Source organism: Epinephelus lanceolatus, chromosome 15, assembly GCF_041903045.1.
Source record: "Epinephelus lanceolatus isolate andai-2023 chromosome 15, ASM4190304v1, whole genome shotgun sequence".
Classification (NCBI taxonomy): Eukaryota; Metazoa; Chordata; class Actinopteri; order Perciformes; family Serranidae; genus Epinephelus; species Epinephelus lanceolatus.
This window is the reverse complement of record NC_135748.1, coordinates 18,075,422-18,191,273: the sequence shown is the minus strand read 5'-3', so window position 1 is coordinate 18,191,273 and position 115,852 is coordinate 18,075,422. Positions and strand designations below refer to the sequence as shown.

The 115,852-nt window shown below is 41.7% G+C and overlaps 8 protein-coding genes across 12 annotated transcripts; 3 read left to right on the top strand and 5 right to left on the bottom strand.

Moving 5' to 3' along the window:
• Nucleotides 1–5,870: 5,870 nt before the first annotated feature.
• Nucleotides 5,871–13,412, top strand: LOC117267464 (uncharacterized). The gene is made up of 5 exons (XM_033643389.2): nucleotides 5,871–10,985; nucleotides 11,307–11,650; nucleotides 11,737–11,910; nucleotides 12,132–12,973; nucleotides 13,079–13,412. Exons 2-4 carry the CDS (start codon nucleotides 11,469–11,471, stop codon nucleotides 12,202–12,204), a joined length of 429 nt encoding a protein of 142 aa, XP_033499280.2. The 5' UTR covers nucleotides 5,871–10,985; nucleotides 11,307–11,468; the 3' UTR covers nucleotides 12,205–12,973; nucleotides 13,079–13,412.
• A 1,087-nt stretch (nucleotides 13,413–14,499) lies between these two features.
• khdrbs1a (KH domain containing, RNA binding, signal transduction associated 1a) lies at nucleotides 14,500–20,198 on the bottom strand. Of its 3 annotated transcripts, XR_004502550.2 has the most exons (11): nucleotides 19,832–20,198; nucleotides 19,153–19,280; nucleotides 18,513–18,629; nucleotides 18,259–18,405; nucleotides 17,948–18,075; nucleotides 17,442–17,709; nucleotides 17,193–17,269; nucleotides 17,042–17,103; nucleotides 16,733–16,907; nucleotides 14,896–14,955; nucleotides 14,500–14,810 (listed from the first exon to the last, which is right to left on the bottom strand). XR_004502550.2 is itself a non-coding variant. In XM_033643060.2 (9 exons), exons 1-9 carry the CDS (start codon nucleotides 19,980–19,982, stop codon nucleotides 16,798–16,800), a joined length of 1,188 nt encoding a protein of 395 aa, XP_033498951.2. In that variant the 5' UTR covers nucleotides 19,983–20,197; the 3' UTR covers nucleotides 15,665–16,797. The 3 variants fall into 3 exon arrangements, 1 of the variants encoding a protein (XP_033498951.2); XR_004502551.2 differs by lacking the exon at nucleotides 14,896–14,955; XM_033643060.2 differs by lacking the exons at nucleotides 14,500–14,810; nucleotides 14,896–14,955 and having other exon boundaries at nucleotides 15,665–16,907; nucleotides 19,832–20,197.
• Nucleotides 20,199–21,469: 1,271 nt separating this feature from the next.
• Nucleotides 21,470–26,747, bottom strand: zbtb8os (zinc finger and BTB domain containing 8 opposite strand). Its single transcript, XM_033642947.2, has 7 exons — nucleotides 26,550–26,747; nucleotides 26,259–26,283; nucleotides 24,143–24,264; nucleotides 23,958–24,040; nucleotides 23,501–23,553; nucleotides 22,252–22,288; nucleotides 21,470–22,057 (listed from the first exon to the last, which is right to left on the bottom strand). Exons 1-7 carry the CDS (start codon nucleotides 26,629–26,631, stop codon nucleotides 21,971–21,973), a joined length of 489 nt encoding a protein of 162 aa, XP_033498838.1. The 5' UTR covers nucleotides 26,632–26,747; the 3' UTR covers nucleotides 21,470–21,970.
• A 30-nt stretch (nucleotides 26,748–26,777) lies between these two features.
• LOC117267203 (histone-binding protein RBBP4) lies at nucleotides 26,778–32,917 on the top strand. Its single transcript, XM_033642943.2, has 11 exons — nucleotides 26,778–26,922; nucleotides 27,707–27,854; nucleotides 27,965–28,110; nucleotides 28,592–28,765; nucleotides 28,856–28,971; nucleotides 30,027–30,187; nucleotides 30,310–30,436; nucleotides 30,557–30,634; nucleotides 31,834–31,968; nucleotides 32,058–32,168; nucleotides 32,334–32,917. Exons 1-11 carry the CDS (start codon nucleotides 26,907–26,909, stop codon nucleotides 32,394–32,396), a joined length of 1,275 nt encoding a protein of 424 aa, XP_033498834.1. The 5' UTR covers nucleotides 26,778–26,906; the 3' UTR covers nucleotides 32,397–32,917.
• Nucleotides 32,264–35,856, bottom strand: LOC117267204 (syncoilin-like). The gene is made up of 5 exons (XM_033642944.2): nucleotides 35,754–35,856; nucleotides 35,051–35,529; nucleotides 33,426–33,836; nucleotides 33,219–33,343; nucleotides 32,264–33,139 (listed from the first exon to the last, which is right to left on the bottom strand). Exons 2-5 carry the CDS (start codon nucleotides 35,513–35,515, stop codon nucleotides 33,094–33,096), a joined length of 1,047 nt encoding a protein of 348 aa, XP_033498835.1. The 5' UTR covers nucleotides 35,516–35,529; nucleotides 35,754–35,856; the 3' UTR covers nucleotides 32,264–33,093.
• A 2,800-nt stretch (nucleotides 35,857–38,656) lies between these two features.
• On the top strand, nucleotides 38,657–78,796 carry LOC117267307 (uncharacterized). 3 transcript variants are annotated; one of them, XM_033643135.2, is made up of 8 exons: nucleotides 38,657–38,796; nucleotides 52,798–53,095; nucleotides 72,053–72,199; nucleotides 72,379–72,422; nucleotides 72,531–72,666; nucleotides 73,280–73,390; nucleotides 73,562–77,623; nucleotides 78,597–78,796. In XM_033643135.2, the coding sequence occupies exons 2-8, from the start codon at nucleotides 52,822–52,824 to the stop codon at nucleotides 78,656–78,658; spliced, it is 4,836 nt and encodes a 1,611-aa protein (XP_033499026.1). In that variant the 5' UTR covers nucleotides 38,657–38,796; nucleotides 52,798–52,821; the 3' UTR covers nucleotides 78,659–78,796. The 3 variants fall into 3 exon arrangements, with proteins under 3 accessions (XP_033499026.1, XP_033499025.1, XP_078031131.1); XM_033643134.2 differs by having other exon boundaries at nucleotides 52,798–53,107; XM_078175005.1 differs by lacking the exon at nucleotides 38,657–38,796 and adding an exon at nucleotides 39,733–39,838 and having other exon boundaries at nucleotides 52,798–53,107.
• A 2,580-nt stretch (nucleotides 78,797–81,376) lies between these two features.
• On the bottom strand, nucleotides 81,377–84,580 carry LOC117267511 (uncharacterized). Its single transcript, XM_033643473.2, has 8 exons — nucleotides 84,041–84,580; nucleotides 83,853–83,965; nucleotides 83,668–83,774; nucleotides 83,367–83,541; nucleotides 83,149–83,263; nucleotides 82,488–82,567; nucleotides 82,310–82,398; nucleotides 81,377–82,122 (listed from the first exon to the last, which is right to left on the bottom strand). Exons 1-8 carry the CDS (start codon nucleotides 84,500–84,502, stop codon nucleotides 81,476–81,478), a joined length of 1,788 nt encoding a protein of 595 aa, XP_033499364.2. The 5' UTR covers nucleotides 84,503–84,580; the 3' UTR covers nucleotides 81,377–81,475.
• Nucleotides 84,581–87,783: 3,203 nt separating this feature from the next.
• Nucleotides 87,784–104,772, bottom strand: LOC117267483 (MFSD2 lysolipid transporter A, lysophospholipid a). Its single transcript, XM_033643423.2, has 14 exons — nucleotides 104,545–104,772; nucleotides 102,772–102,900; nucleotides 102,031–102,155; nucleotides 97,825–97,948; nucleotides 97,654–97,732; nucleotides 97,418–97,569; nucleotides 97,222–97,312; nucleotides 96,342–96,457; nucleotides 94,677–94,760; nucleotides 93,139–93,222; nucleotides 92,930–93,042; nucleotides 90,466–90,609; nucleotides 90,034–90,210; nucleotides 87,784–89,607 (listed from the first exon to the last, which is right to left on the bottom strand). Exons 1-14 carry the CDS (start codon nucleotides 104,626–104,628, stop codon nucleotides 89,553–89,555), a joined length of 1,557 nt encoding a protein of 518 aa, XP_033499314.1. The 5' UTR covers nucleotides 104,629–104,772; the 3' UTR covers nucleotides 87,784–89,552.
• Between the last annotated feature and the right edge of the window lie 11,080 nt (nucleotides 104,773–115,852).

Here is a 115,852-nt window from a genome sequence, read left to right as displayed (position 1 = left end):
GCACAATGATGTCACATTTTAGCAACACATTTGAAACTCCATATTATAATAACCTGGACAGGACAGAAAATACATTTATTGGATCAAGGGAAATGGAGTTTATATATATTTTAGTTAGCTATTATTAAAATATCCCGACTGCTGTGGTGGAGCTGGACTCATCCTGAGGACGACTGCTGTGTTCCAGATGTTTTTATGAAATCTCCCTGGAATCTGTGTGTAAAAGCAAAACTGTCTGATATGCAGAGAGCTCTTAAAGTAACCCAACCTTAAAAAAAGTCATCAAAAGTTATAACAAATTCATAAAAAAAGCATAGTTCAGTGTGTTGTGCCTAAAAATGACATAAAAAAGTCACAGTGTGCACTTTTCCTGTGTGTCCCTCAATCATATTCTGGCTCCTTAAAATGGCACTCAGACATCTAAACTCTGAAAACTCCTGATCCAAGATTTGTTTTTCAAATTGCTGTAAAATGGTCAATTTAGCTGTAAAGTTTCTAAAAAAAAATCACCCAGGGGGTTAGTGGTGATTTACAATGGTCCCCCCAGTGTTAAATCGGTGATTACGGCCCTGCATCACAGCGCAGCTGATCAGAGTTTCAACTAACGGCAATTATATGTTGACGCTGAAAGTTGCGTTTCACACATCCATGTCAGAAACACGGTAAAACTGTGCATCGTTCGTCTGATGGCCATCCTTCAAGATTCCTCTCTGGGTCAAACATATTGTTACGGACCGGATGGTTCCATGGTTGCTATGTGGTCTTTACGTGCATCTTTTCACACGTTTAGTCATTTAAATCAGAACAAACTTTCTGTCGGAGAGACAAGCAGCACAAAACTTTCACTCGACGTTTTTTCTGGAAAACACACCACAAACTGAGACCTTTTGCTCCTGGACCTCATCTTAAGACCTGCTGTCACTGACAAACGGACTGCTTTAAGGTAGACATGAGATTTTGACACTTCTTAAAATCCATGTTGTTTTCGGTGTGTTTAACGTTACCTTTGAGACTTTACAACAAATGTACCGACGTAGGCCAAATATCACTAATACTGGCGATATTTTGCCTACATCAGTACTATTTTAGAATAAATGAATCAAATTGGACTGACGTTTGACTGTTACCAAGTCTGAATAAGTTTATCTGAAGCTACTTTCTTTGGTTCACCAACTGTCTGTTTTATCTGTCCAACAAATAGCCTAGCATAAACATGCTAATAAAAATGTAGCTTAGCTTATACATTATTTAACTTCTTGGTGATATAGGCCATCAGTGATGCAAACAGTGTCACAAGCACTGAAGCCTTAATATTTGATAATGCTCATAATTCAACCATTTTCTCAATATTTAGGATATTGTTCAATTATGAGTATCGTTTAAATATCTTTATGTCATCATACTGTGAGAGCAACAGAGAGTTGTTAACTGCAGAGAGAGATTTTTCTCATATGGTGCTGGCTTTTTCTCATTCAGCAAAAGAGATTTAAATTGGCATATTGTTGAATATCTGGCAAAAATGTCACTCTGTAAAAGACAGATATGTCTACTGTATGCACGGGCAGATTATGAGAGAATGGGCCCCTGGGCACAGATATGCAAAAGGCCCCACCACCTCTCCTACACAGGAGCAAGACACACAGAGTTTGTGGTGTTTTTGCCTGTTTTCTGTTGTTTGCTTCTCTCTAAGATAATCTTGTGCCTCTCTGAGGTCATTTAGTGTCTCTTTGAGGTAATTTTGCATTTGTTGTGGCCATTTTGTGTCCCTTCGCGGTAATGTTGTGTCTCTCAGAGGTACGTTTCTCCTCAAAATCATTTTGTGACTTTTTAAGTCATTTTGTCTTATTTGAGGTGATTTTGTGTCTCTTAAAGACCATGTTGTGTCTCTCTGAGGTGATTTTGTGTCTCTGAGGTATGTTTTTGTCTCTCTGAGGTAGTTTTGTGTAGCTTTACGGTAATTTTGTGTCTGTTTGAGGTAATTTCAAGTCTGCAATAACGTTAGGCCTAATTATGTATCTCTTTAAAGTCATGTTGTGTTTCTCTGATGTAAATTTGTGCCGTTTCAATAATTGTGTGTCTCCTAGGTAACAGAGTAGCTTACTTAGTGTAAAATGCTGCTTTAGAGGCTTTTTCAAATGGTCTCTAAGTGCATCTTTTCACACGTTTAGTCATTTAAATCAGAACAAACTTTCTGTCGGAGAGACAAGCAGCACAAAACTTTCACTCGACGTTTTTTCTGGAAAACACACCACAAACTGAGACCTTTTGCTCCTGGACCTCATCTTAAGACCTGCTGTCACTGACAAACGGACTGCTTTAAGGTAGACGTGAGATCTTGACACTTTTTAAAATCCATGTTGTTTTCGATGTGTTTACCGTTGAGACTTTGCAACAAATGTACCGACGTAGGCCAAATATTACTAATACTGGCGATATTTTGCCTACATCAGTACTATTTTAGTGTAAATGAATCAAATTGGACTGACGTTTGACTGTTACCAAGTCTGAATAAGTTTATCTGAAGCTACTTTCTTTGGTTCACCAACTGTCTGTTTTATCTGTCCAACAAATAGCCTAGCATAAACATGCTAATAAAAATGTAGCCTAGCTTATACATTATTTAACTTCTTGGTGATATAGGCCATCAGTGATGCAAACAGTGACACAAGCATTGAAGCCTTATTATTTGATATTGCTCATAATTCAACCATTTTCTCAATATTTAGGATATTGTTCAATTATGAGTATCGTTTAAATATCTTTATGTCATCATACTGTGAGAGCAACAGAGAGGTGTTAACTGCAGAGAGAGATAGATTTTTCTCATATGGTGCTGGCTTTTTCTCATTCAGCAAAAGAGATTTAAATTGGCATATTGTTGAATATCTGGCAAAAATGTCACTCTGTAAAAGACAGATATGTCTACTGTATGCACGGGCAGATTATGAGAGAATGGGCCCCTGGGCACAGATATGCAAAAGGCCCCACCACCTCTCCTACATAAGAGCAAGACACACAGAGTTTGTGGTGTTTTTGTCTGTTTTCTGTTGTTTGCGTCTCTCTAAGATAATCTTGTGTCTCTCTGAAGTCCTTTAGTGTCTCTTTGAGGTAATTTTGCATCTGTTTTGGCCATTTTGTGTTCCTTCGCGGTAATTTTGTGTCTCTCTGAGGTCATGTTGTGTGTAGTTGAAGTCAATTTATGTCATTTTAGTTAGGGCTGGACAATTATGGCAAAAATAGTAATCACGATTATTTTGACTGATATTGAAATCACGATTAATAAACACGATTATAAGTTGGTCGTGTTGCCTTGGGGGGCAGACACCACAGCGTGACAAACTTTGCAAACAATTTCTTTTTGCTCGACTTGTCAACTTGAAGCCAAAATGTTTCCAGATGACTGAAGTTGTCCTACCTTTCTTCTCAACCAAAGGCTGCCTTTCTGCCATGTTCTCAATCGCTCGCTCCACATATTATTGATCCACACACGTCACAGGCTTGCTGCTGCTGCACGTAACACAGGTGCATTCACGGTGCTTTTCCAGCACAGGAACTTAGATACACGGCACGCCGTGTGGTGCATTAATCGTTTTTCTTCGATTATAATGTTTTTATGATTGTGAGAATCCAAAATTGAAATCATGATTAAAATTCGATTAATCGTCCAGCCCTAATTTTAGTCACATTGTGTCTCTCTGAGGTCATTAAGTGTCTCTGAAAGGTCATTTTGACTCTATGAGTTCAGTTTGTGTCATTGTATTATTTTTTTGTCTCTGAGGCTATTTTGTGTCTCCTAGGTAATGCTGTGTCTCTTGATGGTCATTGTGTATCTTGTTAAAGTCAATTTATGTCATTTTAGTCATGTTGTGTCTCTCTGAGGTAATTAAGTGTCTCTCTGAGGTCATTTTGAGTCTGTTTGGGGTCGATTTGTGTCTATTTTGGTTGTTTTGTGTCTTTTGTCTCTTTTGTAGTTTTTGTGTCTCTTTGCAGTTCCTTAGCATCTTTTTGTGTTGTGCAGCTGCCGCCTCCACCTGTCACTTGTTGAGTTAAAACAGGGATCCTATACAGCTCACAGCTCGGCCGCTCCAGCTGAAAGCCTCTGCCAGCGACCCGCAGCCCTTGCCTGCAGGTCTGGCAGATCCGCTCAGCTTCTCCATCTCCAGCCTCCGTCAGGAACCTGCAGCTCGGCCGCTCCAGCTGAAAGCCTCTGCCAGCGACCCGCAGCCCTTGCCTGCAGGTCTGGCAGATCCGCTCAGCTTCTCCATCATCAGCCTCCGTCAGGAACCTGCAGCTGCCACCTCCCCCTGCAGACACCTGCAGCCAAACATTCAACTGGAGCCTCTGACAGCAACCTGCAGCTACCGCCTCCACCTGTCACTTGTGGAGTGAAAACAGGGATCCTATTTTTCTGTTTTATAGTACATCTCAGAATAATGTCTAATGTGGAAACTCTCTTTGTTTTTTTCTCAGGCCCTGTTGGACTTGACAGACTTCCAGGTCAACCAGGAGCTGTTAACGACTGTGGCAGACGCAGCTCGGCCGCTCCAGCTGAAAGCCTCTGCCAGCAACCCGCAGCCCTTGCCTGCAGGTCTGGCAGATCCGCTCAGCTTCTCCATCTCCAGCCTCCGTCAGGAACCTGCAGCTCGGCCGCTCCAGCTGAAAGCCTCTGCCAGCGACCCGCAGCCCTTGCCTGCAGGTCTGGCAGATCTGCTCAGCTTCTCCATCATCAGCCTCCGTCAGGAACCTGCAGCTGCAGACTCTGGCAGACACCTGCAGCCAAACATTCAACTGGAGCCTCTGACAGCAGCCTGCAGCTACCGCCTCCACCTGTCACTTGTGGAGTGAAAACAGGGATCCTATTATTCTGTCTTATAGTACATCTCAGAATAATGTCTAATGTGGAAACTCTCTTTGTTTTTTTCTCAGGCCCTGTTGGACTTGACAGACTTCCAGGTCAACCAAGAGCTGTTAACGACTGTGGCAGACGCCGCTCGGCTGCTCCAGCTGAAAGCCTCTGCCAGCAACCCGCAGCCCTTGCCTGCAGGTCTGGCAGATCCGCTCAGCTTCTCCATCTCCAGCCTCCGTCAGGAACCTGCAGCTCGGCCGCTCCAGCTGAAAGCCTCTGCCAGCGACCCGCAGCCCTTGCCTGCAGGTCTGGCAGATCCGCTCAGCTTCTCCATCATCAGCCTCCGTCAGGAACCTGCAGCTGCCACCTCCCCCTGCAGACACTTGCAGCCAGACATTCAACTGGAGCCTCTGACAGCAGCCTGCAGCTACCGCCTCCACCTGTCACTTGTGGAGTGAAAACAGGGATCCTATTATTCTGTCTTATAGTACATCTCAGAATAATGTCTAATGTGGAAACTCTCTTTGTTTTTTTCTCAGGCCCTGTTGGACTTGACAGACTTCCAGGTCAACCAGGAGCTGTTAACGACTGTGGCAGACGCCGCTCGGCCGCTCCAGCTGAAAGCCTCTGCCAGCAACCCGCAGCCCTTGCCTGCAGGTCTGGCAGATCCGCTCAGCTTCTCCATCTCCAGCCTCCGTCAGGAACCTGCAGCTCGGCCGCTCCAGCTGAAAGCCTCTGCCAGCGACCCGCAGCCCTTGCATGCAGGTCTGGCAGATCCGCTCAGCTTCTCCATCATCAGCCTCCGTCAGGAACCTGCAGCTGCAGACTCTGGCAGACACCTGCAGCCAAACATTCAACTGGAGCCTCTGACAGCAGCCTGCAGCTACCGCCTCCACCTGTCACTTGTGGAGTGAAAACAGGGATCCTATTTTTCTGTCTTATAGTACATCTCAGAATAATGTCTAATGTGGAAACTCTCTTTGTTTTTTTTCTCCGGCCCTGTTGGACTTGACAGACTTCCAGGTCAACCAGGAGCTGTTAACGACTGTGGCAGACGCCGCTCGGCCGCTCCAGCTGAAAGCCTCTGCCAGCAACCCGCAGCCCTTGCCTGCAGGTCTGGCAGATCCGCTCAGCTTCTCCATCTCCAGCCTCCGTCAGGAACCTGCAGCTCGGCCGCTCCAGCTGAAAGCCTCTGCCAGCGACCCGCAGCCCTTGCCTGCAGGTCTGGCAGATCTGCTCAGCTTCTCCATCATCAGCCTCCGTCAGGAACCTGCAGCTGCCACCTCCCCCTGCAGACACCTGCAGCCAAACATTCAACTGGAGCCTCTGACAGCAGCCTGCAGCTACCGCCTCCACCTGTCACTTGTGGAGTGAAAACAGGGATCCTATTTTTCTGTCTTATAGTACATCTCAGAATAATGTCTAATGTGGACACTCTCTGTTTTTTTCTCAGGCCCTGTTGGACTTGACAGACTTCCAGGTCAGCCAGGAGCTGTTAACGACTGTGGCAGACGCAGCTCGGCCGCTCCAGCTGAAAGCCTCTGCCAGCGACCCGCAGCCCTTGCCTGCAGGTCTGGCAGATCCGCTCAGCTTCTCCATCATCAGCCTCCGTCAGGAACCTGCAGCTGCCACCTCCCCCTGCAGACACCTGCAGCCAAACATTCAACTGGAGCCTCTGACAGCAGCCTGCAGCTACCGCCTCCACCTGTCACTTGTGGAGTGAAAACAGGGATTCTATTTTTCTGTCTTATAGTAAATCTCAGAATAATGTCTAATGTGGAAACTCTCTTTGTTTTTTTCTCAGGCCCTGTTGGACTTGACAGACTTCCAGGTCAACCAGGAGCTGTTAACGACTGTGGCAGACGCCGCTCGGCCGCTCCAGCTGAAAGCCTCTGCCAGCAACCCGCAGCCCTTGCCTGCAGGTCTGGCAGATCCGCTCAGCTTCTCCATCTCCAGCCTCCGTCAGGAACCTGCAGCTCAGCCGCTCCAGCTGAAAGCCTCTGCCAGCGACCCGCAGCCCTTGCCTGCAGGTCTGGCAGATCCGCTCAGCTTCTCCATCATCAGCCTCCGTCAGGAACCTGCAGCTGCAGACTCTGGCAGACACCTGCAGCCAAACATTCAACTGGAGCCTCTGACAGCAGCCTGCAGCTACCGCCTCCACCTGTCACTTGTGGAGTGAAAACAGGGACCCTATTTTTCTGTCTTATAGTACATCTCAGAATAATGTCTAATGTGGAAACTCTCTTTGTTTTTTTCTCAGGCCCTGTTGGACTTGACAGACTTCCAGGTCAACCAGGAGCTGTTAACGACTCTGGCAGACGCAGCTCGGCCGCTCTAGCTGAAAGCCTCTGCCAGCGACCCGCAGCCCTTGCCTGCAGGTCTGGCAGATCCGCTCAGCTTCTCCATCTCTAGCGTCCGTCAGGAACCAGCTGAAAGCCTCTGCCAGCGACCCGCAGCCCTTGCCTGCAGGTCTGGCAGATCCGCTCAGCTTCTCCATCATCAGCCTCCGTCAGGAACCTGCAGCTGCAGACTCTGGCAGACACCTGCAGCCAAACATTCAACTGGAGCCTCTGACAGCAACCTGCAGCTACCGCCTCCACCTGTCACTTGTGGAGTGAAAACAGGGATCCTATTTTTCTGTTTTATAGTACATCTCAGAATAATGTCTAATGTGGAAACTCTCTTTGTTTTTTTCTCAGGCCCTGTTGGACTTGACAGACTTCCAGGTCAACCAGGAGCTGTTAACGACTCTGGCAGACGCCGCTCGGCCGCTCCAGCTGAAAGCCTCTGCCAGCGACCCGCAGCCCTTGCCTGCAGGTCTGGCAGATCCGCTCAGCTTCTCCATCTCCAGCCTCCGTCAGGAACCTGCAGCTCGGCCGCTCCAGCTGAAAGCCTCTGTCAGCGACCCGCAGCCCTTGCCTGCAGGTCTGGCAGATCCGCTCAGCTTCTCCATCATCAGACTCCGTCAGGAACCTGCAGCTGCCACCTCCCCCCTGCAGACACCTGCAGCCAAACATTCAACTGGAGCCTCTGACAGCAGCCTGCAGCTACTGCCTCCACCTGTCACTTGTGGAGTGAAAACAGGGATCCTATTTTTCTGTCTTATAGTACATCTCAGAATAATGTCTAATGTGGAAACTCTCTTTGTTTTTTTTCTCAGGCCCTGTTGGACTTGACAGACTTCCAGGTCAACCAGGAGCTGTTAACGACTGTGGCAGACGCCGCTCGGCCGCTCCAGCTGAAAGCCTCTGCCAGCAACCCGCAGCCCTTGCCTGCAGGTCTGGCAGATCCGCTCAGCTTCTCCATCTCCAGCCTCCGTCAGGAACCTGCAGCTCGGCCGCTCCAGCTGAAAGCCTCTGCCAGCAACCCGCAGCCCTTGCCTGCAGGTCTGGCAGATCCGCTCAGCTTCTCCATCTCCAGCCTCCGTCAGGAACCTACAGTATGGGTGTTGTACTTTTTCAATTGTGTACAGCAGTGGGGATGAAGTAGATGAGGACAGCGCAAGCTGCAGCCGCGAGGACAGTGAAAGCGCTGGCCGCCACAAGAAGGAGTGATTTATACATTGTAGTGCAGCCTCATTTTCTAACTGGTCAAAACTGTTCTACAAAGCCTGAATGTACCAGGCACTCTTTATTTTGTTAGCTTTTATTTTTTACTTAGTTTAACACTCGGACTGCCCTGGATTACAGTGCCCCTCCAAGCGCCGCAACCTTCCGCCAGACCGTAATATGTAACTTCATTGTTTATGCTGCCCATGTGCTCCGAAGCACACAAAAAATGCAGTTTTTGAGTAATTTCCGTGAATTTATGATAAAATAAAAAAAATATTACAGACTATAGAATATGACTGACAACCTGTCCAGTGTCTCATGTCAATGCGGTATAAATGGTATAAATGCTCAGAAGTCTAGTGTGTTTAATTTTTGTAACTTATAGGCTTCAGAAAACGTACAAGACACATTTTTAAGACAAGTCATAGGAAGAGAAGCTTGTAGGTTTTATCTAAACAGAGGTATTTGCATTATAAAAACCCAAACGGTCTGTCAGACCGTCGTGGCGGTTCTAGGACAAGTGCACTTATATTTATCAATTCCATAAAATAAAACGAGAAATTGGAGAAGATTCAAAAAATTGTTAAAATTAACTAAGGGAACTGATCACAGATGTACTGCCTCTGTGTGTTTTTACATCTATTGTTGCTTTTTTTTTTTTTCTTGATAGACTGATTTTTTATGTGGATACATTGCGTGGCAGAGCGCATAAACAAACACTCTGGAGGAGGTATGTGCTCTCAAATCAAACTTTTTTGAAGGATTACTAGTTTCCCTGAAGTGTCTTGAAACGAATTTCACCGCTGATTGTTTTCTTGATAGACTCTGATTTTTTATTTGGCTACTTTTTGTCCAACGTGGCCAAACAATTGAGAGCGGTGACACACGGTCCGTGCGAATGAAGTCAGAAAGAAGGAAAACTGTTTCTAAACCTTTTGATGATGTTTTTGGATGTTTATTTGTGAATGAAATGGCAAGTTCTGACGAGTCAAAAACAACTCCTGTTAAAGACATGGATGAGGCTGCAGCCCGTCTGCGCTCATCTAGAGTATCATACCTTGATGAAGTGAAAGGGATAAAGATAAAATGATAACCCTTTTACTTTTATTATTATTATCTTATGCCAACTGAAGAATTAAATCTGTTTATTTGGGAGTTTTAGCTCTTTTCTTTCTTTTTCTCTGGAGCGGAAACTGACGCAAATGAGCTCATTAATCATGAAATAGCATACAATTAAAAATCCTTACCTTTTTATTCATTTTAGCTCTCTCCAAACAGGTGCTGCAGCTGCAGAAAGAACAGCTCTGGTCGCTGGGTCCTCATTTGACGCTCCAGAAATCGAGACGAGGTCGGAGTTGAGGCGTCAAGGCAATTAGACGCGTCAAAACGCTTTTAGTGCATGTTTGGCCATTTTAAACAATGAGTGTACTTCAAAACGCGTGCGTCAGACGCTTATAGTGCGTTTGGGCCTAAAAGTGTGGTTTGCCTCCAGGTGCATCATTTAGACACAAGATCATCATTTTAACACAAACGAACCCGACAGTGGTCAGAAAAGTTTTCTCTCACCTCTCACTCAACGATTTCATCCAACTTGATGCTTCTGCTGAGGACTTGTTGCATCCTGACAAGGCCTTAACTCTCAGGACAGTGACTCAACCAACTTCCATCATGGAGACTGTAAGATTCGAACACTGACTGTTTTTCTGTGTTTTACCGTCGAGGCTTTGAAAGCCCTCAGAGTTCACACATACATTGTTAACAGGCTTTTGAATTGAAACTCTCAAAATTTGACATTTTAATATCAAAGAGGTGAACTCAGAACAAAAAAAAATAGATACATGGTTTTCAAAGTACTATATTAGTAAGACTTTATCTGGATAGTCCACCTACAGATAGTTTACAGAGGATCTGTAACATTTCAACAGCTTATTTTTTGAGATTCAAGTAGTGGCTGTTAAAATCAAAATACTTATTTCTCTTATTTGCTTTCATACACTCCTCCCCACCCTGTAGATCACATGGTACACAGCATATATTAGAGTGGGAATATTTATATTAAAATACTATTTATTAACCTCAGGGAAGACTGTACCAGATCAATTCATCTGTTCATTTAAAAATAAACAAAAACATTCAAAATGGCCGCCTCACTGAAAAATAATTGAATCAACTTTTGTGTCTCATAAAATAATTTATATCACAAATGTATATCAGCCAGCTTCCAGCTGGGGTACAAAGTAATATTGTGAGTTTAAGTGTAGCCATGAGTCCAACTCTGAAGTACATGAATTTACTGTGTGATTCCCAGCAGATATGTGAACGTAGTAATTTGTGGTAATTTAAGGAACAAAAACTCAGTTTGTTGGAAGGAGTAATTGGCCCATGAAGAGTAATGTCATTTTCTCCAGGAAAGCTGAATTTGAAAATGGGACATGAAAGTCTCATCATTAAGTGCTGTTTGTTGCATTTACTGTACTTGTGAAGTCTCATACTAACATGACTGTGTATTGCAGCCTTCTGCACACAGGTCACAGAGAGCCAGGAGGCCTGCAGCCCACAGACAGTGCCCACACTGCAGGGACGACCAGGTCAGACATTTCACTTTTATATTTTGGATAGAAAAAATGTTTATGTCACAAACTGTTTTAGATGTAATTAGACAGCTTATAGAGTATTTAAAACACGTCAGACTACATTGTGAATACTGAACATTGTCAGTACAGCTCTCTTGCTTATTGGGCTCATTTACATCACAGTAACTTTCCTGTTCAGTTCCCATCAAAGTTGACAAAATAGTCCTCTGCACTGCATCTGATGTCTTTGTCTCTTGTGAGATTATAACAGCATGTTGTTAAATAAGAACCTGACTGGAGCCTGACATCCTCTCATGTGTTGCTGACCTTCCCCAGGTGCCAACTTCAGGGCCACATCACCAGCACTCTGCTGGTCCTGCTGGAAAGCATCCCCAGAAGAGGAAGCGCACCTCCGTGGCTCGTCCTTCCGAACCTTTGGAAGCTCCAGAGGTGGTCACATCTGTTGCCACTCCTGAGCCCTCCACCTCAGCTGCTAACATGGCTTCTGTTTTGAATTTGGTCCCTAGGCCTTCTGCGACCATCTCATCATGCTCCAGTGTGGCCCCCAGCTCCCAGCCCTCCACTGCTCCGCTGCCTGACGATGGCCCCCTGCTGATCCACAACAGCACTGTGGAGGAATACCAGTGCATCTACCATGAAGTTGTGGATGACATGCTGAGGTATGTTTCAGCCAAAATCATCAATCTGCCAGTGAAGTTTTTTAATCACGTTTCTTTATGATTTCTGTTTCTTCTGCTCCTCACAGGGACCCGGATGGCCGCCTGCGTCCTTACAGTCTGGCACTGGGGAGGCGCATCAAGCAGAGGCTGTGGGAGCGCCTGGAGCGTCCAACACTCACCGAATCAGTCAGTGAGGACGGACTGGTTCGTGTTGGCGCGTCAGACGGGGTTGAAGACCATCCTCCCCTGTATGGCGTCAGGTGAACCAAAGCCCCGCAGACCGCCACAGAAACGAGCTAAGCACTGAATATTACTCGTGTCAGCTCAGTTATGTAAATAGTTTGTAGTTTAAGTTTTGTAGTTTAAGGTTAAGTTTTGTAGTTTAAGTTAGGTTAAGTGTTGCAGCTGTGTTCTGCAAGATGACAAACTCCTCTCCACTTCTGTCACATAGCCATTTACTGCCTCCATCCTCTGCCTACAGGTTTTACCAGCCAATTGCTACCACATGCTCCACCTACAGACGTTGGACAAACATCTCCACCAGCAGCCTCTGAAGTTTCCTGCTCCACCTTACATTCATAGCCTCTAACAGCCACAGTCAGATTCAAGTTCTGCCATCCACAGCCTCTGCCAACAACCTGCACCTCCACCTGCAGATTCTGGCAGACTGCCGTGGCCACACCGCCTCTAAACTGTCCTGCTCCACCCTATACCAAAAGACCGTTACAGCTACGCTCAAGTTTAAACTGGCCAAACCTCCACCTACAGCCTCTGCCAGCAACATGCAGTCACTGCCTCCACCTGCAGATTCTGGCAGACTGCTATGGCCAAACCTCCACCTATTACAGCCTCTGCCAGCAACCTGTTGTTGCTGCCTCCACCTGCAGATTCTGGCAGAGAGCTGCGGCCAAACCTCCATCAACCACCTCTAAAGTGTCCTGGCTGCTCCACCCTGTACCAAAAGAGAGTTACAGCCATTCTCAAGTTTAAACTGGCCAAAACACCATCTACAGCCTGTGCCAGCAACCTGCAGTCACCGCCTCCACCTGCAGATTCTGGTAGACTGCTGCGGCCAAACCTCCACCTATTACAGCTTCTGCCAGCAACCTGCGCCTCTGCCTCCACCTGCAGATTCTGGCAGATGGCTGTTGTCAAACTATCTCCAACAGACTAAACCAGAGTCCTTCACTGATGCCTCCACCTGCAGATTCTTGCAACAACTGTAGCTCCATCTCCACCCTCCTGCAGCAACCTGCACCACAGACTCCAATCCTTTTGCCATGTGAAGACCTCAGTGGAACAGCAGAGACCAGAGATCCACTTGTAAATACAACCATTCAGATAACATGTAACAATGCTGTGTAATAGTAGCCTGGGTTGATAAACTAAAGCCATCTGTCTGTTTACATCTTCCTCTTCTTCTTACAGGTATTTCCATACGCTGTGTAAGGTCTTGCTATGTGGTCTTCTTCAGGCCCCGTGGGACCTCATCGACTCCCAGATACATCAGGAGCTGATCGAGCCCCCCTCCCCCTCCCCCACTTCTTCTTCTCCCCTCTCTTTAAACCAACCCGTCGAGGCAGACGGCCACCCACCACAGAGCCTGGTTCTGCTCGAGGTTTCTGCCTGTTAAAAGGCAGTTTTTCCTTGCCACAGTGCTTGCTCGTGGTGGGAATTGTGGAAATTAGTTGGTTTTTTGATTAGTGTTCAGAGATAATTTTTGTGATCTGTTGCTATATTATTAAATTGGCTTGAGTTGAATTTGCTTAAAAATGCCTGTCTCTCAGTGTCTTATAATGTTAGAAAGTTACAACAGTTAGAAATGTTGCAGTGTGATTAAAAAAAAGTTGAGTTTGAGTTGAGTTGAGTCCTAATAATCCATCGGCAAAAGCTCATCAGTCCGGTGTAGTCATACAAATGTTTGAAAATGTATCAATATTACTATTTATTTAAAAAACCAACTGAACTTCTAAAAACCTCCTGCACAAAAGCAGACAACACTTTGTCATTTCTTACCAACAAATAGTGACAAAACAAGAAGTTCAGAGATGGTTCAAAGGAATGATTTAGTGAGGTGAAATAAATAATACACAGAATCTACAATATCATATACTACACTGGGCGCCCTGATTATTGAGCTCCTACACAACATAGCCTTTAACAGAAGTGAGGAATAGTGAACATTAAATGTATAAACTTGTAAGACATGTATATGGACTCTAATATTTTAATTAGTTTTGAGCCACGTTTAAACATGGAAATACATTTTTTTCTGACACAGATTAGGAATGTAAGGTTATTATTTGGAGTATCTACACTTTTTCCTCTGCCTGGTGCTTTTTACATCCCACTGAAGGCTCCAGGTTGCTTCTCTTGACCCTGCTTACATCACAGCACTATACCCACTCTTTAAATCCTAACTCCACCACAGGCTCAGGGAGTGTCCCCAAAATTCTGAACTGGGCATTAACACCTGTTACCAAATCTGGTAAGGAGGAAGTTTGTGTAATTAAACAACTCACTTTTTCATTGCAGTTAATCTGTGTGGATCTGATAATTGGATTTTGCAGTAACTGTCAGCCTGTTTGTTCTGGCTCTTTAAATAGCAGCCAAAAATAGGTCTACAGTACTTCTTTGGTCAAGCAAATCTCATATCAAACCATAGTAAACTGAGATTAAAATCTATGCATATGTATAATGTAAAACAAGGCTCAACAGCAAGACTGCATATTTAAATTTAACCTTTACTCACTGAAACCTTAATGCAGCCTTTAACACACTGACAGCCTTCTGGCTAATATGGACAGTGCTCTTTTGGTGATCAGACCACATGTTAAGACAGAACACAATTTAAATTTGTTAAAAAAGACTTTATTTTCTTTTTCTGTTTCATAAAAAGGCAGTAAAAATTGTGTAAAAAATACTGTAAACCCTAAAATTCAATAAAAAGGATAAAATTCCACAGAATCAATGATCACTCAGCACATCTCCTTAAAAATTGTTTTTTTTTTTTTTTTTAAAGGAGCGAGCATCTTCTCAGCAGCAATAGAGAACGCTCCCCCTACATTTAAAACCGGACAAATCCCTTGAGGGAACAAAGAAGCAATGAGTCTCAGAGACACTGCAAGGCCTCTGCTCTTTCCAGGGACTTTCAAAGGACCTGTTAAAGACAAAGAGAAGATTTTAATCATCTACACAGCTACAGTCAAGGCTAACACTTGTCTGCATCATCTTTTAAAACTGACCATAAAAGTCTGGTAAGCTGGAGTTCAATGTGCCAACAGCACCTACACAGTTCTGACAACCTAAGAAGAGAAACACAAGTGAGATCTCGGACACACCAGTGCTTACATGCACAGTGGATAACACACATGCAAGACTAACTTTATACTACAAAAATATCATGCAACTCAAGCTGAAGGGTTTTTGTCCACCAATGGGGTGTTTTACCTCTTTGAGTGCAACTACTAATTTTCATTAATCTACATTCTACAGAAAATTATCAAGATGGAAATTGGTAAGTATTGAGTGAAATGAATGGACCAGTATTGGTTTTATTTGAGCAAGAGTTGCATCACAACCATTTCTGATTGTTTTGTACGGCTTATTTTGCTCGGAAATAACTACAGATAGCATAATTTTGTACTTCAATGTTTTTGATATGTTTTGGATGACTTGCATTACTTGATGTTTTGCACAGAAAAGAAAACAAAAATCTAACAAATGAGTGTTGGGGTTAGTTTTACCTTCTTGTGGCGATCTTTAGGCTTTTAGAATCCTCTCCTCTGCGATTTTTTTCTTTTATAAAAACCAGCCAGCATGACTTTGCATCAAAGTCAAGTAAGATCCCTGCAAGCTTGATTTGAAACTGTTGAAATTCAGTTATTTCAAGTGGCTGAAGATACATTGCTCTCTTGAGAGCTTGAATAGATACACTAACTAAAGGTTAATGACAATACATGTTCAAGCACTATATCATTCTCAAATCAAACATGTATTTGGCAGCACATTACCTCAAGGAATGATGAGCTTTATTTTTTTTGAAGGTGACATAACAAGTGTCATTTAGGTAGGTTTTGAAAAACAGACGAAGAGGATCAGCTCATTGTCCAAACACTGCTTTTGTTTTTTGTCGTCAGGCTGACGTGTATACATACAGCTTATTCAGCGTTGTTGAGAACCACTGAGGACCACTTTCACAAACTGAAGGCATTCCTTTGGTACAACAAAGGCAAAATACCATGTTTAGATTGATTAAAAAGAAACTAGAAACTTTATTGAAACACGCACTGCAGAAAAACATTTTGGGATATATTTAGTATCCTATTTAGCCAAAGGTACACAAGCATTATGCATTTTGGAGACGGTACGGCTTAAAGCATACACAGTTGTCCTAAGGTTATGTACAAAATATTGAGTTGGCTGCAGCTTTCCTCACACACAGTAAGGACTGTTAATCCTTCAAGCTTTACAAGAATTAGTCGATCATCAGAGTCGATTTTCCAAGTAATAGTCCGACAGATTGTAAATACCAATTGTAAAGTGTGGCAGAATAGAAGCATTTGTCTTTGTCAAATTGACTTCAAAAGTTTTTAGGAGATTCTACAACTTCACACAACACTAGATTTGAATTGTGGTATAAAGAAGTAAATGATAAGACTTTTGTTTTTTTAATCAAAACGGCTGTATTTGAGTTGGTGACTAAATCTATTCTAGTTATAGTGAGGTCACATTGAGGCATTATGAATAATTTTTGTCCAGTCATGAAGGACTTTTAAAATGCAGCCTACATGGGAAATTTATCGCCACAGTCACATTTTGTTCATGGAAAATTAACTTAAATAGTAACCATCAAATATCACTAAAATGTTACTCTTGATCCTTTATGTTTTTGTCACTAGGACCTGCCAACTACGCAAATGAAACAAACATTAAATGGAAACAGGTAAACAATGAAAAACCTTCTCCATGTTTCTTCCCTGTCACTCTAAAGATACATCCAACAAAATGTCTCTACTGAGTTTAAAAAACAAAAATAAAACAAACAATAAAAAAAAGGGAACAAACGAGAGGGGAAATTACTTTTGAAAAGTTCAGCGAGTTACAATCGGAGACAGTTGCCAAAGCAACTCTCTACCAGTGGCCGTTCAGTATCTTCCATAAGGATGCTCTCTATAGGCTCCTTTTGATTGCCTGGCTGCTGGGGCTTTGCCTCCTGCCCCAGAGTTAGACCATGAGTTGTCCCAATCATCTTGAGCTACAAGGACAGAGAGGAAAGACACAGGAACAGGACACTGGTTAATATTCTGAGGGAGGTAGACAGGGGGTCCAATCATCAGTGAATGTGTGTGCTATGCAGTAAGACAAAAATGGACAACAAATTTTTCTTACCATAAGGCTCATATGCTGCTTCCTGGGCCTCTCCGTGTCCGTAGTCGTAATATTCAGTGTCCCTGTGGGCAGGAAAGAAGTGTTAATACAGCACTTCACATGTAGTAAAGATTAACTGGGCAGATAGTCATTCAATATAGTTTAAACTTACGCAGGTGCAGCTTGCTGATTATAGTAACTGTCATATCCTTCGTAGGCAGGCTCTGCGTATTGTTCTTCATATGGAGGCTAGAAAGAAAACAAATTTATAGTTATATAGACATAGTTATTATAGACAATGTCAGGTGAGTCACGACCACTGCTATCAAAGAACCCACACTACATCAAGCAAGACATCACTACCATTCACTAAAAGGCAATCCATGTGAAAAGTAGAATCCAGGGGGGAGTGGAAACTTACATAGTCTTCATAGGCATCGGCTTTGGGCTGTGATCCTGAAGAAGGACCCTGGTGTTGCTGGTGAGACATGGCTGCAGCTGGGAGCATCCTTGGAGCCCCTGCTGCAGGGGGTCTGGAGCGGGGAGCTGAGCCTCCCCTGTTGGGAGCAGAGGCTAGTCCACCCCTACCAGATGGTGCACCTCTAGGACCGTTGCCCCGTCCCAATCCTCCCCGTGGGCCTCCACCACGCATTGTTCCTCGAGGGGCCCCACGTGGCATCCCACGCCCCCTGTGGAGAATAAGCAGAGTTGTAAAATGTGATCAACCACAAAACTGATAAACAAGAGGCTACTTGGTGATAATACAATAGCAGTGCATAAAAACAGTGTCTGCATGGTGTGAGCATTTTGGGACATGGTTCCAATGAGTGTGTTTGCAGATATTAACAGGCCAATGCAGTGTGGTAACAGATGATTCTACAACATGCAAGGAGTCAGTATCATTGTCAGTATGAATCAGGGTCCTACCTTGGTCCTCCAGCACCAGGTGGTCCACCTCTGCCCCGTCCCATATGACCACCGCGCCCCCTGCCTGAACCATCCTGGGATCCATTCAGGAAGTGAGGATCCATGTATGGGTCATGCTCACCAGGTTCCTATGAACAAGACAAAAACAGTCAATTATGCATGACATTCCCCTGTGGCAGCAGAAGGAGAACATGCATATGCATGTTATATGCATGGCATATAACATGCATATGCATGGCATATAAGGAATGCAAATCTTAAGTACTACGTATACAAACTGTTTCAGTGATTGTGATGCAAGAGGCACATACCGGGATAAGGAACTTCTTGACCTCCTCCATGGCATGAGCCATGCGCATATAGGCTTCTGGTATGGGTGCCATCACCTCAATGAACACATGCAGCTCCATGGCCAGGTGAGCATACTTGGCCTCACCACCCTTCCTCAGTTCTTCCTCCTGGTGAGCAGATAAAATGTAAATTATAATTAAAAAACAAAACATCGCAGATTAATGGACATCATCCCTTCAACAGTGTATCAATGAAAGCCTGTCTGTACACATACCTTATTCTTGTCCCTCATGGAGCCTTTACCCAGGACGGAAATCTTAGCACCAGTCTCTTCCTGGAGTCTCTTGATTGTGCTGCCCTGAGGTCCCAAAAGCTTACCAACAAAGTTGACCTGTAGGAGAATTGTATTACTATTCATTACAGTTAGCAAAGAAAAGCAGATCACAGGTCAACATGATGGCAGGAAGTACAGTCTGTTCCCACATTAAATTACATTATGAGAGTCAAATTTGGCACAAAAACGCCCTTATCAGCTCCGCAGTAGTGACCACAGCCCTCTCCTCACAAGCTGCATTTTTTAGACTACTGCGAAATTGTTCACGCAGAAGCAAGCTTAGTAGGGCACTGAGCGTATGACTTGGCTAATTCTGGGACGGCAAAGCTGGAGGAGACAGGGGTGCTTTGATCAGATAGACAGGATTACTCTGACAGTGCCACATGCTTATGCAAATTGTGCCTCCATTAAACGTGTTTAACCCAAGAGTAAAAAAAAACAAAAAAAAACATCAACAGGGTGAATCAAATGTCCCACTGGGCAGTCATAAAATGAAGCATCCTTTGCAGACGGATAACCCCTAAGGGACACTAAACGGTGGTCAAGCCCTGAATTAGAATAGGAATAAGGAAACACTCACCCGGGGGTACTGCTTGGTAGGAATGAGCACCCGCTCTTTCAGTTTGAGATTCTTGGTGGCAAACAGGTCCAGATAGGTCTCCTTCTCTGTCTCTTTCTTGGCTTCACCCTTCTGAATCCTCTCAATCTCTGCAGGAGAAAAATGTTTGTAAGCATGTGCAGACTCAATGTCCAACTGACCTCGGGATGATCTTCTAGGGGCCTGCGAACCAGTCAAATATGATTTTTTTTTCCAGTTATTTTAAATTTAAAAGCAAGGACCCAGGTCACTACCCATCATAGTCTTTAGTGCCTTAGGCACCACAGTTTAAACGTTAATTGCATGTGTGCATTACGTAATACATAATAAATGAAGCGCCCTGCAAAAAACGAGCCGAATTGAAGCTATTCAGTGAACTACGATATTAAAGTAATTAACGTTAAACAAACTGTTCATTAAAAACACAAAAGTAAATCAACATCCTAAACAAAGTCGAGTGCTTGTAAATTAAACAAAACCTGGTGCATTTGAAACCAAGAGAAGTTGACCCACATCGCTACCACGTGTGTATTACACCATTGTTCAGGCCTGTACCGCCCGCTGTCGTCTCGCTCCAAGAAGAAAGAGACTAGGCCTCGCGCCATGCTAACGTTAGCTCTTCTGTTAGCTTCGATAAAACCCAAGAATAAAATCAAATTACCTGCAGAAATGAGTTTCATGGCATGCGTGAACGATGAGTCCAGGCTGTCCTTCTCAGCCAGGAGCTCCGGCAGGTACTTGGTGTCTTCCATTTTGCTATTCTTCTGCGGGGCTGACTCTATGGCGGACTCAGAAATGCTCGCTTTGCTCATAACGCGCTAGCACGACCAGATTAACGAACGAAGCCTCGCTAGGTCCGTTAGCTTCGCCTTTATCGATACTACAATTGAGTAGATAAAGTTGATTCCGACTGCAACGCGATAAATGGTCAAAGTTGCAGAGCTGCCCGGTGTCTCTCCGTCGTAGGTCGCTCCGCTCCTTTCAATGGACAAAGGCGGAATGGCGCAGCTGCATTTCAGCGCGGTGGGAGGAAGAAACACAGGCGAAGACAGTGACGTCACCACCGGAGCGCACCAAGGTTAAGATCATAGGTAAAGACAAAGTTGGGAGGAGCAATTTGCCCCCAGAGCTCTGCTCATTTTCTTTCCAGGGATCAGGTGAGGTGGGTGCCTCTGTCACAATTTATAGTTGCAATCATAACTGCAATATCTTCATATCATCAGCAATTAACACACCTCTAACAAAGGGAGTCATCTTGGGAGATAGGCTTATTCCTAGGTTAATGAAAATGACCAACTAATACTGTTTTCCCAAATGTTGACTCTTATCCTATTTGTGTATATATATGGAAATATTAACCAGGCCTACATATGTGCCCAACTTTGTTTTTTCCCTTTCTTTATCTACACACATCTTTGCCTCATGCATCAGCTGGGACAGGCAGCAGGGGTGTGCCGTCTTATTATGCCAGTGGCATGCCATTGAAACAGGTTGTAATGGATCCAGCATCCTCTCCACAATGGAAATTTCCACCCTGTCCTACACTTGCCAGATTCATAATGTCCTGATTGCAACGTTTGTTCAAAATCTTTAGCGAGTTGATAAATGTCACATTTTTAAGTTACGTTAGTGACAAACCCCTCAGTCAAGTTTTCTATTTTTTGGAAAGTGTCTGTGGTGGTCATCTTGAACCTTTAAAATGGCTACCACCCACACCACCCCCTGTTTATAGCTGGATCCCTCATGATAAATCAATTTGGCTTCTGAGATTAGTGGCCAGTTGCCTATTTTTGAAGCCCAGGAAACAAATGAGAACATTTGCAACACACTAAACATAGAAACCGATGAATGTTAGCCTCCATAGTAGCTATGGAAGCACAGTGTGCTGCACAAAGTGTGAAGAAGTTGCAGACACAAAATAAAGCCAACAAATGACCATTAAAGTGAATCAAATCCATTAAAACTAGGAATAAAACCTCATGAAATAATAAATAAAATAAATAAAATAACTAAAAACAGTATAAAATAACAGCTTAACAACTGTCAATGGATGGCCAGTATGTTATTAAACTTTATTGAAGTTACTGAGTCCTGCAGATTCTTTGGCCCAGGCAGTTTTTTAATTTCAGTTTAAACATATTTGTAGTGCAACTGCTTTTGTCTGTTGGCATGCATATTTACTATTTTTATGCTATTACTTGCTATAGACTCAAATGTAAAACTCTATAGTATAGCGTTGTACATTTGAGGCTCCTGTTTACTGCATTGTCCTCAAAAATGACCAAACATCCACAAAATATTCAAAAGCAAGATTTTATTTTGAGGTACCAGTTACCATTTAATCATCCAGAGGAAGAAAAATAAACATCAGTAGATTTATTTACAATGATAAATAAGGCACCAGCACAACTGAAATGTGATAAGAATTTTCAAAAGCATTTCCAGTAAAAGCGGGTTGACAAATGTGTTTTAAAAATGAAATATATTGTTTTACGTTTACTGTGCTTTAAAGTAGAGTTCAATTAATTCCATGGCTTTGTGATTTCTGTAATAATGTAGTTTATAAGATATCAGTGTCATATTGCGCATCTGTATGTATCAGAGAGCTCTTCCATCATGCACCCATAATCACAAGAAATGTTGGGAAATGCTCCTGTTTGTAAACAGTTCAACTTAAAAAGTAGAAAAGCAGATTTTACAAGTCAATAATCAGTGCCTCAGTTAAAAGGCCAGTTAAATTGGCCGAGTAGATATTCCAGTTCCATTGAACCAGGAGTGCAGTCTGCCTCTGGAGGTGTTGTCAGATATCAATGATGGCAAATATCTCTGGCTTTTCTTTATCGTGGATCTGCATTGCGGAGTATGTGATGGCTTTCACCTCAGTCCCCTGGATTTACAAGACAGGACATAACACTTTGAATAGATGCAGTTATGTGTCTTTTATTTTACATAGTTCTTCTATGAGTGTCAATGACATAAAACATAAGGTAAAACCCTCCATAGTTTTATTACATAAAGGATTATAATCTGAATAAAGGGATATTCTACAGTGACATCTTTAAACAAGCTTTAGTGTCTTACCTGTGGATGCTTTTCCAGAGAGAATTCCTCACCCCAACTTTAATAAAGAAAAGAAAAATGACCACATCAGAGAGCAGATTAAAGGAGATATATAAAACAAAAAAAAAATAGAAATTATAAATTATTAAAAATTAGACAGTCGAAGAAGATAACAAAAATAAGATAAAGGGGGAGGAGAGGGCAGCCAAGGTGTTATGGAAAAACTGTAGTTGCTTTTGCAGAGGAGCACATGGAAGTTTTTAAAATCTGTAGTAAAAGTTTTTTTGGGAGAGACAGGTCAGATGCAGTACTCTGATGTTTATTATCTATGCATGTTAAGTGTCCCTCCCAATCCTTAAAACCCTTTAACTTTACTAAAGGAGCAGATTTCTGGTAGGAATGCAGGTGTCTTCACAGACACTGATGTGACTGTATCAGTGTAGTCATCCAGGTTGTCTTCATTAAGATCTATGGAGTCCATGCAGCCTCTCGGACTCCTTATAGGCCCATATTATATATGTTCTTGTTTCCTTTTTAGATGCTTTGAGCTTTTGTTACATGAGGGAACGAGAAGGATGAGGAAGTGATCAGTGGAGCGCAGGTGGACAACTTAAATGCTTATATACTGGTCTGCTAGCAGTTGTTGTCCAGAACTGGTAGTTCTCCTGAAGAAGGATATACACCCCAACCGGTATTAAAGAGGCAATTTCATGAGGGGAGAAAAATGGTTTGGAGTAAATACAAAGACTTTCTGGGTCAGGGGAGCATTTAGACACAACAGTCAAATCAGTGCACAAACTTAGTTTAATGTAGATTATTTCTCCACCTTTGCTTTAATGACTCAGAGGAGTTGTGGACTACTCTGTGCAGAGAAGCCTGGTAGATTGACTGCAGCGTTGGGAGTAATGTACATTTATTTTAAAAAATTTACCGGTGAGTACCTGTCTCTGAGTTGTGAGCGTGTTGCCTCCTATTTACTTTGTTGTGGGTATTTGATCCATCATTATGAGCGGGGTCTGTTCATACAAATTTCTTTGGAGTGTGTAACAGATTCAGCAGAAAATTTTGTGAGAGGGAGCTTCTATTAAATATAAGTTTGTTTTCAAAAGTAATCATGGCGGAGTTAATGGGGATGAGTTTAGTAAAGAAAAAAATAACAGGACACCACAACACTGTAGCTGCCTCTTGCGGTGTCGTTATTAAATCTTGCGAAGAGGTGCTAAAAAACGGAGGCATTGTAATGTCAATGTGAAGAGTTAACCAAACTTACCCAATGGAGCGGATTTTGAAGTTCATTCTGTCTATGTGTAATACTTTGACCTCCTAGTAGATAGATGTAAGATATAATGGTTTAAGAGGAATAACATACAATTGACAAAAAACAAGATCTTAACATAGTCTGTCCATCAAACAACAAACAACATGCATGTTGTGTAAAATATGCACAGTAGTGTATTAACAAGCAGCTGTGGCACATGTTGTGATATAAATCTCCTTCAGGGTCACAGGGCTCTAAAGGTTATTCCAAAATACAGTCAATTTTAAGGCAAGCACAGACACACAGTCACAGAGTGTTGTACCAATAGTGAGTTAACAGTCTGCAATCTCCACCCATGGGACAAGTTGGTAACAGGCAAACACCACAAAGAAAAGACCAGGGCCTGAATAAAACTGCAACTGTTCTTTCTTTCTTCAAAGCCACCTCATAACTGACCAACAATACTCACCCTGGGAACAAAGAAGAGATCTGCACAAAACTTGTATAACCAGTCATCTAGGAAGTGGAAAAGAAGAGACTCCATGTCGTCACCTTTTGAGAAGAGAGGAAAAGTATGCATAAAGGTTAGCTTCAGTGATCTGGAGAAAGCATGACTGAAATGATTGGTCAGTGATAAACTGGCTTCACTCTCACCCTCTGATTCAACCTCAACAGTATCAAGTGGTTCTACTGTTTCCGTGTCCGTCATGTAGCCGAACATGCCCATGGCACACTGCTCGAACGCCTCCTCTAGAGAGTTTCCCCAGGAGTGGATTCTTGGAGGAAGAGAGCAGAAAATATGATCATAATGATTTATGAACAACAGAGTAGGACTGCAACGGTATGAGATTTTCACAGTGCAATAACTATCGCAGGAAAAAGTGTGGTTTCACAGTATCCCAATATTACAGAATTTATATTATTTTCAGTCAGAATTAAGTTGTTGAAGTTATTTGAACAAGCATTTATTGCTATAATTGAAATTAAATTGTTGCTATAATTACTGCTCAAATAAAGGGGGGATTCTCTGTCCAGTTGCTTTTGTATATCATATACAGTGGTGTGAAAAACTATTTGCCCCCTTCCTGATTTCTTACTTTTTTGCATGTTTTCCGCACTTAAATGTTTCAGATCAAACAAATTTAAACATTAGTCAAAGATAACACAAGTAAACACAAAATGCAGTTTTTAAATGAAGGGTTTTATTAATGAGGAAGAAAAAAATCCAAAGCTACATGGCCCTGTGTGAAAAAGTGTTTGCCCCCCAGCTCCTGTTAAAACATAACTGTGGTTGATCACACCTGAGTTCAATTTCTGTAGCAACACCCAGGCCTGATTACTGCACACCTGTTCCCAATCTAGAAATCACTTAAATAGGACCTACCTGACAAAGTGAAGTAGACCAAAAGATCCTCAAAAGCTACAGACATCATGCCGAGATCCAAAGAAATTCAGGAACAAATGAGAAAAAAAAAGTAATTGAAATCTATCAGTCTGGAAAAGGTTATAAAGCCATTTCTAAAGCTTTGAGCGAACCACAGTGAAAGCCATTATTCACAAATGGCGAAAACACGGAACAGTGGTGAACTTTCCCAGGAGTGGCTGGCCGACCAAAATTACCCCAAGAGCGCAGCGACGACTCATCCAAGAGGTGACAAAAGACCCCACAACAACATCTAAAGAACTGCAGGCATCACTTGCCTCAGTTAAGGTCAGTGTTCATGACTCCACCATAAGAAAGAGACTGGGCAAAAATGGCCTGCATGGCAGAGTTCCAAGACGAAAACCACTGCTAAGCAAAAAGAACATTAAGGCTCGTCTCATTTTTGCCAGAAAACATCTTGATGATCCCCAAGACTTTGGGGAAAATATTCTGTGGACTGACGAGACAAAAGTTGAACTTTTTGGAAGGTCTGTGTCCCAATACATCTGGCGTAAAATTAACACCACATTTCAGAAAAAGAACATCATACCAACAGTAATATATGGTGGTGGCAGTGTGATGGTCTGGGGCTGTTTTACTGCTTCAGGACCTGGAAGACTTGCTGTGATAAATGGAAGCATGAATTCTGCTGTCTACCAAAAAATCCTGAAGGAGAATGTCCGGCCATCTGTTCGGGACCTCAAGCTGAAGCAAACTTGGGTTCTACAGCAGGACAATGATCCAAAACACACCAGCAAGTCCACCTCTGAATGGCTGAAGAAAAACAAAATGAAGACTTTGGAGTGGCCTACTCAAAGTCCTGACCTGAATCCTATTGAGATGCTGTGGCATGACCTTAAAAAGGAGGTTCATGCTCGAAAACCCTCCAATGTGGCTGAATTACAACAATTCTGCAAAGATGAGTGGGCCAAAATTCCTCCACAGCATTGTAAAAGACTCATTGCAAGTTATCGCAAATGCTTGATTGCAGTAGTTGCTGCTCAGGGTGGCCCAATCAGTTATTAGGTTTAGGGGGCGAACACTTTTTCACACAGGGCCATGTAGCTTTGGATTTTTTTCTTCCTCATTAATAAAACCCTTCATTTAAAAACTGCATTTTGTGTTTACTTGTGTTATCTTTGACTAATGTTTAAATTTGTTTGATCTGAAACATTTAAGTGCGGAAAACATGCAAAAAAGTAAGAAATCAGGAAGGGGGCAAACACTTTTTCACACCACTGTACATGATATATCATGTATAACTTGTATATCACTGTATACCTTAAAACCGGTATATTGCTGCAACCCTATCACAAACATTTCACTAAGATATGAAAACACACTCACTGTACATCTGCTGTATGATCCAGATCTGTAATAGTGAAACACAAGGTGACAGGATGAGTCAGAGCATGCTATTAAGACAAACTTAGACTATATATGTAAAGTTAAACTCTGTATGGCAAATGTCACTTAATTTAGACAAACAGTTTAATTGAATTAATCAAATTAGAGCATCAATATAACATTAGCTACAGTTAGTTAACTTTAGCTGAGTGTGTAAAGAGTTTCTTATAGCTTTCTATCATAGTAAACAAGCTATGCTAGCTACATTATTCATCATAACTTCGGACTTACACTCATATTTCTTGTTAATAGGCGGGTATTTTGACTTCGTAGCTTTCTGTGCCTCTGTCAGGTCGAGCTGACGATCGTCCATTGTTGCTGTAAGTTCGTTTAACGGTTTATAAAGTGATAGCGTCTATTCGTTACCATTCTAGTTTCTTACAACCGGTTGCAACATGTATCTAAAGGAGGGCGTTCCGGATGTAGTCATGCGTTGCAATGACGACTTCCTGTCAGTTTTTTGTTGAACGCTGATTGGCCCATCCTGTTCTACGGAGTTGGCGCCATTGCGAGCCTCCGTGCTGTCTACAGAGCTGTCTCTGAAGATTTTACACTCTTTGCCGGTTTAAGTGGTTTAACCACGACGCAATGGCGGACAAGGACGGTAATAGCGTTCACTTTTATGAAGTAGCTGGTTAAATATGTGTTTATGTTGTTCACAGTGATAGAAAGTAGCACTCACGATGTACCGGTGGTTGTTGGCGCGCCAGCCAGCATCACCTTTCATTGTTAAACACCAGCCAGCTAGCTGTTAGCTGTCGTTAGCTACTAGCAGGATGGCTATGCGGGGGTTTTAATTTACGAGTTAACTTACTTAAACACATGGAGGGACGTATTAGGCTCTCCCTCACGAGCTCAGTATAATTTTGTGGTTATTTAGTTGACTATAGCAACGTGTGCTAATGTTATCTCATCAGCAAAATAAACACTGGTGCTGGCAATTAACAAGGAAAGACTTTGCTGAGTAAGATAAAACTTTATGTCCATATCTATTTAATCCAGGCAAATTACTATGAGATGCTGTTATGGATCATATTGTTACTGTACATATCATCTGTTACTGTCAATATAACTCCTGCATGCTGTGTATATAGTATGGAAATATGTGCACAATACTGTATATAATCATCCAATCTAATTTTGTTCCATTTTTATTTTCACTGTTGATGATTTTTATACATATTATCTATATAAACACCCATTTTTTCACATACTTGTGTACATAATAGTCCTGTCTATGTTTTACTTCTGTTTGTCCAGCTTTGTGTGTCTGTTTAAGTACTTTGAGAGTAAAAGTCTTTGTATGTGTGTGGATACTTGGCCAATAACTGTGATTCTGAGAACTTTATAACGTAACTTTGTGTCGCTGGTAAATTTGACTTCTGCAGCTGCATTTGATGATGCTGTGGAGGAGAGGGTGATCAACGAGGAGTACAAGATCTGGAAGAAGAACACCCCTTTTCTCTACGACCTGGTCATGACTCATGCCCTGGAGTGGCCCAGCCTCACTGCCCAGTGGCTGCCTGATGTCACCAGGTAAGAGGAGATTTGATTCACGTTGACATCCACCAAGACATGAGAGAGAGATTGGATTTTCTTAAACGAATGACTATATGATACATATTTTAATTCATCCCACTTGACAGGCCAGAGGGGAAGGACTACAGTGTGCACAGACTGGTTTTGGGAACACACACTTCTGATGAGCAGAATCACCTTGTTATTGCAAGTGTTCAGCTCCCTAATGATGATGCCCAGTTTGATGCATCACACTACGACAGCGAGAAAGGAGGTGAGAGGTGATGTGTGCATGGGAAGCTGTGTTGTTATAAAAATTAGAGTACACTGTATGTTGTGCCTAGCTGCTTATTGCACAAAATGAATTGATTGATGGATTAACTATGTTCTCAAATGTTAATGCCATATAATCGTGGCTTCAATTCCTTCACGGTGCCAAGTCACATAAACTAATTCACATTGCAAGCACTAGGCCCATGTAATATATCAGTATTAATATAATTCTCATCCATTGTCTCAAACAAGTTCCTGTGTTTGAATATTGTGGCAGTTCTTCTCAATGAATGAATACATTTATATCTTGCTGAAATCTTTAATGCTTCAGAAAATATAGGTACGTATCTTTGTTTTAGATTACATTTTATTTAATAAACTGCTATAAACCATACTTGTATGTAGTATACCATTAAAAGAACAAAATTTTTCTTCGACAAATACTCTTGTGCAGCAACCATCTTATGTAACTGTTATTTCAGAGTTTGGAGGCTTTGGATCTGTAAGTGGGAAGATCGAGATTGAGATCAAGATCAACCATGAGGGAGAGGTGAACAGAGCCCGCTACATGCCACAGAATCCTTGCATCATTGCCACCAAGACCCCCACTAGTGATGTACTGGTCTTTGATTACACAAAGCACCCTTCCAAACCTGGTAGGATTACAGCCACAACACATTTTCTGATGAGTTTTCAAGTGTTGTTTCAGTGCAATTTTTGAAACATTGTTTTTATTTCTATTAAAGATCCTTCGGGAGAATGCACCCCAGATCTGCGGTTGAGAGGCCACCAGAAGGAGGGTTATGGCCTCTCGTGGAACCCGAACCTCAGCGGCTGCCTCCTCAGTGCGTCTGATGACCATGTAAGCAACCTTTCACAATATACCTGAACTCTTCTGTCTATAGCCTCTCTTCCTATTTTACCGCATGTTAACTAGAACCTTGTGTTTCCTGTGGCTCATGTTGGATATTAAAGTAAGAATGAATTTGTTGCTTTTCTACTTAAAAGGACAGAAAGGATCTTTCAAATTGGGTTGTATGTGGCACCTACCCATGGTCAATGTATTACATACAGTTTCGATAAGCAGGCAGGAGTACAGATACAGAAGTTAATCAAAAAATTAAGTACCAGTTTAAGTGTTTATTATTGTTTATTTAGAATATCTTCACCACTTTACCTTGCTGCCAGACCTGGCAGAGACCTGGAGCTGAAGACGTTATGTTGCGTTCTTCAAAGCCAGACTCCATTTAGAAAAACAGTGATTTAACGTCACTGAACACCTGAGCTGCTGAGCTACCACTGCCTCAGTCAGTTAGTATGTTTGTGTTATTGTGTGACTTTGGTGAATCTGAACTAACCCTTTTAAACCACCTAAGTCACACAATAAAGCTAGATAACTAACTAATCGAGGCAGCAGTAGACCAGCAGCTCCCTGTGTTCAGCATGCTTAAATTACTGTTTTTCTCAATGGAGTCTGGTGGCATTGAAGAGCGCATAGATTGGAGACTGAGGCTGTGAACAGCTTCCCTGTCAGAACGGGATATCTTTGTCAAGGTAACATGGTGAAAATATTCTAAATATAGCATACACTTAATCATTTTCTTTTTAAAGTGGACCTTTTATAGGTGGCTAAAATACATTTTGCAGCTGCCCCTGTCCACACGAGTAAGCTACTTAGCTCCCATGGCAATGCTCCTGTCTGCTTCTCTAATCTTTAGGGGTGCCAGCCTACATCTTTTGCAGGTAATACACTGACTATGGATAAGTACTTCATGCAACCCTACTTAAAAAGATCCAAGCTATCTCTGTAACTAGTCTTTAATTTGTGTTGACCTATCTGTTGTTGTTATGGCAAAGCATTGTGTAACTTTTAATTGTTGTTAATACGTTTTCTACCACTACTCTGCTCTATGACAGACAATCTGCCTATGGGACATCAGCACAGTGCCCAAGGAGGGAAAGATAGTGGACGCCAAGACCATCTTCACAGGCCACACAGCAGTGGTGGAGGACGTTTCCTGGCACCTGCTCCACGAGTCGCTCTTTGGGTCCGTGGCGGACGACCAGAAACTCATGATGTGAGCACCTCTTACGTTGGCAACAAAATATGTTAACAATGTGATGACTCAGAACAATGAAAGATAAAGTTCTGTTTCATTTTTCTTTCTTAACAATGGTGCTTTTGTCTGTTTTGGCACAGCTGGGACACGCGCTCCAACAACACCTCCAAACCCAGCCATGCAGTAGATGCCCACACTGCTGAGGTCAACTGCTTGTCCTTCAATCCCTACAGCGAGTTCATCCTGGCCACTGGCTCTGCCGATAAGGTGGGTCCACTCTTTCTCTGTAGAGCTGTTACGAAGCATGTTGCCATCTGATGATGTAGAATCTGTTCTCATCTTTTACGAGGGGAATCATTTAAAGCTGAAGCTACTTTTTATTTTTAGACTGTGGCTCTTTGGGACCTGAGGAACTTGAAGCTGAAGCTGCACTCGTTTGAGTCTCACAAGGACGAGATCTTCCAGGTAAGAAGTTACACTCTGATCAGTTACATTCATCTGAAATACGTTGTTGCAGAGTTATTGTTTGGCTGATCTGGAGTTATGTTTTGTTTTAAATGTCGGCAAACAAAATCTGGCTACAGCTCCAGATGGAGTAGATTCATAAGAAGGAAAAGACGACTTGTTAAAATTTTTGTCTGAAGGAACACAGTAGCTCATTAATCATGTCGTGCAGTCAAGCACACATGCCACTGCTGCATGAACCTTACTCCAGCCTCTGTGACATCGAGCATGTTGGAGTTGTTATCCACCCGATCTGATTCCATGGAGTTGTTGTAAACACCCACAAACAAACCGGCCACAGTCAGCCAACTGTTAGACCCGTTTTATTCTTGTTGATTGTGCCTATTGTTTTTTCCTTTTTATTAGTGTAGTGGGACAAAGTACAAAATGATGACACATTAGACAGACATAGATGTAACAAAGTATACAAACAGTAATACCAGACATAAATGGAGATTATTATTTGAATATGGTACAGATTTGTAGTTGTTTTTGTCGGTGGGAGAATGGTTTGTGCATGTATGAAAGTGTCTTATATTCATATATGCCTAACTGAAACCAGAGGTATGTGCAAGGACAAGATCTTCCAGGTAAGAAGTTACACTCTGATCAGAATGTTCATAAAACATTCAGGACGCCACAATTTATTCCACACTACTGAAGCTACTCCTCTTTTTGGAACCGCTGCGGAGTCTGTAATAATTTTGCTTTCAGCCATGCTTGTTGTTTCCACGGGTAACAGTATGATTTCAACATGTCAACAAGTTCAAATATCACAAGTATCGCAATATGATTTTTTTATATGATATTAAAAATGATACTGGTATTATCATGAAAGAGGTGGTATGGCACTCCCCTACTTCCAACCACGTCAAAGCGATGAGTACTAGCCATTCACAGATCTCAGTGGGATCCATAATAATGCGTCATAGACATGGTTGTAAGTAGCTGCAGTGTGACTGTTGTCACCTGGGTGCAAATAGACACTCTGGAAAGAAAATACATTACATGTGTGTTCATATGTACAGTATACATATATCACTAATAAAATAGTAAAGGCAACTCTGGTTCAGTTCAACCAGGGAGAGGCAGCCAGGCTGGGTTTTGGTTTTAGTTTTTCATTGCAGAAATGTAGCATCTGGCCCATCTCTACCCGGCAGGTTCAGTGGTCTCCTCACAACGAAACCATCCTGGCCTCCAGCGGCACCGACAGGCGGCTCAACGTCTGGGACCTCAGTAAGATTGGAGAGGAACAGTCGCCAGAGGATGCTGAGGACGGCCCTCCTGAGCTGCTGGTCAGTTGTGACAAAAAAAACATCACTGTGTGTGTTTTAAATTGTATTTAAACTGCTGTACTGATCCCTCCTGCTCTGTCTCTCTTTAGTTCATCCATGGCGGACACACAGCAAAGATCTCCGACTTCTCGTGGAACCCTAACGAGCCATGGGTCATCTGCTCTGTATCAGAGGACAACATCATGCAAGTGTGGCAGATGGTAAGAGCTTTGTGTGTCACATGGGGGCGTCTGAGGTTCATGAAATTATGTGGGATTATAAGGAGCAACAAGTATCAGACGCAGTAAGGATATAACATTGAAGTGCATTTATTAACATTGAGCAGCAGTTACAGTGAATATGCTTCTGAATTGTTTCTTGTACAGGCTGAAAATATCTACAACGACGAGGACCCAGAAGGTGCAGCAGATTCAGAGGTCCAGGCATGAGTCCTGTCTCCACATCTCTTCATTCAACCTGCTCATTAAAAATGGATCCATTTTCCAGCGCTGGGTGCATACGCAGTAATCTCTTTTTAAAACACATTTTGGGCAGCAAAGTTTTTTGTAGAACATTTAAACAATAAAATGCTGTCATCACGTCCTAAGGTATTTAAAGTCTCTATTGGTGAGATCTCTTTAGATCTTTGTAGTTTCTCAAACTCCCAGTACTCAACTCTGGCTCGTGATGAAACCAACACAGATGTGTCCAGTTTTCAGGTTTGCTTTCTGATGGTTTTATTTCTTTCTTCCTGATTAGTTGTGCTGACAACATTTCTACAAAGATCCATTTTTAATAAGAATTGTACATATTGTAGGTTTTTCTGGTAAATTGCTTGATATTCATAGTATGAATTTTCCAGATTGTCTTTGTCTCTTTATGTGTTGTTTTTTTTTCTCTGCATTTTTTCTGTGTTCCATCTAATCTCTTGTGTACTTAAGTATATTCATAATAAAATATTTACAGTAAATCTGTTTGCTTTGTTTCTTGGCACAGCATGCCAGATGTTAAGTTGTAGTAAGAGTCAATTCTGCGGAAGCAAAAACAAATTATGCATTATTTGTTATCTTTTCTATATCCAATTTAAATGCTCTACTGTGGTTTGGTCTGTGTGTAGGTACTCAAAAATATCCACTGGAAACAAAATCAGGGATCCTCCTCTGCAGTGGCTTCACTAGGTTCATCTCGGCCTCTATGAAACAACACACTTGTTAGTCCTGATGTCACAGTTCAAATTAAAGTAAAGAGTAAAAAGCTTGGCGTAAACCCACCTCAGAAATGTCAGCTCTTTTAAAAGGCCATTATTATAATCCTCCAGAGCTGTCTTAGATTTTCTTTGAACTTCAAACTCCACTTCTAGTTCTCTCAGGGTTTCTCTTAATCTCTCCACAGTCTCCTGCAAACAGAGAAACATCTCGGTTGGTCTCGTTTTACCAAACATCCTTTCTTGACCTCCTACTTGACTTCGGTCACTGTACCTTGTGTTGTGTGACGCTCTCCTCCCTCCCCCTCTCCATCAGAGAGATCCTCTGCTCCAGACACGCTCTCTGCACCTCAAGTCTCTGTATATCCTCCTTCAGGGGCCCCAGCTTGGTCCTCAGATCTGTAGCCTGCTCCCTGCTCTTCCTCAAGGCGTCCTCCCCGACTTGCCTCCTCCTCAGCAGGGCCATGAGCCGAGGCTCGTACCAGCCCTCCAGTGCCCTCACGCTGCCGCTGAGCCGCCGCTGCAGCCTGACCGAAGCCTGCCGGCACTGGCTGACGTCGCTCATGGCCCTGGGCCTGCGCGCCTTAGAGGCCTGGTCCCTCAGGGTGTTGAGCTGGTTCTGCTGGGCCTCCTGGAGCTGGGACAACTCCTGGGTGAGGCTTTCAATGTGGGCCTTGAGCTCCTCCTATGGATGGATGAGAATACACAACACTGGCATAACTGAGCAAAGCAGTAAACCAAGGTGTGCAGAAAAATACAAATTGTAGAGGACATTTGTTAAAGATTTCACATAAATCAGCAGGTGATTAAACAATTAGGCAAGAAAAACATACATATAAATCTACATCCTACGTATTAATTGTATACAAGTTATTTCAAGTAACCAACATGTCTTGCTGGTCATACATTTTTATACATGTTAAATTGTTTTAAAACATTTTTAAACTTACAAAGTTCATGATTTTAGTTCCTCACTACAGCTGTTGTATAAATTAGTCAAAAAAATGCATTTATTTTTTGTGCATCAAGTTTAGAATAATTTATTCTCGTATGCACAACAATTACAGAGAAGCAGTTATTAATTTAGTTTAATTTAATTTAATTTAATTTAATTTAACTCTTAGATCTCAGGGTCCCTCCAAAAATGCTCTTACAGTATGTAGGAAAAGAAAATCAAGCAGTCATTCCTGATTCTTTCTTTCTTAAACATGCACATACTGCTCTAAAGCCATATCGACTTTATCTCATTTTAAAAAAACATTTGGATACCAACACATGGTCATTTATTTTTAACTCCATATATGAATTTTACTGTTTTAAGAGCTGCCAACTTTTGAAATTTTAGAGCCTTTAATTTAATCAAAAGAGGTTTTTTTTTGGTTCCTGATAGTATAAGATACTCGTGGGTCTCTATTGAAGTATGAAAATATATTTCTGATTCCTCCGCACCTCTACACAATCTGTAAGGTATGAGACTATTATAAGTGAACAATATAAGATGCATAATTATAACATTTTAAACAGTATTTCTATAGAGATAATGTTGGTTTAACATGATTTATATTTGGTTTCCAGCATAATGTGTTGTATGTTATCACTCCCAAAAAGTTTACTTTGTAGATTTCATTAAATAATAATTAGTTTTCTGCTACATACCTTAAATTCAGTACTGACCCCTTAAGTTTGTTGCAAATATTAACTCATTTTTTAAAATGTTGGTTATAGTATCTGCTGCAAAACTTATTTTTCACTTGAGACAAGTTAAGAAAAAGGTTAAATTTACAGTAGATTATCAAGGTGGAATATTTCTTAAACTCCATATAAACAAGCCACTACTATCTGCTATGACTAGCCACAGTCAATCAGTCCTCCGGGAGTGATCAACCCTGTGGTTCCTACCTGTGTGACAGCAGACTGAGCCACCTCGTGCTCCTGTTCAGCCAGCGTCACCTGGCTCTGGATGCAGTCTCTGGCTGTGGCAAACAGTTTCCTCTTCACCTCCTTCACTTCCTCATAAACAGCAACATAATCCAGCTGAGCCAGCGTGAGAAGCCTCCGTGTCTCCTGCAGCTTCCCTCTCAGGTGCCCGATAACCCTCAGAATGGGTTCCTGGAGACCGAGGAGCTCTTCTATGAGCTCGTCCCTCTGTGTCTCCAGGTGGGACACTTGCTGGATGCAGTGGTCAAAAAGTCGCCCCAAGTTGTTCATGACTGCCTGGTCCATTTGTGGTGTACGCTCATCCAGGGGAATGATGATCTCTGTGTCAGAGTCAGTATGGTTGTTGTGTGTTACATCTTCAGCAAGTTCAATGTGTGAGTCCTCAGATGCCATGTTTGTACCATCCTCTGCTGTTTGCTTGTCCATGGCCTTCTAAGAGGCTAGGAGAAAGGAGAAGGAGAAGGAGAGAATGACCATTAATCAAGTGACCTCCCTTTAATCTGCTCATTCTTTTAAGGCTGTTTTGCATCACAAAGCAAGTTAAAGTCAATTTAATCATGTTGAAACTCCAAAGATCACACACACTAGAAGACCTTAAAAACCTCCACTGTCAGAATCTGTATCTGATGAGCAACACTTCATATTAACTTACATTTCTACTTACTTTGTTCGGAGATGACAGTCCTGACAGCTACGAGCACAGCTTGCTTTAAACTTTAAGGACAGCTCTTCAGTGTGTCTGTCTCTAGCAAAACAGAGGCACACTTTGTGTTTATTAATAACACCGGAGGCACGGGGGAAACTCTATCTAAGACTCTCTCATACCCCCCCAGGGGATCACAAACTGTGTCAGTGCTGAGGGCAGACTGGCCTACATGCTCTGGATGCACCAGCTAACACATGTCTGGTCCAGCCTGGGTGGCACAGAGAGCTATTTATATACAGATGTTTCTATGTGTGTGTATAAGAAAGGGGTGACATCATGACTGAAAAGTGTTTTGAGCAGTAACCTTCCTCAACTTTCTGCCTTTTGGGCCTCAGATGACTGCTCAGGGCGAGGAGGTGGTAACACTAGCCGCTCTATTCTTTTAATAGCTTCCTCCAGTACTGAGCTCAGCTGCGGATAAAGTTTGCATGGCTCATATACAGTATTTGTTTGTAGTGTTTTGCATGCTGCCCATCAAATACATCACGTACAAAAGGAAACAAACACACATCGCCACACACAAGGATACGAAAGGAGGAATCTCATGAAGCAGGCAATTTGTGTCATATTTTGTATCATATAATGTGCCATATTCCACATGGAAAAGAAACCCCATTAAAATAAAGATAAAGAACCCCCTGTCGGTTTATCCAAAGTGCCTTTATGATAACATGACTGCATCATCTGTGTCCATGGCAACATCGCGTCAATGTAAAGGTGGACACCACTACTGGAGGTCATGGAGGACCACTGGGACTGATAATTGAAGGATTACATACTTGGAGAGAAACTGAAGTGTAGGTGACACCCTGAAATAGTTTAATATGACTTCTCTTGAGGTGACGCAAAAAAAAAGTATTTTATTTTTCAATTTCTGATAAGTTTCTATTTTCCTGTGTATATTGAACTGAATATGTATGTCTACGTACGGTGAACTTTCATATAACCCATGTCTTTTTTTTCTTTTTTTTTCATAAATAACAAATAAATAGATATTGACTTACAAAGGTGTTGAATCAAGACATACATGTAGAGACAGTGGGCGGCCACTAATCACACCACAATATGTTTCTAGTACTTGTTCAGACAAAGTCAGGCCTAATGTTTGAGACATATATGAGCTACTTCATGCAGTTCTCAATAAAAAAATCCTTCTGGGTTCTCAAATTAAAAGTCTCCATTACATAACTATTATATACACTAGGTATTTCTTTTTCCTCCATTCTAGTTCCTCCAATCTGATCAGCTACATTGTTCAATTTTATTTTGATACGTTTATGTTATTTCCTGGTCATGTTCAGTGTTTTAATTGTTATTATTTTAATTTGTTTTGATTTATTAAGCCTCTGCCCTGGTGATAGCCATGACTAAAGGTATTATGTTTTCATGTTGTCTGTCTGTGCATCCCATTCTTTTGAATGCAATATCTCAAGAGTGCCTTGGGGGAATTTCTTCAAATTTGGCACAAACGTCCAATTGGACCTGAGGATAAACTGATTACATTTTGATGGTCAGAGCTCAAAGGTCAAGATCACTGTGACCTTGTTTGCCCCATGCCCATGAACATGACATCTTAAGAACTCCTTGAGGGAATTTCTTCAAATTTGGCACAAACGTCCACTTAAACTCAGGGATGAACTATTAGATTTTGGTGGTCAGAGGTCAAAGGTCAATGTGACCTCACAAAATATGTTTGTCAAGATTTTTTTTTTTTTTTTTTTGACAAAATTTCACACAAATATCTAACAGGGTAAAAATGAAGTGATGACATTTTATACCCAAAAGGTCAGAGGTTAACTTCACTGTGACACCATAATGTTCTGCAAAACCACTTTTCTGTCCATTATTGAACATTATCACACAGGAACAGAAGGGAGAAATACTGAACCATACTGGTGACTCTAAACTTGGTTTGGGTATCCACCTTAAAACTGTAAAAATCTTCTGTGCTGCAGGGTTGAAGATGTGTGTGACGCATCAACATTTTAGAATGTGCAGCTTCTTTGCAGCATCATCCATATTTGAAGCATTGTCAGATGTCATGGCTACGAGTCTGGACAGACACATAAAATATAAACTGTAACTGCAATGTGACAGGTTTGCATATGCATATAACTGCAAGGCACTAATTCCAGCTTTTATACATATTTCCATGTTGTGTTGCTTGTATATATAAAACCTGAACCCTTTGTAAAGGAAACTGTCAACTTATGTTGAAATGTGGGAAATAACCAAATAAAGAAAGTTAAAAAAAAAAAAAAAAAGAGCTAAATGCAATGTATGTCCTGTCTATGAATTAATTTGTACTTACATTGTGTGCAATATTTATTTATTTATTTCCTTTATGTGGAATAATTTTAACTTATTTTATGTTCACGGCAAAAGTTGTCACTGCTCACTGCATTGTATTTATTTACAATGTAAAAGGAATTTAATTGAATTGTGAGACATTATTTGTCACTCATATTTTATGTATGTAAACAGCTAATATCCATATGTACATACACATTCATAGCATTTCCTCAGGGGACATTTTCTTTACATAAAAAAAGCTGTAAACACAAGCCGAGTGTGGGGACGGTGAAGTCCTCCTTGCACTGTGTCACTTGCTGTTCCGCCATCTCACCGCTAGATGTCCTCACAACACCGACCGCAGCCTCGCGCCCTCACCTGAGCGCGCCCAGCCTCCTCCAGGTGGGAGCTGCAGGTCGACACCAACTTCACTTCACTTCCTCCCTGCGGTCCACTGGAGCGTCCACAGACAAACAGCACGGGGCAGTGGGAGAAGTAACTTCAGCCTCCATCCACACGAAACAGACCCGTACCCGCGGGTACACACACATCCAGAGTCCCGTCGCTTCCTCAAGTGCTTCTCACGGAAATGGTTCACCTGAAGTTTCGGTGAAAGTTTGGGAGTTGGGGAGGAAGGAGACGCAGCGGGGAGACGCTGCAAATGGAGAGAGGGTGAATTAACCCATCTGGATCAGCAAAGTTCAGCAAGGTATGAGAAAGTTTTCTGTCGTTGTGTAGTTATGTTTGAACAGAGAACTGCAGTCATTAGTAGCCTTTGATTCCTTCTCATAAAGCCTGCTAAACTTTTCTTTGGCGTGGTTAATGGTGAAAAATACACTTAAATGTTGTTTTAAATAGTTTAAATCACGGTTAAATAACATTAGGATTGACTGAATCAACTTTCAAATATGTCTAAGTACATTTTTAAGTGTTGTCTGTTTAGTTTACTACAGTTGCTGCTTTATAAAAATATATAGGATAAGATCAGACTTAAAAATAAATAAATTACTCCCCACTTATTAAACCAGTGTTCCCCAGTGTAATCAGATAAAGCGAGTTCTTGATGGATGACAGGAGATCCAGGTTGAGTATAGGCATGCATGGAAAACTAGGTGTGGGAGATTTGCTTAACTTGGCCTTGAGGGATCCCAAGCAAGAGGTAATTTAAGACCTGCAGTGCTCCTCTCTGCTGATGACAATGAAGACTATTGTGTTCTTCCCCGTCACTGACCCAGCAGCATGGGGCTCTGACACTTGGTTTAATCTGTGCCAGTCAATGACAGGAGTCTGCTCTTATATAGATCCATTGCTTGTTGATTAACCTGACAGAGATAACATGCTTCTGAGGGGTCTCCCCCTGTCCCCTCTCTCTGTTTGCCCGCCACCTCCTCTGCACTTTGGACTGGAAGCTTCAAAGTCAAACTTTTCTGAAAACTCTGCAGCATTTCCATCGATCAAGGGTGGTTGTTGTTGTTTTCAGCTCCATGGATTCACCTTTACCTCTTGTACCCTGTGGTAGGTGAGGCTGAGACACAGCCATTTGTTTAGAAAGGGTGTGTCTCGTACCGGTGCTCCTTCTTCGCCAGCCATGCCATGCCAGGGCTTGTACCCATGGAGATTACAGGTGTGTTATGTAAGCATTAGAGGCAGAGCAGAGCCTGGTGGATTCCTGAGATCCAGAGGAAGATGAAGGAAGAGACGAGGTGAGAGATGAGGGATGGGACAGGATAAGGCGGTTGTGGTGCAGCCTGGTAGGTTTAACTTTTATGTTGTTTACTGTTTATCTGTCAGGGATGAAGTGAAGTGAAATGCAGTGGAGGAAAGGGGAAAGCTAGTAGTCAAGAGGAGGAACAGTCCGTGTTGTAATGGACAAAGACACATGATTATGTGTGTGTTAGGCAAGTGGAGTGTGTGTGTGTCATGCAGGCCTGCGATAAGAGGAGACTCCTTCCTGATGAGTGTGCTGTTAATCAGAAGGATTAGCTGATGAGTAACTAATCAATGACTCCTCATCAACACCTCTGATAAATGTAATCAATAGCTGTTAGGGGCATGATGGAGTTTGAGTGTGTGCAAACATGCCTGCTCATTTCTGATTTACTCCCTCCTTCTTTCTTTTCTTGTCTCTCTGAGAGTTCACATGAGTTCTGGTCCAAACTGCGGCCATTCTTTTATATTCCCACGATAAATTTTTCCTCGACTGCCGTCCACTCAGGCGACTGTCAGACGGAGTCAGCTGCAGATTGAAAGGATTTGAAAGCAGCTACAGAGTTTTTGTTTTGACTGGGGTAGAGCAGAGACACAGAGATGCCAGGATGTATTTTTAAACCCCCAGTGTCCAGCTGTGTTTGTTCTTCGCTGCAAACTGGTCACCGCTACTGCATAACACTCTTTCTTTTTTCACCCGTGACTGACCTGTCAGTTCAGGGGTCTTAAGCTCCACAGAGGCTGCAGTCCTGACTTAAGACCCCTGGCAACCCCTGGAAGCAAAGCAAACAACACACTTTGAAGAGCTCTGTTGCTGTCTGTGCTCGCTGTGGTCTCTTATGGTGCCAGAGAGGAGTTAAATGTGTGTTGTTTTTCTGTCCTGTTTTTGGAAAGAAGCTAAGATTAGTGGGATTCAAACAGTCACACTGGAGGAATTTTACTTAATGTATTTCAAAATCTACTTAATGATACTTGACAGAGGTTGACCAACATTTGTTTGTGCATCTATATCACACACCTAGGGATGGCACGATAAGATTTCACCACATTAAAAAACACTCACAATGAGGTGATCGTGGTGAACTTCCATTATTGGGATATTTGTCAATATCATGTCAAGCAGCACCCAAAGAGACTGTTGGGCAACCAACAATAAAAGCGATCCAGCAAAAACAGGCTGCCTACTCACCAAGCTTTAAAACGCAAAAGATCCTAATCAGTCATTGGCATATTTCATATAGAATGATATGACGACTAATGTTCACCAAAAAGATGTGTCCCTTATGTGATGCAATATAAATAATTTAAAGTGATTCCAGTATGTTTTAGTGCTGCTTAAGGGTTTTAAGCATAATTTGAGGATTATTTGGAATAATGGTGTGAATTGTAATTATTTTGGCCAGGATTATTGTAACATATCACACACCAGTAGATTGTTCTTCTTATGCACTGTTGACATCCACAGTATATGTCAGAAGCTTGAAATATTAGAGCGAAAATGGATTAATGGATTAGATGACGAGAAAACTGGCAATTATTTTGATCATCGATTACTCTTTTAAGTAGTTTTCAAGTAAGAATTATTTGTCTTATTTGATAGTAAACAGAATATCTTTGGGTTTTGACTGATGATGAAATGAAACATGAAATTTGAAGATGCCTCCTTGGACTATGGGGAATTATAAAGGGCGTTTTGTTTTTGTTTTTTTTTTTACTTTTTTTGACATTAACAAAGTAATATATCAGGAGAAATACTAGCAGACTAACTGGTGATGAAAATGATCATTAGTTGCAGCCCTAAATAAAATAATTTTAGGTACTGAGGCTTGTAATATTCACAACACATTTAATGCAACTAGTTTGAGATTAGCTGGCCAGTATATCAGTATTATATTGATATTGTGATTAGATTTTGGACATCCTACTATTGTTAGTGGTGTCTTTTCCTGGTTTTAAAGGTTGCATTACAGTAAAGTGATGTCATTTTATGAACTTACCAGACTGTTCTAGCTGTTCAATTATTTGCCTTTACCCACTTCTCCATTACATCCACATTACTACACTATGTATCAAAAATCTCATTGTGTAAATATTTTGTGAAAGCACCAATACTCAACCAAACAATATCGTCGCAATATCAGCATTCAGGTATTTGGTCAAAATATCGTGATATTTGAGATTCTCCGTATCGCTCTGCCTTGGTTTTATTATTATTAGTATTATTATTTTTTAATATCATGGGGGAAACTGACATTGAATTAAAGTTAAACTTTTGATTAAAAGACAAATAATAATACTTTAACACGATGAAAATGAGCAGAGAACAGCAGAATAATTGTAGTAAACATAAACAATAAGAGAGAGCGAGAAAGTGCTGCTGGCACCAGTGTATTGATACTGCAGGAAATGAATATTGAAACTGTTTCAGGTATTCAGAATCGATATTTCTGACAACACTATATGGTTAAAAAAATGAACCAAATTGTGTTTCGATGCTCAGATCATTTACCAGGAAAATAAAATCCTCAGTAAAAACTGTAATCTGTGTAAACGTGTTTTTTATGCTTTGATAGATATTTTCCCACATGCTTTATTAAAAAGAAATCTGCCCTGTTTCCATAGAAATAAAACATTTGTGACTCCCCTCTTAAAAAGAAAACCTAGTGAACAATAATCTCAGTCAGAGCACACAACCCCCATGTTATAATCTTATCAGAAAATGACTCTCATGCGCCAGCCATTATCCTTTTTCTTTCATGGCTCCGTCTCCTAGGCCACTGTACTCTATGAGGGATGTGTGGCAGGGCGGGAGTGAGGGAGGGTTGAAAGGGAGAACATGAGGGGCAGAGGAGGAGGAGGTGTAGAGGGGGGTGAAAGCACATTTGGAGTGAAGAGTTCCTCAGTCGGTAATTATCAATCTCTCAGGAATGCGGCCGCTGCTCTTACCAGACAAGCTGCTGCATGGCTACAGCGGCCTCGCAGCACGCCAACTTGCATTACCCCGTCCACAGATCTCTGCGCACACACACACGCAGCGTCTATAACCTCAGTGAGTTCAGTTACATAGCGTTTTGGTTTATTTGTGTCATTATTGTCTTACGGTGTTTATTTTTATCACTGTCATTACCTACATGGTCTTTTTCTGAAACTGTATCCTCTCTGCAGCAAACAAAGGGACCACATAATGTCAGCAAGGGCTTGTCTTTCAGTCCAAGTCCCTCACCACTGTGTGTTTATGCTGATATGTTGGTATGGAACCAAAGTGTAGGAAACTTGTGGCCACCCTGAAAACCGGGGATTTCTAATGAAATTTTCATGAGCTCTTTGGTCTCATTAGCTTTATTTCTAGTGATCCTCTCCGTCAATGCTAAACTACTTCCCTTAAGAAGGGAAATCTCTCATTGATGCCTGAAGACTCCCACAGAGCTCTCGTAAAAAGTTCCTCCTCAGTCATGTCAAAACTCCTCAAGCCGTGGAATTGAGTATTTCCAGTTTGTGCCTCGGTGGCCTTCTCATCCATCACAGTACATTTCTGGTTGAGTGTTTGAGCTCCAGTGTGCAGAGCTGCAGCCCAGACGAGGGTTGCTTAATTCTGCTCCCGAGTAGCAGTGCTCCTCTTTGTTTGATAATGTCTACAGAAGACGGCCAACGCCCTGACTGATGCCTGCAGGTGCCACACAGTAAGACCAGTTTTTACGCCGCTGAACACTCGCCATGTAGTCACGGAGTCACTTTGAGTGCAGTTTAAAAACTGTTATTGTCCAAACTGGCTGTTACTGTAAAGCCTATTCTGGTGACCTCAGCAGGAAGACCGGAACAGATCCGAAACTTCCTCCAAAAAAACCCCAGAATATTAACCTTGTTATCTGTTTTTTTTATGCAGACACTAACCACATTCAGCCTGACCTTAACCTTGCTCGCTGACAGCTAAATCATGCCATGTGAAACCCCATAGCTCAGGCGTAGATGTGAATGGCCTCCTGGTTAAACTGAGCCAGTCCTAATTCAAACAAAGGTGGCTGCCTGTATCACTGCCACTCCCTCTTGGCTTATTCCCGTGAGGCATTGGAGTCTGCAACGTCAGCTTCCCTGTGTGACTCACTGCAAAGTTACAGTTCCTGGAGACCCTCCCTCATCCCCCCCGCTGCTGCCTGCGAAATTCATATTGTTCATATTTGCCAGAGTCGATAAGGGTGTGATTACACTTGAGCATGAAATCAGTATTGTGAGTTGACCAAGGTTTGGGCCTCTGTGCCTCCATGGAAGCTTTCCAACTCTACATTTGAAAGAAAAATTGAATTTTAAACACTTTTTATGACACGTTTCAACCTAATTCTTTTCCACATGGGTGTAGTTTGCCACATAAAGCAACACAATGGGTGTCAAAAGCATGTACAATCATAACAAAATTAGTTCAAGGGCAGTATAGTTGTCCCAACTGTCTTGTGGACTACATCCCTAAAACAAATACTGACAATTATTTGCTGTTCCTCTTTGACCTGGATCTGGCGAGGGTGTGTACATGCTTAAGTCACCGAAAGTGGTTTTCAAATATAACGAGAACTGGCTTTCCCTCATTCTTTTTACACAGCAGTTTGTCACAGAAAAGTACAGTAGAGTCCAGTGTGAGATGGAAATCTTTGGCATGGATTTGGGTTTGGATTTGCACAGTAAGCTTCGCTGCTGTGTTGTGCTGTGCTCCAGGCAAGGCAGGTGTCAGTGCACTGCTCTGCTTTAAGTCTATTGACCCACCTGCATAAAAAGTGGAGGACACCCACATATCCTCTGGAATTTATGTCCTTGAGCTCCACTCCAGGACATAGAGCTGTTAAAAGCGCACAGACGATAGATGTCATTTTTAGATATGCTTGCAGTCTATTTAATGACAGTGTGTAAACTATTATCAGCCCCAGTTTACTTCGTGCTGATGTGTACACACTGCTGTCTATGTCAGATAATCAGTCAGTGCTGCAGGTATTGACACATTGCGTTGAGGTTTGCTGTGTTTGAGCGGTGCCTCCTGTCCAATGCGAAAGCCTGCCGTCTTTTTGTAAAGGATAAGTAAACAGCATGTTGGAACACATGCCTGCTCCGGCAGGACTGGGGCTGGGCTGGGAAACCACAGCGGCTTTAGTGTGTGTGTGTGTGTGTGTGTGTGTGTGTGTGTGTGTGTGAGAGAGAGAGAGAGAGAGAGAGAGAGAGAGAGAGAGAGAGAGAGAGAGAGAGAGAGAGAGAGAGAGAGAGAGAGAGAGAGAGAGAGAGAGAGAGAGAGAGAGAGAGAGAGAGAGAGAGACGGAAAGAGAACATACAACTTTTTTGTTTGTAAATCAGCTCAGGGCATATGACTTGATCATGATGTTTCTGATGATATGATACACCCTGATGTGGTGTACTTAAAGGATGTGGTGGATGTTTTTTAGTTAGGTTTGTGCTACAAATCCTCAAAAACAAGTCCGATTTTAAATCCTCCTTTTGTGCCTATAGTTTGTGTATCAACTTTTATGAATTGAGAGGCGTGGTCCGGGGATAAGTAATTGCTGGGACAATGAACGAACTCTGTAATTAAGTTGTCGGCCAGAGTGGTTTAACTTTGAAGAGAGATTGTGACTCCAGGGCCAACCTTATCCCTAAAGCGATATAAGCAGTTGCCTAAGGCCCGCTGGTCTCTGGTGGCCCCCTAGAAAAGATATTTTTGAAGAGACAGTAATAAAATAGAAATTGAACTAAACAAAACTAAAACTGACAACATTTTGTGTCGTTTTTGCCAAAAATAGTGACAAAATGGTCAGCTCAGAGACAGGGGAAGTTAACTGTCCCCTACAAAACAAGTGCTCCCAGGATTCTGTGGTTAAAAATAACGTTTAGCAGCTGTATAGACCGAATCACAAAGTTTATTCCGAGTAACTTCCGTGCTGAAAACCCCCGCATCATGTACATGAACTCAAATGACACCAAGCAAGCATTGCCAGTTAGTTAGTTTTTAGCCACGTAAAAAAGGCCTACCAAAAAAGGCCTATCAATTTAAGTGTGCACTATATGTAGAGTTTTTCACTGCCTTTGTATCAAAGCCACCAGACTCCATTGACAAAAACAGAAATTTTACAAAGCAGAACACTAATGCTGTGTCTCAAATCGCGTACTTCTGTACTTACAGTTACTATTTTGAGTGCATAAGTGCGTTCACCCTGAGAAGTATGGAAAAATGCAGTGCACTATGAGTACCCAGATGGTGCACTCAAAACAGTCAAGTTGTTGGGTGTGGAACTATGGACACTGCGACTGTGAACGTTGCTGCATTGTACAAATACATGTGTTTTTTGCACTAAGCACCACTATACTGTTGTCGGATATAAGCCAGCAGTATGTTTGTTGGGTTAATTTAGCAGTCTGTAATGATTTGGTACCATGAACGATAACGCAAATGCTAATCTTCATTAATGTGCATTGTCCCTATCCAAATGCTAGTTTGCTAACGAGCTAATTTACGGTCGGCATTTCCGGTGAGTGCACAGCGGCCATGTTTGGTTTGAGACAACACTACCCTGTCGAAATTTGCGCACTACGCCAATGAGTACATAGTGCACATAGTATACTACATACAAGTATACTAACGGAAGTATGTGATTTGAGAGACACCATTAGTGTCTGATCTACCATGGCCTCCATTGGTTAGTATGTAAGGCAGTGCTACTCAACCTGCAGCCTGTGGTCCGTATCTGGCCCCCAACAGGGTGCTGGATGCCACCCCAACCATTTTCTAATTCACAATAAAAATAAATTGACTCACACTGGGGATTATATTTGTACTTTAAACACACAGAAGGTGCCAGAGTGCATAAAAAAAAAAGTACCAAAATAAAACTTTTTTATCAAAAAAAGGTGCCAGGGAAGGATCCCCCACACCCTTTAAATCCCGGAAACACCTGTGCATACATGACTGGCCCCTGGTCTCCTGTCATTTTGCAAAATTGTTCCCCAGACAAAGCAAGTTGAGTATCCCTGATGCAAGGTAAAGCGAAGCAAATATTCAAATATAGCATACACTAACACTGATATTTATTTTATTTATTTATTTATTCATCCACAGCGGTATGTTGCTTAGCTTCTGTGCTGGTAGATTTGGTTTATCAAAGATGGCAGCATTTAACTATGTATCTTTAAATGTTACAGTTACGGCTGAAAATGAAACAGAAATCAACAAGTCTGTGAATTTTTTTTATCTCTGCAGTTGAAATCAATAGCTGCCTGTTAGTGATTGATGTTGTTAGTGTGATGTCACAGGGATTTGGCTAAATAAATAAATATGACAATAACGAAAGTCAACACAAACTGGAATAACAGCCATCGCAAGCTATTCTTTGACAGTTTGCCAGCACTGCAGTCCATAATTTCAGTTAAATAAATTACATTTGGTGGTCTGTTTAAGAGGATCATTGGAAGGGTCAGGGGGTCGCAGACACAAACTGTATTTATGTTGTCTATTTAAAGACAATGTTGCTGCTAATAGGTCCCATTTTAGTCTTTATGTGCTTATTTGTACATTATATGTGTTTAAACTAGTATTTACAATACATAAGTTGGTTCGTTGTCGTGTGAAGAAGTGGCATGTTAGAACGAGGAGGGCCCCAAAACCTGTTTAAGGCCCCCAAAAATCTAGGGCTAGCCCTGTGTGAATCTAAAGCTGATTTGCTGAAGAGAGGATTGTGACAGTTACCTTTAGATAAACCCAAGAGATGTGCCTTTTTTAGTGAGACAAATGTAAAAAACATAAACAGACGTCATCAAACAAACAGTGAGAATTTCCAACGACACTCCACTGTCTACGTCACCTCATTACATTTGTTTGCTGAACTGAAAATTGCAGGTTGTTATGGGTAACCACAGCAATGGTGGCATGACTCAACTCCTTGTGACTAGACTGCACAGACAGCGGTCTGCTGGGTGGTCCTCCGCCGTGTCCCAGAGCTCTCAGCATTACTCTGGTCCCTCTGTGATGGAAATAATACGAGGAGCTGTTGCACTCAGTGCAGCCCCGTGGGCTATAAATGAATGAACCGGCCCCCTCTCCTCCCGAGAGAGGCGTCTGATTATTGGCGACTGTAGCCAATACAGATGCACGGATCTTAGTTATGCCCAAATGACTGTAATTTGGAGCAGGAGAAACACAGGGCTTAGTGCGGGGAGAGGCCTGGTGCTTTTCTTCAGAGAAGATGGATGCTCTTTCTTGTTACTGGCCTTTCACTACAACTCACTCCTTATGTCTAACTCCATACTCACTGTGCCACATTAGATGTGCAGCAGTGGATAACAAGTTCAGCTGGGCTGCATTAAGATAACATATTACTCCTAAAATGCCCACATATGTATAAAGTTTAGAAAAGCATTTAAGTACCTCAAGTAGTCATCTTAAGCCTCTCATATGGGGCTGCATACCTCTCTCTCTGGACAGGGCAGAACCAGATTTAACTCTACTTTTCAGCCTTACTAGAGGCATTGTTGAGTCTGAAATATCTCAACTAGGGATAAGAGTTGATAAGATTTTATTGATACCAGTGCTACTATGGATTCTACTTATTGGTCTGATTATTTATCTATCCTCTTATTGATTCCTGATCAGATATCTGTGTGAAAAAATGTGGTCTGTTTTATTATCTCTGAGTCTGAACACTGTGTATCTGTGTAGCTCTAATGTTATTATAACATAGGATATTGACCCTCAGTAATGGATGTGCTGCTCGGTTGGGAATAGGGTTGCAGCAGTATACCATAGACCATACACCATGGTATTAAAATTAGCGGTTATCATACCATGTACATTTGCTTATCTACAGTACTGAAAAGTATTGCAGTCGGACAGGTAATCTCACTTGTGTGTGTATCTCCTGTCTTCCACCGCTGCCTCTCAGATGTTTTACATATACTTCTCCTAAAAGAAATGGTTTCAAGTTTCAATTATAACAAAGCATTTAACCAAAAACACTTCAGTTTCATTCCTTAAAGGGTCATTGTAAGTGATAATCATAGTAGGCAAATGGTCGAATATCCTACACCATGAAACTTTATTTTCTGAGACGGTTATTGTACCATGAAACTAGGGCTGCCACTAATGATTATTTTCATTGTCGACTAATCTGTCGATTATTTCTTCGATTAGTCGACTAATCTGTCGATTATTTCTTCGATTAGTCGACTAATCTGTCGATTATTTATTCGATTAGTCGACTAATCATTTCATCGAAAAATGTGTTAAAATGTTGAAAAATGTCGGTCTGTCTCTCCCAAACCCCAAAATTATGTCATCTAATGTCTTGTTTCATACTCACGCCAAAGGGTTTTAGTTCACTGTCATGGGAGAGTGTGTAAAGCTGCCAATATCTGAACGTAAGAAGCTGCAGTAAGAGTATTTTGGGGTACTTTTATAGTACTTTTCTATGAAAAATGACTCAAACCGATTAGTCGACTACTAAAATAGTCACCGATTATTTTAATAGTCGATTGGTCATCGATTAGTCAACTAATCATGGCAGCCCTACATGAAACTCTTAGACCGTTTCAACCCCGGTTAGGAAGCAGTGCCACTCATGTAGAGTATCAAATACATGGCGTTCTTTGAACTGAAGTCCATGTTGTGTAAAATGATGTTTCAGCATATCCTCCTGAGACCCTGTTTCCTCATATGGGGACATCACATTTGGGGTTTACTGGACCTTAAACTTCATTCTGCTTACTTCAGACCTGCTGTCCTCGTTTGTGGACACTGTTTTGTGCCATCTAGTGGTAGCAAAACCACAATACACTAATTCATGTAAAAACAGGATGGCAGCCATCTCTGCCAAGTCAATCTGCTGCCAACCCCAATACAAAAGGGGACAAGGTCCAAAACCTGATTAAATTTAATGATTGAAATGATTGTTTGCGATTAAAAACATTTGTAGTTTGATATGCCATACAAACTTTTTTGTACTACGAGCTAAGACGTTGATTAGAAAGTACTTGTTAGGCAACAGTCGGACTTTATTATCATCTCACTTGAAGATATTGGGACTTAATTATTGTTGACAATGTTTAGTTTTTTATACTTATCAGGTCCTACTGATCCCAAATAGCTAGTTAAATAACTAATAACAGTTCAGGTTTCAGGAGGATATTGCAAGTGTTTCCATGCTTACTTGAAATGATCATTTTACAGACATTACAAACCGCACTGTTGTCATCTTTCCTCTTGAAATGAAGCCTTTGGAGTGTCTCTTTCTGTCCGCCATGATTCCTTCTCATTGCAAGTTTCCAGCAGCATAAATGCATGGTTTTGATGTCATTTGCTTGTAACTTGCAACTGTTAGAAAAACATGCCAGCATCGATAAAATTAATTGATAAGCTCAAAGGAATGGACCGGTCAATTTGGAACCGGTTCAACTGCAACCTGTTCTCGATTCCGTCCCCTGATGACAACTATTTCATGGATTACCATGAAATTTTTCACCAACATTCATGGTGTCCAGAGGATGAATCCTAATCTCTTTCTGGCTTTTCACAAATTTAGTTTGTCATCCATTACTGAAGACATTCCAATCAGTTTTTTTGTGTAGTGCTTATAACTAAATGCTGGCATGCTAACATGCTAAAAGATGTGAACATGGTAAACATTATACCAGCTAAACATCAGCATGTTAGCGTTGTCATTGTGAACATGTTAGCATACATTAGCATTTAGCAATGTTGGGCCTAAGTGCAGCCTCACAGAGCAGCCGACATGGCTATAGAATTGTCTCTACTTTAACTACACAGTAAAGACCAATGTCTGCCTTAGAAACGACATCAGTTGCCAGTTTATTAGGTACATCTAGCTAAAACCAATGCAGTCCAATGCAGCAGTCCTGCAATAAATCTTTCCCTTTATGAATGCACAGTTTTGTTTAAACTGTCAAGATTTGACTGATAAAAGGTAAAGTTATGACCAATGTTAAGAATGTAAGGCATCTGGCTTTAAATAGTGCACATCTGCTTGAAAACTTTCCATACCATGCATCCAAACCAGAGTCCTCTAACTCCTCATCAGAACTCCCCCTCTGCATTACACACAGCTTTGATGATGAGAGGCAGTTTGGAAAGTCACATTTGTAGTCCTCGGAGAACATGACATAGGTTTCTGTGGTTTAGCTCCATGTCTCGTCTGGGGCAGGAAAGTATTCCTAGAGACTGTGAAGGAAGTTTGCTTGTATTGAGCACATGTTGCTTGTGCTAGAAATCTGCCTGCAGTGTTTTTCATGCATGACTGTGAAGCAGCAAAGCAGCCAAAAACTTTTCATGAACTTTGTCGACAGCAAATCATCCAGGGCTTTATTATAATTCTCTCACTCCGACTCGGCTCCCACCTTCCTGCAGTCTTTGTGTGTGCTTATTTACAAGCCGCGACTCCTGTCATCTTAGGAGCTTGCTCCTACTTTTAGCCTGTGATTTGGAGATAAGTATCTAATAAAGTGCACAGCTGGAAGAAGCCCAGTGTAAGCTACAGATCCCCAGGAGCAAGGCTGGGAAACCTGCCTTAAAGTCGTGGAGTTCAACAAGGTGAAGGGGTGGAGGAAGTCGATGAGCTCATTCTACTGAGAAAAAAATGAAGGAAGACAATGGAACATAAAAGTGATCGTGAATCAAAAAAACACTGCTGTATGAATGGACACTGTTTGTTAGAAACACCTCGGTGCACACTGGCAACTGTTTATTTTGCTGTTCTCTAGCTCTTCCCAGTGTGCTGTTGTGCCTGTGTGTAAGAGTGCAGGAGCCTCACGGGTGCGGCTTTGTGAATTATGACTCCATGTTATGGAATGAAGGGAGCGGTGCCAGTTCTTTCTTTGCAGAACTGTGAAGTTTGGTTTAGAGGCAGGAGGGGGTCTGTGTAGGCTGAGCGTGTGGGTTGAGTGAGCAGTGCCCACACAGACAAACACAAACAGACATATACACACACAAATACCAACTGGGGTTGTTGAAAGAATAAGACTTTGCAAATGTCGGGCGCTGTATTTATTTGCACTACAACACCTCGCTTTGCTGACAAGCCTTCTCCAAAGCATACTTTAAGTCTTAACTTGTTTTAAAACCTCACAACCACTTCTCTTCAAGATGAAAAGACTCGCCTGGAAACCTGTTTGGCATAATCCATCATCTTGAACCTTGGTGCTTTTGTGGTGCATTCAATAAAGCATCAATATCCCCTACATCAATTGCGGAAAAAGCATGCAAATAATGAGCTGTGTTGTTGGGAAGTCAAACCTGGAAGGCAGACAGTAATCAGATACAGTAATTGTTGTAAGAACACTGAATTTGGCAGCTTCCTGAGCTAGAGAGGGTTTTTTTATACACTGGCCAACTCTCAAATATCGGATGTTGTGATTTTCTTGAGCAGAACAGTAAGGTTGGTTTTCATAACAGCCCCTGCTTGCAACTGCACACAATGACAGGGTATCTCTGACAAGAAATAAAGTTGACATTTTGTGTCCTAAATTGTGATATGAGCCTCCATTTAAGTGGGAATGGTAGTTTTTGCGTTTCATTGTTACTGAAAGAAATATAAAAATGATCATGATGTGACTTTTGCTGGGGTCTCTACCAAACAAGTATGTTCCCTTATGTCTAGAATATGATTTTTAGGCCGGGGCAGCTTTGTAGCACCATGATGCGTCATTTTAATGGTACCATTGTGACACATTTTACCTTTATCAAAGAATTCTAGCTCTGGTGATTTGAATATTGCACTGCAATATAGCGATTTCAGTAATATTCTAAATAGTTGTGGAGCCCTACTGTTATGGGTTACCTAATGCAAGGTTCAGGTCTGTAAGTTGATTTTAATTGCCACCAGTGGAAGCCAGAAATGTTAAAAATCAATCAAACAATATGGTGTTTAGTATGTCTCCCTGAGTGTTGGCACATATCATGGTTTGATAATGCTGATGTTGATGGCTAAAATTTAATTTCAGCCTCCCCTCTCTTCTCTCCTCTTTCCAGGACATAGCTCCAGTGTGAGGTGGTATGTCAAACCGTGACTCGCTAGGGTTCGGGGAACTGCTTCCCCAGGATGTGGTTGATATTTTTGCCCAGGAGAAGCATGGCAAAAGGGGCCAGAAGAAGCGCAGCCACTCCCTGGGCCGGGCTCTGGGCTGGCTGAAGGGCAAGAAGAGGAAGGAGCTCAGTGCTAAGGGGCAGGGCCTGGGTCTCGGTCCTGCACTCGACTTGGCTTTGGATGGGCACCCTGCTGGGCATCAGGGTGGACACAAGGGAGGACATAAGTCGGGAAGGCCACAAGGTAACGGTCATGGTAAGAGCCTACAGGATGCTCAACAACCATTTTATCCCCTTAAGTATTTTATAATGGTGTTTGGGGCTACTATCTGACAATATTTTCCATTAAAAAAAAAACTGTTTCTGTGAGCACACCATAGAAAAATTAGGTGGACCAACTCACCAGAAACAGACCACACCCACTATCATTGTAAAGGTTAACACACTTTTATGAAATAAAGCATTAATCTATTGGGAAAAAGAGCAGAGACACTCTTTGACACAGCAAAGCCATATATTTAAAGGAGCTGTATACAACATTCAGTTTATTAATATAACAGCAAACAGCTGTTTTCTATATAAAGACATAGTGAAGTAATGGAGTCCTGAGCAGAAAATGAAGTCACGCTCCATCTGTGTGTGTTGTAGCCCAAGCTTCTCTGTTCTTTTGTAGTAGATGGTCCAGCTGTGTGTGCACATTAATGCATGTGAACCCCTGTGTGTCCCACTGGCTAGCTAATCGTCACTGCTCTGCTCTGCGCTCATATGGCAGTTACAGCTGATAATGCTTTCCTGGCCCATCGAGGCAGAGCAGCGTTGTCGCAGAATCATTGCACCCACCCTTCTGCTGCCCCTCCTTGTTAACACTCTTGGTTCTGTTAGCACTGTTGCCATTGTTAGCGCTGTTCATGTTGTTAGCACCGTTAGCTGCTAGCCGCCAACTCAGACAACTTCCTGTTTTTTGCTCGCTAGAATATAGCTCACTCCTTTAATGGATGTGGCTATTGATTGGGCTGTCCTTTACTCATTTGATCCCGAGATGAGATGTGTCAAGATCTGTCGGGTGTACCACCTCAGCCAATCAATTTTCCTGGGAAAACACTGACATTTACTTTGTACTGTCCAGAAGGCCAGTGGTGTCATTTCACCAGAAAATGAGACTCAGCTTGCAGAGACTCGAAACCTGCTTCAGGTAGCTAATTTAATTGCAGTGAACAGTTTATTTGCCAAACCTATGTCGCCCTCGGCGTCTATCTTGCTCATTACACAATGTAATAATAGAGCTGACTGAAAAATAAATTGCACACCATTTTGAAAGTCGATTAATTGCTAGTGCCAGCAATGAAGCCAAACACTGGGTTGTTTCAGATTCTCAAATGTGTAGATGTGTTGCTTTTTGTGTATTTTTTGGTCATGGGCTGTTGTTTGGATTAAACAAGGAGCTCTGGGAACTTGCAATAGGCTATTCTGTCACTATTTTCAAACGTTTCTTGTAGTCTTAACAATTAATTGAGAAATTAAATAATTTACATTAATTAAAAATAAGTCATTCATTGCAGCCCGACAAAAGAAATACAATTTCACCAGCTGGGAATTAGGTTTGGATGTAAGAGCATCTTTGAATGCATCACCAGTCTCCTGGCACATACTCACACTCGCACAAACCAAACCATTCAAGTAACAAATTATTAAACTGTGATGAATGAATCTCTATCAAGGCCATTCCAGTTCATTAACATGCTGTGCTGATGTGAAAGAGACTAATGGGTGCCTACAAGGAAGGAAAAAACCTGCAGTTCAGAATAAATATTAGTAAAATAAAGATTGTCATTATCATGTGAAGTAATTTGTTGCTAATGGGCTAAAACCCACAAGTGGCCCCTCTGACTTCTTGTTGTCCCAAATACAACAGAAACCCAGTTCTTTTTCACTCAATGGAGAGAGGGTTGCCTGAGGTGTTTCACAGATTTATATTTTGAGGGCTTATATGCTTATAAGTATAAATTGTTCTGGTACTTTCTAACTTGTAATTACATTTGCATATTTTTTTTATTTCCTTGTCTCAGATTCCAGTGGGTCCTCTTGTCGTTAAGATGCTTTCTGTCCCTCAGGCATGTGGTGTGATCTCAGTTTCATATGAATATATCATCCTCGGGTGTGGCCTGTCTTGCAGGGGTTTAGGGGTAACTGGGAAAAGAAGCTTGAGCTTGATGTGACACATGAATCGTGGGAAAGAGGCGTTAGTCAGGGTAAAAGCTACATCTTCACGTGCCTGTCTAAGTTAAACTCAGTTTAAGGTCCTGCATAGGGTTCATTTTATTAAAGCCAGGGTTAATAAGTTGTTTCCAGGTACAAGTGATACCCGTGGTTGATGTGGCTTGTCACAGATGGATCATACTGAGTTCTGGTTAACTTTTTTAATACGTTAGACAAAGCCCTCAATATTGCACAAGACCTTTGGAGATCCTCTTGAACCATCCAGTCTCACTAAGAAAGATTCAAAGGTTGTTGCTTTGGCCTCACTCATATCCCGGAGATGGTTACAGTGGAAAAGCTGGAATCCACCCACGTCTTTGTTCATTTGCCAGTTCCTATAAAAGATGGCTTCCTATTATCTCATATGTAAATACTCGTACCTCAACTGATACATCAATGCATCCATTCTTTGATGAAAGCACCTTGAGCTTCCCTCTAATAGTACTCCCCTCCCTTTTTTACTTCATTTTATTCACTTTTTGTGTGCATGATATTTATTTTAATTAGTCGTTTGTATGCATGTGTTTCTTCTCTGCCACTTTTTGAGAGTTTGGGATGGGTGGAGGGGTCAGTCTTGGAACCCATCAGCTATCAATCTGACGACGATAAGCTTCTGGGGGCAATGGCCGATAGTTTGGGAGATCTGGTGTAGCCAGTGGATATCTAGGCCATGACTTCCTCTTCTGTGGGCTGGTCATTTCGGCTAATCTCTATAAAGAGATATCAGCACATGAATGCAGATACATTGTAAAAAAAAGGTAATATAAAACTAAGTCATTGTCAGATGATAGCTGATGGGTTCGGAGATTGCGTTTCGGTCAATGCATTCCATCTCTTTACATGGACCACTGAAACTTGATACTGCTCAGACTACCTTGGGTCTACAAACATAAAAAACAGAACACTTAGGGTACCAAAATCTTGTTGTGTTACCCACAGATTTTGCATTTATATGATGATATGTTTTTCAGAGATTAGTGGGCGGTTATAAGAAGATGATGTTTTATTTCTCTGTTTCAACACACCAAAAAGTACTTTGCATTTGACATTAGTGTAATACCGGATTCTAGAAACAAAAATTACATGGGCAAAAAAAAACCCCAGTATGTTATTTCCATGGCCTAGGAAAGTTCAATCAATATTTGTGAACATGAGCTACTGTCTGTCAAAGCCAGAAACCAGAGAAGTCTCAAATGTGTGATGTCATAGGGTGTAAAGTCTGGAGCTGCTCCACAATAAATGGGAGCCTGATTTTGTGGATCCACAGAATGTTTTTTCTTTTTTATACCTGAATTAGCTTTATTATAATGTAGTGTTCCTCAGATCATTACTCTGGGTGCTTTAAGTGTCATCTAGAACATTCCCAATTTATTGTCTGTGGAGCAGCTCCAGGCTTTACACCCTATGACATCACAAATTTGAGATTTAGCACTCTAGTTTTTGGTTTGTGAGAGAGTTGTTCATGTTTACCTTCATTTTTGGACATAGGAACAACATGTATGAATTTTGAAAATGGGTGTAGCTCCTCTTAAAAGACATTTCTGTAGAGAGTAGTCTATCTCAGATGAGTAGGAAGACCTTCCTGGGAACCAGTCGAATATGCTGCTCCTTGGCTCCCAGGCATGTGTGTTTGTTCACTGGGGGGATGTTTGAACAGAGTGTCTTCCTACTCCCCTTCTGAACTTAAGCTCATTTTGTTTGCCGTGAAAAGAAATCTCTGTCTGTCCTGTTCTGTGACACCATCACTTAACTTACCTGGTCTTCAGGTTACGTGGAGGGAGAAGTGCTGCACTATGGCGTCCATCCACGCAGGACACGTGTGAAGTGGATGGTGTATTTTATTTCAACCTGTGTGCAGCCACACGGGTACACATACACCCAGACAAGCAAAATTCACACACAAAGTGAATACAAAAAAAAAAATTCACACGCTCCCAAGGAAATGGCAGCAATGTACTTTTCCCAGAGCTGTGGGATCTTGTTGAAGCTTGCACATGTGCACTCGCATGTCAGCATGCTGAACTACACCAGTCCTGTTTTCTCTTTGTGAAAACAGTTTTTTTCCCAGTGTGAACTCTAAGTTCTAACTTTAGTTTAACACCCTCATTAATCACACCCTGATGCAGTCAGACCTGAAACACAAAAACATCAGCCAGCAGAACCTTGTTCTACTGACAAGCCTCACACAAAAACAGAAAGGCGAACACAGTTTTGGGCCTGGGCTGTTTTATGTGTGTTTGGCTGCCAGTGTTTGTGCAGTCTTGGCTAATTGCCGCACAGACACAGAGGTCCCGCCCGGTTCTTTTGCTGCGTCTTCTCCATGTAGAACTTGTAGTTCAGCGGGAAGGGTGTCGGTGGGGATTTCCATGGGATTCAAACTCATTCACACAGTCAAACTATACCCACAACAGAATATGTATAAACACGTTTTCAGTCATATCTGTGGCTTTTGGTAGACGGTGAATGCATAGACAAGTGCGTCAGCAGTACAGTAGACTGCATTACACAATCTTTGCACTACGCTATGCTACTTATGGTTAGTTACAACAGCAGTGTGAGCCTAAGAGTTTTGTAAGAGAAAGTAAACTGTGATGACAGATAAGGTATTTCTCCTCTGCCAAGGTCAGCTCAGAGGATACCTCCCACATCGGACTGAAGCCATGAATTCTTCTTTCACTTCTCCAAACATGCACTCAAGAAGAATTACTGAAAAAAGTAGATTTCTGATTTTTTTTTAAAGTTGGAACCAACCTTTAAACATTGTTTTTATAGCAGCCACAATGATTTTATTCTATATTTATTCCCTCAAGGTAATAGGCCTCAGGGTAGCAGAATTATGTCACCACGACGCTGGAAGTGTTGCCTATTAAGTGTGAGTTATGTGCCAGGTATTAACATATGCTCCCATTGAGCCCTCAGCGAACAGCGTGTTGTGTGTGGCATGCAGATTGTTGGTGCTGGCAACAGACCGCAGTAAACTCCTCGCCAGACGCTTCCTCTGATTAGAGAAGGAGCTCAGCGAATTCCCAAAATGCATCCAGAGGAAGTTTATTGCAGGAGGAGCAGGACACGGTGCAATGTAACACACTTGGCCAGAGAATTGAATACCTCCAGCTGAGCCCCTGATGATGATCTGTATTGATGCCAGAGGGGCCTCCTGCCCACTAAATGCCTGGTATGGCAGGCACAGTGCCAGTTAATTAAAAGCCATGCCAGGACTGTTACAGTGAGGGAGGAACAAGGGGTTCTGTTTTTCCTGACCCCTTCACTCCCAACGTTCCTCCTCAACCGGGACACTGGTACCACAGAGGATCGTGTGTGTGTGTGTGTGTAAGTATGAACGCCTTGGTATCAAACCTCAATGTCATCGCAGATACAGAGTATACAAAACAACATCAGAAACGTCTTTTCAAAATAGTTTTTACATGATGTTGTTTTATTCTGGATGCTGAAGTTCATAAGAGAACTATAAATCACCATAACAGACCATTTTAAAGCTGAAATGATTAGTTCATCTTTCATACACGATTAATTAAGTAAGTTCTTCAGTAGTAGAAATGCCAACTGTTCCCTATTTCTAGCTTCTGAACTGTGAGGGTTTTCTCCTTTTCTCTTTATACTTGACAGTAAACTGAATATGATGAACAAATTTGGGCAGTTTGATTTAAACAGATACCGATAACCGATATTTACCTGCATCTCATGGCCGATAACTGATACGATAACCGATAATTTCACATTCTTGTATTTTAAAAATAAGTGTATAACCTGTAGACAAACAAGTAGCTGTGTCTCACACACACGCAGCCAGAGAGAGATGTGCTCCACACTGGGTTGCCAGGTAACAATACAAATAACTGTAGCATCACATGGCTAGCAGTTATAAATAACTTTAACAACAAAGTCGAGCTTTAAAAGCTTGGTGTTGGATGTTAGCTGCTGCTGCTAATTAGCTTGTGCTAACACTTAGGAGACGGTCCTTCAGCGCTGTGTCTAACCTGTGTCGGGCTGTTGGAGATCAGATCCTCAGGGCAATCCAGTTGTCTTCCTCTGGAACTGTGAAAGACATCCACACCGTGACATGTTTGGACCTCTAGACAGCGTGCTGTAGATGTTGTGACTCTTCTCCTTTGTTTATTGGCGGCTCGCAAACCAAGTTAAAAGGTACATGTACCGCCACCCACTGTGATGGGTGTGTACATGCTGTCCTTGTTAAGTCAGTGAAAGCAGCCTGGCTTCATATTATTGGCGCTGTTTTTCAGCTAGAATTTTAATTATCGGAATAATGCATAATTATAAAAATGTCCCATTATAATTTATTGGCCCGATATATGTCGCCCATCCCTAGTTTGATCACATCACCGTGAGCTCTAGGAAATTTTATTCATTTAATTTTGTCTTATTTTTATAATTATGTGACAGTCAATATACATTTTATTTACTCAATTAACAGTGGTAAATCTGCAGATTAAGGGACAGTAAAATAATCGTTAGTTGCAGCCCTAGACATGGATATATTACAGAATAGGTCTACCAGGCCCAGAGGCCCTAGAGCCCCAGGGATCAGGGACCCCCTAAGCCAGAGCCTCTGCGTGAATTTGCTGTTATTAAATCAGCATTTTCCTGTCAGAGGGCTCAGTCACTCATGTCAGTAACAGAGCCCCTCCTAAAATAAAATAAAGGAGTAGCTTTAACAATTCACTTTGAAGTTCTTACAGGAAAAAAACATAATGAAGCATTTTAAGTGAGTGTTTCGTTTCCAGTCAGTTTACCTGTAGGACTGTAGACGGGCTGAGAACTCTATACAACATGGGCCCTTCATCTCAGTGGGGAGAAGAAACAACATGTTGTACCTGTCCTGCAGTGGGTGGGGTGGGGCCGAAGGCACTAAACAATATCACCGCCAACTTTTCCAAAAACTTATTTGACGCATCAATACAAAGCAGCAAAATCTGTTGTCTCTTTTTTCCCACAATATTTTTTTAAGAACACAGTGTACTCAAATCTTTTCCATTTCCCAATACTTAGGCTATGTATAACCTAATTAATAGTCAAAGTGAATCTACAGTTGCTCTTAACACATCCCTACTCAAACTGGAATTCAGATTATTTAAATTTTTGGGGGGTAAATGTATTTTCTTAAAAGATTAATTCACCAAATCCCACTCTGAAAATGGGGATTTTTCAGAGATTTTATTTTTAGGGAAAAATTGACCAACTGCAATGTGTCCGCAGCACAGAGTATTGAAAACTGTCACATACTTAAAGCTGCCATTGAATGTCTGGTCAGATTTGTAATCTTGATTATTTAATCTTTAATCTGATATTTCCTAATTTTGGACTGATACTATTAACACATCAGACAATTGAATCTGGCCGTGTGTTTGCTTTTCCGTTTGATTTAAGGATGACAAACAGGTTGCTATAGATTTTCTGTATGGGGCTACTGTACCCTTTGCTCTTGTGGTAATGCATTTTTGTAAACAAAGCCTTTGGAGTTTGACCAGAGAGGAAACTGCACAGTAGCAGTTTTTGGAGGTGATAAACTCTGGACCTCCTGGACCTTTCAATGTGGAGATCCATTAACTCTGCGTTGTCTTCTCTGATTACCTGTGCAATGATTCATCCTGAGCTAAAAGGCCAAAAGATTATCTGTCGTCACGTGTTTAATTTGCTTCCATTTGTCTAATTCCTTTGTTACCTGTCTGCAGATGTGGAGGAAGTTTTCAAACTACTAAATTAAATGCCTAGTAAAAGTCCTGCATTAAAAATGTTACTTGAGTAAGACAGTATAATCGAATGTACGTAATGTAGAAAAAGTCAAAGTACTCAGTGCAGAAAAATGTCCCCTATGACGGTTGGATTATTATGACTCATGCATTAATGGAAAAGCAGGATTTTACTGTTGTAGTTGGTTGAGGCGGAGCCCACTTTGAACTATTTACTGCTGATTATTTTCATGATGGATTAATCTGCTCCATCTGCTGCTTAATCTACTGATTGTTTGGTGTGTAAACATTCTGCAAATAGTGATAAATGTCGACACAATGACCCCGAGCCCAAAGCAACAGCCCAAATCTCAACATTATTAACAATATATTTAAAGTATTAAAATGATTAAAAGGAAACGCGGCAAATCCTCACATTTGTGAAGCTGGAACTGTGACGTATTTTATATGAAAAATGTTTAAACAATTATAAAAATAGCTGCTAATTTATTTTCTGTCACTCAATTGCTTGACTGATAATTTCAGCTGCCCTTGTATAAACTGTTGTCGAGTTTTATTCATCACAAAGCATCATATTTTCCAACTGAAATATGTTTTTTGTGTAAAAATCTTAATTTGTAAAGTACTAAAGCTTCCAGATAATTGTAGTGAAATAAGAGGTACAATATTTCCCTCAGGGATGTCATGGGAGAGACGCAGATGATGCCATTAAAGGAAAGACTCAAGTAAAGTACAAGTACCTCAAATTTTACGTAGGGCACTTGAGTAAATGCACTTAGTCACATTCCTCCACAGCCCTTCTGACAGTGATTTATGTCCCTGCCGTGCTGTCACTTTACTCGATCCTGTGTAAAACTAGAAGATGGGCCTCTCTTACGCAACTCTGGCAGCTCAGATCTTGCCTCGGCTTCATAATGGGCTCTGAGAGGAACGGCCTTGGTTTGGTTAAATGGAAATATGGTGAAGTGAAGACTGATTAGGTCATACAGTCCCAGGAAGGTCACCTGTTGGCTCGAAATACTCCCTCAGAGATTCCTCACATTCCTGAGCATAATAAAGATAGTTCTTTGAGGAAGTTAGAAATAGGGAGCCCTTTGTGTGTGAGTGAGTGTTTGGCATATACTGTATGTCAGGTGACGGATCACGGGAGGCATTTTATTTGACTTCCTCTGTTGAATATTTTGTTATAGACAGTGTATTTATTTAAGGTGCAGACGCATCAAACAGACATCAAATATCTTGTGGCGACGAAGGCCGACACCTCACATCATCTGTCTCTTGGCCACAACGTTGCACTTGAACACACCACAAAGACTATAGCCAATGGTCAACTACGAGTACGTTCTGGGAAAAAATAACTCTGCATACAGACGGCAGTAGTCTGTATTCAAAAAGGGAAAACCTAGCACTGTGGATATGCAAACCATTGTTAGGATATACACGTGAAACAAAGCAGCGTTGCCGACCATTTTTACACCACTCTTCTTCTGTGTTTGCCCTCTTGACTTTAGTCATTTGCTTGCTTTCCTCGCTTCTGTTTCTTTCTCCCTCCAACATTCTCCACCACCGACTCAACAGGGTCAATTAGCTGAAAAGCCGCAGACTAGTGCTAATGGTGCAGGACACGCTGCAAAAAACTAGGGTCACAGACACTTACTGAGGGCATCACCTTGACTGATGGCCAAACAGCAGCCAGGGGCCAGATGCATAAAACTCAGTGTAGATTCATGCACACTTGCATGAGCCTCATTTCCACACACACCCACATTTTGCCATGAATTGATGTAGAAACGCCCTTAAACATCCGTCTGCATATCGATACTTGCGCCCGCTCCACCATTCATTAGACCTGTCAATTAAAAATACAGTTATGAGAGAGCAATTTCACTGACTGTGTTGCATTGGCAAGGTTCTCCTACAGAGCTGGAGCAGCTGTCATCGTGCACGGCTGTGGATATTTGTAGCATCTGTGTCACTAACTCATCACATGTTTCTGCAAATCATCATTGCATCATTATTATTATTGAACATAAGAAGGATGATCAGTGATTCATTCATGATACTCATGTTGAAACTGACTTTACAAAATGCTTCACAGGATAAATGATCACTCACAGGGAGATGAATCACTCAAAAATGATTTGATATTAACTTCATAAATGTGCCTTTGATTGACATTTTACAGAACACTGTGCAGCCTGCAAAACACTGACAGAATCAGTGAAATTAAAAAACAACTTAAAAACAATATCGTCTCATAATTTATATTTAATCTTGTCCATATCATATAACCCGCAGCTATCTCAGCTAAAACCATGTGTACACCTGGTCCGAAGAATCTGTAAGGTGTGCACATTCTCATGTGTGGGAAAACACACGCATTGTTTTTGTGCGTACATATCGTTCATGCATCTGGCCTCTCTTGTGTCAGGGCCTTGATTGCATTATAGCATAAATCAGGGAAAATGTGTTTTCATGGAAAATAGAACTTCATCTTTGGGACGGCAGATAGTAGAACAAGTTAAGACTGATGGAAAACTTGCAACACATTGTTCATTTAGGGAAGTGGAAGAAAATAAGGAGGCAGCAGGTGCACAAGTGACAGCATCCTTATTTAGATTCAGCTGGAACATACACACTGTCATGTTCAGTGAAATACACACAGGAGCTTTGGGGATTTTTAGAACAGAACAGTAAGGCTAAAAGACAACATCAACTGTCGTTTCATTAATTGAATTAATATTGCTTTAAAAAAAGTTGTGCCTTTAATGTTGTTTCCAACACTGTGGTTTAGTGTGTGTGTTTGTAGTTGTGTCGTGATGATGAAACAACAACCGTAAATGGCAGGAGAACAGGTTTGAGAAAACTGGCATGTGATAACGTTTCACTTTCTTGCTCTCATGGCGGGAAGTAAACAACCAGTCCGCCTTTTTATACACTGTCACATGAGGGAGGTGAATCAGTCTGATTATTTATAAACCACTTGTTAATTCTGTCATGTGTATTTGTAAATTAAAACATCATAGTGGAATGAGGATGGGGTTAACTTCTGTCGTACTTTCAAGTACATTTTGTCACTTTGTCTATAAGATATCTGAAAATTTAGCTGACGCATCACAGACGCCCATCTGCTGAGCTGTTATGTGAGAATCAGGCTGATGCTGACGTTGTGGGAATTTCTGTACTTTCTTGACTACCTGTGTAGTAAACAGTTGCACAAATGCTTGCTTATAATCACAGGGTTTTGTGGGCATTTACTAGGATTTTGTTTCAATAGGTGAAAAGTCACCACGCCCGAATGGCAGAGGAGATCACGTTAAGGTCACTCGAATGGTGAGAGGTTTGCCCTCCAGTCCCAACTGAATAATCTGCTTCAGTTTCATTTAATCACGTTCCTTTTATTCTTTGCAGTGATCTAATGTTTGGTGTCAGTGTTACCAAACTAAGCAGGATGGCCAAAAGCCAAACAGTTATTATTTATGAAATCATACATTGTTTCATTGTCAAGATGTGCAGATGCATTGTTACTGTGGCTGTGCACCGACTGCACACGCTGTTGTCACGAAAGGAAAATATTTGCCAACACACTGTGGCAAGTCTACAGAGAGACAGACAAATATGTGCTTGGAAATTTTTGTGAGTCACCAGTCGTGACTTTTGTAGTCGAATCAGGCTCTTTTTGAGCAATGGGGCTTACTGTAAAGACTTGACATTCACAGTTCCATTGGTGAAGATAACTTTGTTGGTTTTACTTCACTACTGAAACAGAGTTTAATAAAGGTGCAACACAGAGTTGGGTGTTCATAGTTTTCCTCTCTGAGTACACACTGTTCTGACACGATGCGTTCAAGGACTGGAGCTGTGATAAGCCTGCTGGTGTATAATGGAGGGACTTGCCCAGTTTACATTAGCACAACCTGGTGATTTAGTGCCCAGGGGTGTTAGGGAGGTGATCCACTTTTCATTTTTTGTGAAGATGTAGAATTAATGGTAAACCAGAGACTACAGTCGTGCTAGCACCTCTGTGAGGCTGCATGAAGGTTCAGCACATGAACCTGGATACTGGACCCCAAGATGGTGCCTATTCATTCCAATAAGATTTGCTCACCTGGTGCATATGCCAAAAAAAGTTTCCAGCTGCAAGTAGGGGTGGGGGAAAAATGGATATAGCATAGTATCACGATATTTTTGTGTGGCAGTATTGTATCGGTACACGGACGCCAATTATCGATTTCTTTTATTGTATGAATTTTTAATATTATGAGTACAAATTAAACTTTTGGTGGCCTAATACAATAATAAATTACTTTTTCAGTTCACCAGATACATTTTGCTGCAATAAAAATCATCAAAGTGAGATGGACAGACTGAAAACTTTTTATCGTATTAGATTTTGGGACACAATTTACAGTTGAAAAAAAGGTAATATATCACAATGTATTTATCGCAATACTCAGCATATTGCAGCATTTTCAATATCGTAATAATATTGTATCATGATTTAAATATCGTGATAATATAGTATCTTAGGGCCTCTGGTGATTCCCACCCCTAGCTTCCAGTTTTACTTCCAGGGTATGCTGCCCGCTGGCCCTGCCAGCGAGTAGGCCTATCCGCTCAGCCCTTGGCCTTGACATTGTGATGGCATCATGGATTTTAACATCACTTTTCTCTGCTCTAGGGAAGTTTTAGAAATATAAATCCTCCATAGATCAAAAACTCAGAACAGAAAACGAACAAGCTCGCATTACGTCACCACCCAGTGGCAGCATTTATTGGTCTGGTGCGGCACAGTGCATCCCAGTAGTTGCAGGTTTTTATCTCTTGAGCAAAGGCGAATGCCACAGTCCTTTTTTCTGTTTTCTCTGGTCTGTAGCACCATTTTCAAAAGTATTTGCATCTTTCTACTACATAGACAGCCCACTTGTATGAAAAGACCATCTTTTACAGCAGTGAAATACTTTTTTAATGAGCCTACAGCCATGCTAGCATGTCTGTGAGGCTGAATGTAGGCACTAGGATGGGTTGAGCTAAATGCTAAAGCTTAAATACAACGAGTGTATAATTCGTGTATACTCACTCTTGTTTAACTGAACGGACTGTGAAGCTTTTGTATTGTCTGTAATTGTATGTAGCAGGGGCCTGTAGCAGCGCTGTGCTTACATTAAACAGGCACTAGCAGGCCTGAATATGTTACATTCTCCTGTACAGTTTTTAATGGGATCTGATTAGTTGCTTACTGCTAAACCTATCGATAGAGACCTCATTGCTCTGAAACTGGCACTGAGTTTACTTACTCTTGGCCTTTAAACTGTGCAGTGACAGGTGAAGGCTGCAGGTCAGCTCAGGAAGTGAACTGACATAATGACATTGACTGTGGTGCAAACAAAGTGACCACCTGCAAAATAGTAGTGACGGTGTGTTGTGTGCACCTTGAGATTATTTCTGGAGGTATCTGATACACGCAGGCTCGCTGGCGTACAGACTGTGTTGTCTGGCAGTGAATTGGAGTGTAACTCTGCGTGCCAGATGATGCAGGTGTATCTGTTACCTGGATTGTTGTCCTTGTCACACCACGCTACGTCCTTCCTTTCTTCCAGCCGGGATGTTTATATTTTATTCATTGAAAACCAAGAGCGTGAAAACAGTCAATGGAGCACACAGGCTCTGACCAGGATGTGTCCAGATGAGACTGTGCATACTGGCTTTTAAAGAAACAGAGAGCCCCTCCAGCTCTTTCCCACTGTCATCACAGTGCGTCGAGTTGGGTTTGTGCTGATTAGAGAGGCTTAAGCACCTGGCAGACAGCACCCTCAGAGCCCGAGAGAATGTCTCTGCATGGCTGTCTGCCTGGCAGTGCAAAACAAGAGAGAGGGGCAAGTTAGGGCAGGGACGTTAGGTGTGTGTGGGGCATTTGCATCTGTTTGATTCCCATGAAGCGGAGCTAAGTAAGAGTCACATCACGTCAGTGGTAGTTTGTCTGTGCTAGTGTGTGTGTGTGTGTGAGTGTGGGTGCGTGTGTTGCTCCATCTAAAGCAGGGATCTTAAACTGTTGTCTTTTACAGTAAAGTTTAACTTTATACATTCTGGAGCAAACAATTTGTCTTTTCCTCTCCTCTTTTTTTCTGGCATTCTGCCTGCTTTGTAAATGATGCTGTTAGAGATGATATAGATAAAATATAGACAGCAACTTCACAAAAAAAAAATCAGTTGTCCATCCCCTTTTGAAACTAGAGCACCTAGTATCTGTCAGGCAGAGCTGTAGCCGCACTGAGGACAGTGAGGTCATGTCTTCGGCATTTTTTTTTTCTTAGAATTTGGGGGTTTTAGTAACTTGAAGGGAGGTTTACACTCTACAATTAAAATACAATAACGTGGGCACTTCACAGTATCTCTACATCATGTAAAGTAAAATTTGGCATCTTTTAGGCGATAAATAAATAAAAATAAAGGATTCTGTATTTCCTTACTAGAATTTTGCTGTTGGCAGTGTGGAGCGGGCTGAAGGGGACAGTTCACCCTAAAATCAAAAACACACATTTTTCCTTTTAGCTGTAGTGCTATTTATCTGTCAAGATTGTTTTGGTGTGAGTTGCAGAGTGTTGGAGATATCAGCTGTAGAGATGTCTGCCTTCTCTCAGTTATAATGGAAGTAGACGGCACTTGGTTTGTGGTGCTCAAAGTGCCAAAAACTACATTTGAAAAACTCAACAGCAAAGTCTCTTTCCAGAAATCAGAACCCAGTTACACAAGATAATCCACAGACCTTGTTGTGAGCAGTTTTATGTAGTTTTGTTTTTGCCGGACTACACTCGCCAACATATCACTGCGCAGCATGAAGCTTCCATCTACTGCTTGCACACCTTTTCATCTTGTGCTGTCACAAGCACAAGCCATTGTCTTGTCCATGAGTAGATGCATGCTTTCTTTCTGCACTGTGATGCAATTGGTGGGTGTAGTTTGGTTGACAGAAAATAGTTCCTACATGAAACTGCTCACAATGAGGTCTCTGGATTATCTTGAGTAACCAGGTCATGATTTCTGGAAAGAGACAGTGCTGTTAAGTTTTTCAGATTTTTTTTTTGGCACTTTGAACGCCACAAATCAAGTGCCATCTTGTTTCATTATATTGGAGAGAAGGCAGACATCTCTACGGACGATATCTCCAACACTTGGCAGCTCACACCACAACAATGAAGACTGATAAAAATCAGTACAGGTAAGAGGAAAAATATGTAACTTTAATTTTAGGATGACTTGTTCCTTTAAAAACGGCATATAGACGTCATGGAAATGTCGCAGAAAATATAACATTTTACAGAAATGTAATGAAACAGTTTCCTGAATTAATTAAATATGGTTAAAAGAAAATAGAGACTTGGACTTGTCCTTGTCCTGGTAAATCAGGCTACTGCTGTTCATAGATAAACTGTCTGTGCTGCCCTGTTGTCACAGTTAACTAAATGTTAAAAGATGAATTTGTATGCTCTGATTTAAAAGCCTTGATAACAAAATGAAATGAAAAAAGAAGGTTAAAATACTTCTTGAGTAATTTCTCAGTCCTTCTATTCTAAGCCCAAATTGATTCAGAACTCAGTGCTCCTAATCTAAAACAGGTAGTCAGAGCTAAAATGTACAAAGCATTGCCATGGTTGCAGATCATAAACACTCTTCATCGCCGTCTGTGTCACTGGGAGTAATTTGTTTACAGGAGTTGATGACGTAACACATCTCCTGAACCCTTCTGTCTGTGTTTACTGCCAGGGAATCCATATTTCACCAAAGCACACTTACTAACAGATGTTTGCTGAAATGTTCTATTTTAAATCCATCGTTATTTACATGTCATAAAATGTAATACATAATTCCCCTCTGGATCTGATTGCACATTGTTTTTCCTCATTAGAGACTGAAGTCTGCAACATAAATCCAGCACTCACGTAGTATCACACCCATTAGATTCAGTCTGTTTATCCAAATCCGAGATGTAAATAATCGCTACCAGCCTGTTAATATGGTCAGCTTCAGTGACAGATGGTGTGTTTAATATGTCAGTGATAAATATGGACACAATTACAATGTGATCACAGAACCAGTGATAATAGGAGCCCCTCATTAACGTGCGGCTGTGCCCCACCCACCACTTCAGGCCTCTACAGTCAGTGTGTGCTGTCATGGTAACCAGATAAGTGTTGTCTTAGACTGACTTGACCCCACACATGCATATCAACTTTCTGTTTACGTCTTTAGGTTGAAACCTGCACTTAAGGGAGTGGAGTCTGTGTGTTCAAACACTGTTTTTTTCCTATTTGTCACTGGTAACACATGCGATTCATTTCTTTCCTTTTCTCTGTAAACTGCTTTTGTCTTGAGTCACTCGCTAGGATCACGACCATGAGAATGTTTTCCATTTGTTCAGATGGCATACATTCCATGTCATGTCTGCTCAGCGCACCAGGAAGTGAACAAACCCCCTTTAGCCGCACGTGAGTTTGAGGTGTCTGAAATAGAAACTAAAAGGAAAGAAAGGAGAAGAAACAACAGAAATCAACTCAAGAGCAGCATAAAAGTTTTTTTAATGTGTCTCCAGATCATAAGTTTAACCTCTAGATAGCAGCTCCTGATTAACTGAGTAATTTAAGATCTGTCATCCTCTGTTTTCATGCTGCATAGTAACTAATCTAACGTAATGTTGCTGGGAACAATAGAGAACATTTTTCACATGTGTGACCATGTGCTGTGGAGCTGAGGGCCTCCTGTTAAACATGGTTTTAATCTTGTTTTAGAAATAGATTCTTTTAAATCACTTACTCCCCCTTGTGGCAAAACAAAAAAGTTATTTATCATAATAAAGTCTGGGGAGGTGAAACTTCCTGCTTTTAATAGGGTTCAACAGGGAAAATGGTGTCTGATCTAACAAAGCAGTGTAGTGTTATTTATTAACAGTGAGGCTCAAGTGAGAGGGAGCCACCCGTGACGCAATCATACCTCAAAATCCCTAACAACAGCTTTCCCCTCAATGTTTACATGCGTGATGTCAGTTTCATCTGTGCCCTGACTGACCAATCCGGGGCGGGCGTGCCTGCAGATGGGGGGCAACAGTGGGATGCTGGGTAGCTTGTTGAGCAGCGAGTGGGGGAGATACAGCAGAGAGGGGTGGCAGGAATTAGGCTGCTGAGGATTAGTGTCTGAGCTCTGATTGTCCATTGGCTGTAGAGACCTTTAACACTGCATGGACATGAACTGACAACAACAGCTTCATCAATAACAAGCAAGGCTGTCATTGTGCTGTGATCTTTCCGGGATGTTTTTTGAACTGACGGACTTTAGATCCTCTTTTCTTTAACACAAGTTGGGCGTAGATTTGGATTACTCTACCAGAAACCATGGTGGTGCTTCTGACCAATAACTCTAGTACTAATTTCTACTGCTTTCCAACTCTCTTCAGGAGGAAAGGTGAGTGAAAGCAGCACAATTATTTAAAATTACAAGACAACAGCCCTGATTGGTTCATGACTGAAACCAATTGCTCCTGCCCTGATTGTTTAAACTGCTGTTCAAGTATGACCAGGACAGGCTGGATGAACTGGCTCGCCCAGGTCAGGCAGTAAAGTAATTTAAGTGTGGACAATCACTGCTGCTGTGGACCATAAAAGCTACTGTTTGTTATGTTTACTCCCTCATGTATAATATGCTGTGATTTTTAGTCTCACTTTAGCAAATAATACTTGCTCTAAATTGCAGGAACAATAGATTAAGGTTTTGGAAACATGCATATTTATAGATAACTGCGTATCAGGAGCACCTGTAATGCTGTTACAAAAGAGACAGTGGTGAAAATTAGTGGTGATCACTGAGCACATGGCTGCTGAGGCTAATTACAGCACGGTCTTACAGTGACAGCGCCGACAGTAGAGTACAGTAGGTGGCTAAATGTGGAGCAGCTGTTACATAAAAGTGTCTTAGCCGAGTGTTAGCCCGGTGATGCCAGACTTGGTCATGGTAGTGTGAGGACACCACATGGAGTTCAATCGCATGCTAGTTGGTCAGCTAATGTAAAGCTACTGTAGTTTTTTGAGTATCTATCTTTATTTTGTTTTGCATTTGAAATGTAGTAGAAATATAGTAGACAGAGCTACTGTCTCAGGAGATAGAAAAAAAACATTTAAAAACTATTTATAGTTCCTCAAAAAAAAAACCTAAAAATTATAAATGGCAACCAAAAAAAATTAATTAATTAATTACAAATTCATTAAAAGGCACAGATACAGTATCTCTTTTAGCTACATTCACAATAAAATTAGCACAGCACAGTATCACTTTGGTAATTAAAATGAGTAATTACAGGAGCACATAGATTTAAAAAACGCTTTCTTTCTGTGCATGGAGTTTTCCCATTATTTTTCCATTGACTACACTCTCAATAACCTGTCCTGCTATTGATGTAGGGTGGTGGTTTAAGCCAGGATAAAATTGTATTTTTTTTTTTTTTTTGCCACTGATAAAAAAAATATTCAGTTTGCTTTAATTCATAGCTCCATTAGAGATTGTTCCTATTATATAACACAGTGGGTCTATTGGCAAATCAGTGTTTGAAGTGGTCAGTATTTCTGTATGAATCCCCTCCTAGTATGACTTCAGTTTAAGACAATCCCCAAAAGTGTGTGTGTGATCTCCAACCTGTTGCAAATGCAAAAATGACATCAATCCATTCAGAGTTTGGACTTTCTAAGAAAGGCTACAACTTTAAAACCAGTAACTCAGAGTCATTAGAAGATAATATTCAGGTTTTTGGAGTGCAAAGTAATATTTTTTAATGATGCACATGACTCAAGTGTTACATAATTAGACTGTAGCATTTTAATTGGTGTCCTCACTGTCTAATGAAGTGATACTTGGAAAAAATGCATAACACTGAGCATACTTTCTGACAGTAGATTTTTTGATGTGATAATCCCATCTTAAAAGTCACTGTCAGAGTCACTGGAGTTAAAGCCTGCGTGACTGGAAGGAACGAGTTCAGCCTTCCCAATTCGCATACTCTCATGTAATTAACCTGCGACCATATTTACTGTTCCTGTGCTTAAATGTCCCTGACAGACACTTGAATGCTCTCATCCTGTCCATATGGCCCGTTTATCTTCTGTTACAGTAACACAGAGCTTTTAGTTGATCCAGACTGATCCCCTCTCCTCTCCCTGTCTCTCTACTTTAAGCTGTCTCCAAGCGAGATGATGATGATGACAAGACTCTGGCACCCCCGGAGTTCCAGGAGAATGTGTTCATCGAGGCCAGCAGGCCCAAGTACCTGGAGAACCTCCACACAGAGGCCCTGGAGGGATTGAAAATGATGCAGCAGGAAGGTACAAAGCACTCTAGTGATGCAGTATTACATCTGTGCACTAAATTAGAGGTGTGCCATGCCAACATGTTGACAACTGTCTGAATATTGCTCAAGAGGGTGTGCACCAGAGGATATAAACACTGCTAAGGATTTTATTTGTCATTATAAATCTGCAGTCAAATGTTTCTCTCCTTGCAGAAACCAATAATGGAGTGGAGTTCCAGGACAATGAAAGCGCGATTGTAAGTAACGCATCACAGCCAGATTTTATTTTCTTACACTTACAGCAAACACACATTTCTGTACAAGTGATTTTCATTTTTTACAAAAATATTGTCTCTTTTTGCCAGTCGACAATAGGGACCAACACGGACAGGGAAGATGCTGGATTTATGACAGACAGTACGATTGCTGACACAACTTCTGTTGTCTCTGTACAATCATCTGTGTCCACAAGATCCTCCCGCTCTGGGCTCACCAGGCAAGGTAACCACAAACAAAATACTATTTACATCTCGTCTTGGTCATAATACAACAAACAGTGATGATGCACACACATTAAATGACAGATTAAGAAAGGAGTGTGTAAAATTTTGGGGGATTTAGTAACATCTAGTAGTGAGGATTACAAATTGAACAATTGATTAAAACCAATAAAAAACTGAATGGAGACAGGCTGCTAGCCTAGCACCTGCAAATGTGTGCTCACCTTTTTTACTCTGATAACTTAAGATCCAGAACAGGAGCTGAATTACACGCAGAGATGTCTTCCTCTCAAAAACAAAGGGACACTGTGATTGAAACCAGCAAAAACACAGAATAAAGCAGTTTCATGTAAAAAAATCAGTGCCTTTCAAATGCAGCTTGTCACAGAGGGGCTGCTAACTACGGTCGTTGACGCAAAAACACGAACACTCCTACAACGAAGCCACAGTTCTTATTTCCTTTGATTATACACTAAAGAAAACATTCTCATTTTGTATTCCATTTCTGCTAATATATCCCCCGAAATCCTACACACTGGACCTGCATTAAATAGGTTAGATATACAAAGTGTATTCACTTTACATTGACTGTTTTCATGCCTCTGTGTGCCCAGGATCAACATTCAGACCCTTGAACTCTGGGGAAAAGCCTGACAAGAGCAAGAAAAGGAGACGACACAGGAAGACTGTTGGGGGTATCCCACAGCATGTCCAGAGAGAACTGGGTATGCACCTCATCACTCAAACGTGTTACTTACAAAAGACACATGTCTGTGAATTACTAGTTTAATTGTATGTGCTACATTCAGAAACATCATGGAAAATAAATGGTTAGATGATTTGCTTGCATGTCCATTTACTTAATAATAATATGAACCTCTCCTGTCTTGTCTCAGGCCTGGACAGAGCAGGTTGGTCACTGACTCAGAGGTTAGATGAGGAGCAGCTTTACAATGGTGAATCTGACATCAGCCCAACCACTGATGGGCCACAGCAGGCAGCACAAAGGGGAGCTGGTGCCAACTCTCCCAACATCAATGTCATGCATCCCCTCAGCAAAGAGAAACTTGAGCAGCTGGGTGATGCTCGTCATAGGGATGACCTGGACCTGCTGCATCACCTGAACCCTGACTTGTCAGATGGGGACAGGCCTCATTCCCTGGCTGTTCCTTGGATGACCACTGCCAACAGCCTCCAGCCGGAGCTGCCTAGCCCTGTCATAACCACATCACCCCAGGCTGCCTACATGTCCAAAATCATTCCCAATGCTGTGTTGCCACCGTCTATCGACGTGGTGGAAATCAGCCGTGGACGGAGTCGTAACAGTGTCCGCACGGTCAGCAAGAGCAGCCTGCTGCTGTCCAGTCCAGCCTCCTCCCGTGCTTCCTCCAGAGCCTCCAATGTCACCTCCGCTTCCCACCAAAAACCTCCCAATATGTCCGACAGCTCTTGTTGGAGCAACTCTGAGTCCTCAGATACCTTGGTATCTGACTCCTCAACCATCTCCAGGAGCAGCACCCCCAGGCAGAAGAGGTCACAGAATGGAGATGCCTCTGCTAAAGAGGACAAAAGCAGTGTTCACTCCTCCACCAGCAAGGGTTCAAAATGCACCTCCAATGGGAAGGTCATTATTAAGGAAGGCGAGGGTAAGAAAGATGGGTCGTTTGCACGTAGCCTCTCTGTCATGAAAGCCAAGAGGGCTCCTCCCCCTCCGAGCCGCTCCTATTCCCTTCACAATAAGATGAAACGACGGTCACGTGATCTGGCGGAGGTCAGGATCAACTCAAGGGAATCTTCATTACAAAACATTGCAACGTCTGGTGAAAAAGAGAAAAACAAATCAGGATCTTCTCCTTTGCCCGCCAAACCTGTAGACAGCCCTGGATACAATGCGGACACCAGTTCTCTGGAAGACTCTACAGGTTCTGCATCATTCAGTCCCCTCAGATCCTATCTGCCTGCACGAAAGACAGAGGAAGCTGCAAAGGTTGATGAATCGGATTCCAAAGATGCTTCACAAGAGAAAAAGGAACCCCTTAAGGAGAATAAGCTAAGCAAAACAATCTCTCCGTCCAGTGGCTACTCCAGCCAAGATGTTTCTAAGCAGTCCCACAGCTCATCTCCAAGGCACAAAAGAGGCATCTTTGCAAAGCTTCAGAGGTTATTTCCTGGGTCCTCTCCTGCTGCTTCAAATGCATCCTCTCTCACCAAGCCAGAGGATCCCAAACCTGACACCACAGTCGATACTGTCAGTGACAGCCCTTCTGTGAGGGCCTTGAGAGAACTCTTCAACATCCCTCCACCACCTAAAATCCATGCACCTCCACCCCCTCCTCCAGAGGTGTGGGTTCACAGCAGGCGCTCCATTGAACTGCTCCTGGGACCACCGGTCCCTGACAACCTTCAGGCCATCATAAAGAAGAATCCAAAGGACAGGAGACAACAGAGGCAGTCTCCTCCTGCATCTACAGAGGGCTCTGTGAAGTGCTTGGTAGTGGAAAAAAAACACAAGAATCCGGCTGTGACAGTGGAGTCCGTTGATGGATCATTACACATGCAGGAGATAAAGAAAGTTCAAGAAAGTGGTATTTTGAGTGCAGAGATTCACAAAGAGAATGACGAGCGACTGGCTGAGCAAAATGTTGATTTGGAAGGAAACAGCAAAGTGACAGAAAAGGATGAGAAAGTAAGAGTAAGTGACATTATAAACGGGATGTTAGTGAAGGCTGTAGAGAAACGCAAAGGAAGGCTGGCAGCACTGAAAGAAGACGAAGCCAAAAAGAAATCCACACAAGCCACAGAGCTAAAGACTAACACAGATACGATACCTGCTATTTCATTAGCACGCATTCCTCCCCAACCCCCAACCACTGTATCCCCTGAGTCGTCCTGGCCCCCACCACCTCCACCAATAGCACCAGCGGGCCTCAATGGGCCTGATGACGTTGATTTCCCTCTTCCGCCCCCACCAATGTTCAGTGAGGTGGGGTTAGTTGTACCTGTGCAGGTCCCACCTGAGAGGACCATTCCTGGTGGTAACTCCTCTTCTACAACTACGTCTGTAATATCAGTGGTGAAAACAGAAAGTGTTAGGGTGACCACAGAGGCTGAAACACAGAAGCCCAGTACATCCGTTGCACCTACACCCCTGATTATCCCCCCTCCCCCGCCATATTCAGCTCCCCCTCCACCAGTTAAAAAAGTCTCCCCTCCTACAACTAGAATGGTCACTCCTCTGCCACCAATTCAAGAGGTCTCTCCTCCGCCACCACCAAAGGAGGTTTCTCTTCCACCACCTGAAGAGATTCATCCTCCACCACCACCAGTAGAGGTTGTACCTCCACCACCAACAATAGAGGTTGTACCTCCACCACCAATAATAGAGGTTTCTCTTCCACCACCTAAAGAAATTCCTCCTCCGCCACCAATAAAGTTTGCAACCCCACCACCACCAAAAGAGGTTTCTCTTCCACCACCCAAAGAGATTCCTCCTCCGCCACCAATAGAGGTTTCACTTCCAGCACCACCTAAAGAGGTCTCTCCCCCTCCACCACCTGAAGTTTCACCTTTGAAGCCCACAGAGCCCTCTCCTCCACTTGTTCAAGACGTCTCTGTCACACTGGTTACCGTGGTATCTCCTTCACCAGTTAAAGAGGTCTCCACTGTGTCCACTGAGGAGGTTTCTCCTCCATCTTCTCAAGAGAATGCCTCTGAGGAGGTGACACCTGCTAGCAAGCACACTCCACCAGAAAGTATTCCACCTCCACCACCCCTACAGTCACAACCGAAGTCATCAGAGCAGGAGACTGATCTTCCACAAGAGAGCATCCCATCCGAGTCTGAAACTAACCCAGGTTCATCTAACAGTATTCTCACTCCCCCTCAGAGTATTCCCCCTCCGCCTCCCACAGAGATTCACCACCAACCTCAGGTTGTGCCTACGAACATTGATGTTCCAGCAACCCAGGAGGCTTCCCCTTCACCGCCATCTGAAGCCCCCATCCCACCAGCTCTAGAAAACTCTCCTTCACCAGAAAAGGCCCAAGAACCTGATCCTTCTCCACCTGTAAACATTCCTTTGCCTCCACCCTTGCCTGTGCAGGGTCTTGCCAGCATCAAGCCACAGCCTTGTCCTGCAAGCACAGAAAAACAAACCCCTGAGGTGACCTCTGCCCCTGTTGTACAGGAGGGATCCACTCCCATTGTTACCCCCTCCCTTCTGCAGATGGTCAAGCTGCGGTCAGTCAATAGCAGCCCTGAGCCTCCTAAAGCTCAGGAGCCACCAGAGGCTGAGGTCACGATGAGGGAGCAGCAGCCCAGCAATCCAGTCCCAACTTCATCTGCCAGTGGTGAGGCTCCTCAGAAGCCCATCAGAAGGTCTCTGATCCTCCTCTCTCCCGGACCCTTCTCTCCACCATCCACCTCTCCGCCATCCACCTCTCCACCTGCTATAGTTACCGCACTGCCAGCTCTGCCCAAGTCCCAGTCCATTTTGGTTCCAACTACTTCTTCTTCCGCAGTCATCTCCCCTACAAAAAAGTCTCCTCCTGCCATGACGGCTTCTCCCTCCATGAACCTACAGGAGGCCATCCGTCTGAGGACAGCAGCCAGATCCAAAGAAGGCCCTGCATCTCGCCTCAGCTTGCACTCACCAACATCACCAGTAGACCTCCGTAAGTCCCCATCCCCCTCCAGCACAGCAAGCTTTATCTTTGCCAAGAGCACCAAGAGGGTGGTGATTGATACCAAGCAGGCACCAGAGACCATGGCGACCATACAGAAGAAGGTGGAGGTTTCCTCCCCAACAAAGGTGGCGAGTGAGGCAGAGTGGGCGAAGAAGGGCATCAAGGTGCCACCACCTGTTGCAAAGAAACCCAAAACGAAGGGCAAAGAGATTGAGACCAGTGAAGGGACGGCGCAGACTGCAGGACAGGAAGCACTGGAAGAGAGTATCAAGGGTAAGAGAGATTTTTTTTTATAAACCAGAAATAAAACTCATCAGAATTAGACTGGACAAGAATCCATACAACCACGCTGTGAGGCTGTACTTTGGCACAGCATTTCTTTGAGCTAAATACTAATGTTGAATGCATGTTGACATGCTCAAAATAGCCATGCCATCATGCTGGTATTTATGTCACATTCACGTCATATAATTTTGACCATAATTATGAGCAACCAAGTCAGAAAAACAGTTCACGTCAGCTCCCAAATTGTAATTTCGGCTTGGGGGTCCTCCACCAGGAAGTTTTGAGCCGCAAATGCTGAATGTACTGCATAAGGGTGAATCACCAAGTTGTGCTTTTTCTGCATCAATTTATCTTAATGCCCTTAATTTTGTCAAAATAAAAGCCCTCTGCTACTTTAATGTTTTTATTCAGGAGGGCAAATGCAGGTAACGGGAGGTTTTCCGGTTCTTTCTGCATGACAGCAGCTTTAGCAGGATTAATGTTTATCATGCTCACCATCTTAGCTTAGTTTGTTCGCATGCTAACATTGGCTAATCAGCACTAAAAGTACTCACTATGTAGAATGGCCCATTTCTGATTATTGATACAGAATATAAATAAACTAAGTTACTAGTTGTTCAAGCTTTGAAATAAATGCAGTAAAGTAGAAAAGTATGTAGAGGAGTAGAGAAGTTGTGCTTAAGTACAATACTTAAGTAAATGTACTTAGTTACATTCCACCACTGAGTATTGGACAAATTGAAAAGAGATTAAAGTGATAACATTTCATTCTGATGGGGATGTGAATGTGCACATTTCCATTGCAATCCATCAAAAAGTGTGTTATTTCATTCTGAACCAACCAAACCACGCGGCCATCTCTACAGCCATGCCACTAGCATGTCTAAAAATTGAATCAGCTTTATTGTACGGCTCCTTTGTGCTATAATAAACTAACTCTGCTTGAATTCTCCAACTTTAGATGCTGCGGAAAAAACAAATGGGACAGCAGGTACTGTTGAAGGAGGGACGCCATCAGCATGATTGTAAAGACTGAAGGAGACCTGAGAAGGACTTACCTATAACACTGAAATTGCTGACAGTTGGTCTTTGTGTGTGAGAGACAAGAAACTGGATTTTGGAAAGACGAGATGCTTATTTCAAAGATTGCATTTGGAAAAGTTGTGGATTTTAAGAAAATCCTATGACTTTGATGTTAATGGTGTGGGTCTTAAATTTCTCAAGTACTCATTTTGGAGTTTTGTAAGCTGAATTCAGTGTATTTTCTTTTGCCTGTGGGTCTTCTGAGCTTTACCGTTGCTAGAGATGGGAGTATATTGCCCTCTAGTGTCAAACATTGATTGTACCACTTTTGTCCTGCTGAATCAGAGCTTTAGTCAGTACTTGTATCAATGGGACTTTTGGGCACTCATCTGTAAATATAGCAAGATTTTGTACATTTAACACATCCAGGAGTGATGGATCTGTGCTACAGAGTTCTGTATTTTCTCCAAAAACGTTTCCACACCAATTATATTTGTTAAAAAATGTTAATTATCTTAAGTTATTTTTCCTGTTTCCATGTTCAGAGGAGGGTCTCTACAGGCACAATGTCTTCTTTGCAGTGTTTTGTTACACCCTAATATCATTTAAATCAAATGTGTATGTATAGCTCTTAATCATTCCAAATTGATGTCCTTCTCAGAAATCCCACGTCCTTTTTATTTTGTATGATTTAAAGCTCTTTATGTGTGCGACCATTAATGTCACAGAGGCAGTGAGCAGAAATGTAAAGCAATAGAGAGAGTTGTTATTTTGGTGCACATTTTCTGCTGCTTTTAGTTAATGAGAATGGATTAATGGCTCAGAACAGTGGGATATATCTGTGTTGAACTATAATATATTTCAAGCTGGTTTCAGACACTGTAATGTAATAAATCATTTATAATGGAAAAATAAAGATTTATGGACAGATCAAAGCCACACCGACTGAGGACATCTTTATAATTTTGCTGTTAAGTCTTATACTTGCTGTTTCATTTTCTTATTTCAGGCTCCTTTTGTTGAGTCTCAAGTTTGTATGATACAAATACAATATATTTTAAGATATGACACTCCCCATGTTTTTGACATTTGTAATTACCAGTAGTAATAATATTGACATGGCTTAATTCTACAGCAATCAGCCACAACGTTAAAACTACTGACAGGTGAAGTGGATAACACTGATCTTCTTGTTACAATGCAATGATCTGCTGGGAATCCTTGGGTCCTGACATTCATGTGGATGCCACTTGACCTGCACCACCCACCCAAACACTGTTGCAGACCAGTTGTCTCCACCATCTATCTATCCACCAGCTCTGCCCAAATCCGAGTCTGTTTTGTTTCCACCTGCATCTTCTTCCACAGTCGTCTCCCCTACAAAAAAGTCTCCTTCCATGAACCTACAGGAGGCCATCCGCCTGAGGACAGCACCCACCCAAACAAAATTGCAGACCAGGTACACCTTCTCGTGGCAATAGCACTCTCCGATGGCAGTGACATGCCACACTGCAAAAACTGTTCAGGACTAGCCTGAGGAAAGTGACAAAGACCTCAAAGTGTCGACCTGGCCTCCAAATCCCCCAGATCCCAATCCAACCAAGCAACCACGGGACGTGCCTGGTATCTCAGAGCAAAGTCTGATCCACGGTGGGGCCTCCTTGGATCGTACTTGGCTTTGACCTGTTGAGGCATAGACATAGGACCTCTGTGGTTTTCCTGTTATGTCTGGCACCAGCGCCCAGTTATACAAAAAATGTAATTGGAAGTCCCATGTTTTGCTGTCCAGGATCAGCTAAACCATTTTACTTTTGTGCCAGTTTTTAAAAGCAACATTAGATTGGATCACCTTGATCCACATACAAAGTTATCCAGATTTGGTAATCTGGAAAAGTTTAGAGCTAAAGGTAGGATGTCTGCCAACAAACACACTGCAATTTGCAGTTATGGCAATAGGTGCCGCCAAAGACAACATAACAGAGATCTTTGAGATTATAACTTTAAATCATTTTGTTTGATTTTGACAGCTATTTGTGGGATATTTTCTGGGGACAGCATCTTTTTGTTTACTGTACTGAAAGGCACAATAGGTAGCCTAATGTCTACTTTATTTACTCTATCACAGCAACTGTTAAACAAATCTAGTGCAAAGTATTTTGCCAATTTAAAAGTTTTATAACATTCTGTTCCTGAAATCCATTCTGAATCCAACCATTGGCTAGGATTAAGATAATCCTTTTTTTGGATAAAAGGTATCCAAATCCTACTAAAGAGTTTTGAACACATACTTAAGGTTTGATCCAGATCAAACCCACACTCGATTAAGTGATCCAATCCAATTTCAGAATCCCTTTTTTTCTTTTGAACAACCCATTGTCAGGATTTCTATCCGACAGCCAAACTCCAGTCAGATTACTTCTGAACAACTGGGCTCTGGGCGTTGGTGGTGGATTCTTTGAGTCCTGTGGGTTGCAAGATGCTCTATTGGATTGGGATGCTATTTGGGAGTGTCATTGTACTTGGTCTGTAAACTGTTTGGGTGAGTGGAACATCCATGGCACCAAAGGAAGTAAATGTTATTCACTTCACCTGTTAGTGGTTTTAGTGTTGTGGCTGATTGTTATATGTCAGCTGTTGGAATTCATAATGTTTAAGATGCCTAAAATTTTTAATTGACTTATTTTGGTTTCAAGTCATGACGAAAGAGAGTCCATCAACTGCATTTTCATGTTTTTATTGAAACAAGTCAGAATATTCTTCTGTAATGGAGAGTTACAACAGTCTGAGCAGAGCACTGATCGACTCATTGAGCTAATGCTACCTCCATGTGAAATACCATGTCACCTCACCATCCTCTACTAAATCTGCTAAACCCTCATCATCCTTCCACTCCACCTCAGCAGCCTTCATCCTGTCATCCTCTTCACCTCTGCCTCTACGCTTCCCATTTTCCTCCTCCCCTCCAGGTACCAGCAGCTGTAACTCTCTTTGTGGGCCGACTTGTGTTGGTAACATTTGCTCCACCTGCACCCAGTGACGCAACACTTCAGCTTCCTTCTGATTCAGATGGATCTCATCCTCTCTTCCTTCAGATCCCTCCTCCTCTTCACCTACATACCCTGACCCATCTTCTTCGAACTCATTTGAAACCTTCACTACAGACTCTTTCTCATCCTGCTCCACTAACTCATCAAAATCAGGCTCTGGTATCACTCCAAAGATTGCTCCACTTTCCTCTTCATCTTCATCTTCTTCAAACGCCTCTTCCTCCTCATCTGCATAGTCCTCTTCATCATTATACTGTACTACATCCTCACTCTCCCGCAGGTTCTCATCACTGTGCAGCTCATCGATGTAATGATAAATGGTGGCCTCGCCTTGGCTGCTCATGCTGACTGGTAGAAAGCTGTCTTCTGCTGCATACGGCTGATCAGAGACCAACAGCGACCCACTGCTGACAGAGCCTTGAAGTAAAGTCAGAGATGGAGCCATTTTTAATCATCAGAAGAAAATGTATGATCACTATGGTAGTTATAAGAGAACAGTCAGCTGGAGACACTTGTGCAACTGAAACAACCACAACAACCCAGTCTCTCTGAGTAGGAATGGATTATTTGAGACTAAACATTTTTTAAAAACACTGCCACATACCTTCCATCATGGCCCTCTGGTTTTTAGAGGTCACACACTGTGAGTCACAGCATTCACATATGGAGTCGTCCCCAGTAAGGGCTGTCCACCTGTAATGACAAATGGACAAATATGCTAAATCCAGAAAAGTCAACTATATACCTAGAATGGAAATTTAATTTGTAGCGTCAACTCTCACCTGTTCCCTCTGTAGGTGCATGATTTGTGAGCAGGACCTGGGTCCTCAGATGTGACGAATAATCTGCAGTGAATACTGACCTAAAAAATGGAAACAGCAGCTAAACACATAGTGGTTGAAAGTGTTTACACTGATGGAGGAGATTAAAAAAAAAACCCTCTGTATTTAAAAGCGGAGCATTTAATTTTGGGAAAATCTCCAGCTACTCTTTGTCAAGATTAAAAATATCTATTCAGAATCTTGAGAACCTCAGCACTGACACAGATAACCAAAGGATGGAAACAAAACTAACCCCCAGATCTAATAAAATGTAAAATTCATGGAGAAAGTGACTGATCCGGTGACTGGACTGGAGATTGTAACTATACTGTCATTTTATTTGATGTATAAACATGTGTACAGTGTATGAGCTGTTAGAACTTATTATCTTCTATTATTATATATTATTTTATTAAATGCCCAGTGTACCATCACACAATTTCTCTGCTTTCTTCTGCAAATGAATGTATACCTAATTAGACAATGCCTCATTTGCATGTTTAAGCTTTTATTTATTGTGTTTGTTAAAAAAAAAAAAAATAAATAAATTATCAACTGGGGAACTTTCATAGTGGTATACTAGTTAACTTAACCCGCAGCTCAAGTTATACCCCTTGCTCACCTCTGTGTCAGGGTCAGAGGTGAACTGGAAAGCCTTTAGGGAGAATCTCAGGGTCTTGTCTGTTTGAGAGATGAACTGGGAGGCCCCTGGGTCCCTCTTGCTGTCCAGCATGCAGCTATGGGTGACAACAATATCACGCCAGTCTCAATTTAATCACAAATCAGGACACCAGGGGTAAACCAAAAGACTGTAAGGGCATTACTGTGCAAAACACTCACCCAAAATTGTCAATGATGCTGTATTTGAGAGATGATTTAAAGCCACTGGATGGCGTAGCATAGCAGGTATTGATGTATAGTTTTCCACCAGTTGGGAGATGAGGAGCAAAGACCTGGAAATTAATAGTCTTTCCAAGCTGGTACACCTGGGACTGGGCTGGTGTGCTCCATGAATCTACGAGGTTATTAACATAAATCACAACAATTGAAACCACTAAACAGACATAATCTTTTAAAATATATTTGCACTGAAAACCGAAGCAGCTCTTAATCTCTTTCATCCAAAGTCCTGTAGACATACCGTCCATCAGCTCCATCTGAAAGTCATTTGGACTTCCTTTCAGCCTTTTACGCACAACAGCAGTTTCCCAGGTGGGCTGCACAGTCAGTTGGTACACGTGATTATTCCTGGACAGGTATTGGAGGTTGTAAATAAATAGTCTTTCACACACATGATGCTGAAAATGACCGAGAGACAAGTCTAACCTTGGATAACGACATTCAATGTCGACATTGATCCTGTGCGCTCTGCTTGGGAAACGCTTTGGCGACGGCTCATAATGGAGCACGAATTTGTAGAGCAGATAGCCGCGGGGCGCCTGTCAGGAGGGGTCAGAGGTTGTGATTTTAAGATTATGCAGGTAGAGTCTGGAAACAAATGACACTAGTCTTACCCCACGCACGACATCGCACGCTGTCAGAGGATACATGAAAAGCAGGTCCCCGTATGGCCTGAGGACCCCGTTGCTTTTGCAGGAGCTGCCTAATTTCAGCTCCTCTGCATCTGCGCCCAGACCGTAGAAAGCTGGTTTGACCCGCACCACAAAGTCAGACGTGGAGCAGGTGACAGAAACGTCTTGGAGGTAAGCAAAGTCCGACTGGATCTTTGTCTCATGGTCCCCTGGGCGCAGGGATCGTGCTCCGAGGTGAGACAATGGAGAAATGCTGGCAAGTAACCTCTGAGAGGATTTTCTGTCACCTGTCGGAGACTGTTTGATTGGTTTGGATTTTGGCGTTCCCAGTTTGAAAACCTTTTTCCGTCTGCTAAATGGAGAGTCATAAGTGTCCACTGCACAGCTGAGGAGGCCAAGTGATAAAACACTCCACAAAATATAGAGATGCCACTTTGTTTTCATCGCAACAGACTGCTGTCCGTCTTCCTTTCCTTTTCTATCTGCGCGTAAAACCAGCGCTCAGCCACGGCTGGAGGTAATTAGTGGCAATGATGACTAGGCATGGATGGATTGCTGGAGAAAATGCGAAGTCATGCTTCCTTTGGTTGGTTTTTATTTTATAAAGGAAGCAGTGGCATTATCTTTGGCTGAGCATTTCTTCGTTTCATCATTTTCTTGATTCCAGTCACAATATCTTTATACAATCACTGTAGCTGGAAAGTTTTTGGAAACAGGCTGACTTGTGGAGAAATGACTGAAATGATTAAGCAGTAAAAATCTGTTTCACTGTTGTTTTTGAAGTTTTATTTCTTCTAACTGATTTAATACAAAATAATCTTTCTGTGTGCACAGGAAAAGTGCACACACACTAAGACTTTACTTTTACTCTACTATGGCTTTTTTTTTTAAATATCATTATTATTATTATTATTATTTAACTTTTTATGAGACAGGCTTCTCTACTATCACTTTTGTATGACAAAATATGCCATTCCTTTGTAAAGATATACTACACTATGACTAAAAACCCCCAAAACGTATTGACTTAAAAGCTTATTAAAGATATACTACGACTTTTTCCACATTTTCGACTTTTTCTTGTTATACTATGACTTTTAAAAACACATGTAAAACTATGACTTTTATGACATTTTTTACTTTTTATGACAAACTACACTATACTTATTTATAACATTCTATACCATGACTTTTTTATGGCATACTATACTATGACTTTTTTATGGCATACTATACTATGATTTTTTTATAACATACTATACTATCACTTTTTCATGGCAAACCATACTATGATTTTTTTTATCACACATTATACTATCACTTTTTTATGACGTACTATACTATGACTTTTTATGACATACTATACTATGACTTTAATAGGATACTATACTATGCTTTTTTTGTGACATACTATACTATGACTTTTTTAACACAGCCTGTACTATGACTTTTTTTATGGCATACTATACTATGACTTTTTTATGGCATACTATACTATGACTTTTTTTTTTAACACAACCTGTAATATGACTTTTTTATCACATACTGTACTATGACTTTTTTTAACACAACCTGTAATATGACTTTTTTATCACATACTGTACTATGACTTTTTTTTAACACAACCTGTAATATGACTTTTTTTATCACATACTGTACTATGACTTTTTTTTAACACAGCCTGTACTATGACTTTTTTTATGGCATACTATACTATGACTTTTTTATGGCATATTATACTATGACTTTTTTTTAACACAACCTGTACTATGACTTTTTTTTATGACATACTATACTATGACTTTTTCATGGCATACTATACTATGCCTTTTTTTTAATCACATACTATACTATGCCTTTTTTATGACCTACTATGCTATGACTTTTTTATGGCATACTTTTCTCTGACTTTTTTAATCACATACTATATTATGCCTTTTTTATGACCTACTATACTATAACGTTTTTATGGCATACTTTTCTCTGACTTTTTTAATCACATACTATACTATGACTTTTTTATGACCTACTATACTATGACTTTTTTATGGCATACTTTTCTCTGACTTTTTTAATCTCATACTATACTATGACTTTTTTATCATATACTGTACTATACTATGATTTTTTTCATCACATACTATACTATGACTTTTTTTATCACATACTATGACATGACTTTTTTTTATCACATACTATACATGACATTTTTAATCACATACTATATTATAACTTTTTTAATCACATACTATACCATGATTTTTTTATGGCATACGGTACTATGATTTTTTTTAAGACATACTATACTATGACTTTTTTATGACATACTATGCTATGACTTTTTTATGGCATACGGTACTATGATTTTTTATGACATACTATGCTATGACTTTTTTATGGCATACCATACTATGACTTTTTTATCACATACTATACTATGCTTTTTGTGACATACTATACTATGACTTTTTTTTTTATCACATACTATACATGACTTTTTTATCACATACTATACTATGACTTTTTTATCACATACTATACTATGACTTTTTTTATCAGATACTATACATGGCTTTTTAATCACATACTATACTATGACTTTTTATATCACATACTATGCTATGACTTTTTTATGGCATACTTTTCTCTGACTTTTTTAATCACATACTATACTATGACTTTTTTTTTATCACATACTATACTATGACTTTTTATGACCTACTATACTATGACTTTTTTGTGGCATACTATTCTCTGACTTTTTTAATCACATACTATACTATGACTTTTTTTTATTATCACATACTATACCATGACTTTTTTTTTATCACATACTATGCTATGACTTTTTTTTTTATCACATACTATGCTATGACTTTTTTTTTTATCACATAGTATACATGACTTTTTTATGACATAGTATGCTATGACTTTTTTTATGGCATACTTTCCTCTGATGTTTTTTAATCACATACTATACTATGACTTTTTTATGACCTACTATGCTGTGACTTTTTTATGGCATCCTTTTCTCTGACTTTTTTTTAATCACATACTATACTATGACTTTTTTAAATGACATACTATACTATGACTTTTCTTCACATACTATACTGACTTTTTTATCACATACTTTACTAAGACTTTTTTTTCACATACTGTACTATGACTTTTTTAATTACATTTTCAATGATATTTACACTTTGCAAAAGCTTTGATTTAGCCTACTTAATATTCATATTAATTTTAGCTTCCACTTTGTAAATCTTTTGAAAGTAATTCAGTTGATAGGCAGTGTTGACATTGTTTGTACCTACCAACAGCAGTTGAGCAGCTGCTTTTGTTGGGGCTATGGCACCTCCACTTTCACAAGTGACCTGCAAAACTGCAGTACCCTGTAATACTAAGCACTGGTAATGATAACAGCAATTTGTTACATTTTTTATGATTATGATCACAGTTGCTGATGACTATTTTGGACGACAGTGCGTGGTTACCTTTTGAGGCATTGCAAACTTTTTTCTTTATTTTGTGCATATTTGAATATTGGGGAGATGAGTGTCCCCTAGAGTATGTGATCATCTTTGCCGAGCTGAGGACCGATCGCTTTTTAAGCAGCATGTGTTTATATTCAATTGTCAAAAAAGATTAAAGAATAAATGTAATTAGAAATGCTATATGGGGTAGAGTTTTGGATATTGTAAAGACATCACACAGGTTCTTCTGTTTCAACCAACTTTATTCACAGACTTAATTACAAATTTACAGCACATTAATTTGCCCCCTCGCTGCTTTATATATTGCTCATCAAGGTCAAACTTAGAAAAAAAAAGTATTTACATATTATACATAAAGCAGCATTTAAACACCATGGAGACCCAGGGTGAAATGTAATCTGCGTCATACAGTTCATTTAGAGAAATTTCAACTGAAAACTATGCAGGAATATATAAAGTTTCAAAGAAATTTCTCAAAAATCCTAATAACTTATTTAATTTATAACAAATAAGGATATCATGTGTGGTTAAATCAAGCCGTCTAAAGTGAGGACAGATGTCTCCTTCACACCTTTACAACACAAAAACTGGGTTTGGGAAGTTGTTTTAAGAGTCACAGCACTGTAAAGGCAGCTTGTTTATCACAACATAGCAACGTGATATTTTCTTTCTTAGAAAAAGAAAAAAATAAAACCACCATTTTGATGTTCTCAAATGTTTTCCATAGGACTTGAAAATCACTCATCCATCAAAAACCACTCACTGTCAGTGTGCTTTCACAAGAATGTAAATCCCTTAGATAATTTAAATAAATATTTAATTAAAGCATTTTTTCTTCCCTTTGGGAAGTGAGAGCATGCTAGATAAAATTACTTCATACTAGACTTGACTCCGCAGTGAAAGCACATTCAGAAATCTAACAATCCTGACAAAGATTGGCTGAAATGTTAAAGGACAAAAAGATGAGATGGAAATCCTTCTTCATAGCAAAAAGAAATATAATCTGAGTTCAACAGACAATCTCATTGCAACTGATTACTCAAGATGTGTGTGTAAGGCAGTGATTCAGTCATACAGTACATCATACCACAAGGTGCCTTTTCCCCTTTCAGAAGAAGTACACTTAAAGTTTTTACCTTTCTGAAATGACCTATAGGAAACAACACCAACTGAAAAGTAGAAATTGTAGCATAGCTTCATACACTTTCAATTAGTGGAATAGTGCTGGTATGCCCTTTATTAATAAGGGCTGATACTGTATAGTTCCTTCAGAGCACTGTCTGAAAGTCAAACACAAGTGACCTAAGAAACAGTAAGAGGTGATGAGAATTGTTGTCCCACAATGCAATCACACTGCAGCTACAGGAACATCTCAGTAAACAAAGTCGTAACTCTTTGGAAAAACAAGTTTGAGCTCTCTTTGGTGAGTAAAACTCCACCAACTTAAAATGCCCAACTTAAAACGCCCATGAATCAAAAAACCTAAGTAGCTGTAGTTGGTTAAATGCTGACGAAAAAGTGTTTTATCCTCCTTGAAATGATAAGGTGATCAGATTTTACTGTACTTTCAGCTAAATATTGACAGAAAACCTCTAAAAGGAAAAAATATATTTGTGAGTGAAAGTGAAGTGAAAGGACGAAGAACAGACACTAACCCAGGATTTTGTTTCTACACTGTCTCACAAAACAATACATGGTGGAAATCTGTAAATTGTGTCTGCTTTTTAGTTTCAGCAGATAGAGTTTAATTGGGACACAGCTGGAGATGAAGGACATCAGAAAAAAATACTTGAATCCCACACGATGCCATTGGCCGACCACTAGAGGGCGACGTAAACCTGCGTGATCCATCAGAGGGAGCTGGTTAATGCTGATAGTGTTTGGGCAGCAGCGGTCTGTGGTCTCCCTCTGTTAGTCCAGATAGTTGGTGGTTGTGTCCCTCGACAGCCTGTGCAAACATGTTAAAGCAGCTGTGGTGGTTGGCTCGTCCTCTGCCGCTACACACTGCTTCCAAGCGCTGACGTTTCTGATTCAGAGTCTGTTTCAGAGTCTCTGTTAAAGGATGAAGAACAGCCAGGAGTCATACACAAAGGACTCGGCTTGAGTCCTGCTGTACAACAGCATGTTTCTAGCCTTGTTTGGTTATCGCGAATCAAGCATTAACCTCTGTATAGTAGTGTTAGGTGCTGAATGAATGAATGAATGAATGAATGAATGAATGAATGAATGAATGAATTTTTATTTTCGTGTCTGGCTGCCCCAAGGCAGCCCATCCCTCATGGGATTATTCAGACACATTTTAAACAAAACACTTTCCAGTGCCATCACGCCAACATAACATAGTGAACATGACATACACAAGCCGCGAATGAAGATCAACAAAAGTAAATAAAACAAAATAAAATAAAATAAAATAAAATAAAAAGGACAATCTTTAGAGCCACGATCTATCTATGCTTGTGTGTGCTTTTCACTTACAGGATTTTCTGCAGTAGTTTTTGGTTGCTCTCCCTCCTTTCTTCATCAATGGGATAGGTCTTCAATATCAAAAGTCCTACAGCTATCAGACCCACAGGCACAGGTGAAACCAGAACCTTCAGGGTTAAACTGACCGCCTCGGGTTGTGAGCAGGCCCCAGTCACATAACCAGCAAATCTGCGAAAAAATGCAGATAGAGGGAGAAATGTTGAGCTGATGTGAGTACAGTCTGGCAAGACTGTCAAGTGAAGGATCATATGATTGTTGAACACATGACTGCTGGACTGATGAGCTGTAAGACGGAGCTAATCTCATATAATGTTAGAGATGTAAACTGAGTGGAGACTTAACTTTAGTAGACAGTGAGGGAAAAAATGCAAATGAAAATAATTGTAGGACAAAATGGCTACACATATGGACCAGCTAACTCACTTCAAACTGAGCGTTGAGATACCCAGGGATACTCCAGAGGCAAACTTGATGAAAAACACATAGAAGGAGTAGAAGATGGCTTCATGACCGTGGATGTCTGGGTTTTTCACCTTGAAGTCATCCACTACATCAGGAAGCATCGACCTACAAGCACAAATATGACAATTAGAGGAAAAATTGACACAGTCAACAAAGATCCACATCTGCGTACAAATCCAGGGATGGCTTCTGTGGCAGGATATACAGTAATTTTTCTTTTTTTAACCAGGAAAATCAATCTAAGTCTTGCATATCTCTCTGCTCATCGGGTGGCATGAAAATAATTCCATTCATTGGTACGAAAAGGTGTGCTTAGAAGTGAAATCATGGGAGCCAACAATAGGTTATGGTTATTTTTCCCTTTGTTTTCAACTAGTCCATACCCATTGGTAGCTTTGTCACCTTCTACCTATGCCAATCCTCAATGCCTATGTGCAGTTTCACAAAGACTGACCACGTCAGTGAGTAGAAAAACGTGGGACAGACAGAATGACTCACAGACAGAATGACACACTGACAGTTTCCGTGATTATGTACAGCATACCATACCATGACTTAGTCATACCAAAAATTAAAAAAAAAACAAAATATTCGTCCACAGGGGGAGCCACAGCGACCAGTCGCATTTTAGCCATTTTAAGCATTTTTCTGTTGTTATAGCGCCACCCAGTTGCCAATTAGAGTCACCTTGAGGCGTCCTGTTCTACACCAAGTTTAGTAAAAATCAATATGGCGGTTAGGCCTAGATAAGAAATTAGCTCTCTAGCACCCCCATTCAATAATAGAGGGGTCCCCTCAGATTATGTGTGGTCATATGCCTACAAAGTTGCGTGGTGATCGGTGAAACCCTTGAGATGTTATACACCTTTATGTGATGAGCCACGCCCTCTGCAATATTCATTGCCTTATAGAAGCTCAGTTTTAGTAAGTTTTCCAACTTCTGACAAGAGGGAACTTTAGATATTCGTCCCTAGATTATGTTCACAGAGTTTCATGCAGATCGGTCAAACTTCCTAGGAAGAGATCGATTTTAAGTGTTTGTCAAAAAATTCAAAATGGCGGAAAATGTATATAACTGGAAGTTATGGGTTCTTGAGGCAAATTTGTTCCTCATGAGAAGAGGCGTCTCTGTGCAAAGTTTCATGTCTCTACGACATACGGGGCATGAGATGTGCCCATTCAAAGTTTGCAATTTCAATCGGTTGCTATAGCGCCCCCCTTTGGCCAATTGATGTAATATTGCTTCATTCCCATCCTCCCATGACCCTCTACCACTGTGCCAAATTTCACATGGATTGACCAAGTCAGTGAGGAGAAAAACGTGGAACAGACACACAGACAAACCCACAGACAGAGTTTTCGTCATTATATAGTAAGATGTTTAATTTGATTTTTTTTTATTATTATTTTTTATTATTTTAGAAGAGAAATGTCCTATATTATTTGATTGAAAGGCGGTTAGAACTAATTTATCAAAGTAATTAGTAAGGCCAGGTTGACTTACATTTATTTTCTGGGTTTTTGCAAATAGATTTCTTTTATTTGATCTAACAATATGTCAGTCTAAAGCTCAAGTAATTTCTTTGTGTTTATATATTCCCCCAATGAACATAGGCTAACATTATATTTATCTATTTACTTCTGAAATAGCATTATTATCAAAGACTGTTAAATAAGATGGAGGACATGACAGCTCCCCAAAAGTGAAGCCAAAACATCTCGATCGCCCCCTGGTGGCTGGTTGCAGTGAAGGTCATAAACCCCGCCCCCTCCCTGTTAGAGGATCGCACATGGGCCCAAAAGGGGAAAATCAAATTACGTGTCAAATAAATTTTTCCCAAAGATGGTTTCTGTCATTTTAAGTAGTTCTTATCACCCTGGTGTGTTCAAGTGTTTGTTCTTTCTAAAAAGGTTGGTGTTATTAACTATGTGACGCTCTAAAGAGTGGGTTTGACATCATGATTGACAGCTATGTGTGCCTATCAGTGTGCTCGCTTTCAATGGTGCTGCTCATGATTGACTGGATGAGAACTTGATACTGCAAGGATCACTGCTGCGCAGACTCTGGCTCCAAGTGACGTCACCAGGGCAAGATGGCAGCAGCTGTATCCGTGAAATTTTGTCTTTATTTTTGTATAGTGGGAGGAAGTGGAGATACATTGCCCATCTGTTTATAAGTCTATAGTTATTATGCACATGAGAATATAATGTATAAGAAAAAGCAGCCTTTTTTTCAATAGACAAATGTTTTAAACATGTCTTGATGATGTCATTCTTTATATAGCCTGCCTATCAGTTGTTTTCAAGACCAATGCACACAGATAACAGTTGACTGGAATTTCTTTCAATGAAATCATCCAGGAAACATGGACTCACACCACTTTTTCTAACGGAAACCCTGATCTGTGGATAAACTCATGCTTACCAAGGCAGAAGGAAAGCTGCCGCCACGCTCACACCTGCTGCCACTGCGATCAAGTAAGAAAGAATCAGGTTTTTTCCAACAGTGACGCTTAGGATCATGAAGGGTACTGCCCACTGTGGAAAGAGACACACGGATGTGAGCAATTCCATAACACACACTTTTTGACTTAATGCCTTTGTTGAACCAAAAAAGCATTTCTTTTTACTCACAGCTATGCCAAAGTAAGAGGCCGTCTTCTTCCCAAACCGGGTCAGAAACCACTGCCACCACGGGATGGTTAGAGTCCCCGATAGCTGGAAAAAAACGTGAGACAGAATTCTCAGTATTGCTGTTTCATTAAATCTAATTATGCATGCTCGCAGAAGGACAAGGGATGTGATTTATCTGGAATCATTGAGACACATGAAGCAGTTTAGCCTAGCGAGATTACTCATTCATACATTCATTTTCCATAACTGCTTATCCTGTCAGGGGTTGCGGGGTAGCCAGAGCAACCAGCGGACACTGGTCGAAAGGCGGGGTACACGCTGGACAGGTAGCCAGACTGTCACAGGGCTGACACAGAGACAGACAACCATTCACACCTATGGCCAATTTAGAGTCACACATTAATCTGCATGTCTTTGGACTGTGGGAGGAAGTCGGAGTACCTGGAGAAAACCCACACTGACACAGGGAGAACATGTAAACTCCTCACAGAAGGGCTCCCCCACCCTGGGTTTAAACCAGGAACCCTCTTGCTTTGAGGTAACAATGCTAGACCAGCCATTAGCCACTAGCCAGATTAGCTTAATCAAATAAACAGGAAAATTCTTGAGGCCATATGAATTATGTTGTGTTTATGGAACTAAATTTAACAGACAGAAATATTTATTTGCACAACTTGCAGCCTAAATGATAATTATGGTAAATAAATATTCAGTTAGCAGACATTAAAGGGATTGTGTGAAAAAGCAATTTATAAAATAACTATATCTTGAAATCAACATTCTGACTGGGCTTCATTAAAATTCAGAAAAATGTGGGAAGCGGAAAGAATAAAAGCGCCCTTGCAGGAGAGGTTAGGGAACAGGGGCGCAGTTTGCTTTTTTGTTCTTGACTTGTCCCTGCAGGGGGCGGCTGACCTTCGACCTCCTGGTCAAACTTGGTCAAGTAGTGTTAAATGGCCACACAAGAACAAGTTTGCTACTGACAACTTGGCAGCATGAGAAATAACATGAACATCAACTTTGGGCAAATATGACGGGAAATATTTCCTTCCTCCCTCTCAACTCCCACCTCTCCAAATATGACACATGGTGTCCAAAAAATGTTTCCACTCCCAATCAGAGGGAAAAGCACCAGAGCAGAAAACAGCGAGCGGAGAATGGAGAGGAGGACGCAACCAATGGTGGCAGTTCCCATGGTGGCAGTGAGAGATCGCCAGGGCAACAAAAGCTTTACTGTGTGCCTGTCTCTCCCTCGATGTCCTGCTAACGCCAAGCGAGTGTGTGACTGGGAGACAGGTTCCCAGGAGTCCAAACAACACCTCCTCTCACCCTGAAAATCTGCCCTTTCAGCCCCGGTACCATGCATCTCCTCGCGTGAGGAAAGGCCTCAAAGTACAAGCTGAAAACCCCTCAAACACTGGGAGCTTACTCTGTGCCACAAGGATAGCCAAACAAGGTTGATGTCCTCCAGATCTCACACTGATTAGGGCTCTGACGTGGAGGTAAACAGTCCTTGAGTGGAAAATAGAAACACTCACCATGATGAGCAGGAGAATATTCTGGAAGTCTTTTCTATGGCCAAGAGCGTAGGTAATGAAGAGGGCAAAGTTTCCCTCCATTAGCTGTAAAAAAAAGAAAAAAAAAAGAAGAATCAGTTTTACGCAAACTACAGTTACAGATAAAGGAACAGTTCAACATTGTGGGAAACACACTTCATATCTTGCTTGTTTGATCTATAAAAAGCCAAAGTTTAAAAACACTATGTTGTGGTCTTACCATTGGACTGCTGTTTCCACTTGTCTTTATGCTACGCTAAGCTAAGCTAAGCTAAGCTAAGCTAAGCTAAGATAAGCTAAGCTAAGCTAAGCGTCTCAGGGCTGTAGCTTCATTTAAAGGGTAACTTTGGCATTTTTCCAACCTGGACCCTATTTTCTGAGGTTTTTGTGTCTAAGTGACAGATGTGAACAACATTTTTTGAAATGGGTCCAGTGTTGAGAGACAGGGCTGCAGCTGGCAGCCGCATTGTGCCTGCTATGTAGCCAGATGGGGCAATTGTGCACCATCACTGTATGTCCAGGCTCAGATTTTTTATCAGAAGTGTCTGAAGTGTCTCTTTACATTTTGTGTTGCTTCCCTACAACAAGTCTCATTCTGAGATCTAATAAGACGCAAGTGAAAGGGAATAGTGTGTTGTGTCAGAGTACAGAAGTGTTTCTTATTGTTATCTTAAAGATTTTCAGTGTTGTGGATGATTATTTAGCTGATTTCAGCAATGGGAATGAGGCCTTTGAGCTTCTACTAATTTGTTGAGGGGAGGAGGAGAGCGAGAAACAACCGGCAGCAGAGGGTGAGCCAGCTGCTGCAAGGCCATGAAGCTCAGGAGACTGGTGGTGTAACTGCCACATGAGATTTCAGAACGAGACTTCTTGAATGAGACTTAGATGCAATAACAAACATTCAAGATCAAGCAAAAGGTGAAAGACACACTTCAGACACTTACAATAATAATTGCGGTCTTTCTGTGGAAAAAATAATCACTTTTAATGGACATACAGTGACGGTGCACAGTTGCCCCATCTGCTTACATGTCATTGTGTCTCTGCCAGATGAGAGTCAATCATGTTCGCACACTGAGACCGAAACCTTCCTCCTTCATAAAAGTTTTTGGAACAAGTTCCATTTTCTGTGTTTTTCGAATCTGTCAGAAGTCTTCAGAGAGCTGTCTGACCAAGAATCAGTGAAGACAATGTGGCAGTGGGACACAGTTACAACAAGACAGAGGAAAGGGGCACACAGAATCATCAGTTCACTTTGAACAGGTCAGATAGTAAGATTCAGGTGGATGATGATGAAGAGGAGGAAGATGTGGACTGCACACAGAATGTGGAGGACAGAGAGGAAGGATAGCTCTGTCCCTCTCATGCAGCTACAGTGCCAAATGAAAGACAGGGAGAGAGTGATGACAGCCAGAAAGGTAACTTCAGTGGAGAGAGGCAAAAGAGGATGTGTGTCTTTTTATTTTGTCACGTATTGCAAATTTTCGCAACAAATAGAATAAATCACATTGGAATCTTTCGAAACGATTTTTTCCCTGGATGACAGATTAAAAAAAACGCATCCAGAAAAAAAAAGGACTCGGTGTGCAAAGGCCTTAACTCTTGATAACAAGGCAACTAAGACTTTCATAAAAACTTTAATATTACCATGAATGCCAGAGAGGTGAAGAGGAAGGCAGTGACCAGTTTGACGTACGGTCCGTGACTCATCACCAGCCACAGGCCCTGACGGAAGGTGAGCGGAGAATTTTTCCGCCCGCACTCTGTAATCAAAGGTGGAGAAAAAGAGAACAAAGACAGCTGAAAATGTTTGCTGTAAGAAATTCAATGCACAATGCAGAGCCATTATGATGAGAAACAATGTTCTGGTAAATGTCTGATTCATTTCATGAATTCTGGCAGACATTTAGTGTCTGCCAGAAATGTGGCCGCCACTTTGACATTTTTTTGAACAGTTAATGATAAGGAAACAGTGACAAATGTCTCCCAAGGAAAACTGATACAAACTTTACATCAGAAATGGAACGTCATGCTATTGTAAGACACCAGTAAGACTCACATTTTGGCTATGAAGTCCTGAATCCTGGTCTTTAAGTTTTCATTTTAAGTCCTAAACAAGTCATTGTGCAGCCATCACTGATGCCATGCTATTTGTGTGATACAGTCACAATTATTTGCATTGATTTGCCCCAAAAGTTCTGCATCCTGCAGTCTGAGTGATGATCTAAGGTATCTGTTATCTGTCTTTTAGTGTGACTGCTCACACAACATGATTGGCTGCTGTCAGATTGATTCAGAGTTAATTCAGGAAAGTGAGATTTAAATCCAAGTGAAGTCATGAGTCATTGGTGTTCAAGTCTTTTTTAAATTTTATCAGGTTGAGTCTAAAATCCTCAGATTCATGACTCAAGTTTGACTCCAGTCCAAATCTGTGTCTGATGTCCACAGCTCTGCTTTAGACATTTAAAGTATTCAGCTTTGGTATTGGCAAATTAAGAACTTCTCCTGGTATTTAATGGATTCATACCTTTTTGCTCCTTCACACCCAAAAACAATATGGCAGCACAGGCGAAGTAGATGATGCAGATGACCCCTGAAGCAACCAAGTAAGCTTGTTTCTGAGAACAGAGAGGACAGCACTAGCTTGGTCAAATACTCATGCAAACACTCTATGTAAATGTCATCATTTATCTGAAGCAATGCAAAAGACTCCAGAGGCTCACCGTCTCTTCCAGTGAAACTCCGGTCGCGTTCATTACAGTTCCATTTCTGCTGTTAAGCTCATCAGGCTCAGTGCGACAATTCGCCGCACCACCTACTATCTGTCCCGGGATTGCGGTGCCCAGAACTGTGCCCAGCACCTCCACCATCATACCTGAGAGCAACACAAATTGAGCGTCAGTTCCTGAAAGATAACTCACATGTAAAAGCATTTGATCTCACAGGAGAGCTGACGTACGGTAAGCAGTGGCAGAGTCCCTCTCCTTCTGGTTGCTGCTGATGAACATGGTGAGAGCTGAGTATGGCACGTGGAAGCACTGCAAATGTACACAAACACAAAGTTAGGCCAGTGTACACACTGGGACCAAGGGGGGAGAAGTACAGCAGAGTGTCAGCATGACATACTCACCGTCTGCATTGACTGGAAGAGGCAGTAAAATATCAGATACCAGATGACCTTCCCTTGCTCAAAAGGAGGCACGTACCAGATTAGGAAGTAAGTCAGCACTGCAAACGGAGTAGAGAAAAGGATCCTGGGAAGAAAAGAGCGGAGGATAGGAGACAGTTTGATAAATTTATCAAGTTCATTTGTATTGTTTTTAATAAGCAAATATGTAATTTTTAGACAAAGCCAGAGTATTTTCCTCTCATTTGAAATCACTACAGTGTGGTTCCTCTTTACATTCTGTACTGTTTGGCTTGAAACAAAAAGCGTGATCAGCCTGCTGTTTAATGAATTCTGCCAACTGTTACTGCAGCTTTACCCCTGCTTTTCATTTTTTCCCCCTTGCAGCCAGTTCTTTGCTACTTTCTCCCTGCCGCTTTGTGAATAATCCCCCTAATCCTGCCTTGTTAGAGCTCGTGTGTGGAGAAAGGGCTCAGTCTGGGCTGCAGAAGGAGATGAGGGTGGGCTGAACCGACGGTGAGGCCACTCTGGCCCACCTCGCTCTCACCCCACTTGGTCTTAACAGCCTTTTCCTCAGCTGACCTCAGTCAGAGAAGCTGGTGCCACTACAAAAACTTGTTTTCAAAACAGACTACAGTCCAGCTAAAACTCCCCACGAGCATGAGGATATCATAGTTTTTCTTTACAGTCTTACTCAGTCTATTGCTGCAGGGCAGTAAAAAGAAGCAGTACAATAATTTTTATTTTGTGCCTCAACACACCCTATCAGGTGAAGCAAAGCTGAAATAAAGTTAATGATTTTATTAGCCCAGGCTTTCCTACATATTCCTTTATTTGTGGCAGCCCGCCACGATTAAAAATCTGCCACAGTTTTGGCGCTAAACTGTTCTGTAGGAGTGCTACTGGAATATACATGTTAGGTTATTTATAGGACCATGCTGTCGGAGTGCAGAGCGCGGCAGAGGTGGAGCACGACAAAATCAGTAGTATTGAAAGTGAAACTCCTTAACCATCCCTTTTGCTGGGCCTAAAAGTTTGCATTCACGTGCAGCAGCTGCTCCTCTCTAATCTGATCAGCTCTGTATGGCTCAACAGGCCAATTATCCACTCTGTAGGTCACTGCTGCTGAGGAAAAAAGAGCCCCATCTGTGCTGTGTTCACAGATCTGCAAAAACCTCTGAATTTAGAGAGCGCAACAGTGCTGCTGTAATGTCTGTAAAATGATCATTTCAAGCAAGGGTGGAGATACCAGCAATATGATGAAATGTCTTCACAACGTGGGATTAAACTCCAAGAATGCCATGTGTTAGACACTTGAGTGCCACTGCTTCCCAACCAAGCAGCACGTCTGTTACCGATGGTAAATATCCGATTTTAAATAAATAACATTAGCATTACGTAGGCAGGCTCAGCAATCTTTTCGTAAAGAAGAAAACCTAAAAAAAAAAAAAAAAACGAATGCTGCACAAAGAGATAAAAAGTCCAATGTGTAGGATTTATGGGGATACATCTGCAGAAATGCACTTTAATATAATAAGTATGTTTTCTTAGTGTAAATTCACCTGAAAATAAGAATCACTGTGATTTTGTTAGCTTAGAATTGCCCGTTTATATCTACATAGGGAGCCAGTCCTCATATCCCAAAACAGACAAACCAAACACACTGGCCCTTGAAATGCTGAGTCTCCCTGAGAGCCATGTCACTGAACACAGGGGGTTGTGTCTTGATTGAACATGACACTGCTGCACTCGCACGTGGTCGTATACCCCGCCCCCCTTCTTGTGTGACACATTTGGGAAACAAGAAAGAAAGCCCCTCCTGATTCCCTCTAATGTCTGAGTGAATTAGGTTAATGAGAGCTAATTTATCTGGAAATGGAGGCCAGGTTGAAACAGTGAGATATTAAACACACACCACAGATCAGACCAGTAAAGCACTGGAACATCCACTAAACCAGTTTAAAAGCAAAACCTGTTAATGTTTAATATGCAGACAATGCTAAATGTCCAATTCCGGTGTCACGTAACAATATCTTTGTGCAAAACATTTTCAGCACAGAGGAGCGAGTGAGGACATAAAAAGGCATCTGCGTGTTCTTATCTGACAGCTGGTTGTTTCCCTTTAATTTGAGAAGTAACCCCAACTGCACAGTATCATGTACATGTTTCCCTTTTTAACAACGGCCTCCATTATTTCCATGAAGCATGCCTCTTGACCCAAGGTAACCTCTCTCTGCTTCTGCAAAAAAATCCCCTCCCATACAGCAAAGGAAATCTCTCTCTCACACACACACACACACACACACACACACACACACACACACACACACAAAAAGATGGACACACCCTTATTGGTTTGAAGCTGATGGTGTGTTGTGGGTTGGACCAATCACAGCAGAAGCCGGTAGAGTCCCTTCCCCCACCTCAACTGACAGCGTGCAGCACAGCCGGCATCTCTGACTCAAATACCCACGATGCTCAAGATATCACCGTGACATCATGTGAGAGAAATGCCAGTAAAATATTTCAATCGGTTCCTGTGCAAATCATGGCCTGAGGCGACTTCTTCTGAACCAGGCGGACTTGTAACACTGCCACATCCTGCCACCGTATTTCATGCTCTCCTTCTCCTCCGACACACACACACATTTATAAAAGAAACTGCGTTCTATTTGACCACACAAGGAGAACCTCAAGGTCATCTTTTATCCATTTCTTTACAGACGGACTCCCTCAAGCAGACCATTTGAATTCTACAATTTTAAAACCTTTCCCTTGCTTTGTGTCGAGCTTGTCAGTGCTTAAGGTAAAAATATATGAGAACATATCTGGTCTGTTCAGGGTTGCAGGCAGATCAAGCCAATCCCAGCATGCACTGGAAAGGGGTAGAGATTCCCCTGACAGGATGCCAGCTGGTCGCCACTTGCTAGTGAGTCACAGAGTTAACACGTACAACAGTTAAACACATTCACACACAGAGGATATGCTGCACACTGTGAGACTGCTCATATATACTGTACATCTTAAATATCTTTAGCTGTTAGATGTTTGTAGACAAATCAAATCAATGAGCAGAAATGCTTCAAGGGAACAACTGAATTTTGGCTTTAATGTGACTTAATAAATATTAGACTTCTCACTGATCCACTGATGGAGGTAACACACCGAGAAACCCAGCGCTGTGCTAACAAAGACCATGAAGGAAAACTCCTCCGGCAAGTAAACATGGTTGTAAATATTTGGCTAAAAGCTTAAAAGTTCTTCCAGCTGTTTAACTAAAGGCCCAGACACAACAAAATGGCATCAAAGAACTAGCAGCCGACTGTTGTGTCGCCACATGTTGTCTATGTCCCGGCCAACAAGTTACATTGGAACGCGCCAGGCAGCTGTGGTCTGTATTCGTCATTCAAAAAGGGCAACGCAAGATAGACAGGACGGCTTCAAGATGCTAGTTAGCCAGTTAGCATGTTAATAACGCAACCAGACATGAAAACAAATTATATTTAATGTGCGCCAGCAAACAATAGCACAAAGAATTACAGTGTGTTTATGCTAAATAGCCCAATAGCTAAAAAAAATAATCCTTCTTTGGATCTCACGCCCTCTTAACAAATGTTTGTTTGCGTTCCTCACTTTCATTTCTCTTCTTGTGCGCTAAGATGAAATGCCAGTTAGAGTGATTTCAAGTCCCGATAGGCTCTGCCAGCTCCAACGCTGAATCAATAATCTGAACCGGCCAAAAACAAACCCACAAGGGCCAACTAGTGTGGGACACACTGCAAAATCTAGTGCGACAGATGCTCACCGATGGCTCAACATTGATGGAAGGCCAACTGTCAGCTTGGTGTGTCAGGACACTTAACTGTACTAATGCCAAATCAATTCAAAAAAAGGAACCACATTTCTCTTTACTAAAGCTAAAACAGCTGCACACATCTGCGTCTAGAAAAAAGTGAAGACGCTGCTTCAGCTGCTGTTTGCTCATTTTAAAAGGTTACTTTTGTGGGTTTCATGTGCGTCATACTGATTTCTGATGCACACATTACATGCACTGTGTTTCATACAGACTATATTCTCACACTGTTCGTGAGCTGGTTTTTGTCAGTACTTTTGCCTCACCATTCTCACCCCACTCAATATTACCTTACATTATCCTTTAATATGTGTGAATCTAAAATGCACGTGCTGCTGTGACATTCAGACACCTACCACGGCATCATGCGGCCGATGCTGGTCCATCTACTCCGGCTCACAAGGAAACCCACCGTGGGGTCTGTGACCGCGTCCCAGGCACGGCCCACAAACAGAATGATAGAGGCATGGAAGGGATCCAGCTAAGGGGGGGAAATAGGGAAAAAGAGTGAAACCAAAACAAAAAGAATGATAAATACTACGTAATGTGGAACAGCTTGTGAATGAGTCAAAGGTGCCACGACACCAATGGGGTTACAGAGACATTTCAAGGCTTTAGAACTGCAGCGGTGAAATAAACAACTGTGTCGTTTGTTTAAGAACAAAGTGGCATTCAAAGCCCCTGTAATGCTCTCATCCCTGGAGCTGAATGGCCTCTATTTAAGGTCCTACTGTGTACAGTGGAAACGTCTAATTTCCTAATTGAGTAACAAAGCAAAGCAGTAGGAGTCCAGGTTAATGCGCTTGACCGGCCACTGCGGGGTGAAGACTGATACAGGGCTGAGAAGAGCGAACACACACTCTGGCCTTGGGGTTAATCAGTATGCACAACTACGGGGAAAAATGCAAAGATAAGGAAATGAGTCTCTAATTTGGGTGCTGCAGAATCCACAAATGATTTGTTTTAAAGAGTGGGGAGTATAAAGGGCATGCAGTTTGCAACTTTAAGTATTCCTACAACTTTTTACAGTTATACAAAACGCTTTTTTATACATGCATGTGTGCTTTTGCTCTATTTGTGCGTCTGTTGTCAATCACCTGAGCCACATCCAGCAGGTAGATCTGGAGGAAGAAGCCCAGAGCGCTGCCTGTGATCTGGTATGGAGCCCCACCGATGGCATAGCTCAGTTTGTTCCACACAGACAGACCTTTCCTCTGCTCCTTTGGCTGGAAGACAAAGAGAGGGGAGGACAGTAATGGAGTTAGTTTGGCTTTATAACAGTTAGTGCACATTCCCAGAGGAGCTATCAGGTCAGGTAAAGTGATGCGGACAGTGCGGACTCTCTTCTGTGCTCTGGAGTTCATTTAATCTCCATTTTCTGCTTCATCCATCCCTCTGTCCAGAACTCTTTGAATAACTGACGCCGTGTTAAACAACCTGTTACCACGAGGGACCGAGATTGGCTAACTTCCACCACCCCACCGCTCAGAACGGCAGATTAGAGACAAATCCCCTGATGTGGTCCTGGCCATGTACACCACAGTCAGACAGTGGTGTGAAACTGCGAGGTTACTACAGTTCACACACACTACACCACAAAGACTCTGCTATTGGCTCTGGCAATAGGATGTTTGAGGTAGTGTGACATTTCATGCTGAGTTGCCAGCAGACAGCTTAGAGTCTTATCACATCCAACAGCCACAGCCAATCACCTGTACAGGGCTCCATGATGTCAGCAAGGGAGTCTCTAAACTCCGATCCATGTCCGCTTCAGACACAGAGGCAGCATCACCTCATGTTGAGAGCAAATCGCTGCCTCCTGTTCTCTCCACCCGGATCTTTCACCGTGACAAGTCCACGCTGGCATGACTACAATGTGGGAATGAAACTAAAGATACATGAAGGGGTAGAGCCTGTAGGCGACTGGGAAAATCATGGGCAGTGTAACATAAAGCAGTGGGCAGACAAAACGACACAAAGATTCTGGATTCAAGTAAAGAGGTATAGAGAGACAACAATACATGAAATGTTTTCTATTTGAATAAGAGCTGTAGATTGGACTATTGTTTATATCCTTAAAACTTTTGTCCACTAAATGTCTTAATGCAGTAAAAATGCTAATCAAATTTCTGTCAGCTGTATTTAAGGTATATTTGTACAATCATTTTGATACAGACAAGTTTAGATTGCACACGCTCTAAGCATTTTGTACAGGTGAAATGCCCTGTGATCTAATATTACTATTTAAAAGGGGCACAACAGAGCAGACATGACGTAGATATAAAAAATAAAATGCAGTGCTTCCACAGTTTTTCATATAAAATACAAAAACACACAATCATCTGCAGACTGTTAGACGCATACAGCTGCTAATAAGAGTCCCTTGAGGCTTTTAGACTGGTTTCAAGTCTCTGTAGAAGCACTTAAAGAGATGATCATTAACAATACAAATCCCAGTGTTGAATGCACGCTTAATTTGAGAGTTTCAAACCAACCGGATCATGCATCATGAAGCTCTGGAGCTGTGGCATCTCGTCCACGTCACGCTTCGGCAGCACATCTGTCATCACTACCAGGCTGCTGTTATAGCAATACTGTACGGTTTGGATGAGACGTTCAAATACGATGTGGTCCCTTTAAAGTCGGCATGCGAGCCTCACGGGCAGCTGCCCGAGGACAGGTGGACGGACCGGGTGAAATTCAAATACCGAGGACGAGTCAGGGGGGCGTTTGAAATACACGCCGAGAGGAAGTAACCCCATTTATCAGATGTTGCTTCAATTTAGGCGCCCGTTTAACGCTCCCGAATAAAGCGGGAACACCACCTTAAAATTAAACCATAAATGAAAAAAAAGAGTCCTTCCTCTTACCTTTGCCGTCTTGACTTCTGTATTTATAGGCTTGACTGATAGTAAACCCGCCGTGTACTGCTCTGCGCCCTCTCCTCGTGCCATTGTGCTCTCAAGTCGATGAAGTAATTAGTATTTTTTTTTTTAGGATAAAGTAATATTTTAAAGTATCAGAAGAAACAAAGCGCCTCACAGCTTCATAGTGTCTCGTGTCGCTCAGTGCTCTGACTGTCTCTGAGTCAAGTCTCTCGCGCTCGGTCCACTCATTCATACTCTACTATGCCGCCTACGTCATTGACTGCCGTGACGTGCCCATCGTATGTTGCGGATGCTGGTATAATAGCTGAAGGGCATCGAGCCCCGGTTGGATGGTCAGACCAAGGAGACCCCGGGATAACGTGTATGTGGGCTATTGTCCTTCAGTCAGCAACACATTGGTGAATGAGAGAGTAAATATCGGACAGGAAAATGCGCCATTACATTCAGAATCAGAATAAGGTTTATTGCTAAGTATTTTTTTTTTTTTTTAAATTCTGATTCATTAAATGTTACACAATTTTTGATTTAAAAAAATCATGACCCAAGGCTACACATTTTCCATCTAGCCTGTAACTGGGCGAATTTAACAAAATGTAATTGTAGGCTATGTACAACTGTATATTTTGTTTTATTGGAAACTGGAAAAAAATGACCTTACAATTAGCCATTAAACACAGCAGCAAATCAAAGTCAAAGTTACCTGTTTTTTTTAATATATATATTTAAATATTTATTTTTTTATTTGTTAATTTCTTTTTACATTTTTTTAAAAATGTATTTTATTATTAATCTGTGTTGCACAGAGAGTTTATAGTTATTGCTCATTTTCAGCTCTTGTCCCTAGTTGGGCTTTTACATGTAGACCTAAAATGTTATTTCAATAAATAAATAAAAAGATATACAGTTTAAAACATCACGCAACCCCAATACACTATGAACATGGAATGGACAATACACATACCACAGTGCATATACCACAACACATCTACTACAATAGACATAGGCTACCACTATACACATACCACGATACGTAAACTTAATACCACAGAACACCAAAACACTAATAGATACAATATATATGTATAGATTTTACAAAGTCAGTTTGCTTTTTGCCCTCTCTTGGGATAAGACATGGCAGTGTACAATATTGCATAAGCAATCAATCACGAGGCTCTAGTTGCGTTAAGAGACCAATATTTTTGCATATTTTTCAAGCTGTCCCTGCCCCCTTTTCACCCTTACCCCCCTCCACTTCATGCCCCTGAGATAGATAGATAGATAGATAGATAGATAGGTAGACCCACAGACCACCGACAGACTGACGGACGGACGGATGGACGGACGGAAGGACGATAGATAGATAGATAGATAGATAGATAGATAGATATTAACTTGTGCTCAGGTATTTTAAATCAGATTGACAGTGATGACATTTCAATGACTCAGAGTTGATCCACTGCCTACACATTTTTGTTCATGCAACTGAGCAAAAATATATAAATAATGTACTTACACACACCACACACACACACAGGAGTATATATCATGACTCATATGACTCTAATATTGGACAGTTCATAGTTGCAAAGATAGAGAGGGGGTGACATATAAAAAAGGTCTCCATCCACTTTTGCTTACAGTAAGTTCTATGCATATGTCAACTTTTTACACTTTTACACTCAGTGCCAATACACAGTGAGAATGATTTATCATCAATATAGCTTCTGACCTGCAAAGAGGGTGTCTGCTGTCTTTACCCTCTCTGAACCAGTGTCACCAACAGAGCCAAAGTGGGTGCCAGACCAGTCAATCAAATGTATCATGCACAGTATCACAATGCACAATAACTTAATATGTTTTATCATCATTCATTATGCATAACCCAAGAGAATAACATTTTTTAACTGGTTAGAAAACCCTGGAAATGAAAGAAGTCATCAGTAAAAGTATAAAAACTGGACCATGTGGTGATGAAGTCCTATCTTGCTGATCTGATTTTTGATATACTGGACAGTATAAAGAGTCTAGGTAAGTGGAGAGAGTGATAGCTTGCATCTATTATTAGCAGTGGGTCAAATTGGGGGACTTCTTTGAAACCAGATAGCACCAGGGAGCTTCACTTTTGACTCTACGATACTAAAAAGGTTTGCAGGTTGCAGTGCAGCACCTTGGTGACAGTTTCAAGAAAAACAATGTGTTTCCTTTTCAATACTAGACTGAAAGTAATGGATTTTATGTAGGTTATGTTTAGTCTTTATTTTACATAGTGCTTTGAACACCGCTGCCACAGTATCACCTTTATTTACCTTGATGTTTGTAGACCGAGCCATATTCCCCTGGCTATTTACTGTAGCATTTTATTTGTCCATTGCATAATTTCCAAATGGGTTGCATTGTTTTCCCAGTTTTCCCAATCTAAATATACACAAACACGCAATCGTTTGTTCTATTTGCACACCCACTTCAAACAGAACAGAGTAGGCAAAGCAGCTAAAACAAGATGTGCCTTCCCTCTCATATTATATCTGTCTCATTCTGAAAGTTAAAACACGATGCCACCTCTTGGCTGAGGCACTGTGCTGCTTCTGCTCCAAACAAGACAAGTTAACACTAACACAGAGTTTTTGCCAACACAAACTGTTGTTCACATTCAGCCTGGAAAACGTGACTGAAGGAGGAAAGCTTTTGAGGCGTGTGTGTTAGTGTGTCAAGATGAAACAGAAAGGGAACATGTGTCTCATATACAGTACAGGCCAAAAGTTTGGACACACCTTCTCATTCAATGCGTTTTCTTTATTTTCATGACTATTTACATTGTAGATTCTCACTGAAGGCATCAAAACTATGAATGAACACATGTGGAGTTATGTACTTAACAAAAAAAGGTGAAATAACTGAAAACATGTTTTATATTCTAGTTTCTTCAAAATAGCCACCCTTTGCTCTGATTACTGCTTTGCACACTCTTGGCATTCTCTCCATGAGCTTCAAGAGGTAGTCACCTGAAATGGTTTCCACTTCACAGGTGTGCCTTATCAGGGTTAATTAGTGGAATTTCTTGCTTTATCAATGGGGTTGGGACCATCAGTTGTGTTGTGCAGAAGTCAGGTTAATACACAGCCGACAGCCCTATTGGACAACTGTTAAAATTCATATTATGGCAAGAACCAATCAGCTAACTAAAGAAAAACGAGTGGCCATCATTACTTTAAGAAATGAAGGTCAGTCAGTGCGGAAAATTGCAAAAACTTTAAATGTGTCCCCAAGTGGAGTCGCAAAAACCATCAAGCGCTACAACGAAACTGGCACACATAAGGACCGACCCAGGAAAGGAAGACCAAGAGTCACCTCTGCTTCTGAGGATAAGTTCATCCGAGTCACCAGCCTCAGAAATGGCAAGTTAACAGCAGCTCAGATCAGAGACCAGATGAATGCCACACAGAGTTCTAGCAGCAGACCCATCTCTAGAACAACTGTTAAGAGGAGACTGCGCCAATCAGGCCTTCATGGTCAAATAGCTGCTAGGAAACCACTGCTAAGGAGAGGCAACAAGCAGAAGAGATTTGTTTGGGCCAAGAAACACAAGGAATGGACATTAGACCAGTGGAAATCTGTGCTTTGTCTGATGAGTCCAAATTTGAGATCTTTGGTTCCAACCGCCGTGTCTTTGTGAGACGCAGAAAAGGTGAACGGATGGATTCCACATGCCTGGTTCCCACTGTGAAGCATGGAGGAGGAGGTGTGATGGTGTGGGGGTGTTTTGCTGGTGACACTGTTGGGGATTTATTCAAAATTGAAGGCACACTGAACCAGCATGGCTACCACAGCATCCTGCAGCGACATGCCATCCCATCCGGTTTGCGTTTAGTTGGACGATCATTTATTTTTCAACAGGACAATGACCCCAAACACACCTCCAGGCTGTGTAAGGGCTATTTGACCAAGAAGGAGAGTGATGGAGTGCTGCGGCAGATGACCTGGCCTCCACAGTCACCGGACCTGAACCCAATCGAGATGGTTTGGGGTGAGCTGGACCGCAGAGTGAAGGCAAAGGGGCCAACAAGTGCTAAACACCTCTGGGAACTCCTTCAAGACTGTTGGAAAACCATTTCAGGTGACTACCTCTTGAAGCTCATGGAGAGAATGCCAAGAGTGTGCAAAGCAGTAATCAGAGCAAAGGGTGGCTATTTTGAAGAAACTAGAATATAAAACATGTTTTCAGTTATTTCACCTTTTTTTGTTAAGTACATAACTCCACATGTGTTCATTCATAGTTTTGATGCCTTCAGTGAGAATCTACAATGTAAATAGTCATGAAAATAAAGAAAACGCATTGAATGAGAAGGTGTGTCCAAACTTTTGGCCTGTATTGTAAATCCTCTATCACAGTTTTCGTATTGCTAAAACACATTTTAGGCCCATTTTCTCAAAACCTTAATAACAAATCCTAAAATTCAAATTTTCTATCACAATCAAACTATCACCTCAAAAACAGTTATCCTGGGGCGTCGGTGGCTTAACGGATAGAGCAGGCGCCCCATGTACAAGGCTGTTGCTGCAGCGGCCCGGTTTCGACTCCAGCCTTTGGCCCTTTGCTGCATGTCGCTCCTTCTTTCTCTCCCCCTTTCACACTTGTCTGTCCTGTCAATTAAAGGCTAAAATGCCCAAAAACATATCTTTAAAAAAAAACAAACAGTTATCCTATGTTCAAAGCCAAACAATGTGTTCAGATCATACACACAGCACGTAAAAATATATTCACCACAGAGCATTCGTTAGACACTACATAAAATACTGTAATTTAGGACACAGCATCCAGGGCATGTAGTTACAGTTTTTCTTAACCTCCCTAACTCCACTCCCTCCTCTGTTAAATGGTATCTCACAGGCACACTACGTCATCAAACCACGTGATGTTTGGTGTGGAGACTTAGATCTTTTATAAAAGGCAAGAGTTACACTCCTACCACTATTTTTGGCTGAGATATACTGCCTAGAAAGTGGGATCACAACTTTCACGTTTCATATGGCTTTATTTGGTGATATTTTATGGTGTTTCTGTGTCATAAACAACATCAGCTATCATAATCCCACCTGATTTCAATAAGGTACGATGTTTGAAGCTGACTGAGTGTTGTTTGATCACTGATAGTACTGTTTTGAAGCGGAGTGAGCGCTCTTGTCATTTGGAGCTCCGCCTTGATCTTATAGGCTAATGGAAGAAACACTATAGAATGGTCATACTTTGAGCAATTTTCTTCAAATTTGAAGCAAATGTTCATTGATAGTGTGCCTACAGCCCCACTGTGTCATTTACCTGCTCAGATGAAGTCACAGTTATTAATCCTGAAAATCTTTTTTTTTTTTTTTTTTTAGGCAAAATCTTCAACTTTGTACTGACTTCAGAGGCCCATTACTCTGTCTCTGTATCACCTAGAGTGTTTCTGACACTTTCACAAGAAACTTCAGGGAGTTTTCTTTCTGGCAAGACCTCATGCATGCATGTAGTCAGAGCGGTTCAGAGGCTACAGTCATTTTAATTTGGGTATGTCATTTTAGGCGTTTTCGCTACAAAATGGGGGTGGAGTGCAAGAGGCTGCTTACTATACACATACAAATCAGAACTTAAAGCACAATGTCCATAATCCTTGACTTATGTACCAGATCACTAAACCGCTTCTGCTGAACTTCAAACACACACGTCTACTTTAAGGTGCGGACACAACAAACCGACATCAAAGAACTAGCGGCGACGAAAGCCAACTGTTGCGTCGTCTACGTCGCCTCATGTCACCCTGTGTCAGTTGCATTTGAACACACTACACAGACTACATCTGACAGTCAAGTGGCACGTACGTTCTGCGCCTGCTTGAGAGAGCAGAGTGACAGAGTGGTACATCCTGACAGGTTCCACTTCACTCAGCTGCCCACAGACCCTCTGCTTTTGCCCACTTTAACCTGAATAACAAACCAGGGCTCGGTGCTCCGGTTGGATCCAAACGGAGAGCTAGGGCTAGCTCAGAGACTAGCGGAGGCTAACTGGCTGTGCGCCTCTCTGGTCGTGCTGTGGCTAACGCTCTCAGCTGGCTCCGGTTTGTTATTCAGGTTAAAGTGGGAAGAAGCAGAGGGTCTGTGGGCAGCTGAGTGAAGTGGAACCTGAGGAGGAAGCACCGGTTAGCCCCGGTTTCACTACAGGCAGATTCACTCTCTAGAGGGGCGAGGGAATAAAACCTAAACAGCCAAACAGAGTGATCTCTTTCACTGACAAGATCCGCTGCCGATTCAACATGCTCAATCGGCCGAAAAGCTGCTGATGCCGAAGGGCTGACGGTGCGGGATACACCGCAAAAACTAGGCCGACAGACGCTCCCGTGTTTGGGGCACCATTATCTGTGTTTGGGGCACCATTATCTGCTCAGATTCAACCAAATGCTTCAAAACTCATTGGACGATGCTTCACAGTGCAGTTGGACAATGACCTGAAGCATATTGCAAAAGCAACCAAAGACATTTTTAAGGCAAAGAAGTGGAATGTTCTGCAATGGCCAAGTCATATCATCTGATCTGAATCCAACTGAGCATGCGTTTCTCTTGCTGAAGCCAAAACTGAGGGCAAAACACCCTAAACACAAGCAGAAAGTGCAGACGGCTACAGTAAAGGGCTGGCAGAGCATCACCAGGGAAGAAACCCAGCATCTGATGATGCCTATGTGTCCAACACTTCAGGCAGTCATTGACTGTAAAGGATTTGCAACCAAGTATTAAAACTGACTGTTTAATTGATGATTATGTTAGTTTGTCCAAATACTTATGAGCCCTTAAAGTTGGGGGACTGTGTGAAGAAATGGTTGTAATTCCTACACGGTTCATACTACATTTTTGAAAAAAGCCTTAAATGAAAGCTGAGAGTCTGCACTTTAAGCAGGTATTCATTGTTTCATTTAAAACCCATTGTGGTGGTGTACAGAGCCAAAATGACGACAACTGTATCATTGTCCAAATAATTATGGACCTGACTGTATGTGATGCTGGTTTTTCACCTCGCTAAGCCCACTAGAAGCCACAGAGGTCTCATTTTTGTCTTACTTCTAAATATAATAAATATATCACATTTCCCGCTCAATCTGTTGTAAACAAAAGACGTAAAAGACGTAACACACGCCTGCGCAGATAGGATGCAGTGATCAGAAAACGGGTTACTGGTATTCATCATGTATACAGGGATATGAATAACCGGGTTTCTCTGTGTTCCATGTAAACATCATATCCTGGATAAGCCTCAAATCCGGTACTGTACTGTGCTGTAAACAAAGCATGTTCTACAGTATGGCACATATGTATGAGATTGGGAACTGCATTCCTACTTTGTCTATACAACACGTAATGTATGTTGCTGTATCTGGATCTTTTGCAGAAATGAAAGATTACCACAAGCAGGTGGGAGGGCACGTCTGCTCACAGCTCAGATGGAGACTGCCATTGTGAACATGGTTCTGGAGAACAACGCTATCACCCTAAAACAAATCCAAAGAAAGGTGATTTAAGACCAAGTGGTGTTCCAGACCATCAACTCTGTCAGCCTCAGCACACTGGACCGTGTCCTACGGCGCAATGCAATATGCATGAAGCAAGTGTATAGGGTGCCCTTTGAAAGGAATTTGGCCAGGGTCAAGGAGCTGCGCCATGACGATGTACAATTAAGTCCTATAGCCAGCACTGACACAGTATTGCACCTGTAATACTGTGTGATGCAGTTACAGTGTTTCTTTACATTGTCTCACACGATCATGTATTGACTGCTCTGATACTGTCGTGCTGTCTGTTTCAGAGAGTTCTGGAGCTGGATGCGGCCGCCGAGAACCATGAATTCCTCTACAATGACGAGGCAGGGTTCAACTTGGTGAAAAGAAGGCATCGGGGAAGGAATCCAAGAGAAGTTTAGCAGTTTGTGTGTGTGTTTTTGTGGTTTGTGTGTAGAGTTTTGAGAAAAGGAGGTCTTCCTCCAAAAAACGTGTTTAAGCAATGAAGAAAAATGGTAACACTAACACAGAGTTTGTGCCAGCACAAACTGTTGTTCACATTTAGCCTTGAAAACATGAGTGAAGGTAAAAAACTTTTGAGGCGTGTGCCTTAGTGTGTCAAGATGAAACCGAAAGGGAACAATTTCCTGAGACGTCCACCCATTTTCTCAAAACCTTAATAACAAATCCTAAAATTCAAACTACATTCACAAAACCCCAGATTTTTCTATCACAATCAAACTATCACCTCAAAACCAGTTATCCTGTGTTCAAAGCCAAACATTGTATTCAGATCATACACACAGCAAGTAAACATATATTTACCATAGAGCCACTCAGAGTAGACACTACATAAAATAATTTAGCATCCTGGGCATGTAGTTACTGTAAAGGTGCGGACACACCAAACCAACATCAAAGAACTAGCGGCGACGAAAGCCAACTGTTGCGTCGTCTATCTCACGTTGCCCTGTGTCAGTTGCATTTGAACACACTACATGGACTACATCCGACGGCCAAGTGGCATGTACGTTCTGCGCCTGCGTGAGAGAGAGCAGAGTGACAGAGTGGTACATCCTGACAGCCGAGGTGTTACCTATCTGTGTAGCCAAGCACCGCAGCACCTCCACTGGCTATTACATTCAGACAGTGTTTCCTCCGCAGGCTCCACTTCACTCAGCTTCACTCAGCTGCCCGATAAACCCGCTGCTTCTTCCCACTTTAACCTGAATAACAATCCAGGGCTCGGTGCTCCGGTTGGATCCAAACGGAGAGCTGGTGCTAGCTCAGAGACTGGCAGAGGCTAACTGGCTGTGCGCCTCTCCGGTCATGCTCCCAGCTAGCTCCAGTTTGTTATTCAGGTTAAAGTGGGAAGAAGCAGTGGATCTGTCAGGCAGCTGAGTGAAGTGGAGCCTGAGGAGGAAGCACCGGTTAGCCCTGGTTTCACTACAGGCAGATACAGGCGAGGGAATAAAACCTAAACAGCCGATCACAGTGATCTCTTTCACCGACTAGCTCCACCGCCGATTCAAAATGCTCAATCGGCCGAACATCGAAGGGCCGACGGTGCGGGACACACTGCAAAAACTAGGCCGACAGACGCTCACCGGCGGCCCGACTTTGGTCGACGGCCGACTGTCGGCTTGGTGTGTCAGGGCCTTAACAGAAAATGTTTAATGTAAATGCATTTAGCAAAAAAAATATCATAGTGATAGTATTCAGCACTTTCATAAGAAAAAATAAAAAAAAAATAAATGAAAAGCACATTACTGCGCAATCAAAGTCACTGAGATTCATTTTCCATCATGTATTTTTGCAGGGTCAGGCAGAGGACTTCATCCACGTCACAGGCAACATTTTCCCTTGCCAGACAACGGGGGAAAAACATTCTGGTGTGCCAAACCCAGCCTTGACAAATTCCACAATTATATCATCACAGGCCTGTTCAGTTGGCTCCAATAAAGTCCCCCTGGTGTAGGACTCTTGGTCACACCCACAGAAAAACTCTTCTACTGGATTCAGGAAGGGGCTGTAAGTTGAAAGGAAAACCTTGATGAAACGCTGGTTGTTGGTGAACCACTCACGTATCAGGACAGCATGGTGAGAACTCACATTGTCCCAGACTATGACATATACAGGATGCACTGCTTGCTGACCCAGCTGCTCACATGCAGCCGTAATATCCTGGACACCACCACGCAGAAATAAAAAGGAGATGTTCAGTGTTATATGGCCCCAGGTTTGCATGACAGAAGACAAAAAGTAGTTTAGTACAGAAAGTGATACAGAAAGACAGACTTCTGCAATAGTGTATTTACAGTATGCACATCAGATTTACCTACATTACAATCAAGTTTACAGTCCTGTAAAAGTAGAAACTGCAACACTTACCTGCACATACTGATATCTTAGATCTTTGACTCTTGCAGAGTTGCACTCAAAGGGTACCCTGGAAATCCAGAGTTCTCGCTAGAGCACAATTTGAATTTGCTCAGCGAGTCACTCTGGCAATCAGTAATGATGCTCATTACCCATGCCGTTGGAGCCGAGCTGCACCAATCACATCGGTGTATCTGATATAGGCGGGCCAGAGGCGAGCTAAGCAGATGACGACAGCGCTGCGACGATGAAATCCGGAATCAGTAAGTAAACATTGCAAGATGGCTACGGATGAACATCAGTTGTTTGAAACGGCTTTGGCCGCTACAGTGAACGAGTTAGACTTGGATTTTTCTCTAAAAAAGGAACAGAAGATGGCGCTCGAGTCTTTCCTTTGCAAGAAGGACATTTTTGCTGTTTTGCCGACCGGATACGGCAAGAGTCTAATCTGCCAGTTAGCACCGCTGGTAGTGCTCTGGATACGTCACCCCGTGTATTGTTCTGATTGGTCGTAGTGTTATCCAATTGCATGCAGTGATATTTTCAAATGCATGCTTGGTGCCGCCCCTCGAGTTGGGCCATTTGCATTACTCATAGGATTTCCAGACTACTCAAAGGGTACTCTATATACTTGTTTCATGCTAAGTCTGTTGCATTGGAGGACGGGATCAATAATTGACAGAGACAGTTTCCATCAAAGTTGACATTTGCTGTGTCTCAAATCGCGTACTTCTGTACTTACACCTGATATTTTGAGTGCATAAGTGATTTCACACTGAGAAGTATGAAAAAATGCAGTGCACTATGAGTACCCAAATGGTGCACTCAAAATGGTCAAGAAGCTGAGCATGGAACTATGGTCACTTCTCGCCCTCAATGGTTGCCATCTTGGCTACGGAGCAGAAGGGGAGGGACCACTTTTCAAACTGGAAATGGTGGCCTAGGACTGTGTGGCCGTGAACGTCGCTGCATTATACAAATATACATGTGTTTTTTGCACTAAGTACCACTATACTGTTGTCGGCTATAAGCCAGCAATATGTTTATTGGGTTAATTTAGCAGTCTGTAATAATTTGGTACCGCGAACAATAATGCGAATGCTGAATTTCCAGTAAGTGTACAACCACGGTGTTTGGTTTGAGACAACACTACCCTGTCGGAATTTGCGCACTACACCAATAAGTACATAGTGCACATAGTATACTACATAGAAGTGTCTCATTGTTGGGAGAAAAGAGCAGTCCTTCCACCCTCATTTGGTCGTCTTTCAATTCTACAAAGGGAAAAATGCACTTACGAACATATGCAGCCAGTAAGAATAGCATTGTAATGAACATTACAGTACTGACAGTTCAAATAAACACAAAAAGTTTATGCTCTAGAGAAAGGA

Excerpts from the sequence above, each read along its gene's own strand:
- khdrbs1a (XM_033643060.2), bottom strand. The coding sequence starts at position 19,982 with ATGAGCAAAGCGAGCATTTCTGAGTCCGCCATAGAGTCAGCCCCGCAG. Across the intron at positions 19,281-19,831 it reads CATGAAACTCATTTCTGCAG|AGATTGAGAGGATTCAGAAG; the intron begins GTAATTTGATTT and ends TTTCTCCTGCAG. Across the intron at positions 17,710-17,947 it reads CCTGGTGCTGGAGGACCAAG|GGGGCGTGGGATGCCACGTG; the intron begins GTAGGACCCTGA and ends TATTCTCCACAG.
- LOC117267204 (XM_033642944.2), bottom strand. The coding sequence starts at position 35,515 with ATGGACAAGCAAACAGCAGAGGATGGTACAAACATGGCATCTGAGGAC. Across the intron at positions 33,837-35,050 it reads CTCAGTCTGCTGTCACACAG|GAGGAGCTCAAGGCCCACAT; the intron begins GTAGGAACCACA and ends ATCCATCCATAG. Across the intron at positions 33,344-33,425 it reads AGAGCGTCACACAACACAAG|GAGACTGTGGAGAGATTAAG; the intron begins GTACAGTGACCG and ends CTCTGTTTGCAG.
- LOC117267511 (XM_033643473.2), bottom strand. The coding sequence starts at position 84,502 with ATGAAAACAAAGTGGCATCTCTATATTTTGTGGAGTGTTTTATCACTT. Across the intron at positions 83,775-83,852 it reads ATTGAATGTCGTTATCCAAG|GAATAATCACGTGTACCAAC; the intron begins GTTAGACTTGTC and ends ATACCTGTCCAG. Across the intron at positions 83,542-83,667 it reads TCAGATGGAGCTGATGGACG|ATTCATGGAGCACACCAGCC; the intron begins GTATGTCTACAG and ends ATAACCTCGTAG.
- zbtb8os (XM_033642947.2), bottom strand. The coding sequence starts at position 26,631 with ATGGACGATCGTCAGCTCGACCTGACAGAGGCACAGAAAGCTACGAAG. Across the intron at positions 26,284-26,549 it reads TATTAACAAGAAATATGAGT|ATCTGGATCATACAGCAGAT; the intron begins GTAAGTCCGAAG and ends TCACTATTACAG. Across the intron at positions 23,554-23,957 it reads ATCTCTTCTTTGTTCCCAGG|GAGGTCAAAGTATTACACAT; the intron begins GTGAGTATTGTT and ends TCTATCTACTAG.
- LOC117267464 (XM_033643389.2), top strand. The coding sequence starts at position 11,469 with ATGGCTTCTGTTTTGAATTTGGTCCCTAGGCCTTCTGCGACCATCTCA. Across the intron at positions 11,651-11,736 it reads GTTGTGGATGACATGCTGAG|GGACCCGGATGGCCGCCTGC; the intron begins GTATGTTTCAGC and ends TGCTCCTCACAG. Across the intron at positions 11,911-12,131 it reads CCTCCCCTGTATGGCGTCAG|GTTTTACCAGCCAATTGCTA; the intron begins GTGAACCAAAGC and ends CTCTGCCTACAG.
- LOC117267203 (XM_033642943.2), top strand. Across the intron at positions 28,766-28,855 it reads AAAGCACCCTTCCAAACCTG|ATCCTTCGGGAGAATGCACC; the intron begins GTAGGATTACAG and ends TTTCTATTAAAG. Across the intron at positions 30,437-30,556 it reads CCACTGGCTCTGCCGATAAG|ACTGTGGCTCTTTGGGACCT; the intron begins GTGGGTCCACTC and ends TTTTATTTTTAG.
- LOC117267483 (XM_033643423.2), bottom strand. The coding sequence starts at position 104,628 with ATGGCACGAGGAGAGGGCGCAGAGCAGTACACGGCGGGTTTACTATCA. Across the intron at positions 102,901-104,544 it reads CAGAAGTCAAGACGGCAAAG|CCAAAGGAGCAGAGGAAAGG; the intron begins GTAAGAGGAAGG and ends TTTGTCTTCCAG. Across the intron at positions 96,458-97,221 it reads GGGTGTGAAGGAGCAAAAAG|AGTGCGGGCGGAAAAATTCT; the intron begins GTATGAATCCAT and ends CTTTGATTACAG.
- LOC117267307 (XM_033643134.2), top strand. The coding sequence starts at position 52,822 with ATGTCAAACCGTGACTCGCTAGGGTTCGGGGAACTGCTTCCCCAGGAT. Across the intron at positions 53,108-72,052 it reads GCCACAAGGTAACGGTCATG|CTGTCTCCAAGCGAGATGAT; the intron begins GTAAGAGCCTAC and ends CTCTACTTTAAG. Across the intron at positions 77,624-78,596 it reads ACTGGAAGAGAGTATCAAGG|ATGCTGCGGAAAAAACAAAT; the intron begins GTAAGAGAGATT and ends CTCCAACTTTAG.